Source organism: Syngnathoides biaculeatus, chromosome 16 (assembly GCF_019802595.1).
Source record: "Syngnathoides biaculeatus isolate LvHL_M chromosome 16, ASM1980259v1, whole genome shotgun sequence".
NCBI classification, from domain to species: Eukaryota; Metazoa; Chordata; class Actinopteri; order Syngnathiformes; family Syngnathidae; genus Syngnathoides; species Syngnathoides biaculeatus.
The window spans coordinates 11,268,662-11,396,867 of record NC_084655.1 but is presented as its reverse complement, the minus strand read 5'-3'; the positions used below and the strand labels follow the sequence as shown (position 1 = coordinate 11,396,867).

Here is a 128,206-nt window from a genome sequence, read left to right as displayed (position 1 = left end):
CACATACACACTCAGAGGTTTACAGAGTGCATTGGCCAAACCTCCATCCTCTTCCCACACAATCCATCTCTCTCTGTCAGTGCTCGGAGGTGATGTAACACGACCGTGTAAACAACCCCAATGCGTCAAGAGAAAATGGAGGCAGTGAAACCAAATGAGGCTCCTGGCGCACACACACAACAGTGTTTTTTACCCCATATTTCGATGTAATGTCAATGCGCTCTTCAAAGACTTTTCACATCAGTGGCTTCCATCCCAGACATAATAAACAAGCCTACCGAATTTCCAAACACACGCCGAAGCAGAAGTAGTCATTTGACTTTGGGAGACCAGAACTACCACTGAGAACTCGCTTTATGCGTGCTGACCTTTTGATTCTAACCTGACAGGAGACATCAAAATTTGTCATGGTCAGAGTGACACAAAGTTTACTTTACGAGTTTAATGAAGAAGAAGGAAAAAAAAACTTCTTGGCAAGATTATTAAACGGTCAGACGGAGTAACGGTCAAAGTTGGAATAAAAGTTCGTGTGAAAGAGTTGGAAAAGTTGGGCAATGGCAAGTGACACGGAGAGGAAACTTTAAAAACAAGTCAGTTAAAGCTTGACAGAAGAGTGTGAGGTGATGGGAGGATGTACGTACACATCGAAGGAGGTGAGAGGTGGGAAGCGCATGCCAGCAGCCAAGGAAATGGCAGCAGCGAGAACCGGTTTGTTGCATTTATATTGCAACAGATCATTTTGAACAGGTTAATTTGTGGAGTAGATCAGTGTCCCGGAGGCAAGCCAGTAAATGCTTGGGGCAAGCCACAAGGTGGCACAAACACAATTTGTATAGTATGTAGTATGTATAGGAAGTATATAAATATATCACTTCTGTGATTAGTTTTTGCTAATCGCAGGGGCACAAATAGGCAAGGATCGTTCACACTCATACTTATGGGCAATAGATACTTTTCACCGTGAAGTCATGAGTCACATGACTTTTGTTTACGACGCCTACTGGACGGCAAAACTACAATACAACTCCCGTTTTTTAGTGATCTTTTTGTGAATATTGGCTTGCTTATAAGCGTCTTCCGGCCTTTTCATCATGGTATTTCATCAAGTGATGACTTTAAGAACAGACAGAAAATGGGGTCTGACACTTCCGGCATTGTTTACCTTTTGCTGGGCATTCAGCTAATTTACTGTGGTATCCTCCACACTTGGTTAATATCTTTACGGAGTTTTTGGGCTGTCAATATGCCTCCTAGCACCTGCAGTGAAACTTTGCTTTCCATGTTTGCGGTGGATAACGTGAACCTCTTGGCTGTCGCTAGCCATAGCCTTTAGCTGCACTTTTGCTAACTCGTAGGAACAGGCTATGCCGATTGCTTTTTTTGAGCATGAGTGCCGGCCCGTGGCTGAGTAACTTTTCACGCACACTCGGTGAGTTGGTCGCGAAAACTCTGACCATCTCATGGCTGTTTGTGTAGTTACAGTCTTTAATCAACAGCTTGAGTTCTGTCACCAAGTGCTCACATGACTCATAGTTACCTTGAGCCTCCTCGTGAAATTTATAGCTAGCAAATATGGGGTTTGCTTTCACAGTAAGTTAAGCAGAGAATTTTTCGTAATAAGTTTTTCGCGACTTATCTTCGTCTCCGGTCAGTGTCCACGTATTGCCGACATCCCGTCCTTTATCGCCGATCCACAGCAGGAGGAACTGCACTTTTCCTCTTCAGCTCTGTTTTTAAGAGGTCCTGTGAACATGAGTTCGGCGTGTTGGTTGAATCTGCGCCATGCATCTGGTAAATTGGATGAGTCCCAGTCCATCCTCGGGCTTGGAACACCGAACGTACGCCTCCATCGTGGTCAGTTCGTCGTCGTCTTTGTTCATTTTTTTTTCCCCCCGAGTTTTTTTTTTTCCATGAGTCTGTAGTTATACTACCGTCACTCTGACACCATTTTATGATCTTGCTGTTGTGTTATTGAATAACGTAGACGTGAGTCAATCTGTACTTTTTAACGTGCGTGATATTTATTTCGCTTTTCCCCCCGACAACCTCTCTCGCTCATTTCCTTATCGACCTGCCTCATCGCGCCCCGCTGACGTCGACACAATCACGATTACACCACACTTCCTATATACGACAAGTACTATAGCTCAATATAATAATGAGACAATACTTGCTCTTGAGTTTCACATGTGGCTTCTTTCTTTATTCCTCACTTCAGCACAAGTGCCTCGATCACCTCTGGTTACAGTGTTCGTTTGTCAAAGGACTTTCAAGATAAACGATGAAATGATAACCGTAGCCAAAACATTACAGTATACACTTATCGCTTCCTAGCCATGATATGTAGACACCATCTTGCCGTCCAAAATGGCGATGTAAACAAAAAACACGTGGTCGGCGTGACATCAATGAAAAGTATCTATTGAGAATCTTCAATTAACCTGTCCTTCATATTTTTGGAACATGGGATGAGGTACAAAATCTATCCGAGCAAAAGGAGGACAAACCACACAGGAAAGGCGTAAACCCAATTTCGAGCCCCCAAGCTCAGAAGTGTGAGGCTGACGTGCAAACCAACGCCTCGTACGATCATTGCGGGTGACACAACCTTGCTGCATTCAGAGGTGTTGTTTTTCTCTCCAATGTCCATCTTCCCCATCGAGGAGTGACCTCACAGAAACTTTTCCTGCGGTAAAAGTCTGATGACACAACCTAAAATGAAGCCACGCAGTGTACAACCTGTTCCAAAACAGAAGAAATTGGATATAAAAAAAAAGACGCAAATAGAAAGGTGTAGAAAGGACATGTGGAGAAAAGGAATTAACGTCCCAAAGATTTTTTTGCACCAATAAGAGAAACTTTAATGTTGAGTTCCCAAACAGAACAAATTTCACAACTTAATCTTATGTGTTCCACAAAGGAGAAAGTGCGATGCAGCTGACAGGTGTGTCATGTACACCAGACTCCATCTTAAAAAAAAAAAAAAACGTTTCTCTCAACATGTGCCCAGTTATCTTCGGGCAAGTGATGTTTATCTCTCTGCAGACATAGGCAGGCTCTATGCTCAAACCCCAAATCAAAGAAGGGGGAGAAAAAAAAATAATTTGAACTTATAATAGTACATTCCTGTTTTCCCACATCTGTATAAATGTCTCATGTGCACATTGCATGTGGGGTAATTGATACTAACCATGACGGGATACAGAAAGAAAAAGCGCCAAACTTCAATTACAGGCCAGATAGAATGAAATGAATCCAATTGAAAAAAAAAAAAAGATGATAGAGCGGGACTAAGTAAAAGAGTTGTCATCAACTCTAATCCTCTTGACGTCCAAACATAGGCAGTTATCATTGAGTTTAGCGATGTCATACGATATGAGGTCCTTGACTTACAAGCTGGAGCAGAGCCAAGAATTTTCAGCTATGAAATGAAGGAAGAATGAATGGATGAAGATCAATGGAAATAAAACTACTAACACAAATAAAGGAGGAACACTGTATATAGTGACTTGTGCATCATGATGTGTGTGGCATTGGTCCCCACAAGTACACCACAGGAGAAGTGAAGCATACATGGCAATTGTGGCCCTGTCATGTGGGGTCTGTCATATTTTAAAAACATTTGAAGATGCTAAATCAATATGCATGTACAGTGAGGAAAATGAGTATTTGAACACCCTGCTATATAGCAAGGTCCCCCACTTAGAAATCATGGAGGGGTCTGAGATTTTCATCGTAGGTGTTTGTCCACTGTGAGAGATAATCTAAAAAGAAAAATCCAGAAATCACAATGTTTGATTTTTTTTAAACAATTTATTTGTGTGATACATCTGAAAATGAGTATTTGAACACCTGTCTATCAGCCAGAATTCTGACCCTCAAAGACCCGTTAGTCCGCCTTTAAAAGTCCACCTGCACTCCATGTATTATCCTGAATCAGATGCACCTGTGTGAGGTCGTTCGCTGGATAAAGACACCTGTCCACCCTATACAATCAGCCAGGAAAACCAAGGAGTGGGTTCGTAGGATGCATATCAAGGTTCTGGCATGGCCTAGCCAGTCTCCAGACCTAAACCCAATAGAAAAACTTTAGAGGGAGCTAAAATTCAGTCTTTCTCAGGGACAGCCCAGAAACCTGTCTGATCTAGAGAAGATCTGTGTGGAGGAGTGGGCCAAAATCCCTCCTGCAGTGTGTGCAAACCTGCTGAACGACTACAGGAAACCTTTGACCTCTGTAATTGTAAACAAAGACTACTGTACCAAATATTAACATTGGTTTTCTCAGGTGTTCAAATGCTTATTTGCAGCTGTATCACACAAATAAATTGTTAGAAAAAACATCATACATTGTGATTTCTGGATTTTTATCTTTAGTTTATCTCTCTCACAGTGGACATGCACCTATGATGAAAATTTCAGACCCCTGCATGATTTCTAAGTGGGAGAACTTGCGATATAGCAGGGTGTTCAAATACTTATTTTCTTCACTGTACTACTTGTTAGGGAACACAGTGCACTTTGACAGGCGTTACAGTGTATAGTTTCTTCTTAACCTTTGAACTTTGTCAGTTTCTTGGGTGATGAGCAAGGTCAGCCTTAGCAGACAATACCGACAGGGTCAGAGGAAAGTGGGTCACCTGTACCTGCTAGAGAGAGACTGTGCGTCTTCCTGATATAAGTCGGCCCCCCCAAGCACACACGGCACGGTCACACCCTCCTCGCAGGATACCAACGCCCCTCTCCTCCCACTCTGTGTCTTCGCCCTCCCCTCACCTACAAGGTGTCACAGAGAGCACCCTTGTTCGAGACTTCTCCAGCTTTCCAGTGAGACCCTCAAAAATTCCAGATATCCTCGCAATTTCCGGTGCAATGTTTATTTGGCAGAAAGGGGGGAGGGGGCTAGCGGGGTGGGCGAGATACCTTGAAAAGGAGCCTCACTCACAAACAGTTTGGCTGCGTTTGAGGGTAAACATGTGCAGGACAGCTATGTGAGGCCATCGGTGAAATGAACTGAGGGTTGTGTGTTCTGGTCCTGGACACACCAATCCCACCTCATCCAGCACATAGAGCTTACCTCTGTTCAAAACCCAACCGCCACAGTCTAATAAACAGCCACCCCCTCATTCCCTACCCCCATCTCCTATTTGGACGGCGTCCCCTGTCGAAAAACAATGCCACATTAAAAGTAAGGTTGCAAACAACCATCTGGATGAAATTACCGAACAACATGCAGAGTGGTTTCATTCAGCATCCAAGGACAAAAACACACGATACAAACAATAACACAAATACAGGCGCAGATATACAACATTCTGAGGCTACATGTGGTGTGGTTAAAAATGGTCACATGGCAGAAAAACGCATACTCAGTTACAACCAGACAGTTTCTCATTTGATTGTTCAATATTTATAATCCTGGACTTCTGACTCTGATGATCCCTTGAAATGGTTACCTCACCCAAACCAGAAGCCTGTTCCTAGTAACAAGTCTGCTGGGAAATAAAAACAAAAAGGATTGGAAGTAGTACTAGTAGTTGTTGTTGTTGTAGAAGAAGAAACAAAGAAAAGAAGCTAAGCTAAATATTTGCTTAACTGCTGACTGCATTGTGGTTGCAAGATCCCTATCATTTTTATTTGGGTTAATGACTTGGAACATGGCGACACGGTGAAGAACTGGTTAGTGCATCTGCCTCAAAGGTCTACAGACGCGGGCTTAAATCCACCCTTGCCTGTGTAGGGTTAGGGGTTAGGGTTTGCATGTTCTGCCCGTGCGTCTGTGGCTTTTTTCTCCTGGTATTCCAGTTTCCTCCCACATCCCAAAAACATGCACAGTAGATTATCCATCCATCCATCCATCCATCCATCCATCCATCCATCCATCCATCCATCCATTTCCTTAGCTATTTATCCTCACAAGAGTCGTGGGAGTGCTGGAGCCTATCCCAGCTGTCAAAGGGCAAGAGGCGGGGTACACAATGAACTGGTTGTCGCAGGGCACATAGAGACAAAAAACAGCCAAACTCACAATCACACCTATGGGCAATTTAGAGTATTCAATTAATGTTGCATGTTTTTTGGGGATGGCATGGTGGATCAGCTGGTAAAGTGTTGGCCTCACAGTTCAGAGGTCCCGAGTTCAATCCCGGACCCGCCTGTGTGGAGTTTGCATGTTCTCACTGTTTGGGCACTCGGGTTTCCTCCCACATCTCAAAAACATGCAATTGCCCCATTTGTGATTGTGAGTGCGGCTGTTTGTCTCTATGTACCCTGCGATTGGCTGGTAACCATTTCAGGGTGTACCCCCCCCTCCTGCCCTTTGAGAGCTGGGATAGGCTACAGCATTCCCGCGACCTGAGTGAGGATAAGCGGCTCAGATATTGGATGAATTGATGTTTTCGGGATGTGGGAGGAAACCGGAGTGCCCGGAGAAAACCCTCGCAAGAACAGGGAGAACATGCAAACTCCACACAGGCGGGTCCGGGACTGAACCCGGGACCTCTGAACTGTGAGGCCAACACTTTCCAGCTGAGCAGCATGCCACCAATGGTAGATTAATTGATGGCTAAATTGCACGAAGATAGCCGGGATCGGCTACGGCAGGGCCGTCACCCTTGTGAGAATAAACGGTACCAAAAAAATGGATACATGGATTTGGACGACATGTTATATAACCATTCAACAACTATTTGTATTGGGCAATTGTGCAAGTTTCTGGTTGCTTCCGTACTAATTGTAGGTAGTTCCAACTTTTGATTGTAAATATTGAAAAGGTTTTGCATTTTCGATTGTTGATGTAACCATTTTTTTGAGCAGGGGAAGGACAATCATTCTTAACACAACACATACACCAGGATAATCATTCAGGAGGACGATATTGCGCAGACATTTGATTATCGGACCTTTCTGACTGATCGGAAGAGAGAAAAAAAATAACACTCAAATTTGGCCCGATTATCAGTATTCAGGATTTATTCAGGGCAGGTTATACTTGAGAGCATTTCATACAGATGATGTCCTTTTATGTGTGACATTATGAGAGGAGGGAGGGTAAAAGAGAAGCCAAAAATACACTCAGGGAAGTTATATACAGTATCAGTTTCTTTGGCTGAGCGCGAGAGACCACATCTCACATCCACGTCTGTAGTGGTAAGTGAAGGGACGGGATGAGGGTGTTTTTGAGGGTGGGGGCTGTTTTCAGGAAGCAGGTGGAGTACATGTAAGAGAGAATTCAGCTGACAGATGGGAGGTGGGAAAAGTGGGACCGTTGTCTCTACTGTGGTCTGCCTCTCCGTCTGGTTCTGTTGGATACAAATATCCTCTGCCGGTTATTTGTAGTGATGTAGTTCAGGCACTTACCGTCTGCAATACCAATGCTTGCAATAAATATTTGACTTTACATGTGCACTGCATCCTCCTTCTTTTGCTGTGGCATTTTATTTTGAAGCCTTGTTTGATGTCTGAAGTGAAGTCAATGGTCTGGACTCCCTGTGGCTGCTCGGTGTTCGCCATCTTGGGGGAGGGGGGTGGCGGCAGAAACATCATATTTACTCCAATGTGCATTTTATGTGTTGAGGGTTGTTGACCATGTGTCTGAAAACAGACCTATTTGAAATCTTTAAAGAGAAAAATCAATTTGAACGATTTAATTTCATATCAATTTAGGCTAGAACTAAAAAAAAATAATAATCCACATAGTCCGAACCCGAGATGCCTAATTTAAAAGCTTTTTACACCATTAAGTGACCTACATAACCTCTACAACTCAAGTGAAAAACAAAACGATTACTCTTTTTGAGAAAAGAAAACAAAAACAACTGAAATAATGTGGTTAGACAAATAGGCTCTCATAATCACCCGATAGCATTTAAATTCATGTTAAAAGGAATCCACCACCATTTGGAATTCCCTTGCTTTACCGGAAATAAACTTCAGCTCTTTTAATGGGCTTTTCCTAATGTTTGCTGGGTTCTTGCAGAATCCTAAAAGGTTCTATGCTGACGGACTTTTATTTGGAAGTCTTCATAACTCCTTCCACGTTATCTTGGGGCCTTCTTTCACCTGAACAAAAACCTTCGGAGGTTTTGTCGTGGTGTGATGAGATCAAGGTTATATGTTTTAGAGATAAGCCTCCAAAACGCTATACAGTATTTAGAGGAAACACATAATTGCTCAGTCATCACTAAAAGAACACCATACCTACAACGACGTATGGTAGTGTCTGAATTATGCTTTGGGGCTGTTTATTTTTTTTTTCAGTTTTTAAAAAGTTTTTTAAGTCAGTGAGAGTTCAGTCAATTTGATTTGATGACTTGAGCCACGTTCATATGGATGCAATTCTATTTTGATCACTAGATGGCAGTAATCACAACGCTGTGTGCATGAGAGACGCGAAAAAGCTGCTAAACGGCACCGGAAGTACTGCTTGGGTCCTTGAGACCAAGTACGCCGAAAGCAAATCAGGAAGGTAAGATCTGAAAAAATACTTTACTTTTATGTCGAATTCTTGTACTTTTGTGCGGAATTTTAAGCATTTCTATGAATTTCCGTCGGAGTGTTCTGTTGTATAATTCAGTGAGAGCACGCGGGTGTTTAGGTAATGTTTGGGCAAGGAGGAGGGCGAAGAGGGCAAAGACGATACGTAACATATCTTCAATGGAAGAAGGAATGGCTGTGCTGCTTGACAGTCACGCAGCACTTGCGAGTATCGTGGCAGAGAATTGCTCAATTCGCATGGGCCCCATCCGTAATCAATAGCTGTTATTCGCATGTTCACTTTGAACAGCATAGAAACATGTCCCCCTTAAGATCGCACGCCACTTGGCAAGCCTCAATTAGTGCCCATCGTGAACACATGCAAACTGACTTAAAATACTCTAGTGGTTAAATAAGCTCATGGGCAGCTAAAATAAAGTGATCGCACTGATTGGTTTAGAGCTAAGCTGTAATGTACAGTCCATCATATCCATCAGTCAGGCTTAAAATTAGTATACCGGTCCATAAATGTTTTGAGAACTACAAGTGCCAATGTTATGTACATTATACAGTACGTGTGTATTGTGTATATTCAGAGGACTGGAAAAAATAGGTATGTAATTGCTTTATGTGAATGGAATAAACTATGTAAACATTTCCCAAACAATCCTTGAATGAACGTGTTCCCCCAAGCATTGGTGATCACCACCAGTTCAGGTTCTCTCCCATTTTGTTCTTTTGACATGAAATACAAATAGACCATTGTGCCGTGGCCGTGGTCACAACTATATCCTGTAGTAATTGATTTGACAAAGACTGAAACTAAACTAGCTATGAGATTATATTATATACAACAGGAACTCAGAGTAAGTGTCTTTTTCAGAGTTGATCAGCTCATGTAATGAAGACATGAAAACTGATAAGTCAATCAGGTGGTCACCAGTGCTCAGGACAGGGGAGGATGTTTCTGTGAGATTTGCTCGAGGTATAGTTATGTACTTTTAATACGATATGGCTCACTTGCAAGCAGCAATGGATAGGTTTCTCATGATGTCACCACAGTCCCAGGATTCCGTTTTTCTACGACGTCATAACTCTTAGACCAATCGGATAAATGAAAGATTGTCACCTGCGTTCTCTGACCTCTACGACACTCAAGATGGCGGCAGTCGCAAGGCATGCCGGGTAATTGGAAACCTGTCAATACCGTACCCTGGCGAGCTAATGCTAGCATTAGTAGTTGTGTGTAAACATGATGACAACACGAGTGGATGGGACCGATTGTATTATAAGATGAAAATCGGGGGGCAGTAATGTGTGTTGGTGGTCACAGGGGAAGACGTTTCTTTAAGACTTGTTTGAGGTATGTGTAATTTTAATACGGTATGACTTCCAAGCAAGCAACAATATGTTACGTAGCCTAACAAACAAGTGTTAGCGCCTGTGGTTGTATGTAAACATGCTGCCGTACTGTTAAACACGTGATCTGACTAGAGCAGCAAATTCCAACCTTGAAGGATCCAAGGCACATACTTTACAGCTGAAAAATATCACGGCACACTAACAAACAAAAATGTTACAAAAACTACAGCCATTAATTACTGTATAGTATGTACTTACTGATATCTAATAGAAGACCATTTATTTGTTTTTTCTGTCACAATTTCTCACTGGCATAAATACATGAACAGAGATACTTACAAAACACAATCTATTTGGCTTTACATGATCAGGAATTTTGAGGCTGATCGCAGAGTTTAAAAAAAAAAACAATAACCAATCACTTATCTGTTCACAAGATAGAACAATGACTCTCTTTAAATGTCCTGCTCATATACTGTATATACATGTCTACTTAAGTGCTCAGGAAATATTCATTTACAATAAATAAGCAAAGATGAAAATTTCAGACCCCTCGATGATTTCAAAGTGGTAGTTCAAATACTTATTTTCCTCACTGTTTACCTATTTTCTAAGATTTTACAAACCAAACAGGGAACTGAATCATACTCAATTTATATTTGTGCAAATGATCACTCATTTTATCTGCACTCCTCACTTTATTTTTTTTGTAGTTGTACTTTAAATTGCCTTTGTGATTTACAAATAAGCTTTCCTCTGCCTTGTCATAAAAATGACTGTTAACCCCATGCCCGACATTTCCTGTGTTCAATTCAATTAACTGGTCTTGAGTATTTACACGTTCTTCTAGTTTAATTCCTACACACAAGAACACTTTGACACTGAGGTCTTTGCTGTTACACGTTTGTTGGCATGCTTCCCTAGTGAGCATAAGCTGTTCAGAGAAGTGATTGATGGATGGATAATAACAAAGATGGTAAATAATAAAAACAAACTGTAACAATTGCAACTGCATACCTTCTTTTGCAAGAACTTCTATGTGTATGCATACATGTATATACAGTATTTTCTTACATATACAGTATTTATACTGTAAACATGATGAATTTATATACTATGCTACATGTCTAAGATTTGGACGATTTGTGTCCATACATTAGACTTGTAGTGGATATTGTTTGTTATGAATCTTTTAAATTGTATTGGTGTGTGGCAATATTGATTGCCTTTTTATCATATGGTACACACCCCCATCCTTCCATACAAAGAATCACCAGAAGGACTAAGGTGCCTTGATTCTTAACTGGGCCTTTACTCTGCTCATGACTTAACCAACTTTGTTTTGCTTGCTAAGGATTTTGGATTAATAACATTCACCCTCTGTTGTTGTGTCTTATGCCTTCGGCTTAGATGGCTCAAAGGCTCCTAGTACGCCGGATTTGGATGCTCTCTGCAAAAGAGATCCGCTGCCTCCCTGCATCCTCTGCTGCTGTCGCCTCCGCTTCCTTTTCCACCTCCCTGCAGGCTTCCACAGCCCGGGCCTCCTTCCTCTCCCCGTCACACGCTCGGCATCGTGCTCTTCCTCACGCCTCCCTTCGGCAAGTCTCCTTCAATGTGCAGGACAACGAGGATTTCACAGAGAGGGTCGTCAAGAGTCAACTGCCGGTCCTGATTGACTTTCATGCACAGTGAGTATGCGCAGTGCAGTGTTTTCATAAAAGATTGCTGTGAAGATTACAATGTAATGTAGCTGAACACTGCAGTATATCGCAAAGACGATTTGCATTAAAATGAACGAGGAACAGTTTAAGTATGCTTATAGATACAATTGCAACGTAAATTATTCAACCTGCATTGTTAAAACAATACATGCATACTTGAAGAACAATTTTTAAATATCCATCCATCCCTTTTCTGAGCCGCTTATCCTCACAAGGTTCACGGAAGTGCTGGAGCCTATTGCAGCTATCATCGGGCAGGATGCGGGGTTGCCAGCCAATCGCAGGGCACACAGAGACAGACAACAGCTGCACTCACAATCACACGTAGGGGCAATTTAGAGTGTCCCATTAAGGTTGCATGTTTTGGGGATGTGGGAGGAAACCAGAGTGCCTGGAGAAAACCCACGCAGGCATGGGGAGAATATGCAAACTCTACACAGGTGGGGCAGGGATTTGAACCCCAGTCCTTAGAACTGTGAGGCCAACACTCAAACCAGTTGCGTCACCTTGCAGCCCAATTTCAAATAGTGCAACATTAATGATTCCAGGCTTCTAGAATGTCCTTTCCAATTCATAACATCTGTTATTTAAGCGCTTAATGAGAAGCATGTTTAGTACTCAGTGGAGAACACCATTTTGTTAGTTGTGGTTAATGATCTGCTGCAAATGTGACCTTAACCAGACACCCGCTCCTGCCAGCATAGAAAACGAGGGTTGTCGACGTGACCTTAGTCATACGCCCATTGCTACTTTATACAACGTTAAATAAATGCAAGCATTTTTGTGTGTGTTTCCAGGTGGTGCAGTCCTTGTAAAATTCTTGGACCAAGGCTGGAGAAGGCTATTGCAAAACAAAAAGGCCGTGTTGCTATGGCAAAAGTAGACATTGACGATCACACAGACCTGGCTATTGAATATGGGGTGAGATGGACACTTTATTTACTTTGGTCCAACATCAATGAAAATGATTCATATAAACATTCGAAAATATCTAGTGTGGCTCAGTGACCGACTGTTTTCTTTCTCAAGCCAAGCTTTATTCCGGGTAAATTGGCCCAAATAATGAAAGAGTGGGGGGAATTCTTGTCCTACAATGTTCATACTTAAGATCTCCAGCAAAACAGTTCTATTGTTCTGGTGCAGGAGACTTTATTTGTTTAACTGCTGAAAACATAACTTTCATGGTGGAGGTAAGCAGACGACATAATAAAGTCTGCAAGGTACTTACTTGACAACCCCGTATGTGGACTAGTACAATGTAATGTTTTTTTTTTTTAATTTTAATTTTTCGCTGTCAGAGATTTTATGCTCTCTCTGTGCAGTGGTATCAGGCTGCACGGCATCACACCAACCAAAAATTAATGTACCGTAATTCCCGCCCTACAGAGCACACCTGGTTACAAGCCTCACTGAGTACATTTGTAAAGGAAATACCATTTGGTACATACATACGCCACAGCTCTGTAAAAGCTGCAAGTGCCCACATTGAAACACGAGGTGTTTACAAAGAAACAGTACACAGAGAGTTTAACGCTAGCGCCGCGCGAACACTGGTGCTAACGCTAGCGCCGCGCGAACACTAGTGCTAACGCTAGCGCCGTGCTAACGCTAGCGTCCCTCTAACGCTGGCGCCCTGCAAATGCTAGCGCCACGCTAACAGGGCGGGTTAAAATAAAATTTACCGGTAAATATCATTGAGACACACCAGTAACACAGAAGCAACACACTAGCACAGTGCTAACGCTTGAGCAGCGCTAACAGGGCCGGTAAAAGCACTTCCTTGGCACATATATTCCACTGGTCTCATTCATACTTTTTCCGCTCGAGTGCCCCCTTGCAGCTGCTAGAAAAAAGGCACAAATTAGCCACATCACTGCATAAACCGCAGGGTTGAAAGCGTGTAAAAAAAGGCGCGGCCTGTAGGCCAGCAATTAAGGTCACTAGATTTTTAGAAATATCCCTTGGCATCAGTCCCATTCTGTATCTCTATAAATATAAAAGTTTTGACGGGACCCGCTGCAGATTAGTCTGTGGACAGCAACTACGTGATCTCAACAATAGTTGATCTAATTGAAACTTGTTTTGCTAAAAAATCATTTCCAAATGTACTGTTTCTGATTATGTACAATCTTACTGGTGACATTAACCGCGAGATTCTATTCACTCTCACAGGTGTCTGCTGTTCCAACAGTTATCGCGATGCGAGGAGGAAACGTTGTCGACCATTTTGTGGGGATCAAAGATGATGATGAACTGGACTCGTTTGTCAGCAAGATCATTGGGAATTAAACCAGCTTCCCCAGGCCTGTCACTTCACCACCGTCACGGTGCTGTTTTCAATAATTCTTTTCAATGATTCTGGCGTTGCCCATTTAGTTTCTTGAGCCGCAAAGCCTCGACAACAGCCAAGCTGTGTCCGTGCTCACACCCATCCCTCGTCTCACTGCTTTTGCCGTGTACCGTCTCCTCTATCTCTCTGGTTCTTGTTTTAGTAATGGGCCTCTGTTGACCTTGGAAGTAAACGCTGTGCACCTCTCTCAAGCACTTGCTGTCATTATTGACAGTTCTGACAGTTGTTCAAACTTTTGCAGGAGGTGTAATGTGTAATAGTTGTTCATAGAACCCAAAAATACACCACAGTACTGCTCTTATATTGTGCACTATGCGAGATGAGCATTTAAAGTTTTAGTAGTAAAAAGGATTTAACTTAAAACCCGAGACCTGAATGAGGTGTTACACTGTTAACTGTAGTTTCTGCTTTCGTCCATGCGAGGGTAGTGTTTCTCTTACATGACCAAACCATACAAATGATCGTTTTACACCAATATGCCTAGTAACATGATGGAAAATGTGTGCGTTTGTACATGTGCATCTTTGGGTCCTGACTGTGAAACTTGCAACAAGCAGGAACTGCAAATAATTTCATTTTCCTTTATTACTGAAATGAAAACTGTACTGCAAACATGACCACATGAAGTAATAAAGAAATCAAAGTATTTTGCATTTGAGTTGGTTCATTTCTTGTGACTGAAGTATAAATGTTCTATTTTGTGTGACAAATAAATTTCCCATTTCCACCACTTTAACACACTGGTATCTGTCTACATTTTCCTCACAACTGCATCAAAAAGTTTGCTTTGTTCCAATTTCCTGAATCAAGTCTGCAAATGCACAGTAAGATGAAATGGTCTGTTGCATGAGTGTAGGAGAGACGGGTATAAAGAATTGTGATCGAATAAATGTGCGTGAGTCAAGACCATTTTCTCTCAATGGAAGAAAACTTAATCATCCATTTCCGATGCTCCTTATCCTCACTGGGGCCATGGGTGTGCTGCAGTCTATGCCAGGTATCTTCAGGTGAGAAGTAGGGTACACCCTGAACTGGTTGCTAGCCAATCGCAGGGCACATATAAACAATCATTCACACCAATCTAGTCTTCAATCACCTGGTCATGTATGTTTTGGGGATATGGGAGGAAACTGGAGTACCTCTGGAAACCCATGCAGGCCTTTGGAGAAGATGCAAATTCCACACAAGCAAGGCCAGGATTTGAACCCCAGTCCTCAGAACTTTGGGGCACATGTGCTAACTAGTCCTCACCATGCTCTTATTTAATCAGTTTTACGAAATTTGGGAGCCCCACGAAATTTCAGTGCTCAGTGGGTAATTGTGAGTAAGTGAACCTGTGGTTAAGGGTTGATTAATAGTTTCTTTCGGCTTGTCCCTTTCGGGGTCACCACAGCGTGTCATCTCAGATGAACGCACATATGTTTGGCACAATTTTTACGCCGGATGCCCTTCCTGACGCAACCCTTCTCAGGGAGTGGAGGCCCCAGTGGGATACGAACCCACAACCCATGGTTTTCCAAACCAGTGGTCTAACCATTGAGCTATGGGGCCTCCTAAGGGTTGATCAATGATACCGCCATATCTGTGACAACCCAACTCAGATAGATTCAGGATAATGTGGAATTTATTGTCCCATCTTTTTCCTAAATCTACATGTCTCTCACCAGATATTAGCTTTTCTTTTCCCAAATGTATTGAAATTCCCTTGGGTCTGCGGGGGACTTAATTTTGATTGACTGGCAACCAGTCCAGGGTGAACTATGCCTTTCAACCTTGATCTGCTGGGATAGACACCAGTCCCTGCTGTGACTCTGAATAGATGAGCGGGATAGAAAATTGTTTTTTTTTTATAGCACCTTGCTATAGGTGCTAATGTGAGTTAATGGCTAATTATCTATATCTATCAGGTATGTTGCTTGCATTTGTCTGGTGACTAATCTTCGGTGTGCTCTACCCATCTTCATAAATAGGTAAAGCCTCTTGTAAAGGAGATGAGCTGCCCTTGGTCTTAAAAAAAAAAAACTAGCGAGAGCAAAATCCACTGTTGCCTTTACAGAGCAAACCACAAATACAGTGAAGAAACATCCTGCTATATTGCAAGTTTTCCCAATTAGAAATCATGGAGGGGTCTGAATTTTTTATCGTAGGTGGTTGTCCTCTGTGAGAGAGATAATCTAAAAAGAAAAATCCAGAAATCACAATGGATGATTTTTTTCCACGATTTATTTGTGTGATACAGCTGCAAATAAGTATTTAAACATCTGTATATCAGCGAGAATTCTGACCCTCAAAGACCTGTTAGTCCACCTTTAAAAGTCCACCTCCACTCTATGTATTATCCCGAATCAGATGCACCTGTGTGAGGTCGTTAGCTGCATAAAGACACCTGTCCACCCCATACAATCAGTCAGACTTAAACTTGGAACATGGCCAAGACCAAACAGCTGTCCAAAGACACTAGAGACAAAATTGTACAACGCCGCACGGCTGGAGAGGGCTACGGAAAAATTGCCAAGTATCTTGGAGAAAAAAAGGTCCACTGTTGGAGCAATCATTAGAAAATGGAAGAACCTAAACATGAGGGTCGATCTCAATCGGAGTGGAGATCCAAGCAAGATATCACCTCATGGGGTCTCAGTGATCCTTAGAAAGATGAGGAATCAGCCCAGGACTACACGACAGGACTTGGTCAATGACCTGAAAAGAGCTGGGACCACCGTTTCCAAGGTGACTGTTGGTAATACACTAAGACGTCATGGTTTGAAATCATGCATGGCACGGAAGGTTCCCCTGCTTAAACAAGCACATGTCAAGGCCCATCTTAAATTTGCCAATGGCCATTTGGATTATACAGAGGAGTCATGGGAGAAAGTTTTGTGGTCTGATGAGACCAAAATTGAACTTTTTAGTCATAATCCCACTAACCATGTTTGGAGGAAGATGAATGATGAGTTCCATCCCAAGAACACCATCCCTACTGTGAAGCATGGGGGTGGTAGCATCATGCTTTGGGGGTGGTTTTCTGCACATGCGACAGGACGACTGTACTGTATTAAGGAGAGGATGACCGCGGCCATGTATTGTGAGATTTTGGGGAACAACCTCTTTCCCTCAGTCAGAGCATTGAAGATGGGTCGTGGCTGGGTCTTTCAACATGACAATGACCCGAAGCACACAGCCAGGAAAAGCAAGGAGTGGCTCCGTAAGAAGCATATCAAGGTTCTGGTGTGGCCTAGCCAGTCTCCAGACCTAAACCAAAATCCCTCCTGCAGTGTGTGCAAACCTGGTGAACAAGTCCAGGAAAAATTTGACCTCTGTAATTGCAAACAAAGGCTACTGTGCTAAATATTAACATTGGTTTTCTCAGGTGTTCAAATACTTATTTTCAGCTGTATCACACAAATAAATTGTTAAAAAAAAACCCATACATTGTGATTTCTGGATTTAACTACCTTCACACAGGTGCATGTGATTCAGGATAATACATTGAGTGGAGGTGGACTTTTAAAGACGGACTAACAGGTCTTTGAGGGTCAGAATTCTAGCTGATAGACAGGTGTTCAAATACTTATTTGCAGCTGTATCACACAATCGTTAAAAAAAATCATCCATTGCGATTTCTGGATTCTTCTTTTTAGATTCTCTCTCTCACAGAGGACAAGCACCTACGATAAAAAATTCAGACCCCTCCATGATTTCTAAGTGGGAAAACTTGCAATATAGCAAGGTGCTCAAATACTTATTTTCTTCACTGTAGGTAACTGGATATGTGACGTCAGTACTTCGTGTGACTTATTAAATGGTTGTTGGACAGCAACATTGCTTTGAGCACTAGAAAAATGTCCAGTGTCACGCCTCACAACCCCGCTCCGCCATGCCAGAATTTACTATATCCACAGGCCTCGTACTTGGTGTGTTACTAGAGAGCTTTACATGGGACACAACAACATTATCACTCTGTATTATAAATGAATGCAAAGGGTTAAAAAAAATGAACACAAAAGTCCAATTGCGGATTCTCTCGTCTATTTTTTGTGCTAGTTTGAACACTTTTAGTCATGGTCACAAAAAAAAAAAAAAAAAATGAGGAAAAAAAGGTCATGCAAACGGAGCTGGGTTGTCTCGTCATTTCCCTCATCGCCACACAGTTGGCAGACAGACCGGCCTTCCTTTGGTTCCTCTGACGGAGCCCACAGTTGACATAATGCTTATCAAACGCCCATCAGTAGACTTGCACTTTGCTCTTTCCTCCGATGAGATCACTGCGATTATGTGGGCGTGCAGAGCTTTTCAGTAGCACCCACAGGAGAATTCAATCAGGGGAATTCCACTGGCATTACTTATAGTGTGCATGATGGAAGCGAGTACAGTAGGCCAAAGCAGATGAAGGCCCAGATGGACGACTGTTCCCCGCTGCTTCAAAAGACATTCCTAACATAGTTTTGGGATGTCTACGATGGAATGACAGCATCGTTGTCAATGATGTACCGTCAGCAAACATCGCCCTGGTCTCTTTTACCCACCCTGGACGCGACACATTCAATCAAGATGGGGTCATTTTCTCAATGTCTGCAGAACAGACAAATAACGTCAGGCTCCAAAGGTTGGAGAACAAGCATGTAACTCGACACCTCTTCCGGCAAACACAATAGACCACACCTCCATCCTCACTGCCGTCTGCTCGTACGTGTGTTACTCAATCCTCTCTTGTGACCATATAAGGCAAAAAAGCTGTGCAGAGAGCTGCTGGTCAAACTGCACAGTGCAGAATTCTTGTATGACTCCTCCGATTTGTTTGCCTTTCTCACTGACTGAAACCGTTAACATTGATGGCGTGTTTGGTGGAAATACAATTTACAATGATTTGGCCAACTGCCTTGTTGTCTTATCCTGTGTACGATTTTTGGCTAAGTTTTGTGTTGTGTGCGTGGGATAGTGAAGCACCCTGGAACAACACAAAGACTTGGCCTGTCCCCTGACTCTTTAGTGTTTACAGTAAATTCATTGCTGTATTTATATTTTAAACACAACATTAACCTCCTTTCTGCTGGGTCTCCACTTGATTCCTCGCCATTTGTTTTCTCTGGTTCTACTGTATTTTTCCCATGCTACAAAAAATGATGACTTTAGCGTTAGCATAATTTTTAAACAACCTCAGATGATAAACGAGGAAGGAGACATTTCAGCAAAAGAGGGCAAGTTGTCTACGTTTCCTTCACTTAGCATTCTTGACTGAGTTTTGTGAGTCACCGTGTCTCATCACTCCTTCCTCTGTACTGATTATCAAACAACAGGAAGATGTTGAAGGAAGAAAAAGTGACTGGCCTTGCCCCCTATTTGTGCAACATTTTGGGTCGTCACAAACATCTTTGTTTGTGAGGATTGGTTGGAGCAATGGTATTGCGTTTGCAAGGAATGCTCACCTTCTTGTGTGTGTTGAATTTCTCCCCCCATTGTAGGTCAGGTGTGAGGATGCAGTTTTAGACTGTGGGTCAGACAAGAGTGCTATAGTCGATGGACGGGTGTGTCTACAGCTGACACTATGTTCTTCACTTTGCACGATCCAACAGAAGACCTGCTCCACATAGTTTGCCTCCGAAAAGATGTGATTGGTGGCTCAGATTTGATTCACAGAGGTATTCATTCATCAATGTGTTTATTGTTGTGGATTTCCTTCACAGTGGTGTAGGAGTGTCGGAAGGCTGATTTAAAATTATAACTTGGATTGTGTGTTTGGCGGCACGGTGGGCTCAGCTGGTAAAGCGTTGGCCTCACAGTTCTGAGGTCCCGGGTTCGGGATTGAACCCGCCTTTGTGGAGTTTGCATGTTCTCCTGGTGCCAAGCGTGGGTTTTCTCCGACCCCTCCGGTTTCCTCCCACATCCCAAAAATATGCAACATTAATTGGACACTCTAATCTGCCCCTAGGTGTGATTGTGAGTGTGGTTGTTAGTCTCTATGTGCCCTGGGATTCCCTGGCAACCAGTCCAGGGTGTGTCCCGCATCCAGCTCGTTGACAGCTGGATGGCCTCCAGCACACCCCCTGACCCTCGTGAGGATAAGCAGCAAATAAAATGGATGGATGGATTGTGTGTTTGTCCAATCATATTTCAGCCTGTATCTGCTGCCATGTCAGTCTAATCTGATCTTCTAATCTTCAGAATCAGTAGTGCTGCCCAATGTAACCAAAACTATTAGCATTAGGTCTTTAACATCCATCCATTTTCTTCACCGCTTATCCTCACGAGGGTCGTGGGGAGTGCTGGAGCCTATCCACCTGTCAAGAGGCAGGAGGCGGGGTACACCTTGAACTGGTTGCCAGCCAATCGCAGGGCACATTGAGACAAATAGCCCCACTCAGAATCACACCTAGGTGCAATTTAGAGTCTCCAAATAATGTTGTGGGAGGAAACCGGAGTGCCCGGAGAAAAGCCACGCAGACACAGGGAGAACATGCAAACTCCACACAGGCGGGATTGAACCCGGGACCTCAGAACTCTGAGGCCAACGCTTCACCATCTGAGCCACCGTGCTGCCCAATTCTTTAACCAGTCAGATTTAAAAATTGTCTTTACTGGAATAGCCGGGTCAGCGAGTTATTTCTTGACGACATCGGCATTTTTCTTTCTGGTGGGTTGGAGAAAATTTGTTACTGCCAACTATGACTGCCAAAACATATTTTTAGCAATCTACACAAATTGATACTATAATTTGATAATCAGCATCACTATGGAGTATGATGGATTCTATTTTAACATGCGTTTCGCCATGTTATTAGATACATTCTGAACTGCTGCAGATGGCTTTCAAGGCACAGTTGTGTGGTATTGCATTTTTTTGTGTACTATTGGTGGTTTCTATAATTTGGAATGTGGGTGTTGGTATTAAGCAGCGGTAAATAATAAATAGACATAGAAGCTGCATGCAAGAGCTTAGAGATTCCCATCGTCACACTGACGCATGAATGTACACACATGCAGTAATTTTAGAGAGAGAGAGAGAGAGAAGAGAGAGAGAGAGAGAGAGAGAGAGAAGAGAGAGAGAGAGAGAGAGAGAGAGAGAGAGAGAGAGAATGGTCAGTGAGTTGACATGCAAGTCTTGGAACATGTTTACGCTGAATGGGTTCCTTTCTCCCTGACTGCAGGATATAATAGCTTGACACACCCTGAATGACAGACACACCCTGCTGCTAGTAGTATAACCGAGGGAAGGCAAAAGGGAGACTGGGTCACAGTGCAGAGGAGGAGGAGGAGAAAAGAGATGGCGAGAGCAGATGTATGTCTCCATATTTGGTCATCCCATGCCTTCATCTTCATCCTGTTAGTTGCTGTGCCCAGAAGTATTTCGTATTGTCTTTTTCCTTTGTGCTGTTGTGCAACAAACTCACGCTTGTGACTGTCAGCAGAATTACGCAAATATTTGGGAGGTAGTTTTATGGATGTGGTGGAACATGAACTTGGGAAGTTTGTGCTGATCAGGTTTGATCCAGATAATCTGTATTTTTTTTTTATTTATTGAATTTGGGTTCATTTATCATGGGAATATTGTTTTGGACAATACAATCACCTCACTGGAAACAAGAATGTCGGGGATATAATAGTCTACAGTTTTGAACTCTCTCCAGATATGTAATTTTACTCAGGCTTGGAGGAGGTTTGTGTCCTTTTAGTTTTATTTTTCAAACTAGCTTCCATGTCAATGTTGCTCATTCTACTGAGAGCTGTGTCCTTCCACTCCTCCTCACTTGTCCCCTTTTCCCTGTCTGGTCCAGCTCAAGCAACATAACAAACCAACCTTTGACCCACCAGCTGACATGTCAAATATTTCCCATCTATCCCAGCAATTTATTGATTTTTCCACACAGTCCAGGCATGCTGAATGTTCAGTGTTGTGTTCCACATACGTGGGATGCTCCGTGACTTAACATATATGAAAACACGGACACGTTCCTCCCTATAATGGCACACAGCAAACATAAATCACGCATTGTTCAGTAAATGTGATTTTTCAGCGTTTGTCACACCTGATGCCCGCCCTCGAACATCATGTGACTGAAAAATACAGTATAGAATAGCCGTTTGTTAAATAGCGCTTACTGATGCAATAGTCACAACTTGTTGTTCATCCGAGGACATTGCAACATCTTCATCTGGTTTACATTTGGAATCAACTGTAATATTGGATAAAAAAAAAAACAACTCAAACTTGTTTATTCAAGACACATTACATTTGCACAGTTCTCCCTCTTTCATCCATGTTTTCACATGTCCCAAACCGTAACTTTAATTATCCCCAAATGATCAAAAGTGTTGATTCATTAATCTCTGTTTCACAATGTACAAGCAAACTGTTTTTTTTCCCCCCACTGTTAATGTCTCCCTGCTGGTTCTGGCATTTGTACTGGCACTGGCCCAGCAGTTCTACTTGGCCCAGGAGAATATCTGAGGGAAACAAGTTCACAATGAACTGTTGCATTTCTTGTAAACTTTAAAACTGTTACTACTTTCATCTTTGTCAGTTTTCCAGTATTGCTTTTTTTATTCTTTCTTCCACTGGGTTGAAATGTTTTTGTTTGCTTTCTATTTAAATCAGTTATTTGTGAACTATGGTTGCTTTTAACATGGATCCACCTGTGCAAGCATGCAAGTCATTGCGTTATCAGGTGTTTTCGAAGACAACAAAGCAACCGCAAGCAAGTCAGGCAGTCTTATGATGTATGACTATAATTTCCCTCCCACAATAATTGGTTGATGACCTGCAACAGTTCCCATGTAGTGGTTACATGACTGGGCATGCATCCTGGCTCACCTGTTTGACTGACACAAACCTGGAGGGTGAAACACTTGACAACAACACAGGTAATCCAAAACAGGTGCACATCTGCCTCACCGTTGGAGAGGTCCTGGGTTCGAATCTCAGCTCAGAACCACGAGTTTTGCGTTCGGAAGTTCTCCCCATTCCTGTGTAGGCTTTCCCTAAGGTCCTCAGGCTTCACCCCGCATTCCAAAAACATGAATAGTGGGTTCATTGACGACTCAAAATGGTCCATAGCAGTGAATAAGTGCGTGAATGGTTGTTTATATGTGCCCTGCGATCGGCTGCCGACCAGTCCGGGAGTGTACCGTGCCACTCACCCAAAGTCACTTGGGACTTAGGCTCCACCTCACCTGTGAACCTAATGAGGACAAGCGCTCTCGAAGATGAATGAATGGGTATGTTATGAACATTCTATTTTGTACAAAACAAATGCGATATTAGATTGGCTGGAGGCCAGTTCAAGGTGTACCCGGCCTCTCGCCAGAAGGTAGCTGGGATAGGCTCCAGCATGCCTGCCACCCTATTGAGGATAAGTGGTACAGAAAATGCATGAATGGATTTGTAACATTAGTTACTGAATGTGTACTATTACTATTATGTACTATTATTATGTATTATTATTATGTACTATTATTATTAGTAGTAGTATGTACTATTGTGTATAGTTTGCTCGCCTGACTACAGTGCAGCCAGTGTGGGTGCGAATGAATACTTGTATGTTGGTATACTTCTATGTGCTTTAATAGATGAGCCACCATTCCATGATCCAGTCTGATTTTGTCAGTTGGGAAAGGGAAAGCGCTCAACCAGACAATCGCAGGGCACCAATAGATTCTTTTCGACTGACGTCACACACCTTCCGATTTAGAACTCGGACGTCATCTTGGTTTGGTGAATTCACGTAAATGCACGTAACCAACCAGGAATCTTTTCAGAAAGGCGGATGAATGGGAGCGCACTCCTATGTTACGGTATGCTCAAACTAAAGTGGGCGCTGTAAAGCGTCTTTCTTTCGAATGCCAGCTGTGATCAAGAACCAGCGCGAGAAAACGGAGCGGTTAGTAACCAAACGGCGACAACTGCTGCTGTCTCGTATTAGCAGAGACGATCTAGCAGCCAAGCAAAATACTCGTGTGTGAATGCAATGCATGTCTCCAAAATCCGTATTTTCTGTTTCAACATAATTTAACACAACGCTGAGTATAATCACGCGGTACATATTTAAATTGCATTGTGCGGTACACTAACCTTAGCAGTGTGCTTCCAATGGATAACGCCGCATGACGAACCCAGCCATTGATGAATTGGTTGTCGGCCTCCAGACCTTTGTAATTCTTTAGTTGCTCCACTGTATAAGCGCTTGTCGGGAAGAGGAGATAGTGGAGGATGTCTGTACCGACGCCCACAGTTGTGTGCTCCATTTGTTTCGATATTGTCGATCAAAGCACACTTCTTGCCGTAACGGTTTCTTAAAAAAAAAAATACATCTAATGAGCCCCGATATCTTTACAAAGTCTTTTTAGCCATCATGCGTCACTTTTAACAGTTGTACGAACATTTATGTAACTCCGGTCTGTATGCAAAAACATTAGAGTGAGTGGCGCGTCAGTAGAGTGAACCCATCCAACACGGCCAGGTGCCCCGGATGTAATCACATGGTCGAAAACAGTCTATACTTCTATGTGCTTTAATTGATGAGTGACCATTCCATGATCCAGTCTGATTTTGGCCCAAAGTCAGTTGGGAAAGGAAAAGTGCTCAACAAAACAATCAGAGGACCGTGCAGGAAAGTTGAAATACCTGCAGGAATTCTACACATGCACAGGGAAAACATGTAAACTCCACAAAGGATGTTCAGAGCAGAGATTCAAACCCTGAACCTCAGATGCCACAGCTTTTATATGATGCAAGTGACACAACTCAAAATTTCTTCACCAGAAATAATTTGTAGGGCTTTCGTTCACGTTATACATTTGAGATATTCCCATAGGCCAGTCCCTGAAAAGTGGGAGCAGACTGCACTCGATGAAGACTACTGGTTTCGACGGATCATGTGGTCAGACAAGACCCTGTTGACACATACGGGGGCTCTGGATGATGCAGTCCCCTCTTAAGAGTGAATGCTACTTATATGGTCATAACAATTCTTACGATGCACATACCTTTCTCATTAAACACGCTTTATTTCAACCTCTTCCTCCTCTCAGATTTTTCAAGTTCATTTTTTTTTTTTTTTTTTGCCGGCTTGTTTACTCCGCCTCGCTGTTGTCAATCGGATTTTTGAGAAGACGTGATTGGCCCAGGCGATGACGCTGGCCATTTAGCGGGAGCCGTTGACAAAAGGGGCGGATTCAAAATGGCCGGTGCCCGCCTCGACTTGGACCGCACCCCAAGTGGGCAACATACTCAACTGAAGTTGCACGAACCAGTTAGCTGCGAGTGCCGGAGGGAGGGCAGAAGTTAAAAAAAAAAAAAAAACGATAGACAAGCAGAGGAAGAGAGGGAACGACTGCTTGTAGTATAGCTTCAACTCCCGGCAGTCGACTGGAAGAAAAGAAAGTTTGACTCACGTCGACGCCGACTGAGCCACCATTCTGTAGGAGTCTTGCACTTTTTCAACAGGTAATAATTTACAACTTCATGTTCTCGCTGCGGTGCTCCGCCACAGTTCATTGAATTTTCCCGGTCGTCACTCTTAGCGCTCGAACCAGGAAGCTGGGGATGCTAGTCCATTGCGCCTCTGACTTGGAGTTGCACTACATGGAACAGATTGATTTAAAAAAAAAAAAAAAAAAAACTTTATGGGGATCGTCAAACTCATGACGCAAATATTAATATCCCAACTTCACGGCACACGTATGTTTCGTTAAATGCGAAGTATAAGAAGTCATTTATAGCATCCGCGCTGTGGCAGCTGGCGCGAGCTAAACTAAAAGCCACAAGGACAGGAAGTGATTCGCCTGAATGAGGCCGGCCCGGCGGCGGAGTCTTTTAGTCCAGCTTGGATGGAAAATAAACGGCAGGCGCATATAGTCGTTGTCGGGTATATTATTAAGTGCACTATTATTTAGTGGGTTAACTTGGTTCGCGTGTGTGGTCAGTAACGTGTCGGTCTGGCAGCATGACGTCACCAGTCCACCGGACGACCAGCCCAACCCTCACCCGAAGCGTGTCACCTCAATGTCGGACGGAGCACTTAAAAAAAACAAAACAAAAAAACAACTGATGTAAAACTTGACTGTGATTTATTTGTCTCCAGGTTAATTTGAATGGTTGTCCTTACGTAGATGTTCCTCTTGTTGCAACATAGCACGGGGAACCGTTTGCGGATCATAATTAGGCTTTGAAAATATCTATACTCTCGTGGTCATATGTTACTGTTTCTTTGCTACACTTCAGTGAGGGCCTAATCAGTGTCATTCCTTCCACATGAATGTGTTTGTTCAAATGAACACATTTGGTTTAACACTTAAAACTAGCAGTGTACTGATTTAATTGAACGAATCAAATTCAACTGTTTGAATAATTGGTTGTTTAGAGGCTTCATTTAACCTAAACTTGTCCAAATCCTCAAAACCTACCCATAACCGTTTGGCAGTAAATCTGATTTCTGTTGTCCTCTGTGGAAACAGGTTGTCCTTGTTTAATCAAAGTGAAACATTTTCAAACATCTATTACTTTAGAAAACTGTAACTTCTGTATCTTCTATGTTACTGAGCATAACAACTGAATCATCCGTTTATGAATTTTACTGCACTGTAAGTTTGAAATCATGTTTTGGAATACGGGATGGATTTTTTTTTTATCATTCCTCAATTACTTGGAGGAAAAGAAACAAATTTTAAAAATCTTTGGGTAGCGTTCATAACACTTTTTGTAGATGCAAAAAAAAATATGCACACACACACACTTATCTTTGTCATGCAGAACAACAAGTTGCCTCTTCACTTGTCCAGCAATAGCATAATTTTCAGGTTGCTTCACAATTGGCTAAGGTTCCGTTTCACGTCATAATTGTGGAGTCAGTGACTCGGCCAAATTTGGTGTTGACCACACAATCCCAGGTTTAACATGTATGGCTGTTGACCTTGAACGTTTTCCGGGCAGATTGGGGAGGAAAAATAACATCTCCGTTTATAACAACCCACACCATAGGCTAATCAGTCAGTGTAATCTTTTTGATGCAGCCTTTGCCGACTTTGACCGCAAGTGTAGGGGTAAAAATGCTCAAATTAGTCTTGATTGACAGCATGTCTGTCCCTCACTTTGAGAATTTAAATTCCAACCCCATATTTAGCACCCAAAAAGTTATTTAGAAAATTGGTGCTTTGGAAGAATGCACATTGAAAGCAGGTGAGTGCACACATTGATTTGTAGCCAGTGTCCTAAAATTGCAAAATGCAAATTATTTTAAGTAAAAAAAACAGTTTGTCTTGTCTTGCAATGGGTCTGGTATTTTATTATTCACACATGATCCAATCTAAAGTGTTAAATGGCTCAGAGTGTTTTTAACAAACCAATGTTTAATAATGCAACAGATTTATTTTTTTTTTTCAAACTTCCCCACCCACCCTGAAAAGTAATGGACCTTTCTGATGGCGATCTTAAACACCAGACGCCCCCCCAGCCAGGTCCTACAAGCTTCCAAAATGGCGATGAACAGAACATGTTTGAAGTCGATTCTATATCGTGTATTCCAGATAATATTCGAGTATGTTTTTTTGCCAAATGCATCAGACTTGTTCATGAGAGTTCTACAGAGAGGTCTCAACTATTTCACGCAAGGATATGTACACGGAATTAAGATTTTGGACGGAGCAGGATGCAATGTCAGAGTTACAGGGTTACCTCACAAACTTCATATTGAAATCCAACAGGATAAAAAAGTGGAATTGTACTGCGCATGTAAAGCAGGGCGAGTACTTTTTACCTGGAAAGATCATGAGTAATATCATTGTATTCTTCATAAGTGAGTGGGTGTATTCATTTGACTTGTGTCCTAATGGAACCCAGTGCTCTGTCTTAAAAGTCTGTGATACAAATATGCAAATAGACATTTCTCTTGCATGACATCACATATTTACGTATCACTAACCTGACTTTTCGACATAAAACATTACATATTTCATTCAGCAGGTCAGTGATACACTAACAAAGTGAAAGTTATTAGCCTGCAATGTATAAAGCACTGATAATAATTCAAACTCAGAGAAGATACTTCTCCCTCACTTACCTTCGAAAATACAGCCTTGTTTGTTGATATTGTCCACACTTAGATGTACGCGTGCTTTTCCACGGGCCTCAATCCATGCTAGACACTTCCTCAACTGGGCTTTAGGCTTTGGAAAATGAATCAACTGGGCCCCTTGTAACTTAGCAGGATATCTTTCATCAGAATGGCATGTTCCCCAAGCACATCAGAGGTCCATTTTCTTCATAACATTAACTTTTCCAAGTGCACGCGACTGACAACCAGCATTGCTTGTGGTACAATATGCCGAGAGGGGCGTGTCAAACCAGGGGTGAAGACAATGCGGCTATCTGATTGGCTATTATTGTATGAGTGATTGATAGGTCGGAAAGGTCCATTGTGGAGCTGTGACGATTGCGTTGACAGCAATGATTTGTCCAATTGTACTGCAGATCTGTTTGCACATATGGTTGTAAACACTCACTTGTATGCTTCCAAACATGGCTGCAAAACCAGTACATCGAACTTATTTTAATGGGTTGTGTTTGTGTTCACGGTGTGAGTGGAGATTGCCACCTTTTTAATTAGCCATAATTTCAGCTGTCTGCCTACATGTTTTTAAAGCAGTGCGTGCTCACCACATTTAAGATATTTTCAGGCATGTTATTTGGTGAATGGTCATCCATGGTGAAAATGTCATTACAATTGCTAAGTTACACAAATGTGTGTGTGTGTGTGTGTGTGTGTGTGTCAATGATCAATGACCTGGCAAAGTCTACAGTCTATAAATCTATTGTCCTTCTTGTAATTCACTATAGTTTTATGAGTACTTAGTTTAGTATGTTGTATCCTGGTATTTTGGGTCTTTCAAGTCATGAAATTTACATCAATGTTATTGTGCAATGGATTTTCTACAGTAGATGCAAGCACTTTTGGCATTTTTAATGCTTGTCTTAAGGGAAGCCCCCTTCTTAGATGTTGGTGGGTCTTTTTTGTTAGTTGTGTCTCTACTGAAGACCAACTATGAGTGGTTTATTCTAATGTGTGGGCAAAATATAAATGCACACAAGTGCAAAGTTTTTACTATTGTTGTCATGGCTTTCTGTATTAACAGGACACTTGTACTTCTGGCTCGATCGCTTCTTTAAATGTAGGGAGTAGAATACGTTTGCGGCGCTTTGGTTAGTCTGCACATTCTCATAGTTGCCTCAACGTTCCGCTTTGGACTTTCTAGTCTTTTGATGTGCTCATTTCCTGTGATATCTTTAACAGAACAGAGAATCTGATAAATACCTTGTGCCAGAGCTGTTAAAAGATTGATGGGTAGGGCCACGTCAATCGTTCTTTTGAGGGCGGCACCTAATGATTATTTTTACACTGGGTTTGTTGTTGTTTTGAAATGGAATGTTTTAATGAAATATCTAATATAAAAATAGTTGTTCACGTGTTTACACTCTTGGAATCTGCACGCTTTTTGAGGAAATGTCTACACACTGTTTTGACCGTATTGTTGTTGCTGTTAATCCATTTTTTTTTTTTTTTAAATTGTATTCCTTGTTGGTAGCCTTTCAGAGTGAGAAATGTTGATACACCAGTTTCTGACAAGACCTGTTAATTGAAATATATTAATACAAGCAAAACCATTTAGTCATAGATTTCTTGGTTTCTAACGTCGGTTTGTATTTTAAAGAACGTGGTGAGCTATAGGAAGTGGCTCTACTTCTACACAGCCTTCCACTCTGACACAACTCCTCCACCCAGCATTATTCTGCACAGTGAAACAAATGTTCAAACCACTGCATTAAAATACATTACAATAACTTTTATTCATGTTATAATTTTCCTTAGTTGAACAAGAAAGTCATGCTGAATCACTTGTCAAAATTTTTCTGATGAAAGGTGGGTTCAGTTTTTTTTTTCTTCTTCTTCTATACTAATTGACCCCTCCGTGGATATTGCGCAATCCGCGTCACTGACCAATCAGAGGCCAGAGATCTGCATAAACCAAAGCCCGTTTTTGCTCCCGCCATTTTCTCAGACAACATTGCATGGTCCAGTATAGGTTTAGTTGGCGTTTTATCGCGTATTTGGGTTATTTAACAAAAAATATGGTTAAGAGGTGTAGTCACGGACTTTGTAATAGTGACGACAGGTATCCTGGAAGGCTAGTTGGTGGAGTTCGATTCGTACCCTTTCCAAAACCGAAGACCCAGTACGAAAAATGCCTTCGATGGATCAAACTTTGTGGAAGACCGCATCATCAACTAAATCCATCTAATATCAACCGGAACACATATGTTTGCACGAAGGTATGCCCTATATTTGATTTTCAATACATGTCTCATATAAAAGAATTCAAAGTTCTTCGCTAGCATAACATTGCTGCGTGTGAACGATTGACACACTTATTCTTTGTTGAGCGATATTTAGCGATGATCGGACTGCACAAACGTTTCGCTTTCTTGCTGGCTCGCGGCCGAAGCTTAACCAGACTGTTTGCATGAAGATATGCCATAAATTTGATTTTTAATACACGTCTCGTATAAATGAATGAGACGTTCTCCGCTAGCATAACATTGCTACGTGTGAACGATTGACACACTTATTCTTTGTTGAGCGATATTTAGCGATGATCGGACTGCGCAAATGTATTGATTTCTTGCTGGCTCGCGGCCGAAGCTTAACCAGACTGTGTTTGCACAAAGATATGCCCTAAATTTGATTTTTAGTACACGTCTCGTATAAATGAATGAGACGTTCTCCGCTAGCATAACATTGCTACGTGTGAATGATTGAATGAAATCAGAAGCATGGCGTCTCTCTCAGTTAAGAATGTATTGCATTTAGAATCTATAATATATCGTTGATTTGAATGAAATCAGAAGCATGGAGTCTTGTCTCAGTTCAGAATGTATTGTATTGTATTTGCCATTTTTACTGTTTGTCTTACGTCAGCGCACGTGGCGTGACGTCACTTCAGGAGGCGTGGTTAAGTGCCCTGTACGGAGGGGACAATTGAAAACCTACAGTAGTTGTTCACAAGTTTGGGGCTCCTTATTCAGATGCCAAACCACCACTCTATTTTATTCAGAAATCTGTAGCCTGGTTGATGAGCTTCATTAAAAAAATGCTCACAGATGTCTAATAGGATGTTTGCGGGTTTCCCCGTTTTTGTCCAATTTTCTTTAATTTCCTTGTCTGGCCTTTCTCTTGTTTCCTTCACCCCTGGCTGGCTTCCTCTCGTTGTTCATTTTTTGTTGGTTGTTTTTGCCTCTAGCCCATCCTTTCCTTTATCCTCCCCCACACAATGCACACCTGTATGGTTTGAAAAAAGAGAGACAATACCAGGAAATGTTTGCCCTCACTGAAACCACACTTTTGAGCATTCTGAGCAGCAAAGATGGACTCTGGACATGCTTTGCTTTGTGGAATAAAACATGATGCAATGCATTATCAGAGATAAGACACCTACAGAAAAGTCCTTTGTGCTTCCAAATTAATAACTCGATCAGCTCGTTACTTCTTTGGTAGTGATTAATGCAATGGTAGTTTGATGTACACTTCTGAAATATCAAATTTTCTCAAATTGCCTTCACAATATCAGTGTCTTCAGATATTAAGATTTCTCACAAGTACCAGCAATCATTTAACAAAATACGAAATTTATATAGATGCAACACTTCAATATATGCAAAATGTCAACATTTTCAAATGATCACTTCTATATCATTCGTAGGATCACAGTGACTCATCACTGGTGAGCTATTCTTAGAACAGACCCACAGGCTACTCATGTGATCCGTGGTGAAACCTGGTCTGAATTGTGATGTTGAATTAGGTTACGCACAAACCTGGACACTATTTTCCTAATCCTCCAAACAATGAAGTCAGTGGTGGAAATGAAGGACAAATGTACTACAGCACATGTTGAAAGTTTAAGAACTCTTGTATAATGTTACGTTTTGTATTATCTTTTGTATTACATTTACATGTTCTGCAGAAGTTAATGCTTCTGGAGATTATGCAATGTCCGCTGTTGATGCCGAATGTCTGAAAACATGCTTAATCATGAGACCTGTTTCTGACTGTACTGGATCTGACATGTCAACTATATGAGGTCTAAGCATATTGTTTGATGAGATGATGGTTCAAATGATAATAAAACACTCATCTGGTTCACATATTCACATACTCATAGAGAATAGCCCAGGTAAACGTGATAAGGTGATAAGGCTAAAGTCCAAACCAATAATTCAGAAGGGTGGAGGAGGATAAAGCGGTCTGGTAATAAATGCTAGCCAAGATGTACCATGCTGTTTCTCGCACAAAAATGTGATTCTAAATCCCCTCTCTGCATTCTTTCATTATGTTTGGCCACTTTATTTATATAAATGCCAATACAGTTTATAGATTTCCAGTAACTCTCGTTAAATAATGATCACTTGTTTATTCAGTGTCATCAGCGCAATATACTGTACGTATTGCGCCTCTTGTGAATTATGTTCTCAGAGTAAACACCCTCTACACATTTCAGTCTTTGCTTCATCAGCAAAGGTGTTGGAGAACAGTGCTTTTATTTACATTTTTAAGTCTGATCTGGCCTGGATGCTGTGTTTGGTAGCTACTACTACACACCAGACTAACACTGTCATTCACATGCAACGACTTTGTCAAATACTGAAACACAACACGTTCTATTACCCCCTTTTTTCAGGAAGCAATTGTCTGCTGACCTATTAGTGAATTATTATGCTGTGTTGTACCCTAACAGTGTGACAAAAAGTGGAGGGGTATAGCATAAATTCATTATTCTATCACCCTGTGAAATAAAAAGAACAAAAAGTATGAAGGCAAATACTGCTTGCTGGAAACTGATCTTAATGCTGGTGGCATATGCCAGCTTACTGTTCAAGTATTCTTGGTTTCAGAAGAATGTGGAAAGTAATGTGGGAAGGGATGTAGAGCTGCTATGCTGCAAAGTCATTTTCCAGCCAGGTCTACACTTACTTCTTAGTACTTGAGTTTCTGTCCAAGAAAATGCCACACATCCCTCAAATCTCTATTCAGTGAATTTCCACAAATAGCCATATACTTTTCCATCCATCTGTTTATTTCCTCACTGGTTTTCTACTTGCCTCACCTTATTACTTTCAGGGTGTCAAGATGCATTTGCTTTTTGGCAAAGCCCTCCTCTAAGAAACCAATTTGGCAGTTTGTAGATTGTGGGGAAATGCAAGTTCTTAACTCCTGAAGGCACTATTGTTTTTGGAAAGCACATATGTAAACCACAAATCAACCAAAGCAGTTTAAAAGTATCCAAAGTATGAGAAGAAAGGGATGATCTGAGTCATTGATTTGATGACGTAAGTTGCTGGGAACACAGCAGTGTAGACACTGCTGTTAAACTGTAAATATGCCTATCAATGGGACTGTTGAGTCGACAATACGCTGTAACCTTATGCTGGAGTATGATGGGAGTTAAAAATATGACTGTACATGTGGTAGGTGTCATGACCCCTGGTTATTACAGTCACTTGGGAGGGAATGGAATGACTCTGGGATGTATGGGCTCCCTTTCCAGACTGACCTGCTTTCTCCACGGTGCAATTGAGACCTAAATGATATTCAGGAGCAATTTCCTTTGCTTTTGCTCTCCTCCTTTCTGCCACATTTTCTCTTGGCCCTGCTTTTGCCAATTTACCCCGTTTACGTCCCCTTGCTCTTTTATGGTTTTTCTTTTTATATTTATTAATTTTACCAAATTGTAGTTGCACAAATGTTTATGTAATAGTTGTTTTTATTTTTTATATACCTCCTGGTTGGTCTCTGGATCAGTGTGTCCTACTAAATGGGGGTTATTCAGTTAATAGGTAACCTTGCTTCTAATCTCATATAATAGGAGTAGGGCTGACTGTGCAAGATGACAAGGATTTTGGAAATTATAAAAACAAATGAGGATAAGCGGCTCAGATAAAGGATAGATTTCCTGGTGCATTCTGTATAGTTTAACAGCAGGAAGATTGCTGTCTGAGCCAACAATTTGGGTGTGTTTAAATACTGTTTTGGTCAAAATTGTAATTCAATGTCAGTCCGATTATGTATGTTCCAGATCTACAGTTGTCTGATAGGAGTGCTTTATTCCTTATCTTTTCAATGTAGAGCAGGCCTGGTCAAATTAGCTGTGGGCTATTTTCGTCTTAAGGCATTCTCTTGAGATGTAGTTTGAAATGTGTCACTGAATTTTCTGTGTCAAACATGTGCAGTAGAAATCAACAGTGCTTTTTTTTTTTTTTTTTTTTTTTTTTTTTTTTTTTTTTTGCCACATCATGACCAGATTTCAGGATGCCAAATGTTAATTACAGCAACCATTTTATTACATTGGAAATAGGTCAAAATTGACAACCTAACAAAACAGTTTTAATATTAGGGTAATATTTTCCAACTCTGCAGTCTCTTTAATTAGTTTGGTTCACATTTTTGTAATAACCTTATAAGGTGTTGCCTTATAAGCATTAGGCTTTGAGGCTGTTTGTGTTTATATGCATTTTATGGTTGCAACATAATGTGTTTGATGTATTTAAAACATTAGAAAAACATGCAGACTTATGGATAAGCAATTATTATTATTATTTTTTTTACAAACAATCTCTCCCAATCCCAATAATCATCCTTCATAACCCGGCTGGTGTAAATTTGTTTCAATTGTACTGCAGGTTTGTAAATTTTTTTTTTTTTTTTTTTTTTTTTTTTTTTAAAGAATCAAGGAAGTAGAGCAAAGATGTTGCAGTCTATTTGACCAATGCAGTCTCATAAGAGATGTGCCTCGGCTACCCTTCGTGGTAATTATGGGGCAGATTAAGCTGTTGAAGCCACAATCTGATATATGCATGGAAACGAAATTACGAAAGCATGACTTGTGTTCGAAGTAAGATGGTACAAGACAGGGAGGCAGGGAGGAGGGCTAGTAGATAAAGTACAGACATTTGTGGAATTTGTCTCTCCCTGATAGAGCGTTTAGTATGGCAGGAATGTGACCCTGAAAAGACTGGATAAACAGAGTGTGCTGAGTGTACAGGGTGGGGGTTGTTAGTCTTATGGCGAGAAACAGGAGTGTTTTAGAAGGGCTAGAAAAGAGGTATCGAACCAACTTAGAACAGTCTCATCACAAGTTTCCCTTCTGTAGTTTCACAGGATGCGGGCGTCCAACAAGAGTTGGACTTGGAGGCAGTTTTAGCAGTGATGGATTTCAGCTGCAGCCTTGGGAGGATAGGGGGAGGTAGAGGTCATGAGAAGAATGGCGCTTATTTCTTTCTCACAGATAGGGTTAATGTGGTGGAACGGGTGCAACCCTGTTAAATGAAAATGATCTCCTCTGAAACCACACCAAGGGTCTGACACCTGAGTTTTTTTTTTTTTCCCAGATATGTTGACAAAGATGATCATCTTTAACTGTCAGAACTACATAAATAACCAATTAATGACAAAATTAGCTGAATCTCAACATGGATTGAGGTAAAGTATTTGGGAGGGTTACATTATAAAGTTGATCTGTTGGAGAGCAAAATTGTAAAATGACTCATGACACTAGAAATATTCTGTTTGAAACTTTTATTTTAATAGTGTGTGACGACAATGTCTGCACTGTTTAATCTTTAACATGAAAATTTGGCAACAATATCTCTTCCACTGGAGCATTTTGCAGTGTTAAATTACAGTGCTGGCCCAAACTATTGTGACGTAACTATCACTAGGGACCTGCATGGGACCTCTGGTGTTGTTTTGCTTATGATCATAATTATGCAAATTTGATGGAAGCCAGCTATGCAGGCCAGAGAGCACAGAGATCAGCAACAACTCTGGTAGTGCTAGGAAAATAGGGTGCCGAGCTGAAATGATAGTGTGGTACACCAATATATGGGAAAGCAATTGCCAAGAGACTCTTTGGACTGGTTCACTTATTGCCTGGCTTAAGCACACAATCTTATTTTCCCCTCTGTACTGGTAATACTTGTCGAGTCACTTTCTGTTGGAGGTAAACCGGAGCACTCCCTGTCAACTGGCTGCTCTTTATGAGCTTTTAAGGGTGTAGGTTGGATGAAACATGTTAGTATGTGCAACAAAATCGTGATTGATCAGAGGTCTATATAATTTATGGACTAACACTTGACTGTTTGGGTTTGCAACGTAATGGATTGGTAATTATTCTTACTCTTGTAGCCACCAAAAACTCAACAACCTTTTGAGGCCAAAATAAACTGGGATTCGGTGACTTGTCAAATAAGTAAATAAATAAAATGATTAACCAATTAGGTATGGTAACGTGAATCTGAAACACTTGTTTTATGTTGGTTTGACCTAAGTCAAGCAGAGATTTCCTGTTGTGCATTGTCAATGATTACCTGCATCCACTCTTCATAAATTACATGTGAAAGTAGAAGATGAGCAAAAGATACGGTCTGGTAGACTAGTGAGATGTAACCTAGATTTGATGGTACTTCTATATTACTATACTAATTACAGCCTAATTTCTCCCATCTCCTTTTTGACACAGCTAGCATGGCAGACCCAAACAAGTATCTGTATGCGGACCGGAACCTGATCAACAACCCACTGGCACAGGCTGACTGGGCCTCCAAGAAGTTAGTATGGGTTCCCTCCGAGCGCCTGGGCTTTGAGGCTGGCTCACTGAAGGAAGAGCGAGGTGATGAGTGCCTGATTGAGCTGGCAGACTCCGGTAAGAAGATCCGGGTGAACAAGGATGACATCCAGAAGATGAACCCTCCCAAGTTTAGCAAGGTGGAAGACATGGCCGAGCTCACCTGCTTAAATGAAGCCTCTGTACTGCACAATCTGAAAGAGAGATACTATTCTGGACTCATATATGTAAGTATGAAGCACTGGAAAGATTGAATAAATTCATCAGTTCTAGTTGTACCCATCTGTTAACTGCAACATAATGTTGTAAAAATGTAATGCACAATATTTATGAAATGTATTCATCACTCCTTATTCAAATGCATTTTTGACAATTCTCTGCTTTCAATTTTGTGATCCTATGGGGAAGACTTCTATTCCTGCACAATTGTGCCCCAATGCACAAACCTCTAAAGGCATATTTTGATGACGTTGGTTGTGGTAGAACTTGACGTGCCCTGATTTCAGTCCCATAAAACATATTTTGGCTGAACTAGACTCAGTCAACATCAGTTGCCTTTGACATCACCTTTACTGTTCTTGGGTTTGTGAACCAAAATTCCAAAACACTCCAGTATCTTGTAGAAATATCTTCCAGGGGTGATTAGCTGTCATATTATTAGCTGCCTATTATAAGACGAAACTATATATAAAACTCTATTTCTCATTTATTTCCAGGTTCCCTCGTGTTTGCTCCCCCAACCGTTGTGTGTTGCCTTGTAAAAAGGAAGTACAGTTTGATATCGGACATGGAATGCAAATGAGATTATAATTGACGTTCATGTTTATCCTGATGTTCTGGGCTGTGAATGATTTCTATGACCTGGTCCCTGCCCCTTGTTTCCCCCTCTTGCTTGCTCTTGAATTCTAGGCTCCGGTTGGCTTGAGTGCCTTAAGGCTCTGTAGGCTGTCATGGGAGAGCTTGTTTCCCAGAGGGAAAGATGCCTTATAGAGATCTCGTAATTAGACTGCAGGAATCAGGAAACCAACAAAAAAAAAGGCAGTTATGTTAGAACAAACTTAGACGTGGAAAAAAAGTTACAGTGCTGCTTTGACGTTGGTATTGAACCAGAAATGATTATTCACCATCAGCATAGGATATGAAAGGAACCTGTCATGAAGCAGTGCTAGTTTACAATGCAATTCTTGCACCTCATTTTGAATTTATTGCTGGGTGGGGTTGGGATTACATAATTTAGGAAAGGACAAAATCTGAGTTCATGAGAGAGCCTCAGCTCTGTGCTTAGGGTTGACAGGAACTTTCAGCAAATGAGGTTACTTGTTTAGAACATGAAATACATTATTTTATATCATGCTGATGAATTGGTCAATAAATAGGAACTTTTCAGTGGCCTAGCCGTCAGGAGTTCACCAACTTCAAACCCCATTCAAGAGCTATTTTAACTATCGTTTCTGTTCTCTAGACATACTCTGGGCTCTTCTGTGTCGTCATTAATCCCTACAAGAATTTGCCAATCTACTCCGAAGAGATTGTTGAAATGTACAAGGGAAAGAAGAAACATGAGATGCCACCTCATATCTATGCAATTACTGACATATCTTACAGAAGCATGATGCAGGGTAAGTCACTGGACCAAGGAATTGCTTGGAGTTGAGTAAGAGAAAACAAATGGTCCGGGGTTTCATTTTAGGTTTAGTTGACTCGATTTTGTAGTTGTTCCAAACAGAGCTATGAACTGGAAGCTTCTGATCTGTTGATCCACTGCTAAGTTACAGCTTAAGTCTTCATTCTTAAGAATATAATGTGAAAGTATTTTGTGTTTGAGACTGTTGAAGTTAGTAAAATTTCATTCATGCTTGTGACCTTGACCTCCTAACTAAAGTCAAGCCATTTTATTTGGAAAAAATTAGTAATCATGCTTCAAAGAATAAATCACTCTTTTTTTTTTCACGATAATGGTACTGGTGTTTGAGCAATGGTTTATCTTGTGCCTTTTTTTTCACTGTACACTATGTACAGAGGGTCCCGATATAACCGATATTGGCTCAAATAGACCGTCACAACTCCACAATGTATCCAAAAATAATTTCCATTTGTCACTTAAAATGGCAATATCAAATTTTAAGATTAACCTTTTGCTTATGCCTTAATTTTTGCCGTATGCATTTACATTGGCCTGTTCCAGTCAGGTCTTCTACCTTCTTCAAAAGGGTTAGTTACCTTCTGCTTGAAAGGTCTCATCTGTAGTACGACTGAGGAAGTTCTGTTTTTGTCAGCATAGTTTTACCATGGCATTACTGAACTAATTTAACTATCAATTTGCAAGTGATTCACCATTCATTTGCTTTTGTCCCGACCCCACACACTTTCATCACATGTCATTTGCTGCCTCAAGACTGTCCAGGCCTTACAGAAGGCAGTTTGTAATTAGATTTGTCAGACACATCCGGAGAGTTGGTTACAGGAAGGCGGATATTGATTTCCTGTTTTGGGGCCACGGTATTCTAGTTATATAAACCAGCTGCACAGACAATAACTTACGATACTTGCTTATTTACATCATCTGCCTATTGATTAATTTGCAATCGTTTTGCAGATCGTGAAGACCAGTCCATTCTCTGCACGTGAGTGAACGCTCATTCACACGGTTTCATCATTCATTATTTTTGCTTTGTGCTTCACTTAACTGTCTACTAATTTATCTTCTTGTATTTGCTCTTAGAGGAGAGTCTGGTGCTGGTAAAACTGAGAACACCAAGAAGGTCATTCAGTATCTGGCTCATGTGGCCTCATCTCATAAGACTAAGAAAGATCAGGTAAGTCATTCTTCAACGTTCCTTTTATACAAAATTTTCAACATGCTCCCTTCATCGCCTACATCACTCTGTACCGTTTGTCTTTAGTTCTTGACTAAACGTTCAGCATGGCTGATATTGTTCAGGACAATTCTGATCCTGTCCTGCCCTGAACTCTTCATCAAACACTTTTTTGCATACTGGTATTTACTTGGTGTGGTGTGTCAGAATGGGTTATGTAACAGTCGTTAGCCTGAAGACTCCTTTTATGACATAGAAAAAAACCCAACAAAAAACATGGTGCTTCTGACTTTAAAGTAAAGTACACTTATTTCTTGAATGAATTTCATACATGAGGTAACTCAATGTACTGTACTTGATTAAAAGGAAGAAAAAAATTGCTTATAAACATTTAAAACGGAAAAATAAAAGTACAATTAATATAATGTACAGTGAAAGAAATATCCATTAAGTGGAAATGGTCTAAGAAGCATGGGGTGTGGGGTGGGGTTAACCTAGACTTAAAAACTTTGTCTTGTGGCAGATATTACTTTTGTTGGGAACTTCTTCAAATTATCTGCAGCATAATGGCTACCGTAAATGCTTCTTCACCAGGTTTGATTTGCACACTGTGCTCCAGTATTTGTCCTGAGTCTGTAAAGATCAGAGCCCTACTGAGTTTATATTCCATAAGCATTTCTTTCATGTATTCGAGCCCTAACCATTTAGTGATTTATAGACTAGTAGCATAACTTTACTGGATCTTTCATGGGAAATACAACTGTCAGTTAACAAATGCATCTGGCTACATTAGGAAAAGCCAAGTAACTTGCCAGGCTTTTGATACATGCTGCAGAATGTGACTCAGTGTGGTTCAGGCAAAACCACATCAGTGTCCATCATTCCATTTTTGAGGTTGTCATATCTCTCTCTTCCCATCAACAGAGCAGCTTGGTCCTGACACATGTGAGTTAACACTCTCCCTTTTATTCAGTCTTCCTCCCCACCTGCTTCTGTCATCGCCTTCCCCTCTCCACGTCCTCATCCTCATCCTGCGGCTTCCCTTCACTGGAGCACATTGCTGTGGGAATTGTTGTTGCGTATGGGGTGGGAGGTTACTTACTGAAGTTGGAAGGAAGTTTGTTGTAAAATTAGTGGAAGTTGTATGTGCTCCTGTTAAAGAAAAAAAAAATTCAGCCAGACAATTGTAGGATAAGAGGGGAGGAGGGATCCTTATTAAGGAAATAACTACAATTTCTTGCCTTTATGTGCTGAGCTGATAGCCAAATTTGGATTTGCCTGGCTGAATTTTTCAGGATTTCCGTGGCTCCCTGATTACGTGCTCTTGTCCAAATGTGTCATTCTTTGTCCAAGGATCTGTTTTCCACTTTCTTCGATCTCTCAGCCAAGGCATTTGATTACTAAGCAGCTTTTGACATGTCGCGTAAAATCTGTTTGTCGATACCATAACCTGCAGATTAATAATCTTTGTTAAATGTAAATTAATAGGCGCTGATTTGGATTATTTTATTGCAATGGGCAGTCTTTAGAACGTACTTGAGTTGAATTCTTCTTTGAATTCGTTTTTTTTTTTTTTTTCTTTGATATGCACCATTCAGTTAGATAATAGTATTTTAAATAGTAGTTGACAATTCTTTTTTTTTTTTCTCTCTTGCATAGTAAAGTTCCTATTTTCTAAATTACCTGTCTTGTTGCACTGTGAAAACCGTAGTGTCCACATATCTTATCTTCTTTAGTTTTTGCTCAAGCAAATGAAACTGATTGACTAAGTAATCCATACAAATTCCACACGTGTTGGGCTGGGATTTGAACCCCTGTCCTCAGAACTGTGAGGCAGACGCGCTAACCAATCATGCCTCCCAGTATTTAGTCATATTTTATTTATAGTCGCTGTCATGCAGGATCCCCCACAGATCCAAAAGGATAACTTTTCAGAGAAAAAAAAAAAAGACGTACCTAAGTTTCCAAAATTGCTTTGTGCTACAGTATCGTAAACTGTTGCACACAAACACAGCAGAATGCAAAAACTATATTTAATTTCTAATTTATGCTAATTAGAATGTTATTGAGTAAAATGGTATGAAGGTGCTAGCTAGAAATGCCCTTCACACTCAGCCACAACTGACCGTTAGAACTTAAGTAGTGATTTTGACTTCTTGCAAACTTAAAAACATTCTAATAAACAAAACTTAGTCCTGAACGGCGCCTTGTGTACAAGGTCCTGTGTTTTAAAAGCACCGTGTGATGTCATTATTCACCCCCCCCCCCCTCCAGTGTTTGTTTGACACCCCAGCTAAAGTTGGGAAAAAAAAAATAATAATAATAATTCCATTGGACACTTAAAAACACAAGAGGGTCTGTTTTGGGCTCATTGCCATCTTAATGCAAGAATTCAATGAAATATGCCATTGACAGGTTAGCAATTTGTGTTAAGACATCAAGGAACAGAGAGGGAGTTAACTAATCTCTCTCTCTCTCTCTCTCTCTCTCTCTCTCTCTCTCTCTCTCTCTCTCTCTCTCTCGAAATGCATGCAGACAAGTGATATAACACTGGTCATGATAATATATTCGTTCTTATCTGTGAAAAGCAGGTAGCAGAAAGGAAGTTTGCCACTTTTTTTCTACGCTTAATGTAAGCCTATCTGGGGGTGGTGGTGATGATCCAGACTTTGAATACAAGCATTAATTACACCCCAGAAAATCATACTAGTTTAATAAGTGGGAAATGTCCTCTGACGCCAGCCAACTCGCTCAGTTCTGAACTTTAAATGTGGGTGGGATGAAATCTGCCTCAAAATCAAATGTTATCAGAAAACCCCCAAATTATTAGTCTACTTTTTTGTCCTGGTCACACGTTTAAACGCAGAGCAATGTAATAAGTGCCAGTGTTCAGAACCTTAGTGGTCCTTTTTAGAGTTACAAATATGAATCTGGTGAGTGTTTAAACAGAAAAGATGTCCATTTTGTTTTATTTCTGGATCTATCTGCTCTGGTGATGGGTGGTGAGGTTCTCTTGGTGTTTTGTTTTTTGTCTTTTACATCCCCAATGACTTTTGTCAAATGTTTATATATAAACTGTGCTTTAATTGATGCAATATCAGTTAAATGTACATCGAGTTGATGGTCTCTCAAACTGCCACAGAATATTTTCAGTTTTAATAAATTGACACTGTGCAGGATGTTTGTAACTTGGATTTTTATTTAATTTTTATATTCTCAATTTATTTTTCGGTTTTGCTAGGGGGAGCTGGAGAAGCAGCTTCTGCAGGCAAATCCTATCCTGGAAGCATTTGGAAATGCCAAGACAGTCAAAAATGACAACTCCTCGAGATTTGTAAGAGACAGTGTTTTTTTTTTTTTTTTTTTTCTTCTAGATTTTTAAAATGTCCACTTTAAGTTTTCCATTTATTTTTTTTATTTGTAGGGTAAATTCATCAGAATCAACTTTGATGTCAACGGTTATATTGTCGGTGCAAATATTGAAACATGTATCCTTCTTTACCCATGATTAAGTAACAGTTGCCAAATGTCCATGAGGTGGGGAGGGTGTGGGGCCTTGTCATAAAAATAAAAAAAAATTGTATAGGTAGGTGGCTGCACCTGGAAAAATTGTCCTTGACAGACTGATTGCTAGATTTGCTGGAGAAGTCCCGTGCCATTCGTCAGGCCAGGGAGGAACGGACATTCCATATCTTCTACTACCTGCTCACAGGAGCTGGAGACAAATTACGTGGTAAACACTGTATTTCTCATCATTTAAAAGACCAATAATTAGCAAAGAACTGTGAATTTCTTCCTCTTTTTTTTTTTCCTAATTGCTGTCTTTTTATTTTTATAGCTGAGCTACTCCTTGAAAATTACAACAACTACCGTTTCCTTTCCAATGGAAATGTTACAATTCCGGGACAACAGGACAAGGACCTATTTGCAGAGACCATGGATGCCATGAGGATTATGAGTATCCCAGAGGATGAGCAGATAGGTAAGGCCAATGGCAAATAATTTCAAATTCTTTTTTGTAAGATACCTCATTGTCCTTTTGGTGCAGGCATGCTGAAGGTGGTGGCTTCTGTGCTGCAGCTGGGAAACATGAGCTTCAAGAAGGAGCGTCACACTGACCAGGCCTCCATGCCCGACAATACAGGTAGGTTTTACCTTTTAACTCCACTCCTTAATTTCTCTCTGGTGATCGATTCTAAATTATTCTATCCCTAAAAAAACCTTTAAAAATTTGAATTTAAGATTAGATTGTAGTCATGTATCTTTAAAGGCTGTTTTTGTGCATTTCTTCTTTTGAATCATCTCCACTTATCTTCCAGCCGCTCAGAAGGTCTGCCATCTCATGGGAATGAATGTCACAGACTTCACAAGAGCCATCCTGTCACCCAGGATCAAAGTGGGTCGAGACTATGTCCAAAAAGCCCAGACCCAGGAGCAAGCAGAATTTGCTGTCGAGGCTTTGGCTAAAGCCACATATGAGAGGATGTTCCGCTGGTTAGTTATGAGGATCAACAAAGCTCTGGACAAAACAAAAAGACAAGGAGCCTCCTTCATTGGCATCCTGGATATTGCTGGCTTTGAGATCTTTGAGGTAAGCCAAAATATGCAGGTACTGCGCTTGTTTAAAAAAAAAAAATAAATAAATAAAAAATTTAAAAGTAGTGGTGACAAGAGGACGTCCTAATATTTTCTTCTAGCTCAACTCATTCGAGCAGTTGTGCATCAACTACACCAACGAGAAGCTGCAGCAGCTCTTCAACCACACTATGTTCATCCTGGAGCAAGAGGAGTACCAGAGGGAGGGTATCGAGTGGAGCTTCATTGACTTTGGCCTCGACCTGCAGCCTTGCATCGAACTCATTGAGAAACCTGTGAGTTGGGGGAGGGTGGTGTACGTGACCATTTTGTTTTGTCGTGAATGTATACAGTATTAAACACGCCTTCCCCATTGTGTGCAGGCCAGTCCTCCCGGTATTCTTGCCCTGCTGGATGAGGAGTGCTGGTTTCCCAAAGCTACAGACAAGAGCTTTGTTGAGAAAGTGCTCCAGGAGCAAGGCACCCACCCCAAGTTCTTTAAGCCTAAGAAATTGAAGGATGAAGCAGATTTCTGCATTATCCATTATGCTGGCAAGGTGAGGATGGAGAGATGTCTAGTTTTTACTCTTCTTTAGTCATCGTTATTACTTGCTGTCTCCACTTTTTTCCCCCTCTTTAGCCTCTTTGTACAATAAATGCCACCAAATAGATTTTGACAGCAGTCTCTTTTTACTCATTAGGTTGATTATAAAGCAGATGAGTGGTTGATGAAGAACATGGACCCTTTGAATGACAATGTTGCCTCACTGCTCAACCAGTCAACAGACAAATTTGTCTCTGAACTCTGGAAGGATGGTAAGACTGGAAACTTATTTTGTTCGACATGTACTTGACATTCTTTGGGACAACTTGGCTTGTAATCTTGCAAAAATCTTGCCTTATTGGACCACTGCTAGACAAAAAAAAAAAAAAAGGCCACATTGTTAGCAGAAAAACTCATGGAAAAATACTTGTGCTCCATAGCTTTGGGCTGCAGTTTTACTTCATCAATAACAAAACAAGTGAGCCAGCATTAGATTTTTCTTCATTAGCAAGGACAAGTTTTGCTAAATAAGGGAGCGTTTTGCCAGCAATATTTAGAGGGGGGTATAGCCAGCTCACTCTTGGCATGATTCTCTCCTTTCACATGGGGCTAATGTGTCAGGTTTTGGCAGTGTTATCGTTCATTGTTTCTGATTTTCACTTCAGTGCTTTCTTTCTCCTTGTCTGGTGTGTACCTTTTTGTTTTTACCATTTTAAAAAAAAAAAAAAAAAAAAAAAAAAAAATCATTCCATTTTCTTCCTCTGTTTTGCTCCATTTTGTACGTTACAATTTACCCAAACGTCTTTGCTGGCTCTCAGAGGTACAGAATTCTCAGAGAGCCTATTTTTACCAGCGTTTTCCTATACTACACTCAGACTCAGGTGACAAGGTTTCTTCTTTCATGTCGTTTTCCTGTCATTCCTACAGTCACTCAAACAATTTAAGTGCTTTGAATGCTCCATTGTTTTTTCCTCAGTCGTCAAAACCTGCTTTGGGCTATAACAGAAATCTTATATTCAGTAAAATGTTCAAGATTTTCCTGTGCTTTGCTACTTTTAGCTTCCCACTTGTTGCTCCATCATTGAACTCTCCCTTTCCCTCTCCCATGTAATAGTGTATGGGACTCCTGGTGGTGGTCATGGGTACTACAGAAATGGGTACATGCTGCATGGGTTTGGTGTTTTTCCCTTGTTGGGTCTTCACAGAAATAAATGCCCACTTTAACAACTTTGTCACATTTCCAATGCACATAAACATGTTCTGTACTAAACTGCCACACAGTTTTCACGCCAAACTACTGTGTGAACAGTTAACATTCACTCACTGCACTGTTTTGCCTTCCCTGTTTTGTGATTGCATTGTTTTTACACTTCACTGAATTGTACTTCCCCCTCAGTTTTCAGTCTGCATCCCATCCATTGTGTGGTGTTGTTTTTTTGTATTTTCTCCACTACTTTCTCTGGGTGGCTGTTTACCAAGAGGAAGTGGGTGGTATATTTTGTCATGCATTTTTTTTTCAATTTGCCCTGGATAGTATTCACTGTTCTAAATGAAACCCTTTTGAGTAATTACTTGATATTTTTCTGTTTCTCTCTGTTAAGTGGACCGCATAGTAGGCCTGGATAAGGTTTCTGGCATGTCTGAGATGCCAGGTGCTTTTAAGACCCGTAAGGGCATGTTCCGCACCGTGGGGCAGCTCTACAAGGAGCAACTTTCCAAGCTCATGGCCACTCTGAGGAACACAAATCCAAACTTTGTCCGCTGCATCATCCCCAACCATGAGAAAAAGGTATCAGAGAAACTCAAACACACTACCACCTACGCCTGGTACACACACGCACACAAGGGATTTTTCAAGTCTTTAAGGTCTTTTTTGTTTAGATTTTTTTTTTTTCAATCTGTAAAAGACCACCACACAAAAATAAAAAAAAAATGAGGTATTTAAAATTTTTGGTCATAGTCTGTGTGGTGTGCTCTGATAACACTGGAGAACCAAAATTTTGTTGCGTTAGATCTGTGCAAATTTTTGGCTGTGGAATCCAAAACAATCCGTTTAGATCTCCATTTTCTTAAAACATTAAAAATACGGTGCTTAACAGATATATGGTTGCTTTATAAAACTTCAAATATTGACCTACAATGAAATATAAAAGAAATTGGCATTACAAAGGGTATGTCACAAAACCCGTATTGGACCATATTATTGGGACAAATCCACTTTTCATACAAATCAGACTGAAGGGGAATCTTGTAAAAAGTCTGGCATTTTACATCTTTGATCTGGAAGGGGATGAATATCGATTGTCTTTGTGTGTACTGGGCCTTAATACCTTTTTTTCAAAGTCAGATTTTCTGAATACAAGTGTTTGATCTAACCTCCTTTTAGGCAGGAAAACTGGATCCTCATCTGGTTCTGGATCAGCTAAGATGTAATGGTGTTCTGGAAGGGATCCGTATCTGCAGACAAGGCTTTCCCAACCGAATTGTCTTCCAGGAGTTCAGACAGCGGTAGCCAAATATTAAAGGACAATTCTCAGTTCTAATCTGGTATGTATCAGAATATACCAAATATTATCTGCTCTTTTTCCAGGTATGAAATCCTCACTCCGAATGCTATTCCCAAAGGCTTCATGGATGGAAAGCAGGCTTGTGTACTTATGGTAAGGGCTTTTTATTTTCTGTTTCGTCCTCACAATTTAAAAAAAAAAAAAAAAAAAAAAATCACACACAATATGACGATGTTGTTCTTTTTCTTTCAGATCAAAAGCTTGGAGCTTGATCCTAATCTTTACAGGATTGGCCAAAGTAAAGTGTTCTTCAGAGCTGGAGTTCTTGCTCACCTGGAGGAGGAGAGGGATATGAAAATCACAGACATTATTATAAGTTTCCAAGCTTGGTGCAGAGGCTATTTGGCCCGCAGGTAGGACAGAACATGCACATATTTGATTACACCTCTCTTTACAGCCTTTTAAAGTTTATGGTTTCATGGTTTTAAATGTCCGTACTCGGGATGGGAATTGACAATCTGTTGGAACCAGCTCCAATGTTAACGATGTCTTGGAATAGTTAGCTGAATTTTCTCGGGATTTCCCTGACTATTCTGTTTGAAATGGTGACATTGTTGCGCATTTTATGCAGCGTACGCATCGGGTGGATCAGATGGTATTCACATAACGATTATGTTCAAGTGGCACCATTCTACATGATACTAATTGTTCTAAGGGTCCCAGATTGCCATCAAGAGCAGCAGTAAACATCACACCAATTTATATTTGTATTTTTTTCAATCAAACTCCTGTAATGTTTTGTTCTACCTCAATCTATAAGTTTGAGAATCAAAGAATTGATTCATTAAGTTAAAAAAAAAAAAAAAAATCCCATCCCTACTCAAGACTGTCTTCAGGTGCACCAGTTAGTAAATTGTCGGTCTTCTCTCGTTAAACAACTTTGTAGAGCTTTTGCCAAGCGACAGCAGCAGTTGACTGCAATGAAAGTGATCCAGAGGAATTGTGCTGCTTATCTCAAACTGAGAAACTGGCAGTGGTGGAGGCTTTTCACCAAGGTAGCAATCTGAGTCCTCACATTAATCACTGTTTGCAGGCTATTCTTTTAATTATATATATACTTGTTTAACAATTATAAAATTACATTCTCAGGTGAAGCCGTTGCTTCAAGTAAGCAGACAGGAAGAGGAGATGCAGGCCAAGGATGATGAGCTGTCTAAAGTGAAGGAGAAACAGATATATACGCAACAACAGCTCCAGGAGCTGGAAGACCAACATCATCAGGTGAAATCAAAGAATCACAAAAACTTTTTTTTTTTTTTTCCTGGAAACTGCATGACGATATAGAGTACCTTCCCCACATTTAATTGCTGTACTTACTCACTCCTGTGTAGCTCAATGCCGAGAAGATGGCCCTCCAGGAACAGCTTCAGGCAGAAACAGAACTCTGTGCTGAGGCTGAAGAGATGAGAGCACGCCTAGCTGCCAGAAAACAGGAATTGGAGGAGATCCTCCATGACTTGGAAGCCCGTGTGGAGGAGGAGGAAGAGCGTGCTTCTCAGCTGATATCGGAGAAAAAGAAGATGCAGCAAAATATTTCTGTGAGTTCTGAGAGTTTCTCACTAAGCTCCCTTTTGACTTGTAATCCTATATTCATTCTGCAAGCGTAGGCTATGACGCTTGTCTGCCACCCATGTGTCAAAGTCTTGCTTGTCTGGAAATAGGACTTAGAGCAACAACTGGATGAAGAGGAGGGAGCTAGACAGAAGCTGCAACTGGAGAAAGTCACCACGGAGGCCAAATTGAAGAAGTTTGAAGAAGATGTCATGGTCCTAGATGATCAGAACGCGAAACTTAACAAGGTAAAGATTTATATGATAAAAAAAATGAAAAACATAGAATATGAAAATGTAATAAAATAACTTGTTTGTGAATTCAGGAAAAGAAATTATTGGAGGAGAGAATATCTGAGTTCACTACCAACCTTGCAGAGGAGGAGGAGAAATCAAAGAGCCTGCAGAAACTGAAAACTAAACATGAAGCCATGATCACAGACCTTGAGGGTAGAATGGGACATCTTAACTATAGTTTTGGTTTCCAGTAAGTATTTCTTTACAAACTCATTGTTGGAAATTTGTCTTAGACCGACTGCGCAGAGAGGAGAAGCAGCGACAGGAGCTGGAAAAGAACCGACGCAAGCTAGAGGGTGACTTCACTGATGTACACGACCAAATTTCTGAGCTGCAGGCCCAGATTGCTGAACTTCGTGCTCAATTAGCCAAAAAGGAGGAAGAGCTTCAAGCTGCTCTCGCCAGGTTTTTATTGACGACACAGCACATCAATTGGGCTTTTGATCACGCAGTGTTAAATCATATCTTCATCAGATGGTTTTGCTTGGTCATAAATTACTTGAGTTTCACATGTTAAAATGTTTCAGGAATTGTAATGGATGCCTCTTTACAAACTACTGCATTTCCATTTTAGGATTGAGGAGGAAGCAGCACAGAAAAACATGGCTCAGAAAAAGATCAGAGAGATGGATGCTCAAATATCTGAACTCCAGGATGATTTAGAGATGGAGCGACAGTCCCGAGCCAAAGCCGAGAAACACCGGCGGGACCTTGGAGAAGAACTTGAGGCTCTCAAGACTGAGTTGGAGGACACACTGGACTCTACTGCTGCTCAGCAAGAACTCAGGTACTTGCGTGGATGCTCATAACTCATAACGTGGATTATTTAAGAAAAAAAAAAAAAAAAGTTAAGCATAGCAGAGTTCAGCAAAGCATACATTCAGTTCCATGAATACTGTACATGTGCACATACATATCCTGAGCCATCTATAGATTTTCATTTAATCTGTTTTATAGTTATTCTCCTGGGTCCCTTGAAAGGTGCCATAAAAAATGTTGTTGTTGTTGTTCTTGTTACTTTTCATTACTGTCAGTTTTACAGTTGAACTTCTCTTTCGCTTTCCCCGCCCAGGACAAAGCGTGAGACAGAAGTGGCACAACTGAAGAGGACTCTAGAAGATGAAGCCAGAGTCCATGAACAACAGATGGCTGACATGAGACAGAAGCATAGTCAAGCCTTCGATGAATTAAATGAGCAGCTGGAGCAGGCAAAGCGGGTATTGTATCATTTTACCTTCAAACTCCTACACACACACACACATACCGTAAAATTACCAACAAATTAATTGTTGCTGTATAAAAATGACCTGCCCAACAGAACAAAGTGTCAATGGAGAAGGCTAAACAAGCTCTGGAATCTGAGAGGAATGAGCTTACCATTGAGCTGCAGAGCTTGATGCAGGGTAAAGGAGATTCGGAGCATCGCAGAAAGAAGGCTGAAGCGCAAGTTCAAGAGTTGCAGCTTAAGTTTTCTGAGAGTGAGCGTCAGAGGTTGGAGCTAAGCGAGAGAGCCACCAAAACACAGGTATACTTGAAAGATTTTGTTGAGCTGTTACGCATTTAGCGAAACAAGAAAAGCTATTATCAGTAAGTCTCTTCTTACTAAATGTTTAAAAAGAAACCCATGTGTTTAATCAATTAAAATGACATGGCCAAAACAGTGAATGTTTGATACAGTTTCTCACTCACCTGTTTATTATTCTCCACAGGCAGAACTGGAAAATGTCAATGCTCTGCTGAATGATGTTGAGTCAAAGTCTATTAAGGCAACCAAAGACCACTCCACACTGGAGTCTCAGTTCCAGGATGTCCAGGTATACTTACAAGCATGTACTACATGCTGTTTTGTTTGTAGACTTGGACATATTTTAAAATATCAGAATGACATATTTGAGTTAACAGTTGATAGATTTTTTTCAAGATGTTCCCAATATCAGATATGTAATTTGTCTAAAAAAGAAAAAAAAAACCTGGAGCCATTTTTATTTTTTTAAAATCAAAAATTCTACTGTTGATTAATCAATTTTGTTTACCAAAGGAAGTACTTCAGGAAGAGACACGGCAAAAACTCTCAATGGGCACACGTCTTCGCCAGCTGGAGGATGAGCTTGGTAGCTTAAGAGAACAGTTGGAGGAAGAAGAAGAAGCCAAAAAAAATGTGGAGAAGCAGCTTCAAATGGCACAAGCTCAGGTATAAAAAAACACAGATGCCGACAAGATTGAGTTAAAAACCAAAAGTATATCAACAGACAACTTTAAGTGAGCATTTCAGCAGTGTGCACTCCATAAATTTTGATTTGTTCAGCTGCCTCATTTGGAATATTTAAAAGTGCATAGTTAAGTTGCTATAAAAATTTCCTTATTAGATTTCAGAATTCAAGAAGAAACTTGAGCAGGATTCCACTTATTTGGAGAGTGCTGAAGAAGGAAAGAAGAGGCTGCAAAGAGATCTCGAGGCAACATGCCAGCGATTGGAGGAGAAATGCTCAGCCTTCGACAAAATGGACAAAACCAAGACACGTCTCCAGCAGGAGTTAGATGACATGCTGGTAGATCAGGACCACCTTCGACAAATTGTCTCCAACCTGGAGAAGAAGCAAAAGAAGTTTGACCAGGTGAGCCTGCTTTTGAAATGTTCAGACCATCACTCTGATTGTTGTGCTTTGGAAACTACCAAACATGTTGCCTTCTTCTCTCTCCAGATGCTGGCAGAAGAAAAGAATATATCTGCACGCTACGCAGAGGAGCGAGATCGAGCTGAAGCTGAGGCCCGTGAGAAAGAGACCCGTGCATTGTCTTTGGGCCGTGAGCTGGAATCTCTGATCGATCTGAAGGAAGACCTGGACCGCAACAACAAACTGCTCCGGGCTGAAATGGAGGATCTGGTGTCCTCTAAGGATGATGTTGGAAAGAATGTATGTTTTGTTTACAGAGATGTTGTTCTGTCTTTTTAGTTTTTCTCATGGCAAATCTTTGCTGTCCTGCAGGTTCACGAGTTGGAGAAATCTAAACGTGCAATGGAGCAGCAGCTGGAGGAAATGAAAACTCAGCTTGAAGAGCTGGAGGACGAGTTGCAGGCCACCGAGGATGCCAAGTTGCGTCTGGAGGTCAACATGCAGGCCATGAAAGCACAGTATGAGCGAGACCTGGCAGGACGTGATGAGATGGGTGAAGAGAAGAAGAGGTCTTTGGTTAAGCAGGTACTGCTTTTTTGCTTTCAATTTTAATGTTTAGATTGTTTTCCTTTTTATTTGGTGGGATTTTTTTTTTTTTTCTGAACTAGCTTTCTATTTGGATTTTATTCACATTTCCTCATATACAGGAGTCAGATATGAATTGATAGTATTCAGTTTAGAAGGTTAAAAAATTAATTTAGAATATCCCTTACTCCCTAAAGGGTCAGTGTGAATAGGCCCAATTATCAAACCCAGAAATCCCATGTCGCTGACTTATTGTATTCATAAACCTGTGAGAGATTTTTCAATGTTTTCTAAAGATAGATTTTTGAAGCCTTATCAAATGGGATTTGGTCGATCTTTTAAAAGTTCCAAATCATCTGAATCCCTGCATTTTATATATGCATGGATATCTGATGGCAAAAAAAATAAACTGGTGATGTCATGCATTTTAATCTTGTGAGTAGTATGTTCTCTTTTGCTTTTGGAAGTTTGTTGAAATCTGAAAGATGAAATGCAATGCATTTAAAACATACAGTTATGTCTGACTGTTTAGTTATGTCACATAAATACTTTCAGGTCCGTGAGATGGAAATGGAGCTGGAGGATGAGCGGAAGCAGCGTTCAGCTGCTGTGGCTTCACGGAAGAAACTGGAGCTGGACCTGAAGGAGCTGGAGGCGGGCATTGACATGGCCAACAAGAACCGAGAGGAAGCCCTCAAACAGCTGAAGAAACTCCAAGTGAGTCACTGTTGCTATGCTTATGAAGTGCCTTTGCAACTTCTGGTCATCTCAGCATTAAACCAGAAAATTTGGTCTTTATTTCTTTATACTTAATTTTGATTGTGTGCTTCTTAGGGCCAGATGAAAGAACTTATCAGGGAACTGGATGATACTCGTTTATCCAAAGATGATATACTTGCCCAGAGTAAAGAGAATGAGAAGAAGTTAAAGAGCATGGAAGCTGATATGCTCCAAATGCAGGAGGTCATTTACACACACTCAACTTTTTCTGCTTTATTCTATGTATTTGATCATATACAATTTTGACCTACAAAGTAATGGAACTGCACTGACATCTCCGCCCTTTTCCAGGATCTTGCCGCTGCAGAGCGTGTGAAGAGACAGTGTCAGCAGGAGAGAGATGAGCTGCAGGAGGAGATTAATAGCCAGGCCTCCAAGAAGTAAGACATCACTCCAACCTCTTTACCTTCCCGCACTTCCTTTTCCCTTCAACTTTTTCACTACTTGTCAAAGTGCTCAAGCCATAGAGGAGAGGAGACGTTTTGAGGCCCGTATTGCTCAGCTGGAGGAAGAGGTGGAGGAGGAGCAGTGCAATACTGAGCTGATCAATGACCGGCTGAAGAAAGCAATGCTTCAGGTCTGTATATTTAGTCCACCTCTAAGACAAGTGCGAGTCCATCTTTTGTGATGACAGCCTCACTCACTGACAGTTGCTTTACTCCCCCCCCCCCATCCCCCAGACTGAGCAGATGACTGTGGAGCTAGCTGCAGAGCGCAGTTCCTCTCAGCGTGTCGAAGGGGCTCGTTCCCAGTTAGAGCGTCAGAACAAGGAGCTTAAGCTCAAATTGCAGGAGCTGGAGGGAACCGTGAAGTCCAAATACAAGGCCAATATGACGGCTTTGGAGGCCAAGATCGCTCAGCTGGAGGAGCAGCTAGACATTGAGACCAGGTGAAAACATCAAGAGTGCGAGAAAGGTCATGCCATTACACACATCTCGAGTCTGAACAGTGTTCTTTCTCTTAGGGAGCGGCAGGGTGCCACCAAGCAAGTGAGACGCACGGAAAAGAAACTGAAAGAAGTTGTTTTGCAGGTGGAAGATGAGAGACGCAACACGGAGCAATACAAAGACCAGGTGTGTTTCTCTCCACTCCATGACAATTTTTTTGGGCCTGAGTAGAGTTTTACAATACATGAGGTTAGCCTGCATCTTGCATTCATGAGGCAGATTGTGGTGCTGTAGTTATTGTATTGTCAAACAAAGTGAATATGAACATGGGTCGCTTCTGTGAGACATGAAATTGCCTTTTCCTCAATAGTTGATACAGTATTTGAGTAATAAATAACCATATTGAAAAGCTGTGGCATAAATAGCACCAAATATTCCAACTTTATTTTTTAGGCGGACAAATTGAACTCTCGCATGAAGCAACTGAAACGGCAGCTGGAAGAGGCAGAGGAAGAGGCTCAGAGGGCAAACGCAAACCGAAGGAAACTGCAGAGGGAGCTGGAGGATGCCAATGAATCGGCAGAGTCGATGAACCGTGAGGTGACAAGCCTCAAGACCAAGTTGAGGTGAGCAGAAAAACACATCAGTTTTATTTGGACATCTTTCACATTTTACATGCTTTTGTAACAGTGCTTGAGATCTCTACATTGACTAAAAATGATGGCACCCTTTTTTTATCCATGTCATTTGGTGTGGGGTGGGAAATTTTGTTTGAACAGCAATTTGAATAAGTGTGCATTATACGCAGAGTTAAGGGCGGTGTTTAAAAATAAATAAATAAAAATCTCACAAGGCTTCTCCGCATAGTGAGGTATATAAATAGTTGTACCTTTTTTCTCCATTTATAGACGTGGCGACCTCCCCTTCACCATGCGTCGTATCGTGACCCGCACGGGTGTGGAAAGTGATGACGACGCCGAGCCCAAGAGTGAGACTCCAGAGCCCAAACCTGAATAAACTGCCACAACGACAATTAATTTGATCTCAACAAACCATTATTAGACTTACCCCAAATACATGCGCGCATGCTGTCAGTATATGTACTGAGCAGCGGCAAAGACGTACTCCAGGCATAAACCAAGTCATCTTCTATGACTGGCTGATCATTTTAATTGTGACAATCTATGCATCACAGACACAGTTTAACTCGGACAATCTCCATGCAAACCTGTTTTGTCCCCTCTCCCCGATCTTGTGATAATTTTTTTTTTTTTTTTCTGGGAAAAGTGACAAAAGAACATATTTTTATAAGGAGACATTCAAACTATAAATGCCCAGATGTAGGATCTATTTTTCTAATTGAAGAATGAGTAAACAAAGAAGCATACTTAAATGAAGACTGATTACTGGAAGGGGACCAAAGTAATATCTCAATAGATTTTGTATTTCATGCTAAGCTTTTTACGATTAAGAATGGAAGTACTACGTTTATGGCTTACGGCTCTTGCTTGCGCTTTTGCCTTACATTGAAGGTTTGTATGGTCAAATGTATTGCATTAATTTAACTATCATGTGATATGCTTTTGAGTTTAATCATGATAACACATTTCATGGAAGCTGAGAAAGATGACACAATTGGAAACTTATTGATGGAGACCTGAGGATGTAATTAAGGCAATTGCTTGTGACTGTGCTAAAATTCTATAATTTTGCACTGAAGTCATGAAAGACTTCACCTAGCCATTATCAACCACTGCATGTACGTTTCTTTGAAACAATTGAAGTTTTAAAACGTTGGACAAACTGCACATTCTCGAGTTGTACATGAAAAGAACATTGAGATGCTCACTGAGACCTTAAATGCAGCAAAATTGAGCTGGCAGTGATGTTGGGTGTATTTATCCTGGACATTTACTGATCTTTTGTGTCATTAATGTTGTCTTCATTCTTGTTCAGCGTAAATTTTAAATGGAGTTGTGGGGTATTTTATTCCCAAGGGCGCACACTGTATTCTCAGGGCACAGTTTATTGAGGGATGAAAGGGTTGAACACGTCATCCGGCTGGGATCTTAAGGAGGTGTGTATCATTGTTGCCTGTGTACACTTTACTCGGAATGGCAGAAAAAGTTCAGCATAGACAATATATACTGTATACATGTACCACATTTCCCCTCTTTATGCAGACATAAACCCCTCACGCTGTGCTCAAGGGTGGCTTTGGCTCACACTGCTGGGAAGTGAGAGGAATGTTATACTAAAGAAATCACTGCTCATTAAAATATTTGTACGCACTTAAAAAAAATTAAAATCCAAAAAGACTTAAAAAAATGCATCTCATTTATGTCATGTTTATCTGCACCTCAAGAATGAAACTGTTGTGACAATGTTGGTATTTGGTGTTTCAAATAAAGAGGCTTTCTAAATGGTTATGTCCTTTGTGTTTACTTTATGCAGCTTGGGATCTCTCCCTCCCTGACCTAGCGTTTTCGTTGGTTTGGGTGGGTTGATGGGCTAGGCTCCAGCACATCTGTGATCCTCGTCAGAATAAACTGAAAAATGGATGGATTGTCAGACCGTACACTTTATCTCCAGCAGAGGCCAGTCAAGTAAAATTAAACAAGTGTGGTCTAAAATGGTACACGGCAAACTTTTTTACTTTTGAAATGTGACTGGAACGTTTTTTTTTTTTTTAAACATAAAATAAACCCCCCCCCCTCTCCCCGTGCTTTTTGGTTTAACCAATGTTTTTAACGTGTGCACTTTTAATATCAAAGTAAGCTATGCGTGCTGTTTGAAGGGCGAATAAATTTGGAACTTAATGTACTCTTTAGTTCTAAATCTATGTATCCGGCCCGTCATGATACATTGACAGTCATCAAATGATAACGTATTAGAATATGTTCTACATCCCCCCCCCCCGTTTTCTCCCACATCCCAAAACCATGCACTAATTGGACTCGTGAGGATAAGCGGCTCCGAAAATGGATTGCGAGAGGGGTCTACCAGTAAAGATTATGAAGGGTGTCCTACATTTAACCGCTGAGTGCTTCCCAATTCTAAGAAAAATTACTGATACTGACAAAAACTGCTCTCATTGCTTGGCTACCGGGTGTTTTCAAGTTCTTGACGCGGGTTAAGGCGTCATTTCGAAGCGCCAATAAAAACTACGTTTTCGTGAATGGGCGTGGTCTTCCGGCGACACCCTGAACAGATAAAGAAAGCAGACGCCATACGCCAACGAGGTGTCCCCCCCCCCCCCAAATCGTTAGCCTACGTGCCAGCGTGGCGGCCATGTTGGCAGGGGTAACGTTTCCATCAAAGGCAATGCATGGACACGGACATCAAGTCGTAGTTTGCTAATTTCCCAAACGATTTTCATGAAGTTTACTTTTTGTTTTTGTAAATGTCAAAACCTGTGCTAACAATACAAAACATTGAGAACAATACTGGTGAATATTTATTCCCAGTTCCCTTGTTGTGATTGTACAGTGTTGTGTGCAACCGTTTGCAGCACAAGTGCCGGGGAGGCATCCTTGTTCTTTTCTGCTTTCTTGCCGTCCACACGCATTGGATATGCTGAGGACTTCGACCCTCTAATTTTAACGCCATAGTAGACATGCATTGTAAAAAGGGGCGTGTCGTATCAACACAATCATTTAGTAAACCCATCACCACGGGCCCGCCCTAATCAGGAACCGGCTCTTGTCATAATCCGAACATTTTCTCTTTTAAAGTCAGCGTTTTTCAAAACAGCGTTGTAAGGCAGCGCTGAGACTCCCGAGGCACTAGTCTGTGTTTAGGTTTCGTTATTACAGCACAAGGTCTGTATCGCTCAGTGAGACAAGATTCTTCAAACAAACGACAACGGTACAATTTGACAAGGTATGTACTGCTTGTTCTGCTTGGTAAACCAAGTTTCTTTTATGAGCATAGCCCTTCCTTTTGCTTTCGCGTAGATTTAATGTGCAATAACCCTGTTTGTATACTTTAATCGCGTAGATACTGAGTGTAATAACCGACTGTTTTGTTCCTGATAAATGTTATTAGTTTCTGTAATACTCGTTCGTTCATAGTTTTTATTTTTGGCTTTAACCAATGTTTTTAACGGGTGTGCACTTTTAATGTCAGTGAGCTATGCGTGCTGTTTGAAGGACGACTGAATTTGGAACTTGTTAAAGTACTCTATTTAATCCTAAATTTATGCATCATGTCCCGTTACGTTACATTGACCCCAATTATCAAATGATAACATTATGTTAGCATATTTTCGACATTTTCCCTCCTCCCCCAACATTTCTCGACCGATTCAAAACACCCCAACTACAAAATATTTTCAACATTCCAAATATACCCACACACAAAAAAAAATTGGTGCTCCGTACAAATCAGGAAAGTGCCCCAAAATGAATAGGAAGTGACATTGGCGCCCCAATTTGAACAGGAAGTGATCTTGAGGTGCCCCCAAAGTAAAGGGAAATGTGTCAAAGTGAACAGAAAATGTCCCCAAATTCAACAGGAGGAACCCCGAATTGAACACAAAGTACACAAACTTGAACAGGATGTAACCTAAAATGAATCGTAAGTAAACCTGAAGTCAACTGTTCAGCACATTCCTCTCCCAGATTTCTGAACAGAAATCCAATAGCATTTTTTTTTTTTGCTGTAATGTGGGTGCAGTTTGAACACTTCTTGATTGTTTCAATTGGTTCCAACTTGAAACTGCTCAGCTCATTCTACATATTCCATACAATTTCATTTTTATCATTCCATCATTAATCTTTTTTGGCTCATTTAATTTGTGATGTTTTAAGCTACAGTAAGATAAAATCACAACAGGGACACATTGAGCAAAATCCTAATAGGTGACCATTGGTTTGTTAATGAGTAGCTGTGTGTCAAGTCAGCTGGTCACCAGCAAAAAATAAAAAAACAAGTGTTGATCTTCTGACTTGTGTATAATTGTGTGTCGCGCAAATAGCGTGCGATCATGTACCATATCATCTCCACAAGTCAACCCAGGTTTGCATCATTAGACAAAATGCTGAAAGTGTTGTTGGTTGACTTGATCGCAGCAAGTTCTGCAACACATAAGTGTTTCCTCTCGATAGGAAGACGAGCGTCTGCAGAGTGAAGGTGCAAAAAAGGAGCAGAAACTTTAGTCAACGCGCTCAAGTCCCGTGTAGAACTATGGAACTGTCGCTGGTATGTTTTGACTTCATTTTTTTACAATCATATTTTCTTATAGCACGTCAAAAATGTATAGAGTCGTGCAAATATAGTGGATTACAACTTAACCACCAGTGGTATGTGGACTCTCTAGTCGTATATCAAAGAACAACTGATTTTCAAGGTCAAACTGTCCAGAAGGTGACTGTGGTTGAAACTTTTTTTGTTTGTTTGTTTGTTTTACACACACAGTACAATACATTTAAGTACAGTTGAGTTGTATTTAACATTGAAATACATTTGCATTTCATCGTTTATGACTGTTTGTAAACATATTTATGGTAAGCAATTTTTTTTTTACTTTTACACACAATACATCCAAATTGGATAAGTTATTAAAAAATGATATTCAAGTCAAGTGCTAATGTTCAAACAGTGTATTACCGTCGGATATCATAGTATTAAAGCTACCTCTTAGGAATAAAACCTCTCCCGTTTTTGTTGAACACTTATGACCATTACGCTCCGTATTTTAACGTTGTCCATGATGGTGTCACTTTGAGAGCCGAGTACTTTTTCAGCTGGTACCTGCTGTTCAAATTTTGAAAAACATTGGATTGCATCATCCTTGATGCTGGAAAATGTGACTTGAGGATCCAATTAATTCATGGCTTCTTCATTGAATTTGGTTGCTTGAGAGCAGTGATCACAGATTTTAGCAGACGCCATGATGCACACAGGAGACACGCCACTTTCTCGCATTATATGAATGGTTATCTTACATTTTCTGCATTTAAACACAAAATAACTGAAGATAAGGCACAACATACATTGTTTAGTAAATGTACATGTAAGACCGCGTGTCAAACTCAAAGCCTGGGGGCCAAATCTGGTCTGCCGCATCATTTTCTGTGGCCTGCAAAAGCACATCATGTGCATCAACCTTCATGACTCTTGCTAAAATCTGTCATACATTTTAAATTATCAAATTTTATGAATAATAATGAAATATCACAGGCATTTCTTTTTTGTTACAATACTCATTTTTACAGTAACTTGAAGAATAGTTGAAGAAAGTATTCAATTGATTTTTTTTTTTTTTTTTAGGCTGATTTCTTTCATACCCATGGGATTTATTTATACGAATCAAACATACTATTCAACCATTTAAACATTTCTAATTTAATTAGACATCTAGATTTTAGATCTTCAAAAAAATAATGTGCTTTCATATTTGTTTCAGTTTGGTTTCAAAACGTTAAATTTGTACTTCTGTGTATATAGTTTCTTATTTAAATACAGTATGTCAGTTACAAAGCTTGTATTAATTAATGCCTGTTTTGCATTTGTCTTTTTTTGTACAACTCTTGTGTTTATTTACGGTAATTAGATTGTACCTATTGCTGCAGCCAGTAACTGTATTAATGCAGCTAGATGGATAGAAATATAACTCATAGTAAACCCAAATCTTCAATTATCAGTCTCATTTGCGGGTGCATCTAAAAATCATCACTCCTCCAACGCCTTTAGGCTCACCCAGCTATCAAAGCCTTCATGTGTGGCGCTTTCAGCGGAACCTGTTCCACACTGCTTTTCCAGCCCCTCGATCTGGTCAAGACACGTCTGCAAACGTTGCAGAGCAGCGTGCAGCCTGGGTAAGGACAAATGTGCACATGTTCGTTGTGTGATGCTTCCCTTGTCTTATTCTCGATTGACTGGATGAAGGCGAAAATACTCTATAACTTTGACGTGAGGTGGCCTTTGTATGGCAATTGCAACAACTGCTTATCTGAATGTTGTTCTTTCAGTTCTGGTCGCGTCGGGATGATGAGAGTCCTCTTGAATGTTGTGCGGAAAGAGAGGCTGCTGGGACTGTGGAAAGGAGTCTCACCGGTTAGAATGCCAGTACTCACGAGACAGAATTCTTTCATGCTGATCGCTCAACTCGCTCCTGTTTCTGTTCACCCAGTCGTTCATGAGGACCATCCCTGGTGTGGGACTCTACTTCAGCACTTACTACTCATTAAAGCAGCACTTCTTCCAGGAGAAGAGCCCGGGGGCCTTGAGTGCTGTGCTACTGGGCGGTGGGGCCAGGACGGCTGCTGGGGTCCTCATGCTTCCTGTTACGGTCATCAAGACGCGATATGAAGTAGGAAAGCACACAACAAAATGGCAGTAATACAGGGAGATGTCTATGATAAACCTCGAGTTACAACTGTAAACTAAATACCAGTTATGCACTTTTTCCCCAACCACATGTTTTTTTTTCCATCACTCCCATTTGAAACTGACTATAGAAGTGACACAGAAAACAAAAGAGAATCAAAGACTGTACAGTATATTTAAATACATAAATGCCTAAACCAAATCATATTATTTAATCATGTAACTTGAAACACCATAGATGGACGAACAAAAATCAACATAGATATTGCAGTATTGGTAAACTAACACACAAAGGCAGCATCGCATGCAAACAGCACAAACAACAAAAGTTGGCCATCTATTATCTCCGCTCTGCGGGAATAACAACTAGAACTGGAGATAAGTTGGAGACCTTCTCTGCTTCTTCTTCTTGCTGTTAATGACACTGCATATATTGCGGTAGACCTCACAGAGCACATTCAGACAAATGAACAACGAACACCTATGGACAATTTAGTGTCTTTGGAGTGACGACATGCTTTTGCAATGTGGGAGGAAGAAAGAATAGCCAAAGAACATTTTCACAGCCATGAGGAAAACATGCAAATTCCTCCCAGGCAGACCGGAGCTGAGATTCACATACGTGAGGAAGACATGTTAACCACTAATCAATCATGCTGCCCTTGTAGAAGATTATGTCAATAACACACTCAATCTTAATGACAAAAGCGAAGTACAGCACATCAGCAATGTACTTCACGTAATGGTGACTGCTTTAATGTTGTTTTTCTCGTAGCATCTTGTTGAGGCTGGCCCTTCTTTAGACCAAGCGTCACAAATAAATGAAAAAAAAAAACAAATTAAACAAACCAACCAACAACTCAGCCACAACATTATGACCACGAGCAGAATAATGACATCGTACATTACCGCACATCAAATCTTTGAATTTCTGAACGATCAATATGTTCATGTTATACATAGAAGCGCAATCATGAACATATTCTCATCTTCTACAGCTCTGACCGTGTCATTTAAAGAAGAGCAGAATATGATATTAATTTTGCGAGTGCTCCTAATTTTGCAGCTGCTCAGTGTACATCATAATTCTTTATTTAAGGTGCAATGACGTCTTATACACAATATCTTGACATCTCATGCAGGTGTACATGTTTTTTTTCAAATGTGACTTTGGCAATATATTGTGAACTGTACATCTTAGACTTTAAAAATGTTATCATAACAATATTTGTGGTTTTGCTTCAGTGTGGCAGGTACCATTATGAAAGTGTCACAAGGGCTCTATGCAATGTGTGGCGGAGTGAAGGTCCTGGGGCTCTGTACTCTGGCCTGGTGGCCACCCTGCTCCGGGATGTTCCTTTCTCTGGAATATACGTCATGTGTTACAGCCAGATGAAGACCAATTTGCCAAAAGGTACCTAAAAAGAAAAGCGGGACAGTTTGCTTCAGATGGATGCAGGAAACAATATTCCTGGGTTTCTAATTGAAGACTATTCCATTGAGTTTTTCCTCTTAAAAGTGTGCAGGATCTTGTCTCACTTGAACAATAAAGAGTTCATTTTTTTCAAAAATGTGTGTCTCTCCGTTTTGCTAACTTTATTGACTCTATGTCTCTCAGAGGTCAACATGTCTGCTTTCGCTCCTGTGGCTAACTTCAGCTGTGGGATCTTAGCGGGGGTGTCCGCGTCGCTTGTCACCCAGCCTGCTGATGTGGTCAAAACTCTCGTCCAAGTGAACCCCCAGTTGAGGACGTCTGACGCTGTCAAATATATCTATACAGTAAGTACAGTACATAAAAAAGTAAAATATTTAATGGTTTTGTGTTCACAAATGTAATGATTTTAGGAAACAGCTAACAAAAACACAGAATTCATCATCTCAAGAAGTTATAATGTTACATGAAAAAAAAAATCCCAAAGACTGCTAAAAGATATATATCAAGTAGGAATTTGCCTTAAAAGTACAGTACGGTATTTTCTAACGTGTTAAATGAAGTTGGTTACTGTATGTATCACTTTTTGAATTCAACTACATTTCTATGAGGCTCTAATTTAATGGTCTACCTTCTGTTTTGTCTTCTTTCCAAGGAACACAGGCTTCAGGGCTTCTTAAGCGGGGCAGTGCCACGCTGCCTTCGGAGGACGATGATGGCCGCCATGGCATGGACCGTATATGAGCAGATGATGGCATACATTGGACTGAAGTCTTGAAAAAGAAAGTCAAGGCAATTTGACGCATAAGAAAGATGAGATGGGGTCAAGTGGGAAAAAGAGGAAAAACGCCCCATGTGGAGTTGCTCCTAATGGGTTACAAGTACAGTACAGTATTTGTTGTTATTAGGAGATGGCGATGTGGACAAAGTCAACTGGTGCTGGAAGAAAGAAGTCAAAGGTCGACTTTTTCACTTGTGTTTTAGGGCTTGTGCCGAGGTTTGTTTAACAAATACTTGTATTTTTAATGAGTATTTTTGAATGTGCGTCTAGATTTGTCACAGTGTAAACATATCTCCGGAAGAGTTCCTGTACAAGAGTTGTTCACCACTGGGCCCAAACCGTAAGACGTACATGATGATGTTCTAGAAAAGGCTTTGACTTCTGTAATACACGCTGGTATCTTGGAGCTGTTGTTTTGTTTCGCTTTACCGTCACAGGTTGTAGTCCTTTATCACAATAATGTCTTCAAATAAATGCTTTCAGTACATTTTTTTTAAAAAAAACCTACCAAAGTATTTATATTTTTTATTGTACAATAACGCTTCTTTCTCAGCACTGATGTGCGCTGCAGCATACATCCTATTCTTAAAATGGGTAAATGATTAAACTGAAGGAGTCTACCTAACATCAAGACCAGAACCATGACCTCAGATATGCTGCAGTGCAAGTACAGTATAACAGTTATGTAATAAGGCACGTTAAATTCTAGACCTGCGATTACTGTAACACACTACAGTCAGCCTTTATCTCTGCCAACACAGCAAAAGTGAATAGATGAAACACGCAAAGCTGTCTCGGAAAAGTTGACCTACTTCCCAAAATAGAATTTTTGCGTTGAACCCGACATTCAAAGAACCATATGAGGCATGTATGCTCTCTTAATTCATTGACTATGATATGACATTACTGATACTCTATGATGTATGGTTTTGAGATGAGAGACTGATTATTAAGTGTAATAAAAGCGATAAGCAGGAGACGAGGAGTCGCGATGCCATAAATGCGACAAGGGTTCGCGTCGTAGACACATTCAGCTGTATGGTCTAATAAGCAGTAATTTTTTCACGCTTTATAGTTGTATTGATCAAAATCTCAAGATGTAAAAAAAAAAAAAAAAAAACCATTGTTTTTAAACAACCTAGAAAAATATGGAACCCTAAAGTATGGTTGAAATGTAATATTTTAACAACAAAAATACAGCAATCCTCTGCTGGAATTGGTATGACAGAAAGTTATTGTGAGTAGAAACATGAGGTGGAGGTTTGGGCATTATTATAATATTGCTTTAAGGACAGAGAGCAAGAATAGCTCACATATTAGTATTAGAAGTATTCAGAAACCTAATTTCCTATGAATGTGTTCTAAATGTTGTGCAGTGCACTGCGTAAAAAAAAAAGTCCCCAAAATAAGTCCAAAGTCCATTTTATACCCAGAAAGTATTTTATGATTCAAATCCATTCATCTTTTCCTGTGGCTCAACATTTAAATAACCTTCATCAGGTTTAATGTTTGAGTCACCGACTTTCCCAAAAACTATTGTGGTTTTTAAGTTTATTTTTTTCCATAAACGTGGGAATGAAATTGTGTTAAAAATGAACAAAAGTGTAAAATGTATCTTGTCTGTCCAGGAGCTCAGCGCCCTCAATAAACCTCTGATCGGAGAATGACCCCTGATTGGATTCCTTTCTCAACATGCTACCAAGGACACGCTGTACATTCCGTAGTCACGTTGACTAGAACACTTTATCTCTGGCAAATAAAAACACTTCCCCCTCACATCAGACTTTGACTGAGGAGTCAACGTCTCAGCATTGTCTTAATATGGTCTTTCCATCTTTGTTTTATTGATATGGGACGGCCGTGCAACGCACCACCCCGCTGGGCCCTAACTGGGTGAAACACTGCCACCCTTCGATAAAATGTTAAAACTACAACATTTCCGGTTGAAAGTAACCAGCCAATCACAAGCTTCGGATTTGACTATAAATACGACGCAACTTCCTTCAGGCGCCCTCTTTTCCCCATCGTGTGGGTAGTCTTCCATACGGCGTTGTTTCGTGGTGAGCGATGAACCCGTATTTTTTGACAAATAAATCTTACAATCGAAACATAGGCTTAAGTAAATTCCTTGGTACCGTTTTACCCCCGAGAGTGACGGTCGGATTTATACTTCTTGATATTACGTCTTCTTAAAACGCTCTAGCTAGTTATGCTAACATTTGAAGCTAACTCGTTAGCTTGTGACACGCGCTCACTCCTTGCTTCCCGCTGCGCTCGATGAAGCATCGCACAGTCGTGAGCATATTAAACAGTTTACGGTCGTTGAGACGATACGTTTAATGCACGACCTGATTGCAATGTGGCGTTACCGTAATTATAGAAACTTTCCTCGCGCCCCAAATTACATCAAAATGACGGAGTAATTGGGTTGAAGTCAGTGTTCCTGTAAAATTACACTTAATTGAGCACCCCCTCCATTTTTTTTCAATATGACTAAGCAGTTTCTTTAATTCCACAGCTCTCCCACCCTAGACGTTACTCAGGGAAAGTGGTCACGATGTCCGGAAGTCTAGATGCCCTTCAAATGAAGGAGGAAGATGTGCTGAAGTTCCTGGCTGCAGGAACCCATCTGGGAGGTACCAATTTGGACTTTCAGATGGAGCAGTACGTCTACAAGAGAAAAAGTGATGGTATGGAAAAGTGTTTTCATCTTAATTTATTTCCTTTTTTGTTGTATTAAAAGTTTTTGGTCCTTTCGTGTCAGGTGTGTACATCATTAACCTGAAAAAGACGTGGGAGAAGCTGCTGCTGGCTGCAAGGGCCATTGTTGCCATTGAAAACCCAGCTGATGTTTGTGTCATCTCCTCCAGGAACACTGGACAGGTGAGTTTTAAATCTAAAGGGCTGTGATAGCATCGCGTTCAGATGGAACCGATACTTTAAATTTAAAAATGCACACTATTAAAGCCTGCCACTGTTGTTGGTGTTCAGGTGTCGGAAGTGTGCAAGAGTAATTTTGGACAGGGTTTCGCTAACACCATTGAGGACTGATGTCCTATGAATGGGGTTTGATGGTGACCTGAACCACAATGTAAACTATTAAAAGTCTGAATGAAATTCCTCAACCACTGGAATTGACGGTGTGTTTTCCTCTTCAGCGAGCAGTGTTGAAGTTTGCTTCTGCCACCGGTTCCACCACCTTCCATGGTCGTTTCACTCCGGGAACATTCACCAATCAGATCCAGGCTGCTTTCAGGGAGCCCCGTCTCCTGATTGTGACGGATCCTCGTGCGGACCACCAGCCACTGACTGAGGCCTCCTACGTGAACATCCCTTCCATTGCTCTGTGCAACACAGACTCACCACTTAGATATGTGGACATTGCCATCCCCTGTAACAACAAGGTGAGTTGTATGTAGTAACTTGACACATGGCTTCAATGGAGAATTATTATTTTTTTCTAATAACATGTCCGTTTCAGGGTCATCACTCTGTGGGTCTGATGTGGTGGATGTTGGCCCGTGAGGTTCTTCGAATGAGAGGCACAATTTCCAGGGAGCACCCTTGGGAGGTCATGCCCGATTTGTACTTTTACAGAGATCCTGAAGAGGTCAGTGTTCTAATAGATGGTCGTGAAGAGGTCAACACCAAATGTACCTACTAAATGAGGGTTTAAAACTGTAGATTGAGAAGGAGGAGCAGGCTGCTGCTGAGAAGGCTGTCGGAAAGGAGGAGTTCCAGGGTGAATGGACCGCCCCTGCTGCGGAGTTCGCCCAGCCTGAGGTTGCAGACTGGTCTGAAGGTGTCGCAGTCCCATCTGTGCCCATTCAACAGTTTCCAGCAGGTATGGTTGCTTCATTTTAATTTTTTTTTATTTGGGTCACGCAAATCCAGGTATTGAGTATTTTCCTTTTTCAGGTGCTCAAACAGCTGTGAAGCCCACTGAAGTTTTTTCAGGTGAGGATTGTCATATTAATTGCATCCGTTTCCCTTTGTAGTGGGTTACCTTTTTTTTTTTTTTTTTTTTTTTTTTTTCTTGCAGAGGACTGGAGCAATCAGCCTACTACTGAGGACTGGTCCACTGCTCCCACTGCCCAGGCTTCAGACTGGGGTGGTGCCACTTCTGATTGGTCTTGAAAGAGGAAAACAATGATCGTGGCAGGAAATAAAATGTTGTACACAATTATTGTTCTGTTTTTTTTCTCTGCGACACTAATCCACAACCTTTTCAATTTTAAATCAATCCAATGGACAATGTTATGAATCCAGGTTGAAGGCTTGATCAAACTGGAGAAATTCTCTAGGGGAAGACTAACATGGGCTTGGTAAATAGAGTACAGTATTGCATATTTAAGCAGTGGTAGCAATATTTTATACTGATTGGGCCTAAAAATTAGTCATACTTATCACTTGGTAAAGTACACCATATTACAATGAATTTGTCTCTGAAGACCAGTATGCCACTGAAAAAATGTATTTATGGTATGAAATGGAATTTATCAATGATGTAATTGTTGACACTTGTGCAAATGATGCAGTCATCAATGAATTAAATTTAGCATGATGGTTTGGCAACTGGCGGATTCTTCAGGGGGAGGGGTTTGAAGCTGGAAAAGTGAAAGATGTAACGTTTCAAGTTTTGTATGCCCTCCCTTGTCTTAGTTCTTGCAGTGCTGTGTGCAAGTCTTATGCTGTCACCCTCCAGCTTCTAACTAGAGGGCTCGTCAAATTATGTTCCGACTGGTTATGCTTCAATTTAAAAAAAAAAAAAAACCATCTGCTATCTTCTTTACGTCTGTATTGGACAATTGGAGATAAACGCGTGGACTTTAAAAAAAATATATACTTTTCATAGACTGTCAGCTGCTCATCAACACGGCTTCCGACTTTGAGCAGTCGACAACCAACGTGTATTGCCATGGATACAGTGAGATACATAGACGGGCATGTTCCGGTTGAGGCATTGGAGTGCTGCTGAATGCACTGAAATGATCTAACAGGGGTCTTGTTTCTTTGTGTTGGATGTGCATCCCGGCCGGGCCGAACAATCGGCACCTCTACATTCGCGCTCGCCAGCGAGGTGGGCGTGTCCCGTGGAGGTTCCGACTCCGCTATTGGACGAACGCTGATTCCTTTCCTCCTCGACTTCCGCTCTCTGCACGCCCAACCAACCACGGAATAATGATAATAATGATCAAGATGGCTACTACAGAAGTCTCTTTCTGTAGCTAAGCACCCATTCCATGGGATCACTTAAAACTGCAATTTATGGTTCTTAAAGTCCCTCGGAGGCGACGGGGCTACGCCAAGGGTAATACTATATGGATTCATTAAAGACTGAGAGGAAATACTCGTAATTGTATCGCCTGTAGCGGTTAGTCAACGGAAGCTAGCTAGCATAGTAACTAGCCAGCGGTTTCGCTGGCGACCATCTCCGGCGTTCGTTGACCACCCGCGGGGGAGCGTGGCCCTGTTCCGTGTGTCAAATGGCAGAACCGAGGAAAGTTGCTTTCGTCACCCTCTCGTCGTTCAGCACTTCCACTCCGGCGACCTCGGAGTTGGGCAAGAAACGCCGCCGCGAAGATGAGGCCATGACTTTAGGCAGAGACGGTGAAATAAGTGCGGTCGGGTCAGACGGTGCTGGGGGTCTGTTTGGGACCGCGCCAGGGGATGTCGCCGAGCCCGAGGAGGCGAGACCCACCGTTCGTCTCAACCTCTCGCTTTCCGAGCCAAGTGAACGTGGTTCTGCCGAGTTCAACTACAGCGAGATGGTGGTCCCGACGACTCAACGTCATTCTCAGGTGGGAAGTCACTTGAGCCTCAGGGGATCTGCTTTCAAAGCGATTATTGTCTTCCATAATCTTATCTCTAGTCTTGACTCTAATTCACTATTGTTTACTACAGAAAACGTGACTAAACGATGTTTGTGATCATCTGTTTACATTAGCACAGATAACCGCCTCTGCTGGCATAATGCCGTGTAATCCATACGTACTATAAAATGTCATTAGCAGGTAATTACTCATAGCAATGTAAGGACTGTAAGTAAATTTGGCTCTGACATGTCCGAGAAAGATCGTTGGTTGTCAAGGAGGGTTATAACTCGTATTTGTTGTCGATATTAATTTGTAATACGAGTGAGAGCATTGGAATCATCATTTTGAATAATACAAACTTTAACGAACCCTTTGAATGCCTTTAAGTATATATGAAACTACTTTTTCGTATCTGCATCGTTTTTTTTTTTACATTTCACACTATAGACATCTTTATATATATAAAATTATCACAATAAGAGAAAATGTAAATCAAAACTTGAACTGCCTTACAGTGAAAATTGTTTTTAGAAAAAGGCTCAAGTCCCACCTTTCAAACTTAGCTTTCAACTAATATATAAATTTTCATCCATCCATTTTCATTGTCGCTTATCCTCACGAGGGTCGAGGAGCCTATCCCAGCTGTCAACGGGCAGGAGGCAGGGTACACCCTGAACTGGTTGCCAGCCAATCGTAGGGCACATAGAGACAGACAACAGTCGCACTCACAATCACACCTAGGGGCAATTTAGAGTGTCTAATTAACGTTGCACATTTCTGGGATGTGGGAGGAAACCGCAGTGCCAGGAGAAAACCCACGCAGGCATGGGGAGTACATGCAAACTCCACACAGGTGGGGCCGGGTTTGAACCTGGGTCCTCAGAACTGTCAGGCCAACACTTGACCAGTTGATCCACCGTACTGACCCTTTTATTATCCTTTATTTTATTTTCAATGTTTCCAATCTTCTATTACAATTTATTGCATTTTGTCTTTACCGCTATGATATTTTCTACAGTCATAAATGTTTAAATCCAGAGTTTTATGTATTTTTTGAATGTGTTTATGATTACTTAATACATAATTCTCTGTACAGTAAATAAAGTTTTCCAAAATTTTAATATAACTGAGTGAGCTAACAAAAATAAAAAGTGCACGGATTTCCTAGGGTCAGCAGCATCTCATGAAGTTAGTTAGTTGAAGTTAGGCACACCAATCAACACAGCAAGTAACGTTATTGTTATTTTTTTTTTTATCATATTAAGGTGTTACTCACACTATTCACTAAGTACTTATCATGTTGTCTCCATTTGACTTTTTCCATGTAGGTACAACTAGCAGCACCTTCAACTGTCCCAAAAGGACTCGCACCCTCCCTGGACCCGAACGACCCACTTGCTGATGATGAGAGGGAGAGACGCGAGGTTGAAGAGTTGGCGAAGAAGTTTGAAAGTAAATATGTAAGTAGGGGTGGGCGATATGGGCAACTAAAAATACCCCCCATTTTTTTTAAATAAATAAATAAATAACGAGAATTTGATAACATCCTATTAAAATATGGTTTTAATGTCTACTTGCTTGCCTGGACTTTTATCCACTACATTGTACAGGAATATTGTATGGCACTAGTTCATGATTAATAACTTCAAATTATGTCCAGGCAGTATACAGTTACAGTATTAGTAAGACTAATTTAATATTATAAACCAAACAGCAGGTTTTTCCATGACAGCACAGACCGGCATAGGAGTTCGGCAAGAACGCGGCACAAAGAAATGTAGTTGACGGAGTTCTTTGTCTTCCTAACGTTTATTTGTTTTTGTCATATTTTGCACATTTGCAAAATGACTCAGCGAGGTTTTTCTGAACATGTTCTACAGAATTTGTCATCTTTTCTTTTGGGGAAATCTTGGATGGATGGCAGGCTGGCTGGGTGGATATGTTATTCATCTCATGAGGACAATTAAATTTCCTAGCTTTGTAAAAAAGGTTTTAAAACCTTTTCACATATCTATGTGTTTCTTACGAAGAGTGTGAAATGGAAAAAAGATCAAGCTTTACACCCTTGGACACATGCACAAACACGTAATGTTGAAGCAATGATATGTGACATCATAACTGTGGAATCTTTTTTTTTTCCTCTTATTCCGGGTGACACGTTTTGCAGTTGGTATTGGTAATACAGTAAGCAGTACAAGGTTTAAATAAATTAAGTGGTGGATTGTTGTTAATGGGATAGTGAAATACAATATTTCTGTAGAAACAGCTGTGGCAGTAGGGATATCCTAGCTAGTTCCTCCTATTGCCTCACCAGCAGTATTTAAGAGTACAGTTTTCCTTGTAAATGTTATTCAAAGCAAATCGTCTAGGAAATATTCGATCGTAACATTCGTTCTATTTGTTTCATTTTTTTTAATCGGGCCGTCGTTGGCCTGTGTCATTTTCCTGTTTCCCGTTGTTTATTTTTAGAGAGCGAGAAAGAGAAAATGAATAGTCGATAACATAAAATTGGACATCTTTAAAACAATGGGCACAAATATATCATTATATTGCCTTCCCCGAATATTTCTGTTTTATAATTGCAATGCTATTCATTTGATACATCGTTTGCAGGGTGGCGCCTCCAAGAAGAAGAAAAAAGACAGGATGCAGGATCTCATTGATATTGGTTATGGGTATGACGAGACCGACCCCTTTATTGACAATTCTGAAGCCGTGAGTTCTTTTACGCACATCATCAGGTTGAGGGCGGGGGGTTCCACATGTCATAAATCAGTTCCTACTGTTATGAATCCATTCCTGCGTTAGTGTTTACTTTGCTATAAATGTTTGTGTTAGTCTGTGTTCCACGTTCTCCCTCTTGCATATACTAATGTAATCACAGACTGCAAATCTAGTAATTTGTGAAGGATCGTGTGAGTGATAATTGTGTTGAATGAGTGTTAAATAATAGGATAATATGCATACAGTTTTATTAATGAACCATATTTTTGTGTTGTACAGTATGATGAGCTGGTTCCGGCTTCTCTGACAACCAAACACGGAGGCTTTTACATTAACACAGGCACGCTCCAGTTTCGTGCCGCTTCTGACTCAGAAGGAGACGACATGGAGAATAATCACATAAAGGTACGTTTTTTTCCATTGCACCTCTGTAGTTTCACGTAATGTGATCATGAAAAAGGTCCTTTGATTAAAAGATAAAAGATGGAGAAGAGCGAGTGATTAAAAAGCGGAGGAAGAAGCAAGATGGTCCAGTTTTGGAAGAGAAGAAACCCAGGAAAAATAAAGTACCAAAGTCCGGGTAAGGTTTCTTTCATTTCTTTATTTGCCATTGGATTTTTTTCATTTTCACAACTGCGTATTCAAACATTTGAGCTACCCATCCATCAATTTTCTGAGCCCCTAATCCCCACAAGAATTGCATGAGTGTATGAGCCTATCCCAGTTAGCACCGGGCAGGAGGTGGTTGCTAGCCAATTGCAGAATATTTGAGCTACACTGGCCACAATATTTTCACTGTAACACTCTTACTTTTGACATTATACAGCAAAGGGAGTGCTCCATTCTGTTCCTGAGACAGGATCTTAATCCGAGTTTGTACGAGAGTCAGAATGGGCTTTTGTCTAATTACTAACCTCTTGCTCGTAACGCGAACATTTCGTCAAGACAATCCTGGGTATTGGATCTCATGGGTGGATGTGAAGGTACAGTCGCTGATTCATTTTAGAGCCACGTGTATTAAGTGAAGTGTTGCAATACCATATAATATTTTTTGTAGTAATTGCACCCCTTCCACACACGTTGAACATTTTTTCAATGTTTTGAAACAATTTTTGAAAGTATTACTTAGTCCCAGTTCTCACACTTGTGCTTGCACGGTTCTCTAAGATGGCAGGCATGCTTGCTTCAAGGTGATCATTTGTCACTCCCAGTTGAAGTTTACTTTAAAACTGACACATAAAACCACAAGAATAATTATAAATTGTGTATTCACACACCAAAATGTTCAATTAAACCATGAAATGTAATCTACTGAAAGTCTGCTAGCTTTATGCTAACTTGTAATGCAAAATGTCATTGACGTGTTAACGGAAATTAGCATTAATGTTATGATAATTATGACCCTTATTATTTTCCCCTCTTTGCTTTGACAGAGTGTCGTCCTTGAATCGACCAGAAAAGAAGAAGAGGAAAAAGCTCATGAAAGATTCCCTCCACCTGGCTAACATGTTGCGACGCTTCACCAGGGAGAAGGAAGAGATGCGAAAGAGGAACATGGCTGGCGGTGGTTTGCCACGACCTCAAGCCAAAGTGCCCGGTCCTAACAGCACAGTCGTCAACAGCCAGCTCAAGGCTCCTGGTGGAAATGACTGCAACATGGCAGACTTGACGTCCGACCCAGCCGTGATGTCACTACTCGGGTCAGCCAACAATGACGTGTTGCAGGACATGATGGGCGATTTGGACTTTGGGATGCTGGACTCTTCGCAGCCCTCCAGTCCTACTCAGGGAGAGAATGGCTCGTTTGGCACAGGCCATAAGGCAGGCATAGGCCGTATGTCGCAGGGTAATGTGATGAGCCCTCCATCGTTGCCCACTGGTCTCCCGGGCCCTCTCATAAAGCGCATTGAAGACCTCAGAGCGGTACGTGACTCGCTGTCATGCTTGATATGTTGTGGTCGTAACCCCTGTGGAGGAGACTAATTGGACACGACTGGGAATAAGTTTATTCCTTTTTTGTTTTCACAGGCATCCCGACAGTTCGATGAAGAGGGCCGCAAGAAATTTTTCACAATGGACATGAATAACATCCTACTTGAGTGAGTCCTATTTAATTGCCCATTTTGGCAACTGTTTTTACTTCACATTTATTCTCACTTTACACGACTATTACACGACAAGCACAGAACTGATAGAGACAACAAGCAACTCCACAACAAACCAATGATCAAACTAATTTCATAAGACGAAGTAAAACGAAGGACTGGGATTGGTGGGTTAGTTGGAATGTGAAAAGAATGAGAAAATGTGAAGTAATGTTTGGAGGGCTCCACTCTGGATAAATTGCATGAATTTGGATCATGTGTGTTTTGGAACAAGTGATATTATCTTTTATGGTAAATATGAAGTTTTTCCAAATTTTAACAGTTTCCCTTTTCACCAATGTGACTGGCCTCGACATTCTTTCCACTTGCACAATCAATATGTACAAACATTTTTGTCTTTACTGTTTTGATGCACATTTTCCCTCTGACACTTATTTAATACATTTGGTTTCAATTGTTAAGATGCCGGCACGGCGGCGCAGCTGTTAAGATTTGACCTCACAGTTCTGAGGACCATTGTTCCTTCCCAGCCCTCCCTTTGTGGAGTTTGCATGTTCTGCCTGTGCCTGTGTGGGTTTTCTCCGAGCACTGAGGCTTCCTCCCACATCCCAAAAACATGCATTAATTGGACACTCTAAATTGCACCGAGTTGTGATTGTAAGTACGACGGCTGTTGTCTGTCTCTACCACCCCGCCTCTTGCCTATTGACAGCTGGGATAGGCTCCAGCACTCCCTGCGACCCTCGTCAGGATAAGCGGTGAAGAAAATGGATGGATGGATGGATGGATGGATGGAAGTGTTAAGATTGACTCAACTAAAAACACCTCACACTAGGATGCAATATGAATTACACTATTACAAGCTACAAGCGCAATATTGTGCTTATTGTGATTACAATTTTGTAAACCTGGTTAAACCTTAATTTGATATAGGTTAAAAACACTTTTTTCACGTTTAATTTTTTGGACTAATTAATTCCAATGCTCTTCTTTGTTAACTACACAGAGGTGCTTTATATGACACTTTAACATTCAAGCAGCGCCAATGGGCTTCACAGAACCTATTCTATTTACTGTCAAGCACAAAAATTAATTGTCCTCCAATGTTAAATAGTGAACACACACATCTATCTACTGCTACCTTTTGATCATAGGTAACAAGCATATGTGGGTTCAGCAACATAGCAGCTCGTTAGGTAGCTTTAGAAAAGAATGTCATGGTCAATATCTTCACTCGATACACTTTGTCAAACAACATTAACAGAATATGCAACTTTATTGGAAAGTGAGCTGGGATAGGCTCCAGCACTCCCGTGACCCTTGTGAGGATAAGCGGCTTGGAACATGGACGAATGTTCTTTGTTCACAAAAAGTCGGTCAATATTAGTTTTGTCTGAGGCAACAGGAATGTCAACCGCATTACAAATCCATATTCAACTTTTTTGAATCCCTTGAAAGGCACGACACAAATTGAAATTATGGTGTTAGTAGTCACTGAATATGACTTGAACTAGATTATACTTATATTTCCTGCAATTAACAAATAAAAAACATGATCTGCAATGGAGGGGCAACAATATGGTGTCCTTTAGTAGTTAATCATTCTCAAGCACCTCAGTTTTAACTATAATAGTGCACCTCTTAAACATGAGCCAGGCCCCATGCTCCTCCACCCAACAGGTTTTGCTCTTTCAGATATCCTTCACTCTTATGTTTTGGCTGGTCGTCTTGTATTTCTATCTTCTGTATTATCTTATGTATTGTACGCATAACCCTCCACCTCTGTTTGTGTGTGTGTGTGTGTTAGTATTGATTTGCAGGTTCAGGAGCAGTCTGCCGACGTTCGTTCAGCCGTGTACTCCCACTTGGAGGCCTTTGTTCCCTGTAATAAAGAAGGTCTGCTCAAGCGCCTTAAGAAGCTGAGCCTCAACATCCAGGTATTTGGAAACTGGAAAGATTTTGATGTTGGTCTTAAGCTTTTATCTTCAAATGGCCTTTTAAGAGCCATCTAAGCGTATGCACAGTATACAGCTGTTCAGCATCCATACAATCCCTTCCACAAATTTTGGAACGGCAATGTAAATTCCTTTGTTTTTTTGTTGTTGATTTCTTTCAAATTGCTGTCTGTTGTCATACTAGAGTGACTCCAACTACTGGAGACAAATTTCGTGTGTGTTTTTGACATATTTGGCAAATAAAGATGATTCTGATTCTGATCCTGAAGACATTTGGGTTTCAGAAGATAAGATGAACATGAGGTAAAATATCAGAATTCCAGCTTTTATTTCATATTTACTAGACTTTACACCAATCTGATCGGTATCCCCCAATAATTAGCATTTTATGCTAATTAGTTTTAATGTCATAATTTGCAGATTCACTCAAGGATGTCATTGATTAGCTCCGCAAGACATTTACGCCATGTAGCCATCGTGTACAATATATTTACATCCATAAAATGATTCTGTTTTATTCTTGTCGCTTGCCTTTTGACGTAGTACTATAAATATCTGACAGCTAATAGATATTTAAAAAAACAAAAGTATGCGGTGGTCATTAAGCACTTTTTTCAGGTGCGAGTTAGTTTTGCATCCAACTATTGTTACTTCTTATCAACTGGGAACCCTCACCTTCACTGACCCACTCAAGTTGTCAAGGATAATTATGTATGCCCAAAAAATAAAAATGGTAAAACAGCTCAAGCCTTTTGAAAGCCTGTAATTTTAGAAATCTCTGACAACCCCAAAATATGCAGTCTAATGCTCATTTGTAATACTTTTTTTCCTGAACATTCAGATGTGAAAAAGCCTGTCGTGATTAAATGCTTGCAAGGAGGTTCTCTATGAAAATGTGAACATGTGGACGCTGTCCTGCATCACATAAAATTGTTGACCGTGTCGCTTCCCTCTTCGATCAGGACAACCGTCTCAGAACACCACTGCTCAAGCTGAAGCTGGCTGTGTGCAGTGTGATGCCAGAGCAAATTGCTCGGTACAACATGGACTGCATCGCTAAGGTGGCAAAGTAAGCGCATTTCCAAATCATCTGTTTTTCGCTTATTATTTACAGGTGTCTGTCATTGTTTCATTTGCTCCTGAATAAGACGCCACACATACATTTTATAGACGCATTCACTTTCTGCTTTTTTTGCATCTCTCTCCTGATAGACACCAGTCCGAGGAAGGAGAGAAAAATGGTTCCGAGGATGATGACGAGGAGAAGCCAGGCAAGAGGGTAGTAGGGCCTCGAAAGAAGTTTGTCTGGGATGACAAACTCAGGTAATTAGATAGTGCTGCTTTTGTCATTTTTTTTTTAAATGTAGTAGTGATTGGGTTGTTTTGAATACTTAAACTTACTCCCACATTAAAAAAAAATGATTACTAAGTACTAAGTTGTGGGCTATGTTTGGCTGGCTATCAGTCCAGTGTGTACTCTTCTCACCCAAAGTTAGCTAGGCTTGGATGGATATTTTGAAAAGTAAGCCTCGCTTAGATGTTCTAAGCTAGTGAGCTGACTTGTTCAGGTTTCAAATCTGATGATGAATTTGTTATTTTGAAAATCATTTTAATTTCCTACAAATTGGTCTTACTATTTAGAGGCAGGGTTAGAAGCTTTTGGAAGTGACAATAAAATGATATACTTTTAGTCGGACACTCACTCACCCGCCTGTATAGGTTTTCTCCAGGTACTCTGTTTTCCTCCCAATTCCAAAAAAAATGTACAATAGGTTAATCGAAGACTCCAAATTTCCTCTTGGTGTGAGTGGTTGTTTATATGTGCCCTATGGTTAGCTGGGAACTAGATCAGGGTGTGCCCTTCCCCTTGCCCAAAGATAGCTGGGATAGGATCCAGCACGCCCGTGACCCTAGTGAGGATAAGCAGTTCGTAAAATGGATTTTATTTAGGTTATTGAGCAGTGCTGTTTACCTCTCAACTGAACAGTTAAGTAATTTTTGTTGCCATTTTTCTGACAGGTCATTGCTATGCAACTTGGTGCGGGTGAAGCTGAGCTGTTATGAGCTGGAGGGTAAGAACACGTCTCCCGAAGACTACCTCAAAGCCTTCATGGAGACAGAAGTTAAACCTCTCTGGCCAAAAGGTTGGATGCAGGCCAGGTGTGTTTGTGTGCGTGTGTTTTTTAAAAAAAATGATTTGACTTGTTTGTGAAGAGTTACAACTCCCTTTTGCGTGTTCAGTGCTCAATCCCTGTGTTTCCTTTTGTGAATTAGAATACTGTTTAAAGAGAGCATCATGGCTCACGGTCACCTCACTGGTTACATGTGAGTAAAGCGATCGTTTGAAATAATTTTGCCGTGAAGTTGCAGTCACACTTATCTAACTTGTGATCATTCCAGAGCAAAGAAAAAGATTATCACCACACCGAAAGTCAAGCCAAAGGTGACACTTTTTTTTATAGCAATCATATGCTGATCACAACTTTTTATTGTGTACATACAGTAGAATGATAAGTGCCAAATGATTTATCAAAGTATTCTAACATTTTAATAAAAGTGACAAATGTGCTGATTTTTATATGATCACTCTGGAAATACTATTCATTTTTCTACTATAACAAAAATTGTGAAAGAGGGAAAAGCATGAATGTGCCATACAATACTATCCTATGTACAGTACAATGTAAAACTAGGAATAATGAATTGGAACATACCTTAAAACTTTTACTCAAGAAAATGTTATTTCTTTACTTCGTGAAGATGCCATACTTAAACAACCATGCAAAAATGGCAGCACACATGAAGATGCACTAGAAGACTATGATTTATCATTGGGCTGTACTACATAAGATGAAACACCATTTTAGCATGTGCTCTGCATAGAAACTGTTGTGTAGAGATCACAAAATATAAATTAATCTCTCAGGATTCGCCTGCAATTCCTACGAGAACTGTAGGTACTGTAGTTGTTTACTGTAGGTTTACTAAGTCAACAAGGCGATCAACTTGAAGAATTTTTTTTTTTTTTGTCAGGAGGCAGCGTGGGTTCAGCGGACCACACCCTCAGCAGGTGTCACTCCGTCCCCCGTTGGCCAGGTTGCTAAGCGACCATCTCAGCCGCCGTCTGAGCCCATATGCCTCGATTCCCTCGACGACGATCTGGCAGTTCCCTCGCTGGACTCCATCTCCCAGGCGCTTATGATCCTTGGCAATGCCGCCAAGGGCCTAGCACAAGACGACAGCCCTCCCTCTCCAGATATCCCCAAGAGCGTTGCCAACCCCCCCTCGTCCCCTCATGTCTCTGCGCTCGTCCAGCAGCAGCAGAAAAACAACTCCGTCAGCACGTCCAGTTCCAGCAACACTCGCTACACGTTTACCTCTTCGTCTCCCTCCACCCCTCTGTCTCGACCGTCCTCGCGCCCTTTCTCGCCTGTGTCTTCTGTTAGAGTGGATGCGATGGGGGTTGTGAAGGGACCGGGACAGATACACAGACACTCCGTGCTGAACACTCAGAGACCCGTGGGGGTTGCTGTGCCTAAAGTCAATTCTCCTGCATCTGTTTCACCCCCTAAACCCCGCCCTCCACCTACTGCCTCACCCCTTGCACCTCCAGGATCAAAAGTAGGGGTCTCCACTCCCCCTTCAAGCCTCATTAAATGCAACATTAATAAAGGAATCAACAGTAATGACCCCGTCATCATTACATCGCCATCTCGACCAACAGCCCATCCGTCACCCGCACACATGAGCCCCAAAACCTTCCTGGCGACACGCATGCCGCTCACCCCACAGAGCAAAGCCTCTTCCGTGCCCCCGTCCCACCCGGGAGTTAAAACTACGCAACAGTCTGGTTTCATCACCCCGATGCACGCTACTCTCACTCAATCGAGTCACTGCGGCATCACCCCGATTGTCAAACTCACACCTCGCACCCCCAACTCCGTCGTCACCACGTCTCCTCGCACCCTCAGCTCGACCGCCACTGCGTCTCCTCGGACCCCCAGCTCGACCGCCACCGCGTCTCCTCGGACCCTCAGCTCGACCGCCACCACCTCATCTCGAATCCTCAACTCGGCCGCCACGTCTCGACCCCTCAACTCAGCCGTCACCACCCCATCTCGCACCCTCAACTCGGCCGCCTCGTCTCGCACCCTCAACTCGGCCGTCACGACCCCATCTCGCAGCCTCAACTCAGTCATCCCGACCCCGTCTCGTACTGTCAACTCAGTCGTCACCACCTCGAGTTCGCCCACCCCCTCCCAAATCCCTCGGTCTCAGGTGACACCCCCAATGCAGCAATTCTCTTCCAAAAGCCCCGCAGGCTTTCGCCCGCCATTCTCAGGTGCCTCAGCGGGATCGGGCAAGGTGGGTCCAAGTGGTTACGCTCCTCCAGGCAACCAGAAGAGTTCAGTCGTCATTAACAGCAGCACAACCAACAGTAGCCTTAACACTTCATCCATAACCAAGCATTCAGGAACTGGCACCCCCCCAACGGTGCCCTCTGCCAACCAGAGCCAGCGGCAGAGGCCAGGGGGGGTGACGTCTCAGGGTAGCAAACCGGTGACGTCGGTCCCGTTGTCATCAGCTTCTTCTCAGTTGCCACAGGTTGGTGAGTTGTCACGTGAATTTTCTGTCTTCCCCTGAGCTGGTCGCAGCTCACCTTTACTCTGTTCGTAAACGGGATGCGACTCCAAAGATTTTCCAAGAAATCAGTACATTTAAAAATGTTCCCCTTTTGCTCAGGCATCGCCAGCAGGGGGCAGCGGTTTGCTGGGCTCCACCTCTTCTCTTCCTCTGGGCTTTGGGATGTTGGGCGGTCTGGTTCCCGTGTCATTTCCCTTACAGTTCCCGCCGCCGCTGCTCAACTTACCCCCGCTGGGCACCGCCGGCTCCAACACGCCGCCCAGTAGCTCCGCCCCCAGTAGTAATGCGTCCTTCTCTACGTTGACACAGAGTGAGTGTAAGCCTTATACATACAATAGATAACAAAAGTCTACACACAGCTGTTGGAATGCCAAATTTTTGTGAATTTTTTTTTGACTCAGCGTAACTAACTTTTTTCATCCATTATTTAACCTGAGCTGGTCACCAGCCAATGGCAGGGCACATAAACAAAGATTCACACCTCCAAGCAATTTGGAGTCTTCAGTTAACCTACCATGCACGATTTTGGCATGGGGAAGTAAACCGGAGTGCCCGGAGAAAACCCACGCAGGCACGGGGGAGAACATGCAAACTCCACACATGCCCGTTCCTCAGAAGTCTGAGGCAGATGTGCTAACTCGGGGGGCCAAACTACAGTCTGCGGGCCACATCCAGCCCCTTGATCAATTCAATCTGGCCCGCCCAACGTTGATACAAAATTTCCCAAATCATACCAAAATCATGACTACATTCATTGGACCTTGTCTGCAATATTCTCTGGTTCCACCAGGTGGTAAGGTCCGGTGATACGTTGAGTTGAACCTTCGACCACCAGGAAAGACCAAAGAGAAGAAATTCAAGAGCGAATACCAAGAAGCGTGCGTGGTCATAAATTGGGCATGGAGGTTAAGGGTTGTCTCACTGAAGGATTTACAACACTTAAATAATATTTACAATGAAAAGTGAGAAATTTCAACTTTATTGTAGTCCGTAGTGTGAGCTGGTTTAACGCGCTGCCCAATGACGTCACCAAAGTGCTTTGCTATCTGAACATTTGCTCATTAAATACTTGTGTAATCTTGTCATCTTTTCTTCTTGGTCACATCAAAATTGGAGTGTTGGATGGAATGGTGTGTGCGTGTTTGTATGCCCCTCACTATCAAACCCCCCTTTTACTTTCCTTACTTTCAAGTTTTTGTACATGCACGCACAAACAAAGTTTTCTTCACGGAGCACAATCGCCATCCATCTTTGTCTTTGGAGAAGTGTACTAGGAAGACTGTGCGAGTTTATGTTTATGCACTTCCTCTACTGTCTTGTTTTGGTTTTTTTTTTTGGCAGTGGATAAGTGACATTCCTGCCACTTGACAGCTGTGGTTCTGAGTCCAGACTTTAAAGCAGTGGCGGGGTGGAAAAAAAAAACGTGATCAACGAAACAACGATTCCTATAAATCTCAGTATTAACACAACAATGGCTTTATTTGTTGTTGTTTATTTTTCACATGTAAGCATCTTCTTCTGACTTTGCCCACGTTTCCAATTTTCCCCTGACCCCAAAATTTACAACCGGTCGTGAACCGTGCCACTATATAAAAATTCCTACATAGTGATAAGTGAATGATTCCGACTACAACCTGTTTACTATTCCTCCATTTTGTTTGTCTCCTGACTTCAGCCTTACCAACGTTGTGTTTATCACATTCCTCATCTGCCCCCCGCCCCCCACTCTCTTATTCATACTTAACTTTCCTTTTCCTTGTGGCCTCCTTTTCACACCCCCCCCCCCCGTCTCCTTTGTGCCCCTGTCCTATTTCCTCAGATCTGTATAAGAGTCTCCAGTCAGGTTCTCAGGTTGCTCTGCCTCCTCACTTGCAGCTTGCTTTCTCAGGTAAAATGTGAGCCCCGCCCCCCAAACTTGTGTTGTTTGTCTTCCTGTCTGCTCATCCTGTCTCGTGGTCGCAAGCTTTTTCTCCCCCCTCTCCTTTATATGTCGCCATTTAACTCCAGACGCTGAGTCTGTGCACATGTACAGTGAAGAAAATAAGTATTTGAACACTTTGCTGTATTGCAAGTTCTCAAACTTAGAAATCATGGAGGGGTCTGAAATTTTCATTGGTTTAGGTCCACTATGAGAGAGATAATCTAAAAAGAAAAATCCAGAAATCACAATGTATGATTTTTTTAACGATTGTGTGTTACAGCTGCAAATAAGTATTTGAACACCTGTCTTATCAGCTAGAATTTTGACCCTCAAAGACCCGTTAGTCCGCCTTTGAAAGTCCACCTCCACTCCATGTATTATCCTGAATCAGATGCACCTGTGTGCGGTCATTTGCTGCATAAAGACACCTGTCCACCCTATACAATCAGTCAGACTCAAACTTGGAACATGGCCAAGACCAAAGAGCTGTCCAAAGACACCAGAGACAAAATTGTACAACTCCACACGGCTGGAAAGGGCTACGGAGAAATTGCCAAGCATCTTGGTGAAAAAAGGTCCATGATGTGTCTCATCCCAAGAACACCATCCCAACTGTGAAGCAGGGGAGTGGTAGCATCATCCTTTGGGGGTGTTTTTCTACACATGGGACAGGACAACTGCGTTGTATTAAGGACAGGATGACCGCGGCCATGTATCGTGAGATTTTGGGGAACAACCTCTTTCCCTCAGTGAGAGCATTGAAGATGGGTCGTGCCTGGGGTTTTTAACATGACAATGACCCGAAGGACACAGCCAGGAAAACCAAGGAGTGGCTCTGTAAGAACCTTATCAAGGTTCTAGCGTGGCCTTGCCAGTCTCCAGATCCCTCTCACAGTGAACATGCACCCACGATGAAAATTTCAGACCTTTCCATGATTTCTAAGTGGAAGAACTTGCAATATAGCAGGGTGTTCAAATACTTATTTTCTTCACTGTTTTTGATTACTAACAAAAACCAACTGATTGACTTTTTTTCCTCTTTTTGTTTCTGTGCAGATGTTGCCCAAAGCCAGGGGGGAGATGGCAAGAGGAAGACGCTATGATAGCAGCTGGACTTGCTTTTGGTGCCAGATTGAGCAGACCACTTTTAAAAACATTCAAGATTTCAGGATTTCTAAAAGGAAAAAAAAGTCAACATTTTGATAACTTTTCCACTCAACACAGCTAAAGAAAATGATAAATACAACTTGTTTACAAGACAGACCTATATCACTGTGGATGGAGAAGAAATTTGTACGTTGATATAGGATTGACGGTGTGCCTTCTGTACGTTTCCCTCTCAGATGCATGGTCAGTGTCTACATGGTGCTCTTTTTAAAACGATAAATTATCGCTGACATTTGTAAGAAATGTAAAATGCGCATGGCTGAATTGGAGCCCCCCCCCAAACCCCAAGCTGAACACTTTTTTTTCTTTTACTTGAATTCTTCAGTGAGTTCCATTCTGTACAGTACTTCAACCTTTTAATTAAAATTTGTTCCCTTCACATGGTCGTAATTATTGGGCGTAAAACTGTCAATAGTTGTTGTTTTAGGTGTATACTTACATTTTTCCTAGTCATTTGGTTTATTTTTTTAACTAATAGTTCATGAGATTTCTTATTCCAAATTGCTTGTTTTATTTCTGACAATTTAAGAATTTAAAGCAATTTTGTGTTAAATGCTGAATTATTGCTGTTTTTTTTTCAAGATTACAGTTGTAACAAAACATTTTTTGCATTTTTTTTTATTTGCTTCTGGTGTTGTGACAACCCATGTGCTTCAGGTCATAAGTAAACGACACCACAATGAACAGGCAGTGGAGATTTTTATCAAGCCTAAACATAAACAGAAATGGCTATATCATAACTGCAAAGTTTCTTGAGGAAAAACGTGAAGTGTCAATTCAAATCAAGGGGGGGGCAAAAAAATACAAAAAGGGAAATTCATGAAAACATGAGATGGAAGAAAGCTGAAGGTCTCTCGTGTTGATCCATCCACGCCTACTTGACCAGCGGCCTGGTCTTATCGTCGTCGCCACACTGGTGGGCTTTGTACTTTTTCACCTCAGCCATGTACTTTGACCAAGCGTCACTTTTGCCGGGTGTAGCCTGCAGGAGGAGAAATTATTCAGGCAACATGTCCAACCAGTTTATTATTAATATATATCCTTTGTTTTTTACCTCTGTGTCCTGTTTCTGCTTCTTGGCAACCATGCCGGTCTTAAGGAAGACGCCACCTCTCCGCTTCCCCACCTGGGTTAGGGCATAGAAGACTGACACCGTTATAGGAGGCCTTGCTTTTGGCAATGAAGGAGACTACACCAGAGCAGGTCTACATTTAGTCTGCTGCCCAAGCGCCAGCCTCATCTGGAAAGAACACCCCCCCCCAACTTAACCAACCAACCAACCAACGAAACTAGTCTCCAAATGTTGCATCCGTCTCGGGTGAAATTTCGAGATGCGCAGTTCCAGATGAACCTATTTTGACCCATCTGAACCTTTTAAAGCACATGTCCAACTTCAATATTTCAGCAGCATTTTCTCGTTTCAATTTGCAAATGCCTTAAAGCTCGCTAGTAAAACGTCAGTTTAGTTTCATCCCAAAATTTCACCCTTTTATTTATTTTAGTGTACAGTAGTTCTACGATCGGGCTAAAGCTGTCAATTCGGATGTGCTGTCTGCCAAACCCCTTACAAAGCTGGTCACTGGAGGGGGCTTCTTATGTCCTTGCTCTTCATCTGTCCCCTGCGCCTTTTTCATCTCCGCCTCCATCTTCTTCTTGAACATCTCCATGAAACTGCCGTCGTTGGCGAACGCGTTGCCCGAGGACGACGAAGGGCCTTGTTGGCTGTCGGAGGACGCGTGCCCCCCGGTCGGGGACGCGGGGCTGCCGCCGTCCGAGTCCCCGCCGCTACTGCTGCTGCTGCGACTGCGACTGCTGCTGCTGCTGCTTCTACCCCCGTCGTCGGCGGTGTGCGATTTTCCGTGTCTACGCCTTTGTTCCATGTTTCCTCAGTGCGGCGCGGCGGTGTTTTGAGTGTTCAAGAGTTCTCCTGCACCTCCAGTTAGACGGCAGGCTGCTCCGCTTTGAATCGCAAACGTAGCAGACTTTAGCTCAAGATCCTCTTGAGTTAACGCTTGCCCGCTTCAAAACAAACAAAAACCCCAAACAACGTATCCCTATGGCGAAAAAGGACTAAAGACTAGTCCGCGATGTCAGTCATGTAGCTCGTTTTAAGGAAACAAACAAAAGCGGCAGTTCGTTCGAATGCTAACGTTGCTAAGTCGTCGTCGCCGCCGCCGCCTGCCTCCCTTTCCTTTTGGATAAACTGCCACCTTACTTCTTCCGGTGATGACTACCCGTTGGCGAAATTGGATGTTTGACACGGAAAGCTTTAAATATCCACTTCCAAGTCGTACAATTTGGGATTGTTGCCCAATGTTTTGGGTTATTTTTTCAGTAAGTCCATCGATCGCTGTCGGCCATTTTTGAGGTCCCTAGTGACGTCACGTCGTGGGTTTGGCCCTTAGCATTGTGCAGGAAGAAAGCAAAAAAAAAAAAAAAAACTGTACAGGAAGTCAAACATACCTGAAAGTGAAAAACGCAGACGAGGATAAGCACTGAAGTGACTCATGACATGTAACTAGATCATGTAATTTAATTACAACATTTATATAATCATAATCCATTACATCACTGCGAGAAAATTAATAATTAATTGATTTGCTTTTGGACATTTTCACAATTTTAGTTACTTTTTGGGGAAAAAAAAAAAAAACGAAAGAAATTACCGACCCCTTTCTCATCACTGAGTCTACTAATACCGTCGTGGTTGGCTCTCTCTGGTCATGTGACATTCTACTATAGTCTCAAACATGACATTTTTGTCCACAGGGACCTCGAAGCGCCACCTTGTGGTGCAATCCTTTAGTTTCTCTGGTGAGTCAGTTACACTTTCAAACAAACAAAAACAAAAAAAAAAAAGACAAACTGTCATCTTTCTAGTTTATTTTGGAATTTCACATTTACTTATTTGGGTTGTGATATGACATGATATTGTCTAAACATGGTGTGGTAAATCAATTTTTTTTTTTTTGGTAGGAATCATGCAAGTGTCCTGTGGATGCACTTACTGAAAGTTCAGAAAATTAACCAAAACGTATTCATCCATCCATTTTCTGAGCCACTTATCCTCACAAGGGTCACAGGAGTGTGGGAGCCAATCCCAGGTGTCATCGGGTAGAAGGCAGGGTACACCCTGAACTGGTCGCTAGTCAATCGCAGGGCACCAATAAACAAAAGAGGCCTGATTTGAACTCCTCAGAACTGTGAGGCATCTGCTGTGCCATCCCATCATTTATATTTCCTCATCATCTTTATGGTAAAAATTAAAAATTGTCAAAATTGTTTTTTTTCTTTCTAGAGTTCTATTCAGTAAATGTTACATCATATCCTTCAAAAAATATGATTTTTAATCATGAATATTGTTGATCAGTAATTCCATTGCAATTTGCAGTACCAAGTTACTTCATAACAGTGTGCTATCATTGCATCAGTGTTTTTTTCATGTCATTATCCAAGCCGCTTATCCTCACAAGGGTTGCGGGAAAGCTGGAGCCTATCCCAGCTATCGTCGGGCGAAAGGCGGACTACACCCTGAACTCGTCGCCAGTCAGTCACAGGGCGGATATCGACACCCTCACTGAACAGGAATCGATCCCACGCTGCCCGCACCAAAGGCACTATGCCATCAGTGACTATCCTCTGTTGTTTTATTAAGTTCCATCATTAAAGGTGTACTGTATCTTTAAGTGACTTTTTTTAATGTGACCTTAGGTTCATCAGTCCATCTGTCTGTCCGTCCATCCATCCATCCATCCAACCATCCATTTTCTTTGCCGCTTATCCTCACGAGGGTCGCGGGGAGTGCTGGAGCCTATCCCAGCTGTCAATGGGGGAGGAGGCGGGGTACACCCTGAACTGGTTGCCGGCCAATCACAGGGCACGTGGAGACAAACAGCCGCGCACACAATCACACCTCGGGGTAATTTAGAGTGTCCAATTAATGTATGCATGTTTTTGGGATGTGGGAGGAAACCGGAGTGCCCGAAGAAAACAGGCACAGGGAGAACATGCAAAGTCCACACAGGCGGGGCAGAGATTGAACCTGGGTTCTTAGAACTGTGAGGCCAATGCTTTACCTGCTGATCCACCGTGCCGCGTCAACGGTTCATATTTACGGTAATTGAATACAAATCACAAGGTAGCATTTTTTTTGTCTTAAATTCCCATTTATTTGTAGTGCAAAAGTTGAAAGGACTACTACATGTTAAACTTGCCACATCCCCGCGTGAAGAACACTGCTACGATCTATTTGACCAATTTTCTCAGAAAACAAGGAAACATGCAAATGCCAAACATTAACTCAATGATCAACCACAAAAAAAAAAAAAAAGTGCACACAAAAAAATTGGGTCATGAAAGAGGACAGCATATTTTGACAGGGATGAAGGACAAGGCACTAAGTAGCAGCTTTGACATGGGATGTAGTATTACGCTACACGCTCAAGTTAGCTCATCTGTAGAAAATAAGCAGAGATGATAAAACTGCCATTTATGAGTTCAGAGTATCTTGTGAACAGACAAATTCCACATTCCTGCGTATGAAGTAGTTCATCTTAAAGAAAAGCAAAACCTTAGTGTTGCGACGAGTCCATCAGATTCAACTGCAGACATTCACATTTGTGTAGAGCCTAAAAGATGTTGCGTGCTTTTAGGTTTGACCCACAGCCATTATTACCCTGCTTCAAATGGGGGAAAACAAAATACATGTACGAGAATCACATGCAAATAAAGCTAATAAATAAAAACATGCAGTGTGACATGCTATTCGACTAACATCTACAGAAATCTACGACAAATGGAGGGACGCAATGTCAGAGCACTGAAAAATATCCCATACTTCATTTTTAACCGGACGGCAAGGATTTGGTGTCTTTCTGAAGGCACTCGACAAACCCGCTGCTATGGGAATGTGCTTTGGCCGCTCGTCAAAGTTCTTATTCCAGTGGAAACAAGAGAGGAACTATTCGCTCCCGCGGATGAAGCTCATCTATATGAGGGGGGCTGGGGGGGGGGGGGGGAGAGCAGGAAGAGGAAACACTGCACCAAACCAAATGCAGCTCAAGCGTTTGTGCAGTGTATAAATGGAGGTATTCCAGTGTAGCTCAACACGTTGTACGACGGAAGTAGTCCAAGGCTGCATTTCAAACCTTCCTCAGCTCACGCTTTAAATCTTAACTAGAATCCCGACAACACTAAACTCTATTAAACTTAAAATTCAATAAAAAAAAAAAAAAGAGGCTAAACACAAAAAGTGTACCGTTCTCCAAGAGAACAAAGACAATTAAAAATCACCTTAAAAGGTGAGAAAGACCCCCCCCCCCGATTTTTAAGGTTGTATGTGTTCCAGTTATTGCTCTTTCAACATGAAGTAAACAGCAACTCAACCTCTGGAAATCATCGCAGTACCCTTTTAGGCCACCAGGGGGCATGTCCGGTGAGCAAACAAAAGGCACGGAGATAAAGGGGATTTGGGGGGGGGGGGTGTAGAATTCTCTCTTTCAAGACTCATCTTGGGTGCGGTCGAGTGAAGCCTCTCCTGGCGTTGGTGGCCAGCCTCTGCTGGGCCAGGAAGGACATGGACTGGTTGGGCGAGTTCAGCCTCTCACCCGCCACTCTCTGATGCAAGGCCATCCCCTGAGAGGAGGTCACACATGCAGAAAGTCCCTTTCAGTACCGATTTGATATCATCGACAACCAGCTGAAGATCCATATCAGGTAGACCTCCGGTAATAGACCGTGAAACGATATGGGTGTCGAGTAAATGCTCAAACTTTTTTTCTGACCTCAGGTTACAAGTACAGAGCATAAGTGAGAAGATTGCAAGAACTTCTTACCATGTTGTACCAAGCGCTAATGATGAGTTTCTCTTCCTGGTCATGTCTGGACCGGCTCTTCTCATAATCTCGCTGTGCACAGGAACACGTCACATCACATGAGTGACTTGTGAACACTCACAAAAGTCGTTACAAAACTGTATAATAGGTCGCATACCTCCAGGTGATGGATTTTTCTGTCTTTCTCCGTCAGCTGGTTCTTCAAGGCCTGAATGTCAGGAGCGACAGTCACTGGTTGTTGCTTCGGCTCCAGTGTCTTCACCACCTACACACACAGCATCAGTGTGACGCAACGAAGTGCAGTTATATTGACCTTAAAGGGGAATTCCACTGGTTTGCATTAACAATTTATCCAATATGATGTTAAATCCCCTCTCATTTAATAGTGTTTTCAGAATTTTTTTTTTTTTTTTTAAAAATCGACAATTACGAATTTTCAGGGGCGCTGCCATTTTTTGAGAGTCACATGACCTACGTCGGCGGACGTGACGTGTACCGCGCCGTTCCAAACGCTCGATTACATGGGACACCGTTTATGCCCAGCCCTGATTTCTCCTCTTCGAATGAAGAAACAGCAGTATCGGTTGATCGGGAAGACGGAGGAATACTTACATACAGATTTCAAAATAGAATACATATTACATGACCTATTGGATACACTGTTCTTGCAAAGTACTGGGTTTCCCCTTTAATAAGTGGGACATTGGTTCCCATTGAATTGAAAGAAAATGCAATGAATCTGTTCCAGCCACAGAATGGTGAAAGCGCACAACTATGAAGAAGAAACAAGTGTTCACTTGCAAATCACTCTGCAATGTCTTATCTTTTCTGCAGATAGTACTGTATGCTGTTGGACGCGCATTGCATTGTGGGATGTGGTGGCCATTTTGCGGCGAACCGTATCCATGGTAAACAAAGCGGTGCAGCAATCAGAGAGTGAAAGATGACATGCTAAAATATAAGGGCAACATTACACCATGAAGCCTTGTTGACATGATCATCTGCGAGTCCTCGCGGTGGAGCTGAAACGGAACCCGGACAGCAGAACCCGGGCAGACTTCCACCTCTCTCGGTGAGAGCTGGGATCAGAGCCGCCTCTGTGAGCCTTCCACGGTGGGAAGTTTTTACTCGTCTCTTTGTTTATGTGGGCCTATGTGAAGTGTCTATGTTGACGACAGCGCTACTTCAGTTACATTCTCAACTCACATTAGTACAAATGCCAGATATTGACAAAACAAATTGTGTAATGAGATCACAAAAAATGAACATTAAACGATTACGATACAAACTTAATACTAAAGCCAGCAGTTTATAGGTTCTTTGGAGCCATAATAAGGGCTTTTTAGAGATAAAAATCAAACAAAAACATTGATACCTGCAAAGTGTGAGGCATGGAGCCAAGAGTGCTCGTGAACCGAGATCATTTTCAATAATTTTCTTTATAAAGTAAAATTACTCATCAGCCGGGGCTCTACTGTAAAACAGACTGACCGTTCTTGCCTTCTCCACATAACGCTTGTACCGCTCCTCCATCTGTTTCATGTCCTCGTCCTTCTTACGCAGGATCTCCTGGAGTTCATCGATCTTCTTTGCCACTGAAAAACGGATAAAAAAAAAAAATATATATACACCGTAATTTCCGGCCTACAAGCCTCAACTTTTTTCCATACGCTTTCAACCCTGCGGTTCATGGGGTGATGCGGCGCTAGCGTTAGCGCACCTAGTTATAAGCAACCGTACCAATGATCAAAAAAAAAAAAGACTGGATGGCTCATTGGCCACCAAAACTGAAGTCGCCATCTGCCATCTTGATACTGTTGATACTCCCAAAACAACCAACCAGACCCGTGCAGCGACAACGATTAACTGTGTTAATCGGCAGTTTCGTGGCTGTGAGAAAACATTCCACAGGTAAGTTTGACCCTGTTAATGTTTGTTTCTAAAGTTTTTTTTTTTTTTTTGAATTTTCTGATGAGCTTAATTCACTTGAACAAAATTTTGTTTACGGGTGTTGTTGTTGTTGACTGTTCACTCTCTGCTTCACCTTTATAGGTCGACAGTTTTTCGCAAAAAATATTTTCTCAAACTTCATCAGTGGATAAGCAAGAAAACACATTTTCTGTGACATTTTTGATGAATTTCATAATACAGAACTCTGCAAATTCAATTTGAAGTTTAACTTTTCTCTCTGAAATAGGACATCGCAGAGACAACAAATGAACAATGCGTTTAGCATGTATTTTCCCATTGCGAGTCCTTATTTCCAAAGAATATATTGAACTGATTGACTTCAAAAATTTCTTCAAGCTTTTTTTTGTCATAAAAACATTAAAAGTTAACATGTCACGGAAATCGGGCCCTAGGTAATAGGCAAGGTTTCTTGGTAGTCATGGTGTTATATGTCTTTCCTTTGCACTTAGCCTTTTTCGGCTTACCAAGTCAAATTAAAAATCCTTCATGTCACCAGAACTGAAAAAATGTCAAGCTCACACGACCAGTTTTAATTCTACGTGCCAAACTTTGAGAAAAATCCCGCCATAATCCAACCTGTAAACTGTGTCCTCCACGTTTTGGGAGTACCAAGATGGTGGACAACTGGCTTCAACCAATATGCACTATCCAGTTTTTTTTTTTTTTTAGATCATTTCTCAGTACACAGAAAGTTTAACACTAGCGCCAGGCTAGCGCTAAACTCTTTCTGTGTACCGAGGCTTACAACCAGGTGTGCTCCGTAGGCCGGGAATTACGGTATATATTATGTACTCGCACCATACCAAGGTAAAGCAGTTCAAAAATGGGAAAACACTCAACTGTTGCTGTCCACTTCGGGCTCGAGGTCGTCAATAACTTCTCTTTTCTTTTGGAGATCAGTGTGAGCTTCATGAAGCTTCTCCCTGGAATGACGTTAAGTGAGTCTTGCTCGGACATTAACACACAGACTACATTACTGACGTCAAACGCGAGCACTTACAAATGCTCTTCCAGCTTCTTCTTTAATAAGGAGGACTATATATGGGGGGGAAAAAAAAAAGCAAAATACATTAAACTAAAACATCCTCACGCTGTTAAAGGCGGGGGCACACAAGGTTAAAGCTGTTAAAAGTCAAAATATGAAGAGCTCAATCACAGGCCATTTGGACAGAGGGTGGGCCGTACTTACGATGGCCTGATTTTGGCACGGTTGTTCAGTGGGGCAGGCGGGTGGACAAGACAAGACAGGACAGGAGAAGGGCAGGCATTAACCGCGAGTCAGCAAACAGTTTCAATTCCCACACAGGCGTGTCAAAAGTACAACCAATACAGCAATTCTCATCAAGCAAAAATACATATTTTTTTCTCATGCTTGAAGGGCTCAATTAAATGTTAGTGGTTAAATCAGAAAAACTGACTAATACTTCCTTTCCAGTGGATTTCATTTCTATCATGCAAATGTTTGTTAAATACGTGTACAGTGAACCCCAGCATATTCAATTTGAAATTAGCACATTTTATTCTCCATTTAATTCAGTGTTTTTGTGCTTGCTTTGGCACCATTTTGTGGAATATCTTGGTGGTGGTGGTGTTTTTTCTTTATTCAACTCACTGATAGTGCTTTTTTTTCCTGTATAAAGTTGGCGGTCTTTGAATGTACCTCGTACAAACCTGCACAATTGGTGGCTGACTAAGTCCTTTTTGCCCTACTGTAAGGGTGACAAATATCCCCCACAAAGGCACCACAGTGGCAGACTGGTTAGCACATCTGTGTGGGTTTTGTCTGAGTAATCCGGTTTCCTCCAACTTTCCAAAAACATGCAAGATAGGTTAAATGAAGACTCTAAATTGCCCGATATTGTGAATGTGAGTGGGAATTGTTGTTGAACAACCAGTTCAGGGTGTACCCCGCTTCTTGCCCAAAGATAGCTGGGACAGGGTCTAGGAATAAGCAGCGATAAATGGAAATGTTAAAAACTAACAAAAAAAATAAAGAAATCAGGCTAGGGAAAAACATTTTTTAAACCACTCAATTATATGTACATTTCAAATGAAGAATTTAACAACTTCATACAATTTGTGTAAAATGCCAGGACGCATATTGGCTCGGCCGTGCATGATGTCATAGGCTAGTATGGAGGCCAAAATCAGCTACTGTTGAGGTTTTTGGGAAGGTGGTTTGTTTACGTTGAATAATTTAACTACTGAACAGTCATTTTTGAAACCTGGGTTTAGGGTTTATGATCCTCTCTGTTTTAAGTGCTTTGCTGCCATATTGTGGCACATATATGCAATGACAAGCCTCTTTTGGGGAAACACCTCCTTATGTTACCAAATATGTTTCCCTGAACAATAAAGGGTCATCACGTTCTATTAGTATGGCTGGTGTGTGCGTGTATAATCTTCTCAATATGAGACAAATATCATGTGATGGACGTGGAAGGAGAAACAACAAGCACTCACATCCTCAGTCTTGCTATCCTGCTCTTGAAGGGCTTTCTGAAGCTCTTCAACCTGAGAACGGAGCTCGCAGATCTGTTGCTGTTGCAGCCTGGAGGGACAGAACAATGGCAGGATTGTTGAGGTGCGAGTAGAGAAGGAGTAATGAAACAAAAGTTAAACATGTGGGAGGAAAATAAGTGGAGAGAAGTGTGCATCCTTGTACATCTGTGTGCTGGCAGGCCATGCGGCGCTGCGCTCGACTGAGCATGCTCCCTCCACTCCTCTCCTCCTGTTCCTGAAAATGCTTCCCACACCCTGGGCCTGGTGTTGCCTGGCTGCGCACATACACACACAGTCCACCCACATGTCCACATGCCCGCAGGCATACAAACACACGCACACAGACAAGAGGCAATCTGGCTTTCTGCTGTCTATCCTTCAGTCCGGCCCACACAGCTCAGTCGAACACACAGTCCAGAGGGTGACTTGACATTTAGGCCGATATCACTCCTACCATCCGCCAAACACCCATCTTAATGTCAAGGAACACAAAATATGGCGACACGCGGTGGGAAGGAGCTTATTCATTCTTGCAACGTAGGTCGAAGGCAGGCTGTCACCTACCTGTTTTGGGTTTCTAGAGCATTCTTGCTGCGCTGAGCCCCCTCGAGCTCAGCCTGCACCTCTACAACTTTCTGTCTGTAGTTTTCCTCCTGGACGCACAGCATCTTGTTTTCACTCTGTAAGCGCACCACTGTCTCCCTGGAAACAACATGATGACAAGACAATGGGAGCAGGAGGTCAATGAAGCTGGGGGGGGGAAAAAAAAAAAACAAAAAAAACAGCACGAATCTGTACTCCTGCTACACTGAGAATATGCCGAGTATACAATTTAGAGATTTTCTAGATATGCAAATGATTTACAACAAAGGAAGTGCAGTGACTCCCTCACATGGTGGGGCATATGTTGCACACCTGCAATAGGCGAAAATATCTAAAAAAAAACCCCTACCTTTTCTTTATAGTTTTACACTTTCTTCATTGCAATCATTTAAAATATTAAAACAACAACCACAAAGTTATTTGTAAAAACAATGTGTTCAAACCATTAAATATAATGCTGTACTTATTGAGTGTCTTTGTAGACACGCACGTGCACCTCACACTGACTTGTTACCTTGCTACCCCACAAAAGCACCTCATTTGTAATTGAATGTTACTTTAAAAAAAGAATTATCCGTTTGAGGTTTTATTTTTAGTGAGCCCGTAGGGGTGTGCCTGACATGAGTGTGTCAACAAAAGCACGACGTGACCGACACTTTGCAAGGTGGGTTGTTTTTCCTTAGGAGCGGTGGTTTCTTACATACCAAATTAGAGGCAAAAGATAAGGGCAGAGACTGCAGAATCTTTCACAGATCATATTTATCATGTGCTACCATGAAGTCATAATGACTGTTTTAACAAATACAATGACAATGTAATAATATTTAACTATGTCATTACGGAGCTGTATCAACTCAAGCATTACAGAGCTAAAAACAAAACTATGGTCAAACGAGCACGTTGCAATAGTTTGTATAGCATTAAAGAAAACTAATATAGTCCCACCAGTGCACATTTGTGTCAAAATACTAAGAATAAAATCTCATCCATTATGGCAAAATAGGACTTCTCTACAACCAAACCCTGAGGCCCACATCTGTTTGCATATTAACATCAATACGTACTTGAGCTCAGTGGGCATGATCTCTGCAGCGAGGTTTCCTACTGTGCCGTCATTGTCACACAAGCCTCCTGTGGAGAGGTTGAGAGATTAGCTGTCAGATGGAACCTTTGCGATTTTACCCCCCCCCCCAAAAAAAAAAAAAACACAGGGGGGGGGCACATTTCTGTATGTTTATTCAAACAGCTGTCATTGCGTGGGTCTCCAAAATCTACATTACTTGAAAATCGCTAGTATATAATGTTGCAATGACAAGTTTAGTGGACAAGCTTTAAATAAATGTACAGTGGAACCTACATAGAATTAATAGGGTGGAGGTCCCCCGATAAAGCCACTTGTCCATTATATTTAAGCGCTTTAATTTTGACGCCATATGCACCCGGATTATGGTGCAGAAGAAAAAAATTTGTAGGGTTTTTTTCCATGGCCTAAAATGCCCAGTGTAGTACAAAATTACTGTAAATTATTAAAAAGCTGCAAAGTGCAAACTTACCACTCCACCGTGATTGGTCATTGTGATATTGTTGACCTTCAGGTTTGTAAGGAATTAGTGTGCTTCCTAATCCCAGATTCATTACCAAAGGTGAATGACTTGACAAAAAAAAGGTTGTTCTAAAAAAGCATGATGCAGACTGCAGTATTTGTATTCCCAAGAATTAACAAGGCTGCAATGTCACTGTCACTCGCTCTTCCCCATCCTCTACAGCACAATATATATAACAATCCTGACATGATCACAATGTCAGAAGGCCAAATTCAACAAAGCTGCCATATCGGCACGCCTTGGAATTCGATGTAGTCATAACGTATATCTGTTACCCAGAAATACGTCATTCCCAGTCTCTGCCTTCATGCCGCCAGAGCCCCAGGAAACAACAGTGGGTAATTCTGGAACCAAGAGACTTTGTCAACTGCAGCTTAAGTGACAAATGGAAACTAGTTTTGGACACATTGTTTAAACTCGAAGGCCCATTCTATTGAGTATTAGAGTCCGTTTTATCGAGGTTCCGCTGAATATTTTTTTAGGATCTGCTGTATTTTGACATGTTGCTTTTTATATTAATGCATTTCTTCAGCATTGACCATCATTCGAATGCAGCAATGTTAAGAGTACCTGCACCGAGACATTTCTGTTGGATTTGAGCACACCTCAGCTCATCATTTGTCTCCCGAAGTGTGTCCCTCTCTGAAATCAGACGCTAAAAACAAATATTTCTTGAGTTTTGGCAAGAGATGCTGTCAATGAATGTATAAGGATTTTTGTGCAAACAACTCACTTCTCTCTCTTTCTGGAGTGAGTCATATTTGTCATAAAGGTTCGTGTACTCAAACTGCCACTTCTCAGCTTTCATGGCCTCGGCCTGGTGCTTGGTGTGAAGCTCGTGAGCCTGCAAGTCAGAGGCCATTGCAACGGCTGCATTGACACGAACTACATGGTTCTCAAAGCATGAGCACAGAGCAGACTGTGTTTAACAGCACTTTGATGTCAATAGAAAAACTATCCCTCCCACTCCTCTTCCACAGCTTGCCTGCTTCTTGTAGTTGTCCAGCTGAGTACGAAAGACGCTGGCCCTGCGGAGTTCCTCCTCCAGCTCGCAGGTCCGTTGCATGTACACAGTGTTGCGCTCCTCCAGGAGGCGCACTTGTCTGCGCAGGTCACCCAGATCTTCCAGCTTCCTCTTGTAAGTCTCTACCAAAGTTTCAAGCTGGTTCACCCGGTTGGATGAGTGCCTGTGGGACAGGAGGAGCAGCAGATAAGGACAAGACATCCCTTAGGATAAGTTCCTCACCAGGGATGAATGTGTGATCGTTCTTGATTGGCTCCTCACCCTACTTGACTAAGGAAACGCTCTGACGCAAAGCGGCATCAATGCATGAAAATGTCTTTTATCAACACAGATGTCAGAGTGAGGAGGTGAATGGACGTCTGCGTGTGGGCAGTGTGGGAGTTGTTTCTGTGAGTGGAAGATGATAATGGCGTTTTAAGCATTCACATGTAGTCCCACTTTCAACTGTTTTGATGTGCCATTTTAGAAGTCAAAACACTTGTGGGTTAAAAAGTTTACAAACTATTCAAAGAAACCTGTGTCAAATCTGTAGTTGTAATACTGAATAATGGAACACTGTGCTTGGACAGCAAGGCCAGTCACTATAACCCATTTTAGCATATTTGAGACCATCACTGTGTCCATGCTTACATTCACCCCTCAGCACCAAACACAAAGGGACAAAGGGTGTGCGGAACTTACATAGAGGTGTGAATAAAATGAAAACTGACAAAACTAATTTAAATACTTTTATATTTAATTACTGCGATTGGCCGGCAACCAGTTCAGGGTGTACCCCGCCTCCTGCCCGATGACAGCTGGGATTGACTTCAGCATTCCCGGGACCCTCGTGAGGATAAATGGCTCAGAAAACTGATGGATGTATATATTTAATAATACTTGTAAATATTATTTTGTTCTAGAAGTTTTGAGGTTCCCTACAGTGTTTTGCAAATTGTCACCGCATTTATTTTTTTTTTAATGTGGCATTGGCGTAGGAATGGTTTTCTTATAGCAACTCAAACATGCAGAGAATTTTTTTTTCCTCCCCTCAAGTGGCTTGTTATTGTGCATTATGAAACACTCCCTCCCCAGTTCTTTATTTCAGCTGAAGTAATTGTTTCTTTGAATCCCAAACAATTTTCCTGGCCATTGTTGCATCAATTTTTGTCGGTCCACTTGATTGTGGTCCTTTTAACAGAATCTCTCATTTTCTACTTCGTAATTACAGTTTGAACAATGCTGATGGGTATTCTCAGTTCCTTGCATATCTTCTTATATACCTTTCTTGTTTTATACAGTTCAATTGCTTTTTTCCATACAGATCTTTTGCTTTCCCCATGACTCAAAACCCAGAAACTCACTGAACCTTTATACAAATAGTGACTACAAGCAGACAGACCACAGTTTATTTGTTTCAACTTAAGTGAATGTTGTAAGGCCAAAATCTCAAAAGGTATGTCAAGTTTTGATCTGGGTCATTATCTAGTTTTGTAATTATGATTTAAAAAGAGCAGAGTTTGATATAAATGGCTTCACTCAAGCACTAACCATGAGTGAAAGATTATTATTATTTTTTTTTTTAATCATCATCATATTACCTGGAAAAAAAAACGGCTGAGAAATCATAAATTCTGCCAGGTTATGTAAACTTATGACCACAACTATATAAACACACACACACGCACATGTGCGGGCACACGCACACAGCGCTCTAAAAGCTAGTATAGTGCAATTTTTTTTATGTCAAAATACCTTGGTTCCGTAGAGGTATCAGTACTTGGGGTAACAGTGCTGTGTACTCACGTTAGTGTACTGGTATCGGTACTTCGAGCAACATTACTGTGCACTCTTGTTAGCAGACTAAAGCTACTAAAGCTAACTGCGTATGGAAGTTTGAGTTACTAACATTACTCAGCTGCACTTACAACAACACAAACTAAGTTAGCTTCCTTTTAACTCATGACAAGAATCTCTGGTGGATGACCCCATGACGCTGCGTTTAAGGCTTGAAACTCTCCCCCTCCTAGCCAAAACAAATTACAAACTCCCACTTTAACAGTCTAATCAATACACAAATTTCACGTCAAACAGTGCGTGTAGCTTTCATCTATTACTTCTTTTTTGACCAAGAATGCAGAAATTGTATTGTGTAGAGCAAATATCAAGGATGTAGTTTCATCCAATGACAAGGGATTTAAGGGGTAGGGGGAGATGTCTTACCTGAGAATATCCATCTCGTCTTTGAGGGCTTGTGCTTCCTGTGCTAGACTGGTCAAATCTTCGTTCCTTTGCTGTACGTTGGCCAATTCACGCTCCAGCACGTCAGCACGTAGACGCATGTCATCCCGACTGTTCTCCAGTCTGACATGTACAAAGTAGCTCATGATATGATCATCAAAAATACTTTACTTTACAAAATCACCGTCTTTTGCATCACTATGACAATGATGATGAAATTCAAAGGTTTCAAAAGACATCATCATAGAACAATATTGCCATGACATTGATCTTAAAGTTGAGTGTCTGAACACTTCTGCAGTGTTAAAATAAAATGAAAATATGAAAAATTTTTTACCTGTAGTTTTCCTCTTGCAGCTGCTCCATCTGACTCTGCAAGAGCAGCAGCTTCTTGCCAGTGATGGCAGTACTGGGGACATCCAGCAAATCGCAGCGACTCAGCTTCTCCTTTAAAGAACGAGTCTCTGTTTGGAGCGACAACTTCTCCTCCAAGGCCACTGACAGCTGTGGGAGAAAATAAAGCGAAACTTGTGAGAAGCACTTCCTAGAAAAGGCGTACTTTCAGGAATATGCATCCAAAAAGGATTGAACATCATTGAGAATGCAGACAGAAGGCGGGCAATCTTGTGAAAACAACACTAACTGTACAAGCACATGACCGAGTCACTGAAAATAAACTCTTCACTTATTGTGTATGCTCATGCCATGTTCTGATTTCACATGCTTACTCCTCAAGACTTAGTCAGCTGGTATAAAGTGTTCCCAGGCTGCTGGAATTCTCGCACTGTTAAAGTTAACTTTAGCCTTAGGGTTAACACATGGTTACAAATAAATATGCAAGGCGTGCATAAAGTTCTGAGGTCATTAGGGAGGAAAATTAGTGGACTGAGAAAAGGTACATGGTGGAGAGTATATTTTAAAAAGTCATTGTCGGGCCAAGCGTGGAGAGGTTTATTGAATTAGACAAACCAGCAATGCAATAAAAAAAAAAAAAAAGGGGGGGGGGAGTGGTTACTTACCTGCTGGAATCCTTGGAACCTACACTCCACTTTAAGGACAGATTGCATGCTTTAGCACAGGACCACCGACAGCAAATAGCTTTCTAAACAACAAGTGACTAATCTCTAAAGCGTGGGCTGTGCAAGTAAACAAACAGGTGGGCTGAAAACTGTAAATTTGAGTTGGCTGCAGTCCTATCCAAAGGCAACGTGTCAGTTTTAGCTTGATGTTATGCAACACTTGACAGCAATTTTAACTCTGGGGGTGGGGGCAGCAATACAATCAGTTTCTTCTTCGTAAGTGGTGCAAAAACAAGCCACAGTTACACAACATCCAATCAAAAGAAAACAAACTCAGGCGCTCTAATCAATAAGGGCCAGAATACATCAACAAGCACCAGCACACAAACATTGAACAAACACCGTGCAACAAACCTGTCTTTGGTGTCTACGTTTTTTTTCTTTTTTAAAGAAGCTATCATGGACTAACCTGATGTTCAAGGTCTCGACAGCGCTGACGAAGATCCTCTTTTTCACCTGCCTCCTCACTTAAAAAATAATACTTTCGGGACTGCAAACACAGAATCGTCAGGAAGTAAAGATATATCTTTAACATTAGTCCAATTTGCAGGAAAGCAATTGTTTATAGATGGGATGTTTCACCTGGTAGTCAAAGTCTCCAAAAGTTTCTGGGCTTCCTGGTTCAGATGAGGTCTCCCTTGATAAAAGCTAGAAAAAAAGCAACCCAAGTCAACAAAAGGCCCAACTTATTTGGTACATAACTTGGTTTGATAAACTGACATTAAAAGGAGAGGGGAGTTTAGCTAGGAGTTCTCCACAACCATTGATCAAATAAAAGTGATTTTTTTTTTTTATTGTGGAACAAACAATACCAAACAACCTCTCCTCATCAGTCTCGCCTGTCATTTAATTAGTCATTTATTTCACATTTTTTGGCTGTTTAACTATATTTTCAGCTCAAGCTTATTTATATAACGCCTTCAGAACAGCTGCAACCGTAACAAAGCACTGTGCACAAAATAGTGCAATACAATCTTAATTTTAAGAAAAAGAATCTTAATAATAATAAAAAAAACATTAAAAATACACTATGCATCCCTCAACAATGGAACTTCACATACACTACAGGAGGTGCAACTGTAGTTTTTGCCCATTTGTGAAGCTGGGATGGATGAGAGCGGGTCAAGACTGAAGTTTCCTTGAAATTGAATGAGGGCGCCAGGATCACATGGACTCAATCACATCGTGCACGATGTCACTCACATTTTCTCCAAACTAATTTTGAAAGTAAACAAGTCTTATAATAGCTGAAAGTACATACGTAGGTAATATTTAGCCCCATGACAAGTCATGTCTCTCGCTTGACTTTAAAGCGCAGACTCGCATCACTCTCAAAGTCTCAAGTTGGCATGCCACTCGCACAACGCAACTCTTTCAGCCGTATCATCGCAGAACAGTGCCAACATTTGATCATTGGATGGTCAAAAATGAATATCTACGCAGATTGCGAAAAAAATGCTTCCAGTTACGAGTCCAATAAGTTTTCCACTCTCCTCAACTTAAAATGGTAGTGCCGCAAACGGTCTTCCTTCCCTTAACTTCTCAGTCAAAAACAGTGCACAACAGGCCCAGATGATGCACAATAAACACCAAATGACAAGAAAGGGTGTAAAAAAGGAAAACAAAGAAAAACTAGCAGAGCTCTTCCAATACTCTGCCAACTCAAAGGCGCCAACTTTCGTTCATGTTTTTTGGTGTCTGGAACAGATTTGATTTAGATTAATTCCAAAGAAAGATTTGGCACAATTCATCTTAAATCACTTTTAAAATGCATTAATGAAAAAAAAAAAAAAAAAAAGGTTCTACTCTACTCCAAATCAAAGTATTCTCAGTTCTGTAAAGTCAGAATTTTATATGTATGTATATATATATATATATATATATATATATATATCGTGTATTGGATCTCATTAAATATATATATAACATTCTCCCCACTTAAATGTTTAGGGGCATAAAAAAATGTAAATAGACAAAGTTTTGAAATGATTTGATTTGAATGATTAGAAGAAAAAAAAAAAACCTCAAAATTACATGGTCATGTGTAGAAAAAAAAACTGTGGCTCCCTAAGAACAATAATTGTGGTTGGGCCACCTCCAGAGCAGGAACAACTGAAATCAAGTGGTTTCTATCAGTGGCAATGAGTCTTTCAATCCCCTCTGTGGAATTATTTTGGCTAACTCGTCCTTGCAGAATTACTCTGCAATTATAAAAATGAGAAAAAGTGCAAGGGATAGAGCTCCATTTGTTCATGAATTTTTGCCAAATGGAAATTCTGATCATAGTAAATCATACTTGTATTTTTTTCTGGGAAAAGTACTGTGTATATATTCAGATGTTTGAGATCGTTACTAAAGAAAAAAAATATTGGTATCAAAGTCATTGTTCTGGTTGAGCCGTCTGCTTCACAAAAAGGCTGTTTTTTTCAAAATGTTTTCCACCAGAAACAGATTTGGCTGAACATAACCCCCAACCCCCAAAAATAAAAAGGTGTGGAGGTGAATACGGCAATGTAGTATACAGTATATGTATAGAGATACATGGATAGATAAGAGAACTGTGAAATAATGCTTTATGGCACTGAGATGTAGCTCTGATTATTAGGGGATCGTTGATTGTGAATTTAACCAAGGACAAGAGGATGGATGAACGGATAAAAGCATATCTGAGGCAAACTACAGAGAGGATCATAAGAAGCTGACTTACCTCCTGAATGGCTGTCATGACAACATGCTGGACAGATTCCTCAAGTGTCATTATCTGCTGGATTTGCTCTGGGTTTAAGAAAGAAAAAAAAAAAAGAGATTGGTGATGGTGCAGCCAAAAAAACAGATTATGAACAAACACCCTCTTGAAAAAGGCAACAAGCACAGCTTCTTTTGCAAGAGTCGACGCAGCTAAGCTTGCGTGACCCGATCGTTTTGATCCTCTTTACACAGCCTAAGCTGGAAATTGTTCTCAAATCAGCCACTCAGCTTGCGATGATGACGCCAAGAGTTTCATAAAACAAAAATCATGTTATGTTTTCTCTCCCAGCCTGCTGCACATTTAAAGACTTTAGCATTGTTTGTGTGTGTTTTAATCCCTGTAAACTGCTGAGTTTACCTTGTTTCTTCTCACAGCTCACAGCACAGCCCAACACGAGCTGCACAAGCTTGCCCAGCTCAGTAACGTCCCCCATCTCACCGATGAGATTCACATCTGGCAAATGCTCTTCCAACACCTGGTGACTGAGTATCTGTTGTTGGAGATCAAAAGATTATAATGGGAAACAGAGCAATTAGGGTAGCCAACAACTTTGTGTGAACAGTTTAGGGAAGGTGTTTTTTATGCCAGCATGACCGAGCCTTGTAAAGCAAGTGTAATAAGCCCTGCTCACAACACTTTTGCACAAATAGTTCTTTTGAAAATTATATGTTTAGTGAAGTAAAATATCCCTTACGTCATGGTAATATTCCAGCATGCTCTTGAGAATCTTTTTCAAGTTGCTGACCTAAATAAAAAAACAAAAAAACACACACACACACACACAAAAAAAAATGAACATGGTTAATTCAAACAATTCAGAATCTGATGTTACAAAGAATTTTTCATTGCCTTGAGCCGCCAGTTGTCCCCGCTCTCCTCTTTGATCCTCCCCAGCCAGGTATCATTAAACCAAAAGGGGTCTCTAATGATGCAAGAGAAAACAAGTGACATCAAAATTCTGGTTTCAGTCTTCATGTGTGATTTAATCCAAGACTTCAGCAAATGTTGGAACATTACTGCCCAGTTAGCATTGAAAGGATTCGCTCCACAACTGTGTTTTGCCTTTTTGTGTTTGCCTGATGAAGGGCATCAGTGATCATTAAGCGGAAACATGATAACCATAGAACCAGGAAATGTAAATTATTGTGAAATACTATTGCGTCTTTATAGTTAGTAGAATATGAGCAAAGTAATTGAAATATCACAAGGCTTGATTAATTTCAGAAGTTCTTATAAAACTGAACGAGGTGTCACCATACACTGAAAAACATTTATTTCTCTTTCCATTGATGTGTTTCGGGGTCTTCAAAAGGATACTTCTACTTTGTTTTAGACTTCTTAAACACGATCACTTTTCCTTTTCATTTTGACAACCAGGAATGTTAAGATGTTACTTAAAACATTACCTGTGATTCACTTGACAGTGCAGTAATCCCCGCTATATTGCAGTTTGGAAATTGCGGCCCAGGTTAATTGCAGGTCACAAAATTGATTAATTTTTATATTTACCAATTGGCTACCTATAGTAACATCCAAAGCCCGATACATATTGTTTTGATTGAACTTGATTCTCTAGAGGAGCTGCAAAGACTTTGCTTTATCGTGCAAAGGGAGAGCGTAAAAAAACAGGCCAAACAGTGACGCCACACAGTGATGCAGGAGGCTGGATTGCATTCTAATAATCATTTTCCTCCACTCATGTTTTGCATCTTGACTCGTAAGTTGACAAACTTTAAAATGAGTTACAGTTCGTACATTGATTCCTCTTTTGTGTCTGAGTAGTGATGAAAATTTAATCTCTTTATGTCTTGGCTCACAAAAAACAGCTGTCTCTTTCGGCTCCTACATGGCTCTTCAGATTTTTTCATTACTTAGTTTATTAATAAAAATGATGTAAGAGATACATATTAATGTAAAAAGAGTGTGATTTTCCAAGAGTTAGAGTTTCAATTCGTGTGGAAACTAAAAAATATGTACGCCATTCACAGGCTTTCACTATTTACTGCAGTTTTTGGACAGTAACATATGCAAGTATTACTCTCTTTCCTACAGGAAATCTTATTTGAAAAAATCATGTTCATTAGGTTAAACATCGTCAGAAATATTAACATTACATCAATTCAAATGATTTACATCTTCAAGTGGACTAAAGTCACCCAAAGTTAGTAATGGAAAAAATAATAATAATAAAAAAAAATATATATATATATAGTTTAAGTTGCACTGGTCATTCCTTCAGAGCTCATGTTGTGCACATAGACAAGCAATTTCTCAAAATTACATAATACATATGCTTACATTGTGTTTAGGACATGTGCAATGGCCACTCCACTTGTGAGGTCTTGCTTGCTCTTGCATGATGGCACCTGAAATGTTTGCAACTGAAAACAATACCACAGACATTATGATAATCACACTGTACATTCAAAACACTGACATGCATTTTATCACGAAATGTCACAGATAGATTAAATATGAATCTGGTACAGTAAGTATACAATACACCCAACATTTGGTTTAAGTGTGAGTGGATTAGTAACCAAAAGTGAGGAAGGGACAATTAAAAAAAATAAATGAAAATTACAAGGAGTCCTTGGTTTCCAACATTACCAATGTTTTGAGTTCAGTTAACTAATTTGTAAAGCGACATAAGTTGTCTATAATTCAAACATTAAAGTAGAACTGTCATAAACTGTAAAATAGTTTGTGATTCCCTGCCTTTAAATTGAAAAATTATTATATATTATCATTTTGACAAGCATGTGTCAACGTTATTGGTATTTTTGATTTTTGTACATCCAGTTGTCATGCTCTGTCTCTTCAAAACATGCAGTGATGGACCCTTTGAACATCTGCTGTTTGTGTGTACAAAAATACACTAGTAATACCCCCCATCTGCAAAAGGGGGGAGTCAATGATGGGCTAGTGGTACACATGCCTGCCTTTGGTGCAGGCACCGTGGGATCGATTCCCGCTCAGCGATGGTGTCGATATCTGTAGTCTGCCTTTGCCTGAAGTTAGCTGGGATAGGCTCTAGCTCCCTACCCGAATAAATGCAGAGGGGTTGGGTCACGAAGGGCATCCAGTGTAAAAACTGCCAAACAAATATGAGCGTTCATCTTAGATGACATGCTGTGGTGACCCCTTAAGGTACAAGGTGAAAGAAATGCATACATCTGCAAAAGGGGGTTACAGCTTTGTAGCAAATGGAAAATCCGGGACTCAGATTGACAAAGAACTGACCAATGCAGTTTCCATACAGATTTATGTCCTCATTAGGGTCACAGGTAACCTGGACCCTCTCCCACCTGATGAGCAGTACGGTACACCTTGAACTGGTTGCCAGTCAGTCAATTGCAGGGCATACTGAAGGCAAACAACCATTCACATTACCTTTCACACCTATGGACTGTTTAAAGTCTTTAATTAACCTAATATGCACAGTGTCTTGCGCAATGACACTTGGACACACAGACAGCCGTAGCCAGGATTTGAACTGATGACCCTACAGTCACTGCATAATCTGTTGTACCTACTAAGTCCAGCCTTCATGTCTCAACAGATGTATTTGGCAAAAGATACAGTGGTGCCACTGCCGCAATTCATGGTGGCCACATCACAGCTGTGTCAGTATCCAAAGTACATTTACTGAGTAAATGGGAGGGAATTCTTCCTTTGCAATAATGTACATAATTGAAAAAAATTAATTACTAGGAAAAATATTTTCATCAGAATGCCTACAACTACACTTCTATGATAATGAATTTATTTTGCAAAGTAAAAACAGATCAAATATTTTGTCAAGATAGTCAGCCATTGATGCCAGGAATGCAAAGTAATCAATCATATTTCTGTCATACTGTGTTTAATTTTGCACATTGAAGACAAAAGTCTCAGTTTTGTTTAAAAACAAAATAAATACAAAAAAAAAAAAAAAAAAATCAAGCAAGCAACTAGTTGTTCCTCATATTTTTGAGATTGTAGGGTGAAAGCTACACCAGGCTACTAGTGTAGACTGAATGGGTGGTGAAAAATGGGAAACGGCATGCCAGTATGTTCAGGAGGAATAGCCTGTTAACATCATATACAAAAAAATAATATATGAAAGAGATCATTTTTGGAATGGCGAACATAGTTCAACTATTGAACTATAAACTAGTTATTTTTTGGACCGGTGTTTAGAAAATGAACCTTCCCAACGTTGGCTACAGTTATGTTAAAGTCAAGAAATGTAGTGTAGTTTATATTATGTTTTTCTGCTGACGCTGTGGTTGAGTAAGGAAAATAGTTATCTCTGACAGCTATCACACCAAAGTAAACATGTTGCTCAGATAAGCGACTTAGCTATGCGAGTTAGCGTTGCTAGCTAACCAAACGCTCCACTTCCACACCTGTTTTACGGTAGTTACGTAAATGGTTTCATTTTCTGTGATAACGTGACAGTATTGTCACGTAAACAACCTTCCACTGGCTCGAACTTGCCAGTGTTGTCCTGTCACCTGTTAACGTTTAGCAATGAATGCTACGCAGCTAAAATCCAACTTACCCATGTTAGAAGGGAATCACACAGCTCGGCTTTGTCCAAGCTCATAATGCTGTTTTTGTGCAGGTATGTTTTGTTCTATTAGCCGTAAAACTTTAGATTTAGTTTTTTTTTTCAGGAGCCGACGAGAACACTTTCCGCCAAAGTTAGTTGCGGACTCCGGACACTTTCCGATGTTATCAGGCTGCCATGGCCTCCTCCTCCTCCTCCTTTCTCGCCTCAAGCCGGTCTAGCGAGCTTCCGTATTTAGAGCGTTTCCATAGATACAGATTATGATACGGGTCTGGTTGTCCGAAATAAGCAGGCTAAATATGACAATAACAAGAAAGCAGAACCAGCAATCACGAGGCGCTCCGAATAACCGTTTTATTGTAAACGTTAGAGTTTATAAAATAATTTGATGCAACTACAATTACAATTAATAATGCTTAGCTGTGCATACGAACAATTAAAATTAATACATACTGTTTACCCTCATTCACTGGCAACAAACAAAGCACTACTATCCAATTACAAGAGTTATACTGTAAGCACCAAACTTAGTAACATTACCCACACTTCGTATTTACATAGAAAAACAGATACTTGTGTAAAAATAGTCTGGTAAATGAAATAGTACTACAGACTCAACACATTTATTTGCAGTGGCTTTAAAAAGTCTACACAGCCCTGTTCTAGTGCTAGAATTTTGGGAAATAAAAAAATTAGGCCAAGATAAATCATAAAGACAAAACACTTTTTCCACTTTTTACATCCTGTACAACTCAATTATGGGGGAAAAATATTTTCAAGAACTCAGAACAAACACCAGAGATAATGTGGTTACACAAGTGTGCACACTCTCACTCTCTTTTAACTGCGGATGTGGCTGTTAACCAATCACATTCACACCCAATCATTCACCGCACAGCTGCCACTATTTGAAGTACTTCTTATGAACCCAAAATAAAGTTAAGATGTTCTACTACAGACTTTTCCTGTTTTTTGTTTTTGTTTGTTGTTGCTTTCTAGCAGAAGCCTGAAGGTTTTGTGCAAACACTAACTGCTATTCCCAAGTGTTCATAATTCCCCTCACATTGCTCAAGGCCCGAGTTCCATCTGGAAAAAAAAAGCACAATGGTTCACTGTAGGAGTGGTATTCTTTTGGTGATGGGCAATATTATGTTCACGCCGAACACAATTCTTGGAGGCATGCACAGAAAGTTAATCTTTAGTTTAATCGAGTCATAACACATTTTTCTTCATATATGGGAAATGTCAAGAGTGTTTTTTTTTTTTTTGCAAGAATGGAGCCAAACTTGTACTTTTTTATGTGGAGGGATAAGGCTTCCATTTTTGCCACTCTATCCCACAGCCCAGACACGGAGAAGACAGGAGATTGCTGTCGCATGCACTAAACCTCTTTTGTACCCCTCTTCTGGTTGCCAGCCAATCCCAGGGCACATGGAGATGGACAAGAGTCGCACTCACAATCACACTTAGGGGCAATTTCGAGTCTCCTATTATTAATGTTTTTGGGATGTGGGAGGAAACGGAAGTGCCTGGAGAAAATCCACACAGGCACAGGGAGAACATGCAAACTTCACTCAGGCGGGACCGGGATTTGAACCCTGGTCCTCAGAACTGTGAGGCCAACGTTCTACAGCTGCGACACCGTGACGCTATGAGTTTTACTGTGATTTGTTAATTCTGAAAACAACCACACCCTCGGTTATGACCATAGTTTATTTTCATTTCCACTCTTAAAAATATATTTTTTTAAATGGAATTGTGTGGCGGTACGCAGTTTTTGAGGATAAGCGGCACAGAAAATTGATGTATGGACAATTTCTTGATTCAGATGGGTACTCTGTATTATACATTAGGAATTCCTAAAAGCACCACTGGATGGCTCTAGTTGACCAATGGCCTTCTACTACAGTCCGCTGCATAAGTGAATGCTTCAAGCCCAACACTCGCCAGTGTTTCTTGACAAATAGCCCCAATAACAAATGTAAGTGCTAATAAATCACAAGTGAGCAGTTTCTGATAAACAATAGGAATTAGTAATGACACTTCATTTCTAATTAAAGTATGAAACTTGAGAATGTGTTCCACAGTTTGTTTTTTTCTTCTGGAAAAAAAAAAAAAAAAAAAAGCTAAAACTAATCTTGGTTAAGATTGTAGTGAAAAGTATCTTTTTAAGGTTGTGACACTAAAGATAATTGTCACCAGGTTCCTGTAAGTGGCCTCTGTGTCTCTATTCATTGTGAGTTTTCACTCGCATGCTATCACACACGTACACGTACCACTTCCTTAGTATTGTAAATATCTCCTTGTGTCTCCTTCCTTATTTGTCACCAATCTCTAAAAACCGATTCTTATTAACTCTGCTTTGTTCAAAACAATCCTGAACTGTGACTTGTTTGTTGTTTTTTTCTTCCTTAGTTATGGCAGTAGTTTTAAAAATGATTAAATTAAAGCCTGAGCTTTCAGAGCCTCACTCACTCATTTATGAATGTCTGTCATTTATGAGTGTAGCCAGTAATAAATTTTCCTTTTCAGACTGATATTTGCATGATATAAAAGGACACAGTCTCTGTTTTCATCTTAATGTGTCTTGTTTAAAACAATTGGTTTTAGCTCATTTCTGCTAAAAACTGTACACGTCCAACTGTGGTTTCCTTCCACATCCCCAAAACATGCACGGCGGATTAAATGAAAACACGAAACTGCTTGTACGTTTGAAAGTCAGTGCAAATGGTTCTTTGTTTATCTGTGCCCTGCAATTGGCAGGTGACCAGTCGAGGGTGTACACCGCCTGTCGCCCAGAGTCAGCTGGGATAGACTGTAGCACACCCGTTACCCTAGTGAGATAAGCAGCACAGAAAATGGATGGATGTGAGCATTACGATGAACGTAAACAATGACTTAATAGTGGAGCGGTGGACCCAGGAAATGCGACAGGTCCACGAGTTAGTGCGCTGATGCTAGAGTTGAGCAATGTGGTGGACCACTAGCGACTGATTTGAATTTGGATTGCTGGGCCTTGCACTCTAATTTAGATTATCCTTCCATCCATTTTGTTTGCCGCTTATCCTAACAAGGGTCGTGGGGAGTGCTGGAGCCTATCCCAGCTGTCAACGGGCAGGAGGCAGGTTACATCCTCAACTGGTTGGCAGCCAATCGCAGGGCACATCGAGACAAACAGCCGCACTCACAATCACACTTAGGGGCAATTTAGAGTGTCCAATTAATGTTGCATGTTTTTGGGATGTGGGAGGGAAACGGAGTGCCCGAAGAAAACCCACGCAGGCGCAGGGAGAACCTGCAAAATCCACACAGCCGAGTCCGGGATTGAACCCGGGACCTCAGAACTGTGAGGACAACGCTTTACCAGCTGATCCACCGTGCCGCCTAATTTAGATTATTTAAAAAAAAAATTCCAACAAGACCGCATGGTTGGCCTTGTGGTTAGTATGTTTGCTTCCCAGTTCTGAGGTTCAGGGTTCAAATCTTGGCAACAGCCCACCTGTGTAGGGTTTGCATGCTCTCCCTTGCTTAGGTGGGTTGTCTCTATTACCCCAGCTTCTGCCCACATTTCCAAAAAAATGCATGTTATGTTAAATGCTAGCTCTGAATTGTCCATAGGTGTGAAAGTGATGGGCAGTGGTTGTCTGCAGTGTCCTACGATAGAACTGCCAATAGTCCAGGCTGTACCCCACCTCTCGACTACGACTCCACGAGCATTGGCCTCCCCCTGCAGTCATAATGCAAGTACAAGTGCAGTTTTGTATGTGTATTACAGGAAACAAATACTGTAGTGGGGTCCCAAGTCAGGTAACTGAGGACCAGATTAAGACACCCGGGGGGAAGGGAGGTTCTTGACTTGGCGGGCTTCAGAGGAAAAGTTAGTCACCCCCAATGGAATAGGTTAAGCTGATGCTAGAGGGGGATGAGGTGTGGTGGGTGGTGGGGGCTCTGGCAAGGCAAAGCTCCGGCGGAGGCTGACTATTTTTGGCCAGCCCCTCTTCCTCCATGTTAATTCCTCTTTTCACCCGTTCTCTCTTTCCTTATTCCCCAGATGTGTTTCCTTCCTGAAAGTCAAAAGGCTTTACTTCTGCTCTTTTCCAACCCCACTATGACGCACTTGCGTCCCTCCGGGGAGGGTCAGGAGCTAAGATTGAGTAATGATTTACTTTTTTAGGCTTGTGGGTTACTGGTTTGGAAAAAAACAAGGGATGTTCCTTATTTTGTGTAAAGAATAGAATGTCCAAAAATCCTAACAGCCCAACATTTATATTTAAATGGCTCGGATAAGAAATTAATATTTTATGTTGCGTCATTTAGTTCTTTGGTGAAATTGTCTTTCACTTCCTCTTCCTGTTCTATGACCGTAACTTATGTTTTTTCTTTAGTCTTATGAAACTCGCAAACACAAATAAAAAATGTTTGTTAAACAGTTAGAATACTTGTTATGGGAACAAAACCATTCAGTAAATAATAAACAGCTGTTATTACTACAATAAGAAATATTTAAACTTAAAAGTTTATATCATATTATGTGACTTATATTTCAGATAACATTTGTTGATAATTATTGTGTATAAAATACCAAAATTTATACCTAAACAAAATAAAGGTTATTTTTAGCAAAACTAAAAAAAAATTAAAAAATTATATTACATCTATATATCAAATATATTCAACTAAAGAAATTAGTTGAATTCATTAATTAAGCCTCAAGGGGGTGAGGCAAAAATGTCTCTAAATCTTTTATTCTAAATTCTCTCACTTTGAAGTTTTAATTTATTTATACTCTTTTTAGAACAATCTAGGTTTAAAAGAAAGCCCCTTAGCTATTTTTTTAAATCCCCTATGAAAGTAAATGATGTGTGGACAAAAGAAATACTGCACCTTTAAATGAAAGAATGCCAAGGATGTGTGGCTGTGCCCAGACATTTGGAACTGGAATGTGTTGAAATGCTGGCAGCGGTTTATTTCGCCTGCGGCTTTCTCAGGTGTTACAGGGACAGGAAAACAACAGAACCAACCGAGCAGAGATGGATGGAAAATCACACAGAGTCTAATGACAAACCGCATTTCTAGACATGACCTCACTCACAGGTACATGCTGTCAGGAAGGACACATTTGTATCGACCTCGGCCTTATCTGTTGGACCGTCGCTCCCTTGCAAACCACACATTTACAAACACAGTATACCTGTCCAGGTAGTTAATAATACTCTTACCTCAGGAAGTCAACACAAAGAATCCACCTTCAAACGGCTTGCCGGGAGAAACTGAGAGCGTAGAAATATTGTCGGTCTTTTCAACTAATTTGTTCACTTCTAACTAAACTATTGAAGTGTTGTTTGTGTTTGTCTGTGGTAGTTTCTACCAAGAGAAAAGTGCAATCTGACGAGAGTGATGCAAGAAGTACACATAAACACAAACACAAAGTTAGGGAAAAAGAAAACCAAGTGAAAAATGCAATATTTATGTTTGCCTGTAAATTAATCAAATATTTCTTAAACTTATGTAAACAGATGTAGGATTAAAGACCAGGTCCCCATTTGTGGGCTGACCTATGTTTTTATTGGCCCACTTCATATTCTAACAACAACATTTTTACACTGCCGGTATCGACGTTTAATTTTCAGTTAAATTGTTGGATGACGGCACGCTATTTTTTTAAACAAACATTTTAATGTAAATACAGTATCACTGCTGGTGTCCATCCATCCATTCATCCATTTTCTTAGTCGCTTATCCTCACGAGGGTTGCGGGAGTGCTGGACCCTATACTAGCTGTCAACGGGCAGGAGGCAGGGTACACCCTGAACTGGTTGCCAGCCAATCACAGGGCACATGGAGACAAACAGTTGCATTCACAATCACACCAAGGGGCAATTTGGAGTCTCTATTTCCTGCATGTTTTTGGGATGTGGGAGGAAACCAGAGTGACCAGATAAAACCTATGCAGGCACGGGGAGAACATGCAAATTGCACACAGGCGGGTCCGGGATCAAACCTGGGACCTCAGAAGTGTGAGGCCAATGATTTCCAGCTGAGCCACCACGCCGCCCACTGTTGGTGTTTAAAAAAAAAAAAGGAATTTCAAGAAGATAGTAAGCACATCTGCCTCACAGTTCGGAAGATGGAGTTTATACCGAGCCTTAAATTAAAAAAAAAAAAAAAAAAACAGAAACAAAACAAAATTAACACTAATACTGTTTTCCTTGGCCATCAATAACACCAAGATGAGATCTAGATGTTTTCAATGCTTAGCATATGAAGCACGGTGGACAACTGGTCACACATCTGCCTCACAGTTCTGAGGACCCGGGTTCAAATCCGGCCTCGCTTGTGTGGCCTTTGTATGTTCTCCCAGTGCCTGCGTGGGTTTTCTCTGGATTCCTCTCACATCCCAAACACATGCATGGCAGATCATTTGAATACTTTAAATTGTTCGTTTATATGAATCAGATAGTTTGAATGGTTGTTTACATATATGTGGCCACCAGTTCAGGGTAGGGTTGTAGCCCGAGTGAGGATAAGTGGTGGAGACAATGGATTTATGGGTGCTTAGCATATGTTGACCTATGGAATTAATTTTGATCATTTTTCCGAAATAAGCTGAAGCGCCCATCCGTCTTACTTCCTTTTTTCTGGAAAACCTTTGGAGATCCCTGATACTATCATTTGCATTCTGCGTATGGAAGAACAGTAACATTGTGAGTCAAGAAGAAAAAATAAATAAATGACTGCTGAAGGGTGCATGCATCTCCCCCCGTCAGTTATGTCAAAGTGTTCTGAAGCAGAGCTCTGAACCTCAGTTGCTCCTGTTGTAGCGTCATCAGTGTTTGACTAAGCTATGGTTACTTCCCTTGAGTGGCGGCATACGCCATCATTATTGCGCGAATGAGGCCATATTTTAAAAGTGCTTTGAGTACCATTAAAGCATTCACTTAAATACGGCAGCTCCCGCTGTTATGTAATGTGCAAAATTGTCCTACCTACTGACTAATCAAAATTTTAACGTGACTCAACAGAACCAGCACTTAAACCCGTGACAGTCGTCAAAGATTGAGGACGAACAGATGAGATGGAATACATTGGACTTAAAATTTGATGGGCTTTTATTGTGCAATTGTCTTGCTTATGCTTATGCTGTGTGTCCCTGTCTCTCTGTCTGGGTTTCTGTTTCCATGTCTCTCTCTCTCTCTCTCTCTTTCTCTCTCTCTCTCTCTCCTCTCTCTCTCTCTCTCTTTCTCTCTCTCTCCCTCTCTCTCTCTCTCTCTCACACACACACACACACACACACACACACACACACACACACAAATAGGCCGCACATGGGCAGCATGAGTGAGTCACGGCGGCTTGGTAGCAAGCGCCTATTCTCAGGGACAGTCCCTTCATGAGCCCACGTGATTAGAGCCAATCACCTTGAGAGTATCAGGTGCAGTGCTCCTCCATGCAACGTGAGACTCACCTCTATTGTCTCCCTAAGTTTGCAACAGCAACAGGCAAGCTATCCTGAAAGGCGATCCAAATTGATCCAGCGCTGATCATGATGTTGAGAACCACAAGACAGCGAAGCTTCTTCATCGCTCTTTGGTGACACTTGTGCGTTGTTGGCAACATCTAAAAATAGTTAGACTGAAGCATGAAACTCTGGAGGAGGTCGCAGTGTGGTGGACATGCAGCTGACATGGTCTCACTGTGTGCAAAGAAGGTCAGCAACGATCATTGTGACTGTTGTACACTGCATAATTACTGGTAAATCTTTTTAAAACTGTATATGCATGCATCTCTGATTTATGTAAACACGGACAACCATTTGCAATCACAATCACACCATCACTTAGTGGGAAATGAACCCAAGGTGTCCACATAAAAGTCGGGCAAATGTACCATCACGCCATCAGTGACTTAAAATACTAATTATTATAATACTAATTATTCTTGTTTACATTTTCACGACACTGCAATTTTATTTAAATAGCACAATTCAATCACAAGGCAAATTGAAAGTGCTCTACAATGGCAAAAAAAAAAAACCCTCATTCAGGATAAAACTTAACAATGAAGGTGATTTGGTTGGTCGATAATTCAAATTAGACATTAAAATCTTAAAAAAAAACATTGTTCAGCAATAAAAGTGCAATATATGTGAATAAAAAAGATATGTAAGAGAAACTTACAATAAACAATATCATTTTCTGGTTTGATCCAGAAGAGTTCAAAAAGTTTGAGCAAACCTCAGGTGATCGGGAAGTTTGTTGTACAGGTGAGGAGCATAATAGCTGAATGCTGCTTCACTATTTTTAGTTTTGATTCTGGGAACACACAGTCAACCTGGACCTGATGACCTGAGGGCTCTCCATGCTTCATTCATGCTTTAAGCAGCAATTTAGTGTTGCGCTTAACATTATGACCACTTGCACGCCCAATGAGCTGTAACAAAATGTAGGGCTACTAATTTTACGTTTATTTAGATTTCTGTGTGTATAATAATTTTACAATGTCATCGCCAAATGATTCCCTGCAACTGTCTGGACACAAATCCAAAGTGGAGCCTGTCTCTGGTGCAAAATTTTGTTTAGACAGTGTTTAGCTCACTTATACATGACCCTATGAGGACAAACGGTATAGAAAACGAGGTACCAAATAAGGGAAACCCGGTGTGATAGAGTGTACATTTTAATGGATGCCTCTCTGATATTGTCATTATCTTTGTAAAATATTTGTTACAACTCTTGCAGCAGGCCTCATAGAATGAAAATGTCCTGTGTTTATGCACAAATTGGTCATTTTATTGCATGAACAAATAGTCGATCATTACTGGATTTTATTGCATCTGTGGCTTAAAGGCAGCAGGTTACGGCATAGCGGTTGTGAAAACAATAATTACCAAACAGGAATAATAACAGGTTAGTTACACAGTGTTTGTGCACGTTGCTCCGAGCACATGTTCAAGAACACGTAAACACGTTACATACACCCATCGTCAAGCGGTGTATAACAATGGTGCACCTCTTCAATACGAGACAGGCCTGCACTCCTCCACCCGATTTGCTTTTTTAGACACGCTTCACACGCCCTTCACCAGGATTCTTTCTTTGACTGACATGTTCCACGTAAAACAGGACTGAGCCTCTTAGTCATGCTGGTGCCTGCTGGCTGACACTTAGGGTCTGGCAAAACAACACGGACTCTTGTCCCTGTACATAAAATACATTGGCCCATTAGTGGTAATGTGTGTTCTTTGTGTATCTAGACCGGGGACTGATTCATTTATTTAACCTTTGGCAAGGATATTTAGAACAGATTATCATTTGCAATGCCAACCTAGCTTCATAAGTTTAAGTAGTAAACAATAATGAGCAATGACCAAACCTTTTCCACAGAAAAATAGAAGGAAGACCGCGGCCTCTTCACCTTGTGTTTTTGAAATATATGATAAATGAAAAAACGATAGAACCAATTCATTAAGCTGTAGGTCAACATATGCCAAGCGGACTACAATTAAACATTTGACTGAAAAAGGAAAGTTTAAATCTCTGATGCCGTTTAACATTTTAACTTTTGACCATAACCTTTTGATGCAAGCTGTTTTAAACATGCCACGGCCAAATGAAAAAAAAATGTGCAGTGCTGCCCAACTGGTCGGACTTTGGACACCCCTGATCGAGACATTCAGGCGTCACGGCTACAGGCAGTGATTTCAAAAGCCAGCCTTCTTGACCGTTTGCTGGGCGTGAGACTAGATTTGAAGTTGTCAACACGTACCAAAAAAAAAAAAGAGGCAGGCAACCACACCTTCAACCTTGCACAACTTCCCCTATCCTTTGGTCTGCACACACTCTTGGCAAACACACCCAAACAAACTTCATCCTTCAGTGCCTTGTGCAGTGTTGTGCAGCTGGGCTAGCCCCAAATTGAAGTCAGACCCAAACAGTTCAAATAACATAGTCGGGCTGTAAGGCCAAAGAGCACCATGTCAACAAGTTTGGCCAGAGTGAGGCCTTCACTCAAAGTGACACGCCACCTGACTCAGCAGCACACAGGCTACTGTTTACTGGACCTGTCCACCGCAATCACCACGCCTGCGTCGGCCCTGACTGTAATTGCACTGATGTGCTGGGTTGTTAACTTCATTGTTGCATTGAGAGAGGGGAGACAGCGAGTGTGGGGGGGAGGTCTGTGTCCCCCTTTATTGACATCACAGCGCGGCAGCTTGGGCACGCAAGGCGACGGATTATGCGTACGCGCACTCACTGATGCTTCTTCGTTCAAAAAGATTGGCACGCATGGCAAAAAATAATGAAAGCGTTATAATGAATTGTAATTTTATTTACGAGAACAAGCCGAACAGGAGAAGAAGCAGACTTCTATTTTTAGCATTTACACGATTTCGGTCATAAAAAAGTGACCAAATCTCACAACCACATTTAAAAAAACATCCCTTTCAGTGGACACAATTTACTTTTGATGTTTAAGAGAAGGTGTTGTAGACAGATGGTTACAGTAGTGTTTAATTGTGAAAAACGTTTTTTTCCAAACTTCGGTTCAAAAGCATGTTTCTGAGTCAGTTTTTTCAGTATCATTGATTATTAAGAGTAAAATGTTGGAAGGCATTTTGTTGGTTATCAGGCAGTTGTTTAGGCAAAAAGGTTTCTCGATAGTGCCATTCATCCATTTTCTATATTGTTTATCCTGCTCAGGCTCATTGGTGATCTGGAGCTTATCCCAGCTGACTTTGATGAATAGTAATGTTTTCTCATACTTATACAATACATTCATACAGTTTATGAAATTATTAGTTTACATATGCCAGTAATAATGTATCTGAGCACCACACTTAAGTTTTTAATCCTGATGTAAACTTTAAAAAAGACATAGAATAGGATTTGCTGCTAATTGAAATGAAACAACTTTAGTGATGTCTATTCTAATGAGGGCGGCATGGTGGATCAGCCGGTAAAGCGTTGGCCTCGCAGTTCTGAGGACCCGGGTTCAATCTCGGTTCCGCCTGTGTGGAGTTTGTATGTTCTCCCCATGCCTGTGTGGGTTTTCTCCGGGCACTCTGGTTTCCTCCCACACCCCAAAAACATGCAACAACAATTGAACACTCTTAATTGCCCCTCGGTGTGATTGTGAGTGTGGCTGTTTGTCTCTATCTGCCCTGCGATTGGCTGGCAACCAGTTCAGGGTGTACCCTGCCTCCTGCCCGTTGACAACTGGGATAGGCTCCAGCACTCCCCGCGACCCTCGTGAGGATAAGCGGCAAAGAAAATGGATGGATGGATATTCTAATGAGTTGTGAGCAATATTATTTGTCTGGAGACTTCTCTTCCAGTACTGTTCCTTTCAAAAGATTTTATACAACCAAGTAAGGCTAACTCAAGACCTTAATTAATATCTCATTTGTAAATATGATACGGGAATGAGCTCTGCCTTATCTTGTCTGTGACCTTGCACAATGTAGGCAAGATGAATCCCAGGTGTGCAAGCCACCAAGACGTTCACTTGTTGCACTGTCAGCACAAAATGCAAGGGGTGTCCAAGTGAGACTGACGCGTTCAGTCAATCAACTATCATGACCGATCATCACTTTTTATGATGTGCGATCGACTGACGCAGTAGCTCGACTTGAAGGAAGGAGTGAAAGCTGCTGACCCTGCGCGTCCTTGTCAACAAGTGCAAAACTTGAGGTCCCCATTACGACTTAAAGCCGTCTTTTGCAAAATCCAAACGCTGATAGAGAAGCTGACGGTGACTGAAAAATCTTTGAAGTAGCGTGACAAACACAAGCCCCGTCAAGACGAGCAAATCTGTTTGTGGCACACAAAGAGGTCACCAGTCACGAAAACACCAGCAGTTAGAGAGTTAATTACAGGAGCATGAATAAAGGTACATTATGAAAGTTTGAAAAGGGAGTTGTTATGTAGGATTACAACCATGTTGGAACGAAAACTCCCATGAACTTTCAAACTCTTCTTGCTGGGTCACACTGGATTCCTCCCAAAGCTGCTAGGCCTGAAGCGCCGCTCTCCCTAACCGCAGAGAGCTGAACTATCGCACCCTGACTTCCACCTAACAATTACACCTCTCGCTCCTTTATCTGGGGGATAACTTGCCCGTAATTCTGGATATTACAGTCGTCACTGATGACATTTTCAGATGCAAGCAATACAAAAAGTTCAACAGTGTAGAAAATGAAGTCATTTTATCTCAATGCGAGTTTCACAGATCTGGTAAAGTTGGAAATGGCACTTTATTAATTTTGTAGCACTAAAGAAGCCATGATTTCCCTGTTCACACAGGAGAATGTCATTAAGCAAATCATTTAATCGATATCAAAGTCTTAATGTATATTTTAAGTATGGTATAATGAATATGAAGATTATACAAACTGACCCAATAGTTACAACTATCCATGATTTTATGATATCTAATTCTGCTTGCACGGACACACGCACACACATGCATGCACGCACACAAGCACACACACACACGCAGACACACACACACACACACCATGCACACACACGCGCACACACAATCACTTCAAGCAAGTCAGACGAAACTGGCTCAAGACCAGAATTCAGCAACAAATGAAATTATTTGTAGGTGCGCCTGCCTTCATGTGTTATTTCTATTTGCATCATTTCAAGCTGGTGATTATTATTATTATTATTATTATTGTTTTTAGAGATATGTGAAGCAATCTACATGGGTCTCAGTATGGTGGAACAGACTTGTTTAAGCCTCCAGTCATACTTAAACATTGAAGACGGGAGTTGCAAACATAAAGCAGGTGCTGTTGTTGTGGTATCATACAAGTTTCCCTTCCTTATTACACAGGTTCAATTACCAGGCAGCGCACACCTTTGAATAAATTTCACCTTTAGAGGACCTACTGTGTTTAGAGAACTGCTGGATAACTGGTTGTCAGAAATATTCCTGTTGTTTAAAATGCCCTAAGAAAAAACATTGTTCCGGCAGACTAAATGGAGGTGTGGGGCTGATTTCTATTATTGCAGACATACCATAGTTTGTTTGTGTAAAACTGGAATGCCTCATACCAAGAGGTGTTTCTCAGACATATTGTGTTTATGTGATGATATGAAATGCAAAGTTATTCGAACTAGCTCTCCAAATGGTGTTGGACAACACTCCAAACCACACCAACAATAATTAAACTAATATTAAATCAATTTGGCGCTTGATAAACTCATGCCCAACCTGCATAAATTACCGATAGTTATGGTTATGATTCAGAACAAAGCCTTATCTGTTTCCCAAGTGAGTGCGAACTATTCAAGTCCTCCCCCGCACATTGCTAACAAACTTGTCTGCTTCACATATTTTAAACCTGTTTTGTTAAGCAGCCCCCACAGGGAAGGATAAAACAAGCTCCCCGACACACATTAACCCAGGCTGTGACTCTGCAGCTCGTCAAGAAGATGAACATCTGAGACTGGAAAGAGAGCAAGAACGAGAGAGAGAGAGAGAGAGAGAGAGAGAGAGAGAGAGAGAGGGAGAGAAAAAAAGGCATTCTTTTCCCGTAAGCGAGGAAGAGGAGGGAGGGTTTTTTTTGGGAAGTTTGGTGACTCATCACTTTTTCTTTTCTTTTGCTGCCCCCCTCCTTGCCATTGCACAGCACAAGTTGAATACCTTCACGCTCCACCAGTCCGTCATGGCATCAATGGGCCCCCTTGAGTCTTGACAAGTGTCTCACGTTGAACGATACCGAGCGATGCGGCCGCGAGTCCCAGCTGTCCGCATGGCTGTCACCGTGCTTAGCTGCCTTTGTTCCTTCACTTTGAAACCTGAGGAGATAACAAGTCAAGAGTGAGACAGCATTAAAAAAAAAAAAAGAGCCGTGTTTTTGGTTCTGGCCCCTGCTTTCTTCTTATATGTCTGCAGGTGCAAATGATCAGATCCAATACAGTGGATGAGATGAGTCATCAACATCATTTTGTACAACAATAACTTATGGCAGTTCTTTAATATAATCTTTTATTGCAGTTTTATGACCAACCAATGATGAAAACAGAAAAACAACTTTGCTCTACTTTTGTCTCATATTTTTAAACCGTTACATCTGTGTGATCTTTCATCACTCCCTAAAGACCTTTGTAACACTAAGTGATCACTGGCATGATTTTGTGGTGAGGGACTTTCCCCTGTGGACCCCAGCGTGCCACACAATAACACCCTCCAATCCTTCTGTGAGGGGGCATTGAGCGCCAGGCATAAAGGCTCTCTCACTCCTTAATGATAGACTCCTCCAGGAGTGATGTCACCAGCTGCAAACAAGCGCCTACAACAAAGGGGTCCCGCTTCGCGCCCAAGTTTAACCAAAGTGGCCTCACATGATGGAAGGGCCTCCGTCTTAAAGGCCCTTGTGCACATGAGGCCCCGATGCGGCTGCTACCGGTGACTAAAGAGTGACTAATCAAAACAGTTGTAGAACTCGCTTGCCATTTACATGTCATTAAGTATTTGATATATGGCAGCAGTGTGGAAGTGGTGCAGACACAGACAGATATTCACTCCATATGTGCTATCTTAGCACACATACAAACACGAACATGCCATTATTAAGTTGTTTTCTCACCTTTACATTTCCAGTAACTGTAACATACACGTTAACTTAGAAATTGATCAAACGCCTTTCCTTCAAATGTTTAATAAATCCCATCGACCGCTGCACTGATTTATGACAAACGAAATCCGTGACATTTCCTCGCTCCTGCTTGTGGTTTCCTTCAAAGGAGCACCTTGTTAGCTGACTCACTGGCTGAAGTTGTACATTTCCACTTCCACCTAGAAACCTTTCCAACTCAAACTCCACGGCAGCAAAACGGAGTTGGGAAAGGAGCACAAGAGGGGTAAAGATGAAGATCTGGAAGCAGTTAAAAGATGGCTGATTCAGAGGAGAGGAAAGAGGAGAATGTGTCACATAAAGTATTCAAGATCTATGTGCGTGCAAATCCTTAATACTACTGACATTGGCAGTTTAGCAGGGAAGGCAAGATGAAGTATCACTGAAGTATTTTTTTTTTATCATATGTTTTTTATTACAGCAGTCAAAAGTTACAACAGCTCTTTAAGTGGGCTTTCACAGTTCAATGAATGTTATGCTCTCACTTATGGTGAATATAGAAAATGAACTCAAGACGTGAAAAAAAAAATTCTGACGTAAGGAAAAAGGAAGACAGCACTAGATAGAAGATTTCAACACACAAGTAAAGTGACCTTTAACCTGCCTTTTCCTTTTCCATAATTACTTGAAAGACATTTCGTGGGCATGTCACTCCAAGTCGACTGGTCTGGGCTATTTTCTGTCCTTGTATCAGAGCATCAGAAAGACAGAAGTGTGAAGTCAGCCAATTATCTGATTGTGGGATGCCTTGCTGCCGTGTGAAAGTGCACACACTTGTTGTGGCAATATCTCGCCTTTCCTGCGTTCTGTGTAAAATTCGAATGAGGGTCTTCTACACTATAGACCCCACCCAATGCTTGGTGGATTAATTCATTAAGAGGTATATGTCAGTACTTTTGAGTTTAGTGTTTGAGCTAAAAATTGTTGGATGAATGTGAATGTTGTTAATACTGTAATTAACAGTAATTAACAGTCCCCATGCGAGGACACCACAGCCTGATACACAAACAGCAGATACAGGATAGGGAGATACAGGACAACATATTGATATGAATGTTTTAGTGATAAATTGTGTGGAGTCCAGGGCCATAATGTTCAGTGACTAAGACCCCATGATGTTTGTCCACTAGGTACCAGATTTGACATCCATCTGTTAAAGCATCATAAACATCAAGCTCTACACAAATCTGAACACATACTGTACACGTTCACAGCACACATACTAAATCAATGTGAAAATATATCTCAAACTCAATCGCTCTAAAAGGAACATTTTCAACATGGTTGAATATCAGTTCAGCATGCAGATTAAGTGCATTCTCTTACTCACCCTTTTGTAAACCTCCGCTCCTTTTGTCGTACCATTTAGCTCTTCCTTCCCATGAAACGTCAGTGGAGGTCTGATAGCATCACCCCGGAGGTCTGACACCTGTGTGGTCCTACGGGTCAACAAGAGGAGCACAGACGGGGGTCAGAGAACACACATACTGTACAGGAAAAAGATAAAAGAAACTACCTTGTCAGCCTTTTAATCTTTTTTGATGGCGTTATCTCACTGAGCTAAATGGTAACAGTTGAGGCCAGAAAAAGTTCATTTTATTCCTTTTAGACACGATATGCAACATGACGTAGATTTCCTGGAGTCAAATTTAAAGAGTAGTAACTTATTGCCATTTGGACCGATACAGAGATCTAGAAGTACTACAAAACATATGATAAAGTGATTATTGTATTGTGTTCTTCTATTGTAGTCTGTGTTGCATTTTCTCCACTGTAGTCAGGATTTTGTAAATTTACAAGTGAATTTAAAAATTGATGGCAAAGTATCAATGACAAAATAAAGACCGGAAAACATGACATATTTTCCTCTCCTAGACAATTGGAATGGTGAGGCCACTTATATATTATTCAAGCAATAAATAACAGAACGTCTATGCTTTTGATTTGTGTCAGTTTTTCCTGTGACGACTACATTTATACCAGTTAGAGATGTAATCAACATGAAAACCAGAGACCTGCCAGTAGCAGTGAGGAAAAAGTAAACGTAAAAGTCGGGGAAGACAGAAAAATCAATAATAGCCATTGTACAAACATCCTTCACAGCCAATACAACATATTTGAATGTCTTAAAAGCAAATAAATATATCAAATACACTAGTGTACTACGTAACAGAAATCGAACCGGCTGACGAAGGAAAACAGCAGAAGTGGATGACAGAAACAACAGAGACCTGTAAAGGAAGACCCTAAAATATCAGTCATCATCAACAACCTCCAGAGAGCAGGAGGGAAGGTCATGAGCATGAGCAGAAATAGAGGTGCTTTACTCGAAGATGAAACCCACTCATGAGCAAGAAGAATGGGAAGGCCAGGATAGAATTTTCTATACAGTAGAAAAAAAAAGCTACAAAAAACTTTTGTCTGCCACTTTGGAAAGATCCAACCAAAATGATTGGGAAATCCTTTATCATGCAATTTCATAGCTGAAACCAAGTCCCAAAACAACAAAAGTGTTACATTGGGAAAAAGGAAAGTTTTAGCCTGGGAAATCCCCAGATTTAAACACAACAGAGCAAGGATGAATATCCCTGCTTACGAGGAGAATAAAGACAGTAAGTAGCCTTACCCAAGCAAGCAACGAAAGGTTTTTGTGAAAGCCTGGAAAAACAATTCACATCTATTGCTGAGTATTAAATAAGACGAATGATGGTATCCCTCTTGTCTACAAACATGGCCTCTAATGAGGATCCGCAAAAGCTTCGAGCAATACTGCCACTGCATCTTGATTGGTATTGGATGATGATGTGGGCGTTTACACCATGGAGACTGCTTTGTGAGACGCTTCAGGGATATTTATTTCTTTTGGCTCTTTTTTTCTTCTTACATGAAATCAGCAAGGCAGAAAGGCAATGTTTAAAATCTTAATCCTTTTGTAAACCCAAACACTCGACATGACCAGTACAACGCCAAACACATGATAATAAGTTCATTGACAATGACAGGTCAGTAGTCATAGTGTTACTAGTTGTATTAGTCTTACTTATACCAATAATGATTGTGACAGTAGAAGTATTACAGCCATAAATGAACAAATATAGAAGCTGCTAATCTGTTTGCTTGTAGGGTATATGAGCAACCACCTTCTAAATTCAGCAAAACAGGTCAAAGCCCCTCCGTGTCAAAGTACTTTTTCCGGCGGAATGAGACTGGGACAAAGGAAGGAACTTTTAACATCTACAGTGGTTCCAGGAACTAACCTTCCCCCAAAAACACAAAACATTTTTGAAATGTGTTTTTTTTTTTTTTAAATGAGAAAAATAGCACTCTGGAAAATATACTTTATATATACATCAAATATTCATGATTGAATAGAATTTTAAAAAATAATATGGTCACACTTTCTCATTCATCGTATATTGTGCTGCTCATTCTTGTATGTATGCCTTGGTCACTTGGGGGCATAAGAATATGCAGTACTGTACTGGAGACTCAGTACTACTCTCTTGGCTTCTCAATATGGCACTATTATTAGTGGTTCTTTGCTGAGGATAAAGAATACTTGCAAGGGAGTGTTGGTATATTATCTGTTTGCGTGTGTTGCCCCACTGTTTCTGTTCAGTTATCCATTTATTAAAGGATAACAACATCTCCACATAAATGCTAATTTTTAGCCAGTGTTGTTTGCATTAAGGTAGCGTAGGCCGTTTGACGGTAGCCAGCTGAGAACAGCTTGGAGGATCATTTTTGAAAAAATATATCTACCAAACTGTCGCTTTATTGTGTTTAAGTGAGTTGAAACACCTGTCACCATACAATGAACTGAAGTTCAAACTTGCAAGTCAGAGCAGAAAAAAAAAATCCGAATGATGGCTCATGTCTCAGAATCCGGTAAGTAAATGTTTGTTTAAAAAAAAACACACACAAAAGTTTCAGAAATAAACATCAAAAGTGAAGCTTTTTCATATGAAATGGATGAACCTATCACTTTTACAAAATATCGACCTCTGTTACTGCTGGGAAGAGTGGAACAGCATGACAGTCATGGGTGTACATCTCCTGATTTGGACGTTACAACTTAAAATAGAAATATCTCACTTCCTTTGGCCGTTAGATTAGACCTGGTCAGAAAAATGACCCAGTCCCAGCATCTTCAGCGTGTGTAAGAGGTGTGAAATGCTGTGTGCGGTGGCGTGTTAAAAACGATAGGATTCATCATCACGATGTAAATTGTAAATGTGTAAAAGAACCTCATGACTGCTCGTACAGTATGAGTTGAGTTTCATTGGTTATCTTTCTAAAAAGACTGCAGAGGTCAGAGCTTCCCCCGTTTGCGGTTTGTGACACACTTTGAGCAAGAGCAATCGGTCATTGACGTACGGTGTAAATTTGATGACTCCACTTTGGAAAATGGTGTTGAAATTCCCTGAACTTTGTAAAGACTCATCACAATACTGCAGCACTGTTACATCAGGTTAACACCACCGAAAACAAAACAATCTGTGAAGACTTAGCAGGAGAACGAATGTAAATCTGATGACGTTAGAAGCGGGCAGATATATAAAGCTGCCGTTGGTGGTTTTGCTCAGATGTTCATGTGGCGCAGGGGAAGTGGGACATTAATAGCAGGGAGCGAGATACAGCTTGCCTCAAATTGTGACACCGCCATCGATTCTAAGTGTCAACACGCTACAGCCTTCTAAGTTAAAAATTGTTATGCTTCCTGCAACTTATTTGACCATACTGATGATTTTTCTGCACACGATGTGACATATTTACTGAAAAGTCTTTGCGTATGAAGTTGTGGCAATTTAAAAAAGTAGGTACATTGTGCTCATTTTCACTTCCCCAGTTGGCGTGAATTGACTCTGGGCCTCAGGCGAGACACTTAATAGTCAACAAAATGTGCAGTTTGTTTTTCCGCATTGAACAAAAATATAATTTAAATACCAACATAGTTTGTATCAATACATTTTTCTTATAATTCTTATAGTGTTGTTTAGGGGTTATTTCCCGAGCGTGTGCCTGGCTTGTTCAAATTGCACCACCCTTGTCCTTTCTCTGCTGTGTGGGGAAGTCTGATCCAAGTTGACAAGAAAACAGGTAGTGCGTATGATTTTTGTGCTTCAGAAATTCTGCTCAGCTACGAGTGGAAAAAGGGATGAATCAGAGCAATTCTGTTCCTCTAATTGCTGCGCTATTTTCAGACGCGAAGTTCTGAGATTGAGCTGACTAGATTGATAAGACAGACAGGACAGTTTCTTGAACGAAAGGCTATCAACAAAGTAGGACCGTAGAAAAAGAAAAGAAATATATTCATACACGTATAGGAACCCTAACCCTACACACACACTATATTCTCAGAACAATATCAAGTATGAACTGTAAAATGATTGTGCTTGTTTTTGCTTTTAAGAGAAATTTTTCAGTACAACAGCAAGTTTCCTGGTTTGTGAGCTCCCTAAGTGGCTTTAAATTCATACAAATTTTACATACACATTCTATGTTTTTCATTTGCAAGCTCTATTCTGTTTTGCCAAACTCACCACTGTGTCCTGTTTTTATCTCGCAGTACATCACAGTTGAGGGTGCACTATACTCTTCAGCTCTGGCTATTTCTAAATCCAATCTGAAAAATGTGGTGCAGTGACCGGGGAAATCAAATCATTGTCGCCTTCCTTTTGGGAGAATAATGGAAATTTACAATGGCAGGAATGGGCTAGTTGCCAAAAGAAGTAAGGAATCCAGAAACTATGTG

At 41.1% G+C, this 128,206-nt stretch overlaps 7 protein-coding genes, 2 long non-coding RNA genes and 1 other non-coding gene across 16 annotated transcripts in view; 5 read left to right on the top strand and 5 right to left on the bottom strand.

Annotated features, from left to right (window-relative positions):
• Positions 1 to 6,824: 6,824 nt before the first annotated feature.
• LOC133513999 (uncharacterized) lies at positions 6,825 to 28,180 on the bottom strand. 3 transcript variants are annotated; one of them, XR_009798686.1, is made up of 4 exons: positions 27,954 to 28,180; positions 23,969 to 24,188; positions 7,398 to 7,509; positions 6,825 to 7,298 (listed from the first exon to the last, which is right to left on the bottom strand). It is a non-coding gene; the product is annotated as an uncharacterized LOC133513999 (long non-coding RNA). The 3 variants fall into 3 exon arrangements; XR_009798684.1 differs by having other exon boundaries at positions 6,825 to 7,509; XR_009798685.1 differs by lacking the exon at positions 27,954 to 28,180 and adding an exon at positions 24,883 to 25,022 and having other exon boundaries at positions 6,825 to 7,509.
• Positions 8,353 to 14,558, top strand: txn2 (thioredoxin 2). Its single transcript, XM_061845199.1, has 4 exons — positions 8,353 to 8,464; positions 11,245 to 11,522; positions 12,353 to 12,476; positions 13,728 to 14,558. Exons 2-4 carry the CDS (start codon positions 11,245 to 11,247, stop codon positions 13,842 to 13,844), a joined length of 519 nt encoding a protein of 172 aa, XP_061701183.1. The 5' UTR covers positions 8,353 to 8,464; the 3' UTR covers positions 13,845 to 14,558.
• On the bottom strand, positions 15,384 to 15,456 carry trnas-gga (transfer RNA serine (anticodon GGA)). The gene has a single exon. It is a non-coding gene; the product is annotated as a tRNA-Ser (tRNA).
• LOC133513992 (myosin-9-like) lies at positions 25,175 to 56,212 on the top strand. 2 transcript variants are annotated; one of them, XM_061845188.1, is made up of 41 exons: positions 25,175 to 25,342; positions 36,463 to 36,794; positions 38,030 to 38,186; positions 39,164 to 39,191; positions 39,290 to 39,383; positions 40,308 to 40,328; positions 42,625 to 42,717; positions 42,808 to 42,871; positions 43,018 to 43,116; positions 43,222 to 43,365; positions 43,432 to 43,527; positions 43,703 to 43,974; positions 44,081 to 44,254; positions 44,342 to 44,515; positions 44,660 to 44,774; positions 46,104 to 46,291; positions 46,889 to 47,010; positions 47,093 to 47,162; positions 47,262 to 47,422; positions 47,956 to 48,064; positions 48,159 to 48,290; positions 48,401 to 48,607; positions 48,731 to 48,868; positions 48,946 to 49,069; positions 49,150 to 49,321; positions 49,491 to 49,703; positions 49,989 to 50,133; positions 50,235 to 50,441; positions 50,626 to 50,730; positions 50,955 to 51,107; positions 51,283 to 51,531; positions 51,619 to 51,831; positions 51,904 to 52,116; positions 52,672 to 52,833; positions 52,951 to 53,079; positions 53,188 to 53,276; positions 53,350 to 53,473; positions 53,577 to 53,785; positions 53,861 to 53,969; positions 54,237 to 54,409; positions 54,692 to 56,212. In XM_061845188.1, the coding sequence occupies exons 2-41, from the start codon at positions 36,468 to 36,470 to the stop codon at positions 54,798 to 54,800; spliced, it is 5,883 nt and encodes a 1,960-aa protein (XP_061701172.1). In that variant the 5' UTR covers positions 25,175 to 25,342; positions 36,463 to 36,467; the 3' UTR covers positions 54,801 to 56,212. The 2 variants fall into 2 exon arrangements, with proteins under 2 accessions (XP_061701172.1, XP_061701173.1); XM_061845189.1 differs by lacking the exon at positions 40,308 to 40,328 and having other exon boundaries at positions 25,176 to 25,342.
• An 809-nt stretch (positions 56,213 to 57,021) lies between these two features.
• On the top strand, positions 57,022 to 63,734 carry LOC133515083 (mitochondrial glycine transporter A-like). The gene is made up of 8 exons (XM_061847341.1): positions 57,022 to 57,665; positions 58,892 to 58,985; positions 60,480 to 60,604; positions 60,758 to 60,842; positions 60,919 to 61,098; positions 62,361 to 62,529; positions 62,734 to 62,894; positions 63,203 to 63,734. Exons 2-8 carry the CDS (start codon positions 58,971 to 58,973, stop codon positions 63,323 to 63,325), a joined length of 858 nt encoding a protein of 285 aa, XP_061703325.1. The 5' UTR covers positions 57,022 to 57,665; positions 58,892 to 58,970; the 3' UTR covers positions 63,326 to 63,734.
• A 1,541-nt stretch (positions 63,735 to 65,275) lies between these two features.
• On the top strand, positions 65,276 to 67,511 carry rpsa (ribosomal protein SA). The gene is made up of 8 exons (XM_061847263.1): positions 65,276 to 65,388; positions 65,847 to 66,018; positions 66,093 to 66,211; positions 66,487 to 66,732; positions 66,810 to 66,938; positions 67,013 to 67,172; positions 67,247 to 67,285; positions 67,371 to 67,511. The coding sequence occupies exons 2-8, from the start codon at positions 65,886 to 65,888 to the stop codon at positions 67,463 to 67,465; spliced, it is 921 nt and encodes a 306-aa protein (XP_061703247.1). The 5' UTR covers positions 65,276 to 65,388; positions 65,847 to 65,885; the 3' UTR covers positions 67,466 to 67,511.
• An 842-nt stretch (positions 67,512 to 68,353) lies between these two features.
• On the top strand, positions 68,354 to 84,039 carry LOC133514545 (ubinuclein-2-like). 4 transcript variants are annotated; one of them, XR_009798816.1, is made up of 17 exons: positions 68,354 to 69,129; positions 70,473 to 70,604; positions 71,758 to 71,859; positions 72,148 to 72,273; positions 72,345 to 72,448; positions 73,302 to 73,791; positions 73,897 to 73,967; positions 75,781 to 75,910; positions 76,891 to 76,997; positions 77,141 to 77,251; positions 77,948 to 78,088; positions 78,203 to 78,253; positions 78,329 to 78,371; positions 78,962 to 80,537; positions 80,672 to 80,882; positions 82,392 to 82,460; positions 83,550 to 84,039. XR_009798816.1 is itself a non-coding variant. In XM_061846327.1 (17 exons), exons 1-17 carry the CDS (start codon positions 68,815 to 68,817, stop codon positions 83,594 to 83,596), a joined length of 3,822 nt encoding a protein of 1,273 aa, XP_061702311.1. In that variant the 5' UTR covers positions 68,354 to 68,814; the 3' UTR covers positions 83,597 to 84,039. The 4 variants fall into 4 exon arrangements, 3 of the variants coding, with proteins under 3 accessions (XP_061702311.1, XP_061702313.1, XP_061702312.1); XM_061846327.1 differs by having other exon boundaries at positions 78,962 to 80,533; XM_061846329.1 differs by lacking the exon at positions 82,392 to 82,460.
• Positions 84,040 to 84,340: 301 nt separating this feature from the next.
• Positions 84,341 to 86,078, bottom strand: trir (telomerase RNA component interacting RNase). The gene is made up of 3 exons (XM_061846330.1): positions 85,229 to 86,078; positions 84,715 to 84,786; positions 84,341 to 84,642 (listed from the first exon to the last, which is right to left on the bottom strand). The coding sequence occupies exons 1-3, from the start codon at positions 85,538 to 85,540 to the stop codon at positions 84,535 to 84,537; spliced, it is 492 nt and encodes a 163-aa protein (XP_061702314.1). The 5' UTR covers positions 85,541 to 86,078; the 3' UTR covers positions 84,341 to 84,534.
• Positions 86,079 to 87,804: 1,726 nt separating this feature from the next.
• On the bottom strand, positions 87,805 to 108,000 carry LOC133514064 (protein Hook homolog 2-like). The gene is made up of 22 exons (XM_061845336.1): positions 107,793 to 108,000; positions 105,545 to 105,627; positions 104,096 to 104,168; positions 103,941 to 103,991; positions 103,604 to 103,736; positions 103,205 to 103,272; positions 101,080 to 101,145; positions 100,907 to 100,987; positions 99,756 to 99,922; positions 99,401 to 99,541; positions 97,160 to 97,361; positions 96,908 to 97,018; positions 96,745 to 96,829; positions 95,635 to 95,701; positions 94,532 to 94,669; positions 93,929 to 94,016; positions 92,466 to 92,500; positions 92,306 to 92,388; positions 90,986 to 91,089; positions 89,652 to 89,759; positions 89,495 to 89,566; positions 87,805 to 89,294 (listed from the first exon to the last, which is right to left on the bottom strand). Exons 1-22 carry the CDS (start codon positions 107,835 to 107,837, stop codon positions 89,166 to 89,168), a joined length of 2,130 nt encoding a protein of 709 aa, XP_061701320.1. The 5' UTR covers positions 107,838 to 108,000; the 3' UTR covers positions 87,805 to 89,165.
• A 13,434-nt stretch (positions 108,001 to 121,434) lies between these two features.
• LOC133514732 (uncharacterized) overlaps positions 121,435 to 128,206 on the bottom strand; it is a 7,742-nt gene continuing 970 nt past the window's right edge. Inside the window, exons 2-3 of the long non-coding RNA XR_009798836.1 lie at positions 123,782 to 123,890; positions 121,435 to 121,612 (exon numbers count right to left, since the gene is read on the bottom strand). This is a non-coding gene — a long non-coding RNA (uncharacterized LOC133514732). The remainder of the gene's footprint in view (positions 121,613 to 123,781; positions 123,891 to 128,206) is intronic.

What these genes read in the sequence shown, in the direction of transcription:
- LOC133515083 (XM_061847341.1), top strand. An exon ending in CAGAGCAGCGTGCAGCCTGG is followed by an intron (nt 60,605 to 60,757) that starts GTAAGGACAAAT and finishes TTGTTCTTTCAG; the next exon opens with TTCTGGTCGCGTCGGGATGA. An exon ending in TCATCAAGACGCGATATGAA is followed by an intron (nt 61,099 to 62,360) that starts GTAGGAAAGCAC and finishes GTTTTGCTTCAG; the next exon opens with TGTGGCAGGTACCATTATGA.
- trir (XM_061846330.1), bottom strand. Translation starts at nt 85,540, where the DNA reads ATGGAACAAAGGCGTAGACACGGAAAATCGCACACCGCCGACGACGGG. An exon ending in CCCCTCCAGTGACCAGCTTT is followed by an intron (nt 84,787 to 85,228) that starts GTAAGGGGTTTG and finishes GCCCTAACCCAG; the next exon opens with GTGGGGAAGCGGAGAGGTGG. An exon ending in AGCAGAAACAGGACACAGAG is followed by an intron (nt 84,643 to 84,714) that starts GTAAAAAACAAA and finishes CTCCTCCTGCAG; the next exon opens with GCTACACCCGGCAAAAGTGA.
- LOC133513992 (XM_061845188.1), top strand. Translation starts at nt 36,468, where the DNA reads ATGGCAGACCCAAACAAGTATCTGTATGCGGACCGGAACCTGATCAAC. An exon ending in ACTATTCTGGACTCATATAT is followed by an intron (nt 36,795 to 38,029) that starts GTAAGTATGAAG and finishes TCTGTTCTCTAG; the next exon opens with ACATACTCTGGGCTCTTCTG. An exon ending in AACAGCTGAAGAAACTCCAA is followed by an intron (nt 52,834 to 52,950) that starts GTGAGTCACTGT and finishes TGTGCTTCTTAG; the next exon opens with GGCCAGATGAAAGAACTTAT.
- LOC133514064 (XM_061845336.1), bottom strand. Translation starts at nt 107,837, where the DNA reads ATGAGCTTGGACAAAGCCGAGCTGTGTGATTCCCTTCTAACATGG. An exon ending in GGGACAACTGGCGGCTCAAG is followed by an intron (nt 103,992 to 104,095) that starts GCAATGAAAAAT and finishes TTTTTTATTTAG; the next exon opens with GTCAGCAACTTGAAAAAGAT. An exon ending in ATCATGCCCACTGAGCTCAA is followed by an intron (nt 94,670 to 95,634) that starts GTACGTATTGAT and finishes TGTTGTTTCCAG; the next exon opens with GGAGACAGTGGTGCGCTTAC.
- rpsa (XM_061847263.1), top strand. Translation starts at nt 65,886, where the DNA reads ATGTCCGGAAGTCTAGATGCCCTTCAAATGAAGGAGGAAGATGTGCTG. An exon ending in CCATCCCCTGTAACAACAAG is followed by an intron (nt 66,733 to 66,809) that starts GTGAGTTGTATG and finishes TGTCCGTTTCAG; the next exon opens with GGTCATCACTCTGTGGGTCT. An exon ending in GCCCACTGAAGTTTTTTCAG is followed by an intron (nt 67,286 to 67,370) that starts GTGAGGATTGTC and finishes TTTTTCTTGCAG; the next exon opens with AGGACTGGAGCAATCAGCCT.
- txn2 (XM_061845199.1), top strand. Translation starts at nt 11,245, where the DNA reads ATGGCTCAAAGGCTCCTAGTACGCCGGATTTGGATGCTCTCTGCAAAA. An exon ending in CTGATTGACTTTCATGCACA is followed by an intron (nt 11,523 to 12,352) that starts GTGAGTATGCGC and finishes GTGTGTTTCCAG; the next exon opens with GTGGTGCAGTCCTTGTAAAA. An exon ending in ACCTGGCTATTGAATATGGG is followed by an intron (nt 12,477 to 13,727) that starts GTGAGATGGACA and finishes TCACTCTCACAG; the next exon opens with GTGTCTGCTGTTCCAACAGT.
- LOC133514545 (XM_061846327.1), top strand. Translation starts at nt 68,815, where the DNA reads ATGGCAGAACCGAGGAAAGTTGCTTTCGTCACCCTCTCGTCGTTCAGC. An exon ending in AAAGGTTGGATGCAGGCCAG is followed by an intron (nt 78,089 to 78,202) that starts GTGTGTTTGTGT and finishes TTTGTGAATTAG; the next exon opens with AATACTGTTTAAAGAGAGCA. An exon ending in CTTCTCTACGTTGACACAGA is followed by an intron (nt 80,883 to 82,391) that starts GTGAGTGTAAGC and finishes CTATTTCCTCAG; the next exon opens with ATCTGTATAAGAGTCTCCAG.